Source organism: Primulina tabacum, chromosome 10 (genome assembly GCF_025594145.1).
Source record: "Primulina tabacum isolate GXHZ01 chromosome 10, ASM2559414v2, whole genome shotgun sequence".
Lineage (NCBI taxonomy): Eukaryota > Viridiplantae > Streptophyta > Magnoliopsida > Lamiales > Gesneriaceae > Primulina > Primulina tabacum.
This window is the reverse complement of record NC_134559.1, coordinates 5357237-5485983: the sequence shown is the minus strand read 5'-3', so window position 1 is coordinate 5485983 and position 128747 is coordinate 5357237. Positions and strand designations below refer to the sequence as shown.

Here is a 128747-nt window from a genome sequence, read left to right as displayed (position 1 = left end):
TGATTGCTTTGGTGGAATATTGAAATTGAGGATATTTCGGTGAGAAGTACTAAATTTGATTAATGGAGAATGATTACCGTATTTAAATTTGTAATTATGATCTAATAATAGCACACGTTCATAAAGTACAGAATTAAAAAAATTGTCTTTAAAGATGTCCAAATTTGTATTCTTGGATGTATTATGCAATCATCCACAAAGAAACTGTAATATTTTGACTGAGTAATTAGTCCAAGGTGAAAACTTAATGTGTTTGGTTAAAGAAACTTGCATAGTTATGCTTGCATGAAAATTTTATAATTTCTATTTGGGGTGCAGGGGCATTGACCATCTGGATCTGGTTCACCTTTCATTTGAACATACTGTTGGATTAAAGGTGTGCTTTTAAGCTTATGGGCTTTCCATGCGAGTGAATGGAAATTTGGAAAGGTGGGTTTGTCCCACATTGGAAAAATGAAGTGGTATAGATAAGTTATGTTGTGTTGCACTTTATGGAGGTGTAACTATGATTGGTCAAGAGGCTCTCTCTCGCGCACACAGGCGCAGGGGGGGTGCAAATCATTGGCTCGATTTGCAGTGGAAAAAAGGCTTGACTTGTGTGCAAGCGTACGAGCGCGACCTGGGCGCGTCGAATGTCGGACCGATCAAGGCAAAAATCGCCTAGCAGTCTATGCCATCTTTTGTTATTTTTTTTGGTTGAGACCTTTCACATGCCCTTGAGACCTTTCACATGGCTTGGCTTTTGATGCTTCATCTCACCAACTCTTGGTGTTTCATCTACCATCTTTAAGGCAACCTTTGGCCTTTCATATGGATGGTATTGACATGTATAAATAGGAGATGTGCTTAGCCAAGAAAGAAGAGAGAAAAAAAAACACCTGCAAATTCACTTTCCCCTGCATTCTGTTTTCCATCTTGCTGCCGTTCTGCTGAATTTCTGGTTCTGCTGAAATTCTGCTACAGTACTGAATCTGCTACAGTACTTCTGCAACAGTACTTCTGCATTGTTCTGCTACAGTACTTTTTCTGCTTGTTCTGCTTCTGCTCCGTCTACTGATAAAGTTCAGGTACTGATTTTGTTCGCTAGCATAGTGCTTTGTGCTGCAACTCTGCTGGTTTGCCCGTTGTATCCTGGGAAACAGACGTCCGCTGAATCCTCGGAGCACATACTGGAGGGGGCGAATCTGTTTTAAGGAAACTGTACAAGCTACAGGCCTCGGTTTGATTTAATTAAGCATTACTCTATTGTTTTCCTCAAGATACTGATTTGCTGGTTTTATACATTAGTCATACTCTACTGTGAACAGCACGCTTGTTTGGTTTACTGCATATCTGTCCTGTTTTTCCATATAATTTTTTTATCAACAAACTTAAAACAGATTTTACTCATTACGTGGTTTAAAGTTCAGATATGGCTACTGAATCCAGCGTGCAAAGGGAAACTAGTCATGTTGTCCCTACTGTGCCTACTCAAGTTGTCCCACGTGCTGCTGCGGTTACTGTCCCAGCCAGCCACGGTGAAAAGCCTGAGAAGTTCACTGGTGTGGATTTCAAGAGGTGGCAGCAGAAAATGTTGTTTTACTTGACAACACTGAACATGGCTAGATTCTTGTTCGAGGATGCTCCTAACCTGAAAGAGGGTGAGGGAGATGTTGAATCCGTCAGTGCACTGGAGGCTTGGAATCATTCTGATTTCCTATGCCGAAATTATGTGCTGAATGGATTGGCAGACTCGCTGTACAATGTGTACTGCGAAAAGAAGACAGCCAAAGAGCTATGGGAATCCCTTGACAGAAAGTACAAAACCGAGGATGCCGGGGACAAGGAAGTTTCTTGTAGGCCGCTTTCTGGATTTTAAAATGGTGGATTCTAAGCCGGTTATCAGTCAAGTTCAAGAAATCCAATTGATTCTTCACGAGATTCACGCCGAGGGGATGACGTTGAGCGAATCTTTCCAAGTGGCTGCTATAGTTGAGAAACTACCACCAGCTTGGAAGGATTTCAAAAACTACTTGAAACACAAGCGAAAGGAGATGAACGTTGAAGAGCTCATTGTTAGACTTCGCATCGAGGAAGACAACAAGAGTTCGGAAAGACGATTGTTTTCTTCTGTTGCCGCTAAGGTAAATGTTGTCGAGCATGGCCAAAGCTCGAAAAAGAGAAACTTCTCTCCCTCCAACAAGAAGTTGAACCTCAGACCCAAATGAGGTGTTTCAAAGAAGTTCTCTGGAAAATGCTATAACTGTGATAGCATGGGTCACAAGGCATCTGAATGTAAGAAGCCAAAGAGAAACCGAGAGGTGAATATGGTGGAGAACATATCTCAAGAGGTTTCGAACATGAATCTCTGTGCTGTAATATCAGAAGTTAATCTGGTGGGTTCCCCAAGGGAGTGGTGGATCGACACTGGTACCACTCGCCATGTTTGCTCCGACAAGGAGATGTTTGCTACTCTTGAGGAATCTATGAATGGTGAAAAACTATTCATGGGAAATTCCGCCACTTCCGAGATCAAGGGACAAGGGAAAGTTGTCCTAAAGATGACATCTGGAAAAAAACTGACTTTGAACAATGTGCTGTATGTGCCTGACATCCGCAAGAACTTGGTGTCAGGGTCGCTTCTGAACAAGCATGGTTTCCGCATTGTATTCGAGTCAGATAAGGTGGTTTTGTCGAAAAGTGGAATGTTTGTTGGCAAAGGTTATGTTTGTAATGGGTTATACAAACTCAATGTTAAGGCTGTTAAGCCTGTGATGAATAAAGTTAATACTTTTGCTTACTTGCTTGAGTCTTCTTGTTTATGGCATGGTAGACTTGGACACGTTAATTACGATGCAATTCGTAGACTAATTAACATGAAAAGCATTCTTGCATTCCAAATTGATAAACAACACAAATGTGAAACTTGTGTTGAGGCAAAACTAACAAGATCATCTTTTCGAACTATTGAAAGAAATAGTGAACCACTTGATCTAATTCACAGTGATATATGTGATCTAAAAGGTGTACAAACTCGTGGTGGAAATAAATACTTCATCACTTTTGTTGACGATAGCACAAAATTTTGTTATGTGTATCTCCTCAAAAGTAAGGATGAAGCTATTGACAAATTTGTCAAATATAAGAGTGAAGTTGAAAACCAACTTAGCAAGAAAATTAAGGTGCTAAGAAGTGATCGTGGAGGTGAATATGAATCACCATTTGCTGAGTTTTGTGCTCAACACGGTATCAAACACGAAAGAACTGCACCTTATTCTCCTCAGCAAAATGGCATTGCAGAGAGAAAGAATCGCACATTGAAAGAAATGATGAATGCGTTGTTATTAAGTTCTGGTTTACCACAGAACATGTGGGGGGAAGCTGTTCTAACAGCAAATTACCTTTTAAATAAGGTGCCCCAAAAGAAGTAAGATAAAAGTCCATATGAGTTATGGAAAGGTAGAAGTCCTTCTTACCAATACTTGCGAGTGTGGGGGGGTGTCTTGCCAAGGTAGCAGTACCCACTGCAAAGAAAGTAAAGATAGGACCAAAAACTGTGGATTGCATTTTCATTGGATATGCTCAAAACAATAGTGCATATCGTTTTCTTGTACATGAATCTCAAATACCTGATATTCACAATAATACAATAATGGAATCAAGAAATGCTTCGTTCTTTGAACACATATTTTCATGCAAATTTAAGGAAAAACCAAGTTCATCCAAAAGATTATATGAAACAAATGATGAAGAACAAGAGCTTGATCAAGACACAGAACCTAGACGTAGCAAGAGAGCTAGGACTGAGAAATCCTTTGGTCCGGATTTCATCACTTTCATGATGGAAAGTGAACCTCAAAGCTTCAAGGAAGCAATGAGTTCATCTGAGGGACCTCTATGGAAAGAGGCTATCAATTACGAAATGGAATCCATTTTACAAAACCATACGTGGGAATTAGTAAATCTTTCTCCGGGAAGCAAACCACTAGGCTGTAAATGGGCTTTCAAAAGGAAAATGAAATCAGATGGAACAATAGATAAGTATAAAGCCAGATTGGTAATTAAAGGTTACCATCAACGTGAAGGACTTGATTACTTTGACACATATTCTCCTGTATCGAGAATAACCTCTATTCGTGTGATACTTGCGATTGCCGCCTTGCGGAATCTTGAAGTACACCAAATGGACGTAAAGACAGCTTTTCTAAATGGAGATTTAGAAGAGGAAATTTACATGGAACAACCTGAGGGATTTTCTGCGACTGAGCAAGAAAATAAGGTTTGTAAACTGGTTAAGTCTCTATATGGCTTAAAACAAGCACCAAAGCAATGACACGAAAAATTTGATAAAGCCATGATGGAAAGTGGATTTAAATTCAGTGAATGTGACAAATGTGTATACATAAAAAACACTGAAAATGGATATGTCATTTTATGTCTTTACGTAGATGACATACTTATCATTGGTAGTAATGATAAGATGATTAAATCCACAAAGAAATTATTGAACTCAAGATTTGGGCTTAGCCGATGTAATCCTTGGAATTAAAATCCATAGAACATCAGAAGGGCTAGTCCTAAGTCAGTCACATTATGTTGAAAAAATACTTGAGAAATTCAATAACGATGACTCTGCATTGGCTAGAACCCCGATTGACACCAGTCAGCATCTATCAAAGAATCAAGGTGAGAGTATGTCTCAATTAGAATACTCTCGAGTCATTGGAAGTCTGATGTACTTAATGAGTTGTACAAGACCAGACATAGCCTATGCAGTAAGCAAATTGAGTAGATTCACGAGTAATCCAGGAGTTGAACATTGGAAAGCAATTATCAGATTGCTAAGATACTTAAGGTACACTCGTGATCATGGGCTGCACTATACCAGATATCCTGCTGTTATCGAAGGATACAGTGATGCAAATTGGATATCTAATATGAAAGACTCAAAATCTACAAGTGGATTTGTATTCACTTTAGGAGGTGCAGCAATTGCGTGGAAATCTTCCAAACAAACTGTAATAGCCAGATCCACGATGGAATCTGAGTTTATAGCTCTTGACAAGTGTGGTGAAGAAGCTGAATGGCTGCGTCATTTTTAGAAGATGTTCCAGGATGGGAAAAACCTGTGCCAGCTATATGCATACATTGTGATAGCCAATCTGCGATTGGAAGGGCACAAAATAAAATGTATAATGGTAAGCCTAGACATATACGTCGTAGACATAAAACCATTAGACAACTACTCTCAACTGGAGTTATCTCTGTTGACTATGTAAAGTCAAAGGATAATCTAGCGGATCCGCTAACCAAAGGGTTAAACAGAGAGTTAGTTGCGAAAATGTCAAGGGGAATGGGGCTCAAGCCTATAGAATAAATTGGTGCGAAGGAAAACCCAACCTACGCTGACTGGAGATCCCAAGAACTAGGTTCAATGGGACAACCTAATCGCACTAATTTGGAGAATCACTGTGGGGGTTATCCCTAATCCAGTCCTATTATGAAACAGTGAATGTTGAGGATAAGCTTACGGCTTTTAATGATTCTGATAAGAAGCAATATAGAATCACCTATGTGAGAGAGAAGTGGGGCCGTTTCGAAGGAATTGCAGGGCTCAATTCTAGACCCTCTTGCAGACCAGGCGTGTGTTCATAGCCAAAAAGAACACAATCATGAGAACTTAATAGTATCAGGGAGAGTCTTGTGTGAAGTATATCACCATTCACACAAACGAATGTACAGTTCAAAGACATCACGTCTACTGCCAACCAGTGAATTAATATGCTTTCACAAAGGAAGGTTCAAAGGGTAATACCTACCTATCCTATGCAAGACTCAACTGTTGAACTTTATCAGTGGAATCCTTTCGTATAACTTTAAATTCCCATTCATGTGGGGGATTGTTGGATTAAAGGTGTGCTTTTAAGCTTATGGGCTTTCCATGTGAGTGAATGGAAATTTGGAAAGGCGAGTTTGTCTCACATTGGAAAAATGAAGTGGTATAGATAAGTTATATTGTGTTGCACTTTATGGAGGTGTAACTATGATTGGTCAAGAGGCTCTCTCTCGCGCACACAGGCGCAGGGGGGGTGCAAATCATGGGCCCGATTTGCAGTGGAAAAAAGGCTTGACTTGTGTGCAAGCGTACGAGCGCGACCTGGGCGCGTCGAATGTCGGACCGATCAAGGCAAAAATCGCCTAGCAGTCTATGCCATCTTTTGTTATTTTTTTTGGTTGAGACCTTTCACATGCCCTTGAGACCTTTCACATGGCTTGGCTTTTGATGCTTCATCTCACCAACTCTTGGTGTTTCATCTACCATCTTTAAGGCAACCTTTGGCCTTTCATATGGATGGTATTGACATGTATAAATAGGAGATGTGCTTAGCCAAGAAAGAAGAGAGAAAAAAAAACACCTGCAAATCACTTTCCCCTGCATTCTGTTTTCCATCTTGTTGCCGTTCTGCTGAATTTCTGGTTCTAGCTGAAATTCTGCTACAGTACTGAATCTGCTAGAGTACTTCTGCTAGAGTACTTTTGCTACAGTACTTCTGCTTGTTCTGCTGCAGTACTTCTGCTACAGTACTGTTTCTGCTTGTTCTGCTTCTGCTCCGTCTACTGATAAAGTTCAGGTACTGATTTTGTTCGCTAGCATAGTGCTTTGTGCTGCAACACTGCTGGTTTGCCCGTTGTATCCTGGGAAACAGACGTCCGCTGAATCCTCGGAGCACATACTGGAGGGGGCGAATCTGTTTTAAGGAAACTACAAGCTACAGGCCTCGGTTTGATTTAATTAAGCATTACTCTATTGTTTTCCTCAAGATACTGATTTGCTGGTTTTATACATTAGTCATACTCTACTGTGAACAGCACGCTTGTTTGGTTTACTGCATATCTGTCCTGTTTTTCCATATAATTTTATCAACACATACAAATCGTATATAGCTGACCTTAAGTTGAAGCATGATTAGTGATTACCATTTCTCTAGGTTCAAAAGCTGAAAGCTATTATTATTATGAACTACGGTGTCAATGAGCATGTGTGATTATAACCAATTATGTCAATAGGGATTCATAAATTTTTTCAAATGTTGAAGTGGAAACCGTCCAGGAGATGATAATTATCTGGGAGTTCATTATTGTTCACCACCATAAAAATTTAATACCTCTCTTTTCTTTTCTTTTTTCTTTTTTTGGTAATTAAGGAACGGTTGGCGAGACTAGAAGCTGCTCTTGCTGGAAATAAAGGTCTATTTCAAAATGTATGTTATTTTTTCCCATTATTCTCGGATACAAGGTTTCTAATTCTTCCTCACCTTTCAAACATGGTGCTCTTTAGACTCTGGAGACAAGGAACTGCTTAAGTCAGTGGATGAACTTCAGTCAAAGCCAGAAGATTCAAAACCTGAGCATGTTGTGGAGAAACAAGAGGTATGTTTCTTCATGTATTATTTTTTCTTTAATTTTAGAATCTTGGAAATCAATATCTGAGGTTGAATTTTTCTGTATCAGACTATGCAAATGGTGATGCAGCTAAGGGCAGAAAATGAAAAGTTGCGATATCGAATCATCCATCTTGTTCGAGCATTGAAAGATGCTGATAGCAAATTGGCTTTAAAGTGAGCATGGTAAATGTCTATGACAATATTGTTTTGATAGTGTTTGTTCAACTATTTTGAAGCACAACATTTGAACTACCGTATGGTATTAAACATTTTACTCAAATGTTACCATGAGCCATTAACTTTTTGTATAAAATGAGGTGCTTGGTCCTATAATCTTTATTCTATTCAACCTGTTCCCCGGGTAAAAATAGGATGAAAATTTATAGAACGAAACCCACCCCTCTCCAAAAATTAACAAGTCCGTAAAATAAACCCCTAGAGTACCTCCTAATACGTTGATTTTGAGAGCTTTTTTTCTTTTGAGGCCATCAACCTAGCATACTATCTCATCCCTATAACTCAACTTTCCATATTTTCTGCCAAAAATGCATACTAGTTTTTTTTTTATATTTGATTCCATGTATCAAGCGTCTTTACGTGATATTCTATATCGGAGACTTTTACTTATATTCAAGAAAATGACACATGATAAATGCTCTTTATCAATCTCGCTTTCTTACGATTGATGAGTAGTAGTACCCCAACTATACAAATTGGTTTTGGCTGTATAAGTAGCAGGAATCTTGATAATGATGATCTTGTTGTCTGAATCAGTGAATGCTAACTGATGATGAAATCCCTTGTCCGTGCTACTTATATTCAATTGTTAACTTTGTTTTTGAAATATTTTGCACTAAAAAGGTATATTTAGTGACCAGTAATGGATGTATGCCATAGTCTCGTTTTTTGTGATTGGTGACATAGTCTCGTTTTTGTGATTGGTGACACTGATCTCATTTTACATATAGAGTCAGTTCACAACTCTTGAGTCCGGATCACACTCAGGGATTCGACCTAGGACGACCCTTGGTTTTGTAGCCTGTCATGACCTTTGGCCGTATTAAGTTTGTTCGGAGATCAATTGCATCATACAGTTTTAACTCCCTTGCATTTTTTATTACAACGTTTCTCAAGTGTTAAGAGACATCCTTCATCTGTATCCAATATAACGAACCCGACGCATCATATAATTTCCACTCCCTTGCATTTTTTTACCAGTTGCAGCGCAAGATATCGACCTGTTTTGGATCTGAACTCGACTGTGAGCCTCTAATTGTGAACATTTTTCTCTTTCGGTGATTTACTGCCAAAGCAATCGACACACTCACGCGATAAATTCCTGGAAAATTGGTGTTACTCCAAGATCTTAAACGTTTTTGAGGTTGTAAAGATTTCTTAGTGGGAAACTTTTTGGATTCATTTTTCATGTGATATCTTGTCCCATTTTATTCAATGCACCATAAATATGGAACAGGTAAAATGAACGTGCTTGGGAGCATCAGTGCCCACACAACTAATGAATATGATAAATTGTCCCTTGATTGAAACTTCTCCTGCTTCCCATATTCATTTTTATTCTTTTTGTATTATTAATTTTACTATTAAAAATTAAATTTGTATATTATTTACTAAAAATTATGTGATGATTTAATGTTATACATGTAAATTTAATCATTTTATTTTTTTCTCTCAAAAAGAAAAACAAGAACAAAAAAAGCAAATACATCATCAGTACGGATAAACTCACGTTCGATATAGCACGTGATTGATTTATGAATATTAAATTCTAAAATATATCTATTTTTTAAAGCGGAATAAATATGTAATCTTGAAATTTGTTTAAATACTTTTTTTCAATATAATGGAAAATTGATATAAAAGCTAAACATCGATGGATTAATGAATTAGGCCAGAAATAAATTAAACAATCTAAAAATGGGCTTTTGAAATAATTAAACTTTACACAGATAGAATTTCGATGGTGAAAATTGATTGTACCCATGCATGGAAAGGACATTGCTATATTTAGGAATGTGGGATTTTCGGGCATAATTAAGAATGTTATTTTTTTATTCATTTTAAATAAATAGTTTAGTGTTTATATGTGTTTATTATTATTTTTCTATTCGTGTTCAATATATCATATTCGTTAAATAAATGACCTGTTCCAACGATTTTTATTTAATACTTATTAAATGAGGATGTTATTTTTTTCGGGCATAATTATAAATGTTATTCTTTTTATTCATTTTAAATAAAATGTCATTTTAAATTCATTTTACTTTGGATTTATAATGTGTAAATAAGTCAGATATGTATATAAGATTTAATTTTTTTGTTTAATTATAAATTATAATCAAAATTCATAAATTTGAAATTTATATGAACTAAAAAATATTTAATTTCTTTACTAATCAAGTCACACATGATGTAAACATATATATCATTCTATTATATATCATAAAAGAGTAGGTTTCTTGTGAGACAATCTCACGAATCTATATATGTGAAACAGGTCAACACTGCCGATATTCACAATAAACAATAATACTCTTAGCATAAAAAGTAATATTTTTCATTGATGATCTAAATAAAAGATATGTATCACAAAATACGACTTGTATTAGCGTCTCAGACAAATTTTTACCATCATGCAACAAAATTGCATTGCAATAAATAAACCGGCATGTCCCAGACTCCCAGATAGAGTACGCGTCATTTGTCGGTGTAGTGATTTGCCTTATGAAAGTACGATGAAACTGTAAATTGAAATGTTATTTTTGTCTGATAAATCAAATTTACATATATTACCTTTGAAAATTTAATTAATCAAGTTCATTTGAGAATATGAGAAATTTTAGTATGAAATAAATCGAAATAAATGTTATTTGAAAATTAAATAAATAAAAAATTAGAAGGAGTATTTTGGAAAAATAAAATATTCCACTAAGAAGTTGATGATTTCTATTGTTCTTCACTTGAAATAAGTATAATATTTAACCATATATATATACACACACACACACACACTCTTATAAGGATAACGATAATTCACTTGTATATATGTATTTTTCAAAAATTCCCCACAGTTTTCAGTATCTTGAAATTCTCTCTAATTGTAAAATTTGAGTTTTTAATTAGACTATAAAATTTAAATAAACTCAAATTTAAATGTAAAAATAGATTGGATAAATACTAAATTAATACATGTAAATATGTAATCAATATCTGTTAATATGAGAAATGAATGACTCAAACTCCAACTGGGCCGCGCCGCCTTCTGCGATGGAACTCCTGACGGCGCCACCAAACTCCGCCGCTCTCTTCCTCACCTCTTCTCCTTCTTCAGAAACCATGAGTTTCCTTAAAGCTCTCTCCACTTCACAAGATCTGACCGACTCATTTCCAGGCCCCCACTCCTTCACAGTTACGCCAATTTTAAGGATTTTGGTGATTAAAACCGCATTTCTGGGTTGATCCGAGTGCACGGGCCATGCGGCGACAGGAACCCCCATTGAGATGCTCTCCATGCAAGAATTCCAGCCACAGTGACTCAAAAATCCACCAGTCGCGAAGTGTCCCAAGATCTCCAGTTGCGGGGCCCAATCTCTCACAATGATTCCATTTTCTTGATTTCTCTCTTCAAACCCTTTTGGCAACTGCTCAGTTGGTCTTTTGTCCTCTTCTCCAGTACCTGTAAAAACATCACCTCGATCTGCATCTCTCAGAACCCACAAGAATTTCACCTCGCTTTTCTCTAATCCTATAGCGAGTTCTCTGATCTCTTCATTTGACAATGAAATGGTCGTCCCGAAAGAAACAAAGATAGCTGATCTTGGGGCCTGCATGTCGAGCCATTTTAAGCATTTGTGGCGAGAATTTGATTCTGCTGCATTGATTAATACTGGATTAAATGGCCCTAGAGCCCATTGTCTCTTTTTACTGATTTCAGGTTTATTTAATAATTCAGAAAAGTGATTTTCAATAACCCTGGAAGTGTTGTAAATCTCGCCTGAATTAAATTTCTTGTATTCGTGTTGTTTCCCCATGAATCTTAGGAATTCAGTAGTGAAACACCCTTCCAGAGATGGTAAAATCTCCAGGATTTCTGAATCTATCGAAAAGGGTCTTCCCTTTTTCTCCCACAAGAAGAAAAAGATAGAAAAAGCTGAAACGCTGTGAAAGGTGTAGGACTCAGCATTCGGAAGGTTGACAAAATCTTGAATCACGGATCCCATCATGGAGTCATGAATAATCACAACCCGTCGACTTGTTGCTGAAAGTTTGCGTAAAAGCTCGCCGACAGGTTTCCGAAGAAGCAACGAAGCCTCGAACAGTGGCTGGAGGTGTGAGGGAAATTTGATTGACGCGTGGGGATCAGGTAGCGGGGATTGGAAAGAAAGTGATGTGTATTCATGGAAGACTATGTTTGAAATGGTCACATGGTCCCATCCCTGCAAGCGTCGCCGTGCCTGGCGGCTGTGTGTAGCCGTGCTGACGTAGTGCACCGCCACGCCCTGGGCTGAGATGAGGCAGGAGAGGTGGAGGAGCTGGTTGAGATGGCCTTGGGAGGGGAAGGGAACCATGAGAACCACCACTTCTGCTTCGCTCGAGCCGCCCTTCGAATCCATGAGAGGTGATGCAATGAGTAGTGCTATCTGTTATTTTTATTTATTTTTGGATACTAATTGAGTTTTAATTTACTTTTTTTAAAAACAAATATATGATGTTTTCTCTGTGTGAAGTCTCGATTATTTATATATACATAGGCGACAAGTACATATTCTTCCATCAATATTATTTTATTACCAACAATTAGATTTTTTTAGAGAAAATTGCTTTTCAGTCTTTTATATTTCACTATTTATAATTTTAGTATTTTATTTTATCAAATTTCGATTTTAGCGTAGTTATCTTTGCATTTTTTACATTCTTTGTTCTTTTTTCGACACATGTTGATGTGACCGCTCAATTGTATAGTATAATATCAGTAATCTCGACTGAAAAAATCACTACATTTTCAAAAATCAAAAGATACCATACTAATACTTAATTTTTATGACATATATTAACAAAATTGAAAAAAAAACAACTATACAAGAAGAAAATTATAAAATAAGTTTTACCACAACTAAATGATTTGATTTCTTAGTTAATTTTTCCTAGTTTTGTATATAAGTATTTTCATATAGCAAAAGTTCTTTTTTTTTTAATCAATGAGTTGTTTTTTCATCATGAGATCTATGCCGGTTGTCGAAATCAAACTAATGTCGAATTAAGGGTTTGAATTCAATTCCTTCTTCTTTCTCCAGTAAAGGTTTCAACAGTCTGTAATTAGTTTTAATTAGATGACGATGATGATGTGAATTTACAAAGTATTGATATAATATGTAAATGTCACGTAATCACCATTTGTAAAGATGAACCAGAAAATGGTAAAGATAATGTTCGAGTTTAAGGCGTTTATGGGTGACTTTTATGAATTTACGTTTCAATGGGATTATATTCATTATTATTCTGGAATTTAAATGTCTCCTTTTCTTAGCTCAGTTTGAGTTGAAAATGGTATATATAGGCTTGGAAACCAATAACATCCATGTGTGCGAAAGCCACTAAGAAAAAATTTGATAAAACAAAGTCACGTATCATATTATAATGACTAAAATCAAAAAAAAATTCATGTATAATTCACTTGTACATGTGGTGCTACCAATGTTCAATTGTGAACTAAAATAAAATAAATTGTTTCAAATTTTAATTTGCGTATAATTTATAGAAGGTTTATCTAGTTTTCAACTAGGCTTCTTTATTCTTGATAGTTTTACATGATTCCTCGTTGGCCAAATTTGTGAATACGTATAAAGAAGCAAAATCGAACAAGATAAGCTTAGTGTATTGTGAAATCAATATTATGTAATAATGAAATGCTTAGAAATTTATTCTTAAAAATAAAAAACTTAGGGACGAAACTGACGTAGAAAATAACCAATGCTTTATAATAGATAGGAATCTTGTCTGTATTGCATTGTACAATATTGGCATGCGAATGTAATGTCCTCATATGTTAATTCGATAAATGAATTTTAAATGACATTTATATTGAATGTATTTGAAATCCACCATAATTATTATAAAGTTACATTTGGATTTATGGATTTCAAATATATTTTTGTTCAAACATCACACTCATGTTTATATAGTACTTCATGTTAATTATGATGAATTTCAAGTTCACATAATAATGATGTCATTTGAAACTCATTCGACTTTCTATTACTAATGTGTATATAATTAATATGTGAATTTAATATTTGATCTATTATTTCATGATAAATAATAAAAAAAATAATCGAAATAATTGAATTTCAAATTCATCTCCCTAAGTGCACACACCTAATCGTTTGATCTAATATAGAGTGGATACGAGTTTCACTTGTATTGCGCTCAGATCGATGAGTTTCAAATATATTGATTTCAAATTCATTGACTTGTACTTGAATGCACAAAATTGATGCATAAAGAGAGATTTAATTTGAGGAAAGACTTGAGAGACGGAGTTTTGAATCTAGTGACTAATTTCATGAGGCGTAATTTTCTCGCAATATATAAAGAGTGAGACATAAATAATACATGACTTTTTATACTTCCTAGTATGTTGGTTTGGCTAACGTTATGTTTTTTTTTTTAATTTTCTGATATAACTATTAGTCTAATAATGACTTTTTATACTTCCTAGTATGTTGGTTTGGGTTAAAATATTACTTTTTAAACTTTTAAATTCTATATTTTGGAATTGAATTTTTTTAAAGGTTATTTTGAATTGATTTAATCGCACGTAATGTATAAAATAGTACAATTAGTTAATATCGGCAGCTAGTTATCAAGTGTGAAACTTTTAAATTAATCGACAACTAGAATAAATGTTTTCCCCACATAAGATACTATAATTGTGACATAACATTTGACTAATGTATTCCTTTAATTCCAGATTGGCCCTAACCTAGCTAAAAAAAATGAGAACCAAGCTATGTGAACATATGCTTTGTACCAAATTTTTTTTGAAACATGTGTTGTTATTATCAGAATCAGTACTTCTTCTGGTATATTATATTTTCATCATCGTTATCGGATATCATTCTCTGTCGGCGAAGACGGCGAATGGCATCGCCGTCTAACCTTGATTCCACCGGTTGGCTTGGTTTTTCCGGCAGCTTTTGTGACGAGAGAGCTTTGTTTCGAACATTAATTCCGGTGCCCTTTACAACAAAATATTTTTATCTACGTAAGTAAAAAATTGTGTGAGACGGTTTTACGGATCGTATTTTGTGAGACGGATCTCTTATTTGGGTCATCAATGAAAAATTATTACTTTTTATGCTAATAATATTACTTTTTAGTTTTTATTGTGAATATCGATAGGGTTGACTCGTCTACCAGATAAAGATTTGTGAGACCGTCCCACAAGAGACCTACTCAATTCTATATTCAACTATCTAATTCATTGAGCTAAAATTGTAGGTATAAGTTGTGAATCATTTTATATCCAAATTCTACGGGGCATAGTCAATAGTGTTTCGACAATGAGGTGTCATGTGTGAAGCTATCAAACGGATCAGCTCTCCCGCCGTCAAACAAGGCGGGTTGGGAAAACCACAACCCAGATAACCACGTTTTACAAGCACGCCAAAAATTTAAAAATTTGGCAATAATTTTTTTTCAAAAAAAATCATATAATATAAATATTTCAAAATTAATCGATCGTCAACCATTCATAAGTTATTATAAATAATATAAAAAATCAAAAATATATAAATAATTTTAAATTATAGTAACTCAGTAGTTTTTTTATTTTTTGTGAGACGGATCAAACCCAAATTCACCGATCGAGACATGTGACATATAACATGCAATTTTTCTGAAATAGAGACCTAAAGCTTTTTCACTATTAATTGTGCGTAACCCAAACATAGAAAGATGGCGGAGATAATGCTGTTTATAGGAACGTGGGCTAGTATCAGCCACGTTCATGTCTTTTTGAGGTAATATATTTTCTTCAATAGCCACATTTAAGACCCATTTTTCCATTAAATATAAAATAGAGAGAAATATAGAAAAGAAGATGAAGATATGTATGTAAGATTGAATAAAATAGTTATATTCCAATATTATATAATAGTAAATATATTATTTAATTCTTCAAATTAAAATTATTTAATTTTAAATTCTTTTATATGCTTTCCACGTATGCATGTATATTATGTCACTGCTGAAGTCATAGTAACAATTGTGCCGGAGGCACCAAGTCATGATAAAGCACTGCTCACTTCCAAAAAAAAAAAACAAAACACACCGTCTAAAGATTTAAAGTAAATATTAAATTTTATAAACTGACACGAACAACCGTTCATTTTTATAACTCAATCTCAAAAATTAGTTCGAAGACGAAAGATTGTCGAATTTTATACATTACCCAAGATTTTTTTTTTTGGATGGCAAATTTTGAATCCTGCCTATATCTCAACTCGTTAACTTTCAACTGAGCTCATGAAGCCATCCATATTGCAGCTAGTTTAAACTCAAATACAGTACAAGAAAATAATAAATCATTTTTTTAACTACTAAAGTCAAATTCTCATCGAGATACTTATTCGACCTGATATTAATTACAAGTGTTTATTTAAATGTTTTCCAGATTCCAAATACAATTTACAAACATTTCATTTGCTAGAAGCTTGTAAGCACTTAAAATAAACTCTTACAAACACTACATGATTATAAAGATCGACTGTATGTCTAGCTTCTCATTTTACTATGAGAGTGCCATCTTCGGGGTATATCTAATCGAAACCATCGTGCCATTTTATTTCATGTGGATCCGAGTATAGACTATATATACATATTTGAGAGTCGCGTCGGTAATTAGATCTACTGTTTAGATAATACCTCCCCACAACATGTCATGACGGCCAGTTCAGTTCCTCTAGCAGATTCTTCTTGCCCATGCGTTGATGTACGTGAATGTGACGATCAAAACTCCGTTACATTTATTCAATTTATAGATATCCTAACAAGACAAGATGTCGCTTCTGCTTTATGGGTTTGTTTTTATTATTATCATACTGAAAAATTCGTGATAATAAAAATATTTATTTAGAGGCTCCGATATACATCTTCCAGCCTTGAGCTTATCCTTGGTCGTGTGGAAATTAGTAAACTGGACAAGCTAGCTAGCTTGAGCATTCATGCATTAAAATGTGCTGTAGATCATATCGATATATTTAAACACAAGAATACAAAATTGCTGAAAATATCTATATTCTACATGGAGAGTTCAGCTTCATCACGCAATCATTCATACATACATATATATATATATATGTGTGTGTGTGTGTGTGTGTGTGTGGGGGGGGGGGGGGGGGGGGGGGCGCGTCTGGCAAGTACACTTCCACACAAATTGAGCACGTTTTCTTAAACCTTTTGTTCTTTTCTTTCCTTGGGAGAGAGAAGCCTTTTGAGTAGTGGGATAAGACAAAACGAATGGAAAACTTTAGGTAGCTAGCAGTTTCCTTTGTAATTTTTTGCATGCTTTAGCTTCTAATATTGAAATTTATAAAGTGCAAAACAATTCGATCCGAGCCCACATGTACTCTTTGTTGTTTGTAATAATTACATTTAAGTTGAAAGTTTATAATCATAAATCCACGCCTTGATTTTCTGGGATCCATTGTTATCATATACGTAAGTATCTGTATGATGACATCTACTTATTGAATGTGATCGAATTATACATGAGTAGATCTATTGTGAGACGGTCTCACGAATATTTATATGTGAAACGGGTCAATTCTAACGATATTCACAAATAAAAAATAAGATTCTTAGCATAAAAAGTAATGATTTTTCATGGGTAACCCAAATAAGAGATTCGTCTCACAAAATACGACCCGTGAAACCGTCTCACACAAGTTTTTGCCATTATACATTTAATAGGTAGATGACATCAACGACGCCCGCAAAATCTAACATGTGTGTGCAGTCTAGATATTATAGACATCAGTTTTTAATAAATAAATCCACGAACTTGATTTTAAATCGATGTGAGTTTTATTTTTCCCTTGGACAAATCGAATTTGGATTCTTAGATTTGGTATCAAACTATTATCATATGCTAACAATAACTCAATTGTATGTATACATATATAAACAATAGTACATATCACATTTATCTATACGCAAAAACATGTTAAAAACAATGGATTCATGTATACATACATACATATCTAAGAAAGACATGCTCTGTGTATAAAAGACATGCTCTGTATATAAATCTGTGAGACAGTCTCACAAAAGACATAAATCTGTATATATATAAACTTTTTTATAAACTCGTATATATAAATCTGTGAAACAGTCTCACAAAAGACATGCTCATACTTTTTGAATGATATGTCTAAGAATTTTTAGTTTTTAAAATCATAAACAGTATTTTTATTTACCTGATTTATCCTTATTTTATTATCTTTGATATTGAAGAAAATATATATTCACAAAAATTATCAGTGTACGAATATATTTGGATATTATTTAAATTATATATACTTTCAAATGATAATGTTAAATCTCATTTTAAAATTGTTAAAAAAACCAAAATGTTATAAAAAAATAATCTACATAATTTTTTATTTAATTAAATTTAAAATTTTGTATATAAGAAAATTTTTTGTGGGTGCACGTGCTAATGAGTACTAGTAATAATAAAGTATTTTAGGGAAAATTACAAAATTAAGTAATGATTTTTTTAAAAAAGAATGTATTTTAGGAGGAGAAAAAGAGTCTCTTGCCTGATTCAATGCAATGCTCAATTTCTATTATACTCTTTAGTCAACTCAGCTTTTGGGCTGGTTGGTCCAATTGTTAAATCTTTTGTAATTGTTATTTTAAATTAAAACTGTATGATAGAAAAAAGAGATTATTAATTAGAGTTAAAAAGCAGTTATATACTTATATATATATATATATCTTATATGGCAAAAACTTACGTGAGACGATCTCACGGATCGTATTTTGTGAAACGGATCTCTTATTTGAGTGATCAATGAAAAAATATTAAATTTTATGCTAGGAGTATTACTTTTTATTGTGAATATCGGTAGGGTTAACCCGTCTCACAGATAAAGATTCGTGAGACCGTCTCACAAGAGGTCTACTCATCTTTTATATATATATATATATATAAACAAATCATTGCCATTATATCGACATAATTTCCTATTTAAAAACATAAAATTTTAACTACTATATCCTCCTCATTCAGCCTCTGCTCCTGGTACTTAAAGTTCTGTAAGTACAGACTTTGGTTTATAATATAAATGTAAAGATTTGAAGTAGTTTTACTCATTCTAAAATGAGGGTATTTTCGAAAATCCGATCTATTTTTTTTTTTTTTGAATAAAAAACCAACACCAATTTTATATTATATTTAATTGTGGGTCAATATTTTTTTTTGTTGTGATTACATCTTGTTTGGTTATTATTTATGACTCGTTTCGTAAGTACTTATCTTAGCAATCGACAATTCAATCTTTAAATTAAACCATGAACGATACAAGATCTTGGATGTACCGTAGGTTGGAAAATTGATTCGTAACTAATGACTTCTTTAACGGTGTTGAAGAATTCGTGAATTTTGCTAAGATGGTAGAAACATAGCTTACCCATGGTTGAACAACACATTTCTGAAAGATGTTACAATGATCTGTGTCGACTTGTTTCTGAATTGCTACCCATGGAAAATTGTATGGCAGATAGTTTTTATGACACACAAAAATTAATAAAAGGTTTAAGTTTTGCCTGTTGAAAAAATTGAATGTTGTAGCAACAATTGTATGATTTATTGGGGAGATGACTTTGATTTACAAGAATGTTGGTTTTACGGGCATCCACGTTACAAACTTAGTTTATGCCGAGCGGTTAAGAAAAAAATGTTCCATGGACGAGAATGTATCATTTTCCTCTAACCCCATGTTTGTGAAGGTTGTATGCATAAGTAGAAACAGCAAACCTCATGCGTTGGCGTAGTGACCATGTACAGGATGGAGACACGATGTGTCACCCCTCGATCTGATTCACCTTCGTTGAAGCATTTTGATGACAACTCATATAGATTTTGCATCTGAGGTTCGAAATGTAAAACTAGGACTTTCAGCTGATGGGTTTCAACCATTCGGTCAATCAGGACAACAATATTCATCATGGCCAATTATACTAACACCTTATAATTTCCTCCATGCTTGTGCATACGGTCACACGCACACGTACTAACTCATCTGTGGATGTGGTTGCCGCTAAAGCTGAAGCAGCCGCTGCAACTTCTAGTGTTATGGAACTTAAAAGGGATCAGAGCTAGCTAGTTTGCAGCAGCATGTTCGTTACTTGATGGAGCACGCACTTATTGACCCTCAATCCATCTTTTCTTCGAGTGCTCGCGATTATGATGATGATAATATGCAACCATAATCTCCTTAGATATGTCATGGTTACTAGACTTTTTTGTAAGTTTTTAAGTTACTTTATGCGTCACAATATTGTTTCCATATTTTGGTAATTGAAATTAAGATATATTTTGAAATGTGGCCACTATGCTTGTAAGTAAGAATGATATGTTGATATTTTTGGATATTGATGGATTAATATATTTTGAATTTTAATAGGTGATCTGATGATGTTTATTTTAATTTGATGTGATTTTATCATGTATATTGTCAGTCGAAAATTAACAAATAGACGAAGTCCAAACAAACCATAATTAAAAAAACATTTCAAAATCCATTTGCTTTGTTGGCAGACATGGAAAAGGAGGATTCAATATCACAAGGAAGTACGAAGGAGAAATCTCCCTCTATCCGTATTTCGAAGCGTAATAAAATAAATTATAAATTGATAGAATTTTTCACATATAAAATCTTTAATTTGTTTTTCTCAATCCTATGCTCGGTTGTACAAAGATATTTTTTTAAAAAAAAAATTGAAATAATAATTATTATTTTCAATAAGTACAGTTTAGTAAATTAAATCAATAAGTAAAAAATATTTATATTGATAGATAAAAAATATTTTAAATAAATAAAAGTTATTCGTATTAAAAAAATTGATAAAAAAAGATAATCACAAATTTCAAAATTTATAGGATTCTAGGAAAAAGTTAACAAATATCAATTAAAATCCTACAAAAAAAAAATCTACAAGATTTTATGAAATCTCATTTTCAATATTTTATATCATAAAATTTTAAAACGGGATTGATATTTGTTGAGATTTGGTGAGATTTGATATAAACTAAATCAAATCTTAACAAAAATGAAAAGATTTCATCGGATTTTATGAACAAAATAATTTTTTTTTCTTTTCAAAACTAAATATATATTCTTTATATTTAAATCATTTTTCTTGTATATCATGTATAAAAAATATGTGAATATTAATAATTATTAATAAGTAAGAGATTTAAAAAATAATAAGTAAAACAAATTAAATTAATTTTAACTATCAAAATCTAATTCTTAAATAACATTAGCCAAACACTACAACATAATTATAAATCTATATATTTCAAATTCAAATCCAATTTTAAATATAATTTTTAATTTTTCAAACATATTGTTAGAAATATGTGAGATTTTACAAAATTTGGTATAAATCTATCAATTACACAAAAATTTGTTATTTAAAAAGTAAGTAAATATCTGCAATAAATACAACCCCTTAATTTTGCAAACCCAAAAATTTTACCCCTCTGTTGATTTGTTTCCTATATATGTCCATCGTAATTTGATTTAGATTCCAATTAAATATGTTGATTCAATGAAATCTAAATCAAGCTAATGTGGTATTTGGATCCATGAAATTATATGATTTGTTAATAATTTCAAATAATATTATCTCGTTTCAAATATAATATTGACATGACCATAATTTTATATATGAGTTTTTCCAAATATTAATATCTCGTTAATTTATCAAAATTATTAATTTAACACATTGATCTAAGTCGTGACCGAGAAAAATATATTATTTTGGATAAAATATAATTTATCTGATATTAATTTACAACTTTTTTATAATTCCAAAAATACATTTACTCAATTTCATGTTCAATGGTTATCTTTTCATCATATCTTATCTCCGAGAATTTAAAAAATTAATAACCTTCTTATTTAATATTTTGATTAGCATAATTACAGAGTAATTGTAACCCTAGTACACTGAAAACGGTTCATAGTATAATTGAACAGAACCAAACTCCGCCATATTCTCTGTATAAACTGGAGAGTATTTAGCTTGAAAACAATGGCGTTGAAGTTGAGAAAATCTTCTGCCGAATTGGCCGATGGGATGCAAAATGAGATTATTCGCGCTGAAGAACAAAAAAAAGAACCCTTTTCTGTGTGCGTGGGAGTGAAGGATGAGCCGTCCCCTCTGCCTCCACTGGTGATGGAGGAGGAAGAGAGCAGAGTCAAGAAGATGTCGCTGTCGCCTCTTACTCTTTTTCCACTTTCTAAAACTAACAATGGAGAAGTAATACTGGGGGATGAGTGGCCCTCTTTGCCGCCACGAAGCAGCATGCAGGGGATGTCACCGCTGCCGTCTCTTCCCCCATCTGGAGCGAAAAGCGGTGGAGGATGGATGAAACTTTTTCTGACCAACAATGATAATTCAGCTGATTCGTCGTCTGTTCTCTTGGCACTCTCTTCTCAGCAACGGATTGATATCAAGAGGACGCAACCATCGCCACCTCTTGCTCGTAATCCTTTCCATTCTACCATCAAACAGCAGAATCGAATCCCGCCACAATTGCTTGCCAAGATGGAGCATGACAGCATCGAGAAGATACCTTCAGCACCTCCCGTTCAAATCGAAAAATTAGAGGAAAATCTCTCTCAGCCGCTGTACTCCGCCAAGGAGCCGAACATCAATCAGAAGAAGTCGAAACAATCCATCCAAGAAACGCTTAAAAATCCATTTTCCTTGTTAGCCGACATGGAAAAGGAGGATCCAACCCCACAAGAGATGGTGAAGAAATCGTCATCCGTTCAAATTTCGAAACGTCGAAAGAGACTAAGGTTTAAAAGTTTAAACAAGGTTGATGATCAAAGACAGACCTCCAGTTTTTTCATTACTACTTTATTATTATTCATTGTTCCATTTTTGTTAGCTCTTCTGACAAATTCGAAAATCAGTATTTACTTTTAATAATTTGATCGTTTACATTTGCACATAATATCCGTTCTTGTTAGTTCTTCTAACAAGTTAGAAAATTAGTATTTATTTTTAATAATTTGATCGCTTTTTTTTTACTAGGTTGTTTATTCACGAACGGATATTATGTGTAAATGTTTTTTTTTTGTCAAACTTTGGTAGTTTGGAATGGGTTTTAGGTAATTTGTATTTTTTAATTTTCTTAGAATCTATGACTATCAAACTGTTGTCATTTATTCAGCTCGGTTTAATATAAATCAAGATATGATTATGCTTATATATAGTTTGATTTGAATGGAGAAATTTGATTTAGAGGAAGATTTGAGGATCTGAAACAATTTGGATAAAATATTTTATTCGGAGAAAGATTTTTATGAATAGATTTCAAATGATGTTATAAACGTATTTGAAATCTATTAAAATTATTATTGAAGTAGATTTAAAATTCATCTAAATAACTCTAGAAATTTTTAAATCACGGATTTCAAATCATTGTTTAAAATGCATCCATTCAAGAACAACAAAAGACTTTCAACAAGCTTGGGATTTTTAGAGAAAAAGAAAAAAAAAAGTTTGGGATTTTTAGCAATTTTAAATTTAAATAAAAAATTACAGCTTATTTTTAATCATATACTTGGAGAACAGGCCGAACGTTTCGAAATCTTTTAATTAAAACCTTTGAGAAAAGTCAAATTTCGTTTATCATTAAGATATGATGATGTAATGTTGTGTCCTTCATCGATATGATGTGATGTTGAGAAATGTCAAATTTCGTTTATATTATTGATTGATCAAGTCTTTTGTGACACGGTCTCACGAATTTTTATTTGCGAGACGAATCAATCCTACCGATATTCACAATAAAAAGTAATACTCTTAGCATAAAAAATAATATTTTTTGATTATTTGACCCAAATAAAATATTTGTCTCATAAAATATGAATCGTGAGACTGTCTCACACAAATTTTTGCTTATAATATTTGACCAAAAAGGATTTGATTTGGTTATAATAAGCTCAAGCTAGATAGATTTCGAATTCCACTTTAGTTGTATAAAAATTTCATGAACCTGGTTGTTTCATTTATAGAAATATCGTTTAGTGACATGTAACAAAAAAATTTAATGTTTTATATAAACAAAGCTTATTAAATAATTGGCTTATCAATTATCATAGACGACTTGTAGTGTTGGAAATTAATTAAAATTAAATTATGTCACATTGGACTAAATAAATAAACTGGACATTAGAAGTTCAGACCACCTATGAATCTCTAACATGAAAATAAAATAATCCGCAGTTCCTTTCATGATCGTATGTACAAACAATCTGTACTCCAAGCACAATTAGTTTCTTTTTGGTTTTTTTGTTATTTGATTTGATATACAAAAGAAGATTTCTACGCTTTACATACATGACAACCATTTTTTTTAACTAATTTAGGACTACTGCATAGCATGTGTTAGGACGAGGCATAAAAGGGATCGATACTTCACTGGGATCCGGACCGCAACCGGCCATTCTTTTTCGCGATGATATAGTAATAGGCACGAAGCAAGCGTTTTCGGAACCTTCTTAGATCCAACCTTACATTTTGACTGTCGAGGTAGATTTTTTTGGTAAATTCCCATCCCTTGTGGTTCACGCTGCTTGGATCGGTTAAAACGGGGTCGTTTTTCGGGTAATGGTGATACAAGGAGCTCTCTCTTGGAAAGATCTTGTAGCCAATGTAGCACAAGTCGAATTTTACAGCTGGCTGCCCGTAGTAGGTATCGGCTGCCCAATCCGTTCCAAGGGGTATGACTTGGATGAAAACCGAGCCGGGCTTCATGAATAGAAAGTGAGTCATGGCTGCACCATGAACCCCAATCATGACATCACTTGAGTTGAGGACTCGGTAGATTTTCGCAAGTTCCGTGCTCCTTTGTGGTCTCAAAACTTCAACCACAAAACCCATTTGTTCCGCCATTTTCACCAATGAGTCTTCATTTGTTATAGCCCTTGAACCATTTCTTGACACTATGACCAGTTTTGGTTTATCTGAAATTTGTTTCTCTTCTAGCACAAACTGTATTGGATTGTTGGATGAACTTTTGGCATCCCGTTCTTCGTCTAGCATGAGATCTCTAACACGAGGCCAATAAGCCCGGTCAAGAAGTTCATGAAAATCTCCAATCGACTTATTACCTTCCATCAATGAAGCATCAATCGAGAGCTCATCATGGATTCTTAAGCCAACAATAGCTTCAGGAAAGCAATGCACTCGTTCATCACCACTAAAGTCTATAGCCGGAAAATCGGAGAGTTGAGACAATATGTCTCCATACTTTGTGATCCACCAGTTGTGATACTCAAGAATGACGAACACAACCTTCTTATTAAAATGCTGAGAAGTGATGTAAAGAGGCAGAATCCCATCATTAAATTCATGGTAAAGATTACCTGTGTAGCCCCCGGTGGAGAGAAACACGGCAGGAATATCGTACTCAATTTCACACTGGTGATGGAGAATACCCGAATCCCATTTCACAATGAGGTTTAATTCATCAACCGTGTTCATCAAACTAGTTTCCCATTTTCGAGTATATGGCCTAATCTTTTGATGTTCAATCACCTTTCCCTCCTCATGGTAACCATTAGAAAATGCCGACAAGTAACCCCTAACGTCGTTTTCACGATACAAAACAATTGAGGAGGAGCTAGAGTCGGTTCTTACATCCCCTCTCATCACACATACATCCGTCCGAATGCTAGTTCTGTCACAGCAAATTGTACCTGCATTTAGATACTCACACATGAGAAACTCCGGAAATTTTACAGGTAAGATCAACAAGAATCCGACAATCCCTTTGCTGCAAGCCCGTGTTGTCGCAACAGGATGTGAGAAATAATCTGAAAAGTCATGGATTGAGGTATAAATTGGATAAACACACTGCCAAATACATGTTGTGAGCGCGAATAAACATATTCACCAATAGGGTAAACATATTCATTCCTACTCCACAGCAGTTACCGCGCCTCCCCCTTCCAAATCCACAAGCAACACAAGGCCAAAATAACGGGCTTTTTTACAAAACAGAGAAAGATTACCTCAAACACAAAACATACAAATAATCTCTTCTCAGGAAAGGAAAAAAGGAAAAAAAAGAAGAAGAAAAAGAACACATATAAATGAATAAAATAAGGTGGAGAAAAACTTTGAAAACAGGGGACCCCAAATTCGGGTGCATAGCCAAAACTTAAATTTATTATTACTTATAATATTTGAATCTTCTTCCTACAAAAGCTATTCTCCTAACCACCTGCTTCCTAGCAAATTGTAAATCTCGATGTGCTTACTAAATATAATTATACGATTACTTAAAAAAAAAAATTAAATATCAAAACAGGAATTTCTTTCATCAATTTTAGTGAAGAGCAGCAGAAACTTTTAATCTGTGTAAAAATCAATTCTTTCTTTCTTTCTCACCAACCATATCATGAACATGAACCCAAACCAACTTTCCCTCCAACACAGGCACAAGAAAACATCCTAAACAGGGTGTATAGTTTGCTCACCATTAGGAACAGAGGAACAGAGGGAACCTTTAACATCAGTTTCGTACGGGTCTGCAGAAAACCAAAGCCGCAGAAAATCAACAAATATACCACAAATATATATACACGCATATATGTAAAGCTAGCCTTAAAAACAAAGAAAGCCAAAAAAAAAACATTTGAAAAGCCTTACAGAAGAAGGAGAAGCTGGAGCCGGATGACAAGAACTGGGGTGCCAAAATCAAGCCGCCATAAATAAGAGAAAGCAAAATGAAAAACAACAGCTTAAGTTTGGCTCTTCTGTTGCTACAGCTGGAGTTTCCACATATTAAACCAGAAGGGTGGAGGCAAGATTCATCTTCTTCACCAGCTACGTTTTCTCTGCTTCTTTTCCACTGATTAAACTGGTTGTTTCTTGGGTATTTCACCATCTCTTCTTCTCACGTCTCTCTCTACTATATTTTTCTCTATCTTTTTTTTTGGGGGGGGGGAAATTTTGCTTGGTGCAGGAAACTTTACAACAATAAAGAAGAAAAGAACAGACACAAAGAAAGAGAGAATAATGAAAAGTTTGCAGTGCAAGAAGAGGGAGCTAAACATGATGGGTTGGTCTGGTTTGTGCTTACGCGTAGGTGTGAAATTGCGAATACAGAAAAAGAAAGCAATTTCAAATTAATGAGTTGAAATGATAAATAATTTTTTAAAAAATATAAACAATAATTAATAAAATAAATTTTTATCCAAGTTTTCAATTTATATCAAAATATAATTTACAATCTACAATTTCGTGCTGAGAATAAATTATATTTTTAATCATTAAATGTTCATTTTAAAATTTTATATATATTGGAAAATAATATTTAAAATGTGTGTATTGAATATTTGAATGTTGAAAATAAGAGTTGTAAATATTGAAAATTAGTGTGTGATGATGTAGGTAATGATGTATTTTATTTTTGGATTATTTGTAAAGATTTCCTATAAATAGATCTCTCATTTGTAAAGAAAATCACAATTGAGTAGAGAGAAAAATATTATAAAGTGTGTAGTTTAGTAAATTTTGAGAGTTTGAGATTTTTACTTTTTACCATAAATTTTTATTTTTTCACAACACGTTATCAACACGAAGCTCTAAAAGTTTTCCATATTTTTCCAAGCTCCAAACAGAAGAAAAAGGTAACAAAAGTAATAATATTTATTTTACTGTTATTTATTTATTGTGTATATATTTAATATATAATATAATATTATTATTAGAAATAATAAAAATAAATTTTTCAAAAACTTGTTATAAATCCTGGGAGGATGTTAAGACGACATCCCACACTCCCGGTAAGGGATACGACAAGTATAAAAGCCTATAAGGTTTTTAAACAAAATAACTTACGACACCTCATTATAATAATGTGATATGATATACATAATTATTTAAACATGATTAATATTATATTCACTATATTATTACCATAAAATTATACAAATACATACATTTATTTTTTGTACACCAACGGTCATAAACGGTAACAAAACGGCTAGTTTTTACCCTATAAATATCATCTCACAAATACATTCAATCACTCCAACATTCTCTTCTTCTCTAAAAATTATTCTTCATCAAATTTTTCGAAGAAAAAAGAAGATGACTTTCTCAAAGTTATTTTTAATTATTTTGGTTATCATACTCACGAGTCTTTTATTTATCGGAGAATATCCTCCTCGTGTGTTTTCTTTATTTTTACAAATACTTGTACTTGTTGTTTATCCATTACTTTGTATTGCAATATTCATTAACTAATAAAATGCATCGTAATTTTTTTTAGTACCACCATGTCAAACTTGGCAAAACTCGAATTCATTGCTCTTGATATCACGGAAAAAAATTATATGCCATGGACTCTCGATGTATAAATGCATCTTGAGTCATTGGGTCTAAATGAGACCATAAAAGAAAATGGCATATCGACATCCCAAGAAAAGACAAAAGCCATGATATTTTTGCGTTGGCATCCCATGGCTTTGTGGAAGGGATTAAAAGAAAGATTCGAACAAATGAATTTAGTGAGAAATCGAGGTCGTGATCGAGGACGAAATCGAGGTCGTGGTCGTGGATGTGGACGTGGAAGTGGTCGTGGTCGTGGTCGTGGTCGCGGCCGTGGTTTTGAAAATAATCGAGATAGTTACTTTTATAACTCATCTCAAAAGAACGTCCCAAAAAATCCACAGAAAAGACATCATGAAAATATGAGTGTTAATGATAATCACTCAAAAAGATATGAAAGTTCTTGTTTCAGATGTGGTACTCCTGGACATTGGTCCCGTATTTGTCGAGCCCCTGAGCATCTTTGTAAACTTTATAAAGAATCATTAAAGGGGAAAGAAAATGAGACCAACTTCACTGAACAAAGTGAACCTTTGAGTGATTTAACTCATTTTGATACTGGAGATTTTCTGATTGATTTCTCAGACAATGATCAATTTGCTGGTGGAATAAATATGTAAAATATTTTATGTACCCATATGATAATGTTTTATTGTGTGCTATATTTTTGCATTTTATTGTCAGTAATTTTATTTCATTGCATATATTTTTTGAAGTTGAAATATGGAAAATACTATGAGCAAAGCTGAAGTTTGCATACCCGATAGTGGTACAACGCACACTATCCTCCGAGATAAAAGATATTTCTTGGAACTAAAACCAACAAAAAGAAGGGTGAATACAATATCAGGTCCTGTAGACTTGATTAAAGGATGTGGTAAAGCACAATTTTTGTTACCTAATGGTACAAAATTTTTGATCAATGATGCTTTGTATTCACCACAATCGAAAAGAAATTTGTTGAGTTTTAATGATATATATTCCCATGGGTATGATACTCAAACAATGAATGAAGGGAATGAGAAATATATGTGTCTTATCACATATAAATCAGGAAAGAAATATGTGATTGAAAAACTACCAATGCTCCCTACTGGATTGCATTATACACATATAAGTCTCATTGATTCAAACATGGTAGTTGATAATTCTTTGATATTAACCAATTGGCATGATCGATTGGGCATCCTGGTTCAACAATGATGCGAAGAATTATAGAAAATACACATGGTCATCCACTGAAAGACCAGAAGATCTTTCAGAATAATAAGTTTCAATGTAAAGCATGTTCTCTTGGAAAACTTATTATAAGACCATCACCAGTCAAAATCCAAACTGAATCACCAATGTTTCTTGAACGTATTCAGGGTGATATTTGTGGACCAATCCATCCACCATGTGGACCATTCAGATACTTTATGGTATTGATTGATGCCTCCAGCAGATGGTCACATGTATGTTTATTATCAACTCGAAATGTTGCATTTGCAAGATTACTTGCTCAAATAATAAAATTGAGGAATCAATTTCCCGATTATACAATCAAGAAAATTAGACTTGATAATGCTGGTGAATTTACTTTCCAAACTTTCAATGATTATTGTATGTCTATGGGAATCATTGTTGAGCATCCTGTTGCTCATGTACATACACAGAATGGATTGGCTGAATCATTGATTAAACGTCTGCAAATGATTGCTAGACCAATGATTATGAAAACAAAGCTCCCTATTTCTATATGGGGACATGCAATTTTACACGCTGCTTCATTAATTCGCATCAGACCAAGTGCATATCATAAATACTCCCCATTGCAGCTTGCATTTGGTAAAGAACCAGACATTTCTCATCTGAGAATTTTTGGATGTATGGTGTATGTGCCTATTGCACCACCGCAACGAAAGAAAATGGGACCTCAAAGAAAGGTTGGAATTTATATCGGTTATGATAATCCATCAATCATTCGATATCTTGAACCTCAGACAGGCGACGTGTTCACAGCACGTTTTGCTGATTGTCATTTTAATGAGGAAATCTTCCCAATGTTAGGGGGAGAACAGAAACATACCGAAAAGGAAATTACATGGTATGTATCATCATTGTTACATCTGGATCCAAGAACAAAACAATGTGAAAAAGATGTACAACAAATTGTACACTTGCAAAGAATAGCAAATCAAATACCAGATGCATTTGCAGACACAAAAGGGGTAACTAAATTATATATACATGCTGCAAATGCCCCTGCTCGAATTGAAATTCCAAAGAAACAAATGGAAGATACTCATGATGTCATTAAACGCCTGAAGCGTGGAAGATCAGTCGGTTCCAAGGATAAAAATCCTCGAAAAAGAAAATTCATAGAGAAACACGATGATCACAAAATAAAGAATGACGTTTCTGAAGAAGCACATGATGATCACAAAATAGAGAATGGTGTTCCTGAAGAAACACATGATGATGAAAATGTTCTGTCAGAACCACAAACTGACGAGAATCCTGAAATCTCTATCAATTATATTAATACTGGAAAAATATGGAACCGAAAAGATATAGATGAAATTGATGATATATTTTCTTATAATGTGGCAATCGACATCATAAATGATAACGAAGATCATGAACCAAAATCTTTTGGTGAATATAAAAATCGGCAGGATTGGATAAAATGGAAAGATGTCATCCAGGTTGAATTAAATTCGCTAAATAAACGTAATATTTTTGGACCTATAGTCCTTACACCTGAAGGTGTAAAACATGTTGGATACAAATGGGTTTTTATTCGAAAGCGAAATGAGAAAAATGAAATAGTAAGATATAAAGCTCGACTTGTTGCACAAGGTTTTTCTCAAAGGTCTGGAATTGATTATGAAGAAACGTATTCTCCTGTGATGGATGCAATTACGTTTCGGTATTTGATTAGCTTGGCGGTATCTGAAAATTTAGAAATGCGTCTTATGGATGTTGTTACAGCTTACTTATATGGATCACTTGATAGTAATATATATATGAAAATCCCTGAAGGATTTAAGATGCCTGAAGCACAAAGTTCAAAACCCAGGGAATGTTATTCTGTGAAATTACAAAGATCATTATATGGGTTAAAGCAATCAGGTCGAATGTGGTATAATCGACTAAGTGATCACTTGATGAAAAAGGGATATGTAAATAATTCAATATGCCCTTGTGTTTTCATTAAGAAAACAACATCCGGATGCGTAATTATTGCTGTATATGTTGATGATTTAAACATCATTGGAACGAATAAAGAAATTCAAGAAGTTGTGTCATACTTGAAGGAAGAATTTGAAATGAAGGATCTTGGAAAAACCAAGTATTGTCTGGGTTTACAAATTGAACAAAAAGAATGTGGAATGTTTGTTCACCAGACAAATTATACAGAAAAGATCCTTAAACGTTTTAATATGGATAAAGCAAATCCTTTAAGTACTCCAATGGTTGTTAGATCATTAAACATAGAAAAGGATCCATTCCGTCCATGTGAAGATGATGAAGATATTCTTGGTCCAGAAGTACCATATCTAAGTGCCATCGGTGCCCTTATGTACCTTACAAATTGTACAAGGCCTGATATATCTTTTGCCGTGAATCTGTTGGCAAGATTTAGCACATATCCAACAAAGAGACACTGGAACGGAATTAAACATATATTCCGTTATCTACGAGGAACGACAGACTTGGGACTTTTGTATTCAAAAGATGCTAATCCAAGTATAATTGGTTATGCTGATGCTGGATACTTATCTGATCCACACAAGGCACGTTCCCAAACTGGATATGTATTTACTCGTGGAGGCACTGCAATATCTTGGCGTTCTCAGAAACAAACGCTCGTAACAACTTCATCAAATCATGCCGAGATTATTGCACTACATGAAGCAAGTCGTGAATGTGTGTGGTTAAAATCAATGACCCAACATATCCAAATTTCATGCGGATTATCATCTGATGAGAAGCCTGTGATACTATATGAAGATAATGCTGCATGTGTTGCTCAAATGAAAGAAGGATACATAAAAAGCGACAGAACTAAACATATTCCTCCTAAGTTCTTCGCATTCACCAAGGAGCTTGAGAAGAATAGATGTATTGATGTTCGTCACATTCAATCAAGTAAAAACTCATCAGATCTCTTCACAAAGGCACTTCCTACGTCAATATTCAGAAAGCACATATATAATATTGGGATGCGCAATCTACGAAATTTGTGAAGAATTGTTCATGTCAACATCAGGGAGAGTTTACGTGACTGCACTCTTTTTCCCTTACTATGGTTTTTATCCCAATGGGTTTTTCCAAGTAAGGTTTTTAACGAGGCAGTACAAAAAAACGTAATGAAGACATCATCGTATCATGATCATCATCACAAGGGGGAGTATTGGAAAATAATATTTAAAATATGTGTATTGAATATTTGAATGTTGAATATTTGAATGTTGAAAATAAGAGTTGTAAATATTGAAAATTAGTGTGTGATGATGTAGGTAATGATGTATTTTATTTTTGGATTATTTGTAAAGATTTCCTATAAATAGATCTCTCATTTGTGAAGAAAATCACAATTGAGTAGAGAGAAAAATATTATAAAGTGTGTAGTTTAGTAAATTTTGAGAGTTTGAGATTTTTACTTTTTACCATAAATTTTTATTTTTTCACAACAATATACATTTAAATTCAATTTTATATATACATTTTAGAAACCACATACGAGATAAAACCGTGTCTAGACCCCTGTCAATTGGCAAGTGTGCATGAGTACTCGTGCACGTAACTGTTAATATAACAAAATTATTAATTATGTTTGAATTGTGATATAATTGACGATTTTATAAATTAATAAATATTTCTATGTTTCTTATGTGCGTTCTTGATTAATTATTTTATCAAACTGTAACATTCAAATGTCATTAGACAATATATATTTCTTAATAAATTAATTTGAAATAAGAACACTTCCCAAACATAAATAATACGATTATCCAAATAGAAGATATGTCTTATAAAATCGACTCATGAGATTGTCTCACAATAACTTGTGTGATACTTATATATTATATAAATATAATCAGGAATAAGTTATAGAGTATGTCTCTTGTGAGACGGTCTCACGAATCTTTATCTGTGAGACGGGTCGATCCTAATGATATTCACAATAAAAAGTAATACTCTCAGCATGAAAAAGTAATATTTTTCATGGATGACCCAAATAAGATATTCATCTCACAAAATATGTCCCGTAAGACCGTCTCACACAAGTTTTTGCCTAAGTTTATATCATAAAAGTGATGATTTTGTTAATTTGGGAAGTTCTTATCTCACAGTTAATGAAATTGACTAAGGAGAGTTTGTAATTAATTATGCGTTAAGTAGATTACGACACGTCATGAATTTGAGATTAAAGGAAATAATCTTTCTAATAGGCTTTGTCTTACATTTCTGCATCCTTCTAGAATTTTAAAATAGAAAGACCATATTCAATAACGATAATGTTTTGGGAACTATTGAATATTTCATCTATAATAATAAATGAGTTGATATACTGTGATACGGTGATCGACCTGATCTATATTTATAATAAAAAATAATAATTTTTTAATATTAAAATAATATTTATTATGAGTTAAGTCAAGTCAGAAATTAATATCACAAAATTAACATGTTAAACATTATAATAAGATTTTTTGCGATAAATAAATTAAAAGCATATTTATTTTAAAAAATACAAATTGTCATTTTAATTTCTTTTTTTAAAATGATAAAGCTAAAGAACTGGGGCTTGCTGTAAAAGGTTGATTTAGCAGTCCAATGAACCACAGAATGTATAAAGACTGTTTTTATTATGTCTTATTTAACTTTTTGCAATTATTATAAAAATTAACGAGAAGAAAAATATAATAATAATAATAATAATAATAATAATAATAATAATAATAATAATAATAATAATAATAATAAAAATAAAATTTAGCACATTCAAAATAATTGAAACTCCCTAGTCTATATTAGTGAATTTACACCGTGTAATTGAGTAAAAACAGTAAAATAACCATAATTAGATACAAGATAAATTTTCTACGTTATTCTATTATCGAATTATTGACGAAATATTAAATCTTATTTTATATTTAATATATAAGTATCATGTAATTTGTACTTTATTGATTTTGATCATGTTAATAATAAAATTAATTTTTAATCATGTAACTTATATTTTTTCATTTTATTTATATTACAAATTAAATTTTTTTTTTGTCATGCAAGTATGTTTCTTTTTCATTTTTTGTCGGAGTAAATGATATATTTCGGTAAAAAAAAGAAAAAATATTAAAAATATAGAACTAAAAATATGACAAATTCATTGTTAATAAAACTATATAATTACACAAAAACTTGTGTGAGACGGTCTCACGCATCGTATTTTGTGAGACGAGTCTCTTATTTGGGTCATCCATGATAAATTATTATTTTTTAATATAAGAATATTACTTTTTATTGTGAATATCGGTATGGTTGACCCGTATCACAAATAAAGATTCGTGAGATCGTCTCACAAGCGATCTATTCAAATGCAAAAAATGTAATTTCTTTCAAAATAATAGAAGTAAAAAATAAATAAATTAATTTGAAAGACGTGGCAACTTTAATTAAGTGAAAGAAACCCAATAAAGTAAAGAATAACCGAGACCACAAAGCCAACTTTGGCGGCGGCGTCGACTCGTCGTCATTACAGTCTAAATTTTTTAATTAAAAGTAATTAAACAAACACTAAAAAGGCTCAACTTTCACAAATTTCAATAAATATGCCTGACGATAAAAACACCAATTATCATAAAAACACATTAATTACAATTATCTTAAGCATTGTCTCACCGATTAACTAAAATTCAGTTCCCAAGGGCACAATGTCAGGTGAACGAGGCTCAATGTAATTTCCAATATATCTTTTGACATATTTATTGTATTTTATTTAATAATTAATTAATATTTATCTTAAAATACCATATTATATGATCAATGTATTTTATACACTCATCAATTTTATTTCTTTACTATTTGAATATGTTAATTATTTAAATATATATTGTCGTCATTGTCGAATTGAACTTGAAAGAGTTGATATTGGTCAGATTCCATTTATGGGAACGAGTTCATAGTCACAAGTTAATACAACTTGATGGTTACTATTTCCAAAGTGAGATTAGATTTCCAACTCTGTAATTCGGAACATTTTCTTATGGTTCATATGAAGTTTCCACGTTCATATCAGCGTATTTAATGAATTTGATATTTATTTTATTTATTAAATATAAAACTTACCGGTAGTACTCCAATAAGAGTCTGGATCATGAATGACCGATGAATTAAATGGATAGTCCAAATCAGGGTCAATATACAGAGTGTTTTTTTCAGTAGCTGGCCCCCGGGCAATCAGGAGTCTGGGCTTTCGTACAAGCTCCCGGGAACTTTTACACGGGCTACCTCGAGAAGCGCACCACACTCGAAATTATCAGTACGAGCTATCTTATGCTTGGCAATCATTTATGTCAGAACGACATGAGTTTGGCGTGTCAGATAAGTCATCAGAAGTAGGGTATGGACAGCCGCATTACCATACTTAGCAGGTGGACACTGAAAACTAGGTAATCATGTGATTTTCTCCTATAAATAGCAGGTATACTCACTCCTCCGATGCCCATTCACGAGTTCATCTCCTTGTCTGCATGTCACAGTGGAAGCCATATCTCACAAATACATACCTTGCTCATTTCCTTCAACAAAACACAAATCATCATCCGGTGAATTGTTCTGACTCAGCTCCCCCGATTCATCCGGATATCATCACTTACAAACTGTAAGAAAATTAAGTGATAAATTTAAAAAAAAAAGAAAATAAAAAAAAGACCGTGTTCCGAAAAGTAGATGATAAGCACATATAAACAATATGAAGGGGGTTGGCACATGTGCCAGCACAAGATTCCGGGTTCCAATCATCTTCACCAAATGGACCTTTACTAGGCAAATCAAGAACAGCCCTTTGGCCGTATCTCACAAAATACATTATCCTCAAAGTATTCTGACAATCCCTGAACTCGTTTTTCTTTACAAACTGTACCACTGGGTGACAGGCAATCACATGAATTTTGGCACACCAATCTTTTAGGCTTAAACAATGAATAATATGTGGTCTAAGACATTACTTCGAGGCAGTACTGGACAAAACTTAGCCTGAAAAAAGAAAGCAAAGTCTCTCAACTTGACTATATAACGGTAACACACCACCACCACCACGAGCTACAGAGCGATTTGGGCTATTTCGTATTATTTTTTGACAGACGTATTTGATCTTCGAGTTTCCAAAAATATAGGGGGACCTCAAAACCAAGAAACATACGATCTTTGTTCTCAAAAGACAAGATTTCTAACGTGTATATTGATTGGTCCATGCCCTTTTGTCTCGATACTTTTGAGCCATTTTTGCTTTCATAATTGGACGATAATCGATTACTTTTTTCTGGAAAAAAAACAAAAAATCGAGTTTAAAATCCTAAACGTAGAAAATTTGTCAACTTGAAGGTGAAATCCAGAGGGACGAAACGTCATGGGGTAGCCCTTCCCATAAGGCGGCCCGTAACATCCTATTGAAATCTTTGTAAAAAAAGTTTCTACATTTATAAAAAAAAAATTTATTTTATAAACTTCCCATTTAAAAAAAAAAGAATCTTTGAAAATTAAAAGTACATTGACTTCCTTGCACGATCCTTCGCGTAGCTCGAGTTCATCGGCAAGCTGGTAGCTTATCTTTGTGGGTTGAAGTTTTTCCACCGATCTTCTTAACGGAACTGAAACATCACTTTGGTAAACTCTATATTTATCCATCGTCTTCTTTGTTTTTGAATTTTGGGGAAGAGTAGCTTTCCCAGAAGACCATGGAGTCTTCGGCTTAATTCTCTGTATAACTCAAGTGCATGTATCATATATTTTGGATTAGTTATGGCAATTGATCTGCTTATTCATTAATTTATATTAATTTTTATGCACTCCTAATGATGTTGCGAAGCAACGTTTGAAATATAAGAGCAGGGTTTTTAGTTCAGAACGGATCTATTTTCGATATGATCCTGTCAAGCCGAGTTCAAAGACTCGTTTAGTCGAGCTTGAGCTCAAACCAAGATGAGCTCGAACATGGTCGAATCGATTTGGGCAACTATTGTTTGAAGCTTTTTTACTGGTATTTGATTCAATCGATTGGTTTGTGTCCGTCCCTCACTTTTTAAAGGCAAAGAATGCCGTATGTTTATAAGAAATACCCCTTTCAATTGTAGAGTTACCATTTTAATCCTGTCAATAATCGAACTCGTATTTCATGATTGCACTTTGAGCAGGGGAGTGATCACCATCGACTCAAAGGAGACCGCGATTTCAATCAAGTGACAAAAAGATGCAATCTTCAATAAGCAGCACCAAAGATCATCAAGAAAATGATTGCAGTACCACCATGGCATCAACTCATTTTGCTGTAATGATGGTGCCATTTCCTGGCCATGGACACCTCAACGTGTTCCTTCAACTCTCCTGTATTATATCCCGGTACCAGATACCAGTTTACTACCTCAGTTCGGCGATCCACATCCGTCAAGCCAAAGCTCGTATTAATGGCTTAGACCCATCAGATGTGGCCAATATCCACTTTCACGACATCCCAACACCGCCATTTGTCTCTCCTCCACCGAATCCCAACTCTTCAAACAAATTCCCTTCACAGCTCCAACCAGCATTCGATGCCACGCTGAAACAAAGAGAACCGGTTGGTGACTACATGAAAGAGCTGTCATCAAAATATAAGAGAGTTATCGTTATTCATGATGTCGTCATGGCTTATGTGGTTCAGGATGTTGCTTTGATCTCTAATGCAGAATCCTATGCATTGCACTGTATCTCGGCTTTTTCTCGGGCCACTCTTGTCTGGGAACAAATGGGCGTGCCATTCCCGATAAAATTCCCGAAAGATTTGCCGTCTTTCAAAGACAGGACAACAGAGGAGATAATGTATTTTATGTCTTTCCAGACTGAGCCAATTAAGTTTAGATCCGGAGATATCTACAACACCTGCAGAGTGATGGAAGCCCCTTTTTTGGATCTATTAGCGAAGGAGGAGTTAGTTGGGGATAGAAAAAGTTGGGTAGTGGGACCTATACTTCCTCAGAAAACACCCTCCTCGGCACTCAAGTCAGATACCCAACACAAGTGTTTAAAATGGCTTGATAAGCAGGAGCGAAGTTCCGTTATCTACGTAGCTTTTGGCTCGACAACTACGCTATCGGATGAAGAGATAAAAGAGCTAGCATTGGGATTAGAACAAAGCAAACAAAAGTTCATTTGGGTACTGAGGGATGGCGACAAAGGAAATATCTTTGATGGAGGAGACATTAGACAAGCAGGGCTACCTAAAGGGTTCGAAGAACGGGTGGAAGGGAGGGGAATAGTCTTGAGAGATTGGGCTCCACAACCACAAATCTTGGCCCACTCATCGACTGGTGGGTACTTGAGTCATTGTGGGTGGAATTCGTGTATAGAAAGTATAGCAATGGGGGTGCCTATGGCAGCCTGGCCTATGCATTCAGAACAACCAAGAAACGCTTTGTTGATAACTGAAATATTGAAGATAGGGATTGTTGTGTGGGAGTGGGGTGGTAGGGAGCAGTCTGTGAAAGCAACGACTATTGGGAATGTGATTCAAAGACTAATGTCGTCGGAAGAAGGGGATGAGATGAGACGAAGGGTGCAAGAGTTGGCTGCTGCTGTTGAACAAGCAACCGCGGAAGGCGGTGTTTCTCGACTCGAGTTGGACTCCTTTATTGCTCATATCACCAGACAAGGTGATGTGATGCCATCATAAGGTGTAATTGGCACTAAACAAGGAAACTTTTGGTGACTTTCTTCTTCTCGAAACTAGGAGTATGAAGCTCCATCATGTTCTTGTAATATAAGCATGTCATGCATGTAACTTCTCGTGTGCTTCGCGAAAAATAACTTATATTCAAATAATTATTCATCAGTAAATCTCTGTCTGAAAAATTAATGGATTTCACACACTAAAGAATAATTATATTTTATATTATTAACATGATTTTAAAAATATTAACTAACTTAGCAAGAAAATTTTATTTTGTTTTCTTAAGAATTTATAAAATGTTGATCGTTTATCTTTTTCTACTTATGCAAATTAGGATTACTATTTTTGTAAACAACGTTAAATCTTAATAAATGTTTTTGTTTGAAAATGATTTTATGCTTAATTAACTATAATATAAGTTCACTAGAATATTATAAAATTTTAGTCTTTAGTTTCATGAGTATGTCAACCTTTTATCAGCTCATGCTAATAGAAAATGAAAAACAAAAACATAGTGTAATTTAAAAGTTAATCGAAATATTGAATTTATCATGCTTTTTAATGCAACTAGTAGAATTTGATCATAAAATCATATATAGTTTTTGGGTTTAAGGCATGATCTCGTTTCGAAGACAAATTAAAATGTGAAATTGCGAATTTGATTATCGTTAATTTGATTATTTTCTTAAAAAAATAACTTTGATGCTATTTTGATCATGTCATACATCTAATTTATTTGTTTAATTGAAATTATTTTTTTTATGACGATGAAATCTATTCCGTTATTTTTTATGAATTAACACAATAGCTTGCTAATCATATTCAAAAAAAAAAAAAAATTATCTTTGGAGCTCATGGACTCAAAAAGAGATTATAGGGAACATGACCTGTCCATAATAATGTTTATGCTATATTTAAATATTTTTTTAATATAATTTTTAATTGTATATTTTAATTTCCATGATATTTATACGTGGCTATGAAAAGTCATTTAAATTATAAAATATATTAATTATGCGGACATATTAACATAAAAATACATTTTTTCCAACTCTTGGAGGAGTGAGAAGGCAGACGAATTCTTATTACATTCGAGAGAGATTTCACCAAAACTGACTAATTTTTTTTTTAAGAAAAAATTATGTAATAATTGCGGTCCTCCATCAATAATATTCATTTGTGAAATATACGGAGTAATATTTTATATGAGTATTTAATTGAATATTTGGTATTTATATATATGCGATAAAAATCAAAATCTCATTATTTTCTGTACATTCTCAAGTATAATTTTACGATCCAATGATTATTAACTCTCTTTGTATGTCTATAATACACTTGACAGAGTCAGAAATATAGCTCTATTCGAACTAGAATTTTAAATTTTAGAATATTTTAATATTTTTAAATTGATCTACCTGGACTAATATCATATTAATCCAAAATTATACAAAATTTACATATAATTTTTTTAAAAAAATTTGATGAAGCCCTGATGTCTTACCATGTGACTCCGCCATTGCCACTGCATAATACCTAATACAAAAATATATGCATCATCATCATCAAATATTATATATGTTTCCATAATACTTTATCATAAGAACTAATTAAAGGAGCGTCTATATAATCTTAAATTTCACCTTTGATACCCCCAACATATGAGATCGGCGTTGGCCCCGTGAAAATACAGAAAACTTATGTAATCGTGTAGTTTCTTTTTTTTTTTGTTTGCGATCTAAAATTCTTGATCGGTGAAACTATTTTCAGATGTTATGATCCATAACTGAGTTTGATCGAACCATAACGAAAAACTCATCACATCAATTATCTGCTATACTCACTTATTTCATAAAACTCAAATCAATAGTTCAAAATTTATCAGATATCAATATATCAAATTTGAGACGAAATCACTTGTAATTGCAACGTGTTCTAGGCAGAGAAAGAGTCCACGTGCAAGAAATTTTCGATGGATCCTCGCCGTCAAAATTTGGTAGACCACCTCCTCAAATATATATTTTTATTTTAAAAAATAATAATTGTTACGTAACCCATAGGCTAGCCGACAAATTTGGAACCGGCTCAAATTAACCAAAAAATTAATATATTTAATTTAAGAAACCTAATTTTAATTGAGTAAGTCTCTGATGAAATGGTCTCACGAATCTTTATGTGTGAGATGGATCAATCTTACCGATATTAACAATAAAAAGTTATACTCTTAGCATAAAAAATAATATTTTTTCATGGATGACTCAAATAAGAGATCCGTTTCACAAGATACGACATGTAAAATCGTCTCACACAAATTGTGTCATTTTTATTTTTTGTCCTCTAATAAGAACCCTAGTAAGTGGAATATATAAAATCTTGAAGCATCTTCGGATCTGCCATTTCCAAATGGCTGGGGGACAAAATGACCTCTCAATACACTAACATTATTTTTCATTGACCTTCGTGATCAACAACGTCATTTTAACGTCACTTTCATATTGAATTATTTTATTGTTTAAGTGACAATGAAAGATAATTTATCATATTATATTTTCAATCACTGCTTGAGGTGATTATTTCTATTTGTAAGGTCAACTTTTCTCCATTTAACATAAATTTAGATTGCAAACTTGATGATTAGAATATGTAATTTGTGAAACGATCTTACGAATTTTTATCTGTGAGACGGATCAACTTTACCGATATTCAAAATAAAAAATAATACTCATAGCATAAAAAGTAATATTTATTCATGAATGACCCAAAAAAATATATGTCTCACAAAATACGACACGTGAGACTGTCTCACACAAATTTTTGTCTAATGTGATTATATATACTCGATTCATTCGGTTAACATGTTTCAATTTTTGTGTAGAAAGGATTGTACGATGATTTTTTTTTTTACTAATAATTTGAAATTAATTATAATATTGATTGTGTTGCAATTACTATAAATTTAATTTAAATACTTTTTTCATTTAATAAAAGTTGAATAATAAAAATGATAAAAGGGGGTGATACTAATTTCAAGGGGCCCTCCCATGGAGAAGATCATTATCGAGGAAGCTATGCACGTGTATCATTGATAGAGGCTTGCGGGGGCCTTCATCAATAATTATATTAAAAGAAAAAAAGAAAATTAGCATATTAAATATATGATAAATGTAATTTTATTATTGTATATTATAATATATAATATTGCATCTTTGCCTTTGACTTAGGGTGAACCCTATGAAGTTTAAACCTTGGAATCAAAATAATGAATTATATTATTAACAAAAACTTGTGTGAGACAGTCTCACGGGTCGTATTTTGTAAAACATATATCTTATTTGAGTCATCCATGAAAAATATTATTTTTTATGCTAAGAGTATTACTTTTTATTGTGATTATCGGTAGAGTTGACCCGTGAAACCGTCTCACAAAAGACATACTCAATATTATTATAGTTAGTAAGAGATTTAGTTAATACAATGAACATAAATTAAAATTCGAATATATTAACAAATATTTAATTTAAAATTGATAAATTTATAGGCAATGTAATGAGTGTAATTGAAATGATGATAATGACGAGCACAAACCTCCATAGTTAACCTTTATATATGTATATATAATACTATCAATGTCCTCCAAACACCATTATCACTACTCGATCTGCCACCATTTTTCTTTACATTTTACCCAAAGAAGTGAAATTGAGATCAAATATATTTCCCCATCACCGAAAATCTTGATTCAATTGATCATGCATCTTGGATAATTAATTCCACTACTTCTGCTTATAATTTCTGCATCAATTCCCTGAATTATATTTGTATATTGTGTAGATTCGAAAAATGAGACATGAACGAGTTGTTCCGAGAAACAGAAGCTGCACAAGCACCAGCAAGATTATCCCTGCAATTAGCTACGTAAGATCGACGACGTTCTCCCTCAGCCCTGAAATCTCCGACGAGTTACACCAGCGCCGCCCTCTGGTCACCTCAGATTCCAGAGTCTTCCACAGTTTCAACAGAACTCGCAGTGGTGTCTCCACCTTCCTACGTTCTCTCCTCTCTTTTATCTCATTTCCCTCCATGATGCTTCCCTCATGCAAATGGCTGACGATACCAAGAACCCATCTCTCCACCACCCCGTCTCTGGGGAGGAAAGTCACAGGAACACTATTCGGACATCGCCGAGGACATGTCAGCTTCTCCGTACAGGACGATCCTCGGTCGGAGCCGGTTCTGTTGATCGAATTCGGGGTTTCGACTTCGGCGCTCGTGAAAGAGATGTCCTCCGGGCTGGTGAGGATTGCCTTGGAGTGCGAGAAGGGCTCGCCGCCCTCGCGTGGCGGAAGGAGATCCTCGGTGAGCCTATTTGGCGAGCCCCTGTGGACTATGTACTGCAACGGGAGGAAGTGCGGCCATGCGGTGTCGAGAATGTGCACAGAATCGGACTGGCACGTGCTGAGCACGGTGCAGAGCGTCTCCGTCGGGGCAGGAGTGATCCCGGTGGTTGATGACGGCCGCAAAGGCGGCGCGTGGGAAGGTGAGTTGCTTTACATGAGGGCACGTTTCGAGCGAGTTGTGGGGAGTCGTGACTCGGAAGCTTTTTACATGTTGAATCCCGACGGTAATGGCGGGCCAGAACTCAGTATTTTTTTGCTTAGAATCTGAAAATAAATAAATATATAGTTTTGTTTTGATATTTGTAATATTTTATATGGTGGTTTGTATGATAATTAAAAATATCATTAATTAATTAAGATATTTGAATTATTGAATGAGTTTAGGGACAATGCATGTACTTTGAATTTTATACTTTAATATACGCTTGCATGCTTAGTTATCATGTCACTTTTATTGAATCATTAACAATTAGGTAAAAAGTTGTGTGAGACGATCTCACATGTCGTATTTTGTGAGACGAATATCTTATTTTAGTCATCTATGAAAAAATATTATTTTTTACGTTAAAAGTATTACTTTTTATTGTGAATATCGGTAGGGTTGATACGTCTCACATGTAAAGATTTGTGAGACCGTCTCACAATAGACATACTCTAACAATTATTGAAGAGTTCTACACTCGATAATTTTTGTGAGGCCCATTTATTCTACTGCTTGATAATTAATTGTCATTAGAGTAAACCAGTCTCACAATTTTAATCCATTCTTTAATTTCTCTGACCACATTTTGTAATATTTTTACACACATCTATATCGAAATATATATTCTAGCTTTTTACATATGAAACGAAAACGACAATATCAAAATTTTAAGTCAAATTTTGAATTCTTCGTGCCTAATATTCATAGTCTAGTTAAATAGCAACTAATAAAAAAAATTCAATTTGTTGTAGGGATGTGTCACGAGGTTTCTGTAGCATGAACTTTGAATTTGAAAAAATTGACAAAAAGACAAAGTGAAGAGATAAGAATGACCATAATTAAAATGTTAATATTTGGAAGGAACTGTCCCATGAACAGCTGCGACGACTTAAAATGTCATTATGTCATCGACAAAATACTAAAATTAAAACTTACTTTTTAAATATTTTGAGTAGATATTTTGTGAGACTGTCTCACGAATCTTTATCTGTGAGACGAGTCAATATTATCAATATTCACAATAAAAAGTAATACTCTTAGCATAAAAAGTAATATTTTTTCATGAATGACCCAAATAAGAGATCCGTCTCACAAAATACGACCCGTGAGACCGTCTCACACAAGTTTTTACCTCATATATATATATATATGGGAAAGTTGGTGAAAAATCCCCAATCAAAATATTTTTTTGGGTTCACTCCCTACTCACAAAATTGTGGTACTATGTCATACAAAATGTGGTATACTTCATGTGGAAATGTGGTACACTTCATGTGAAAATATGGTACTAAAAAAGTACCCAGGGATTGAACACAAAAAAAACGACGACTGGGGAATGAAGGCCAATTTCCCGTATATATATACACACACATGTGTATATATATTAAATGTAACTTGATGACATATTTAATTTCGACTTATTAGGTATAGATTCATCGCTTAGTTTTAACATGGGATTAGGTTTACATCTATCGTCACGCATGGTCACTAGCATGCGTTGAGTGGGAATATATATATATATATATATATATATATATATATATATATATTTCCCAAAATATTAAACTATAAGGAAACTTATCATTGGAGAGATCGAACTAAGAAAGCTTGCTTTTACGTTGTTACCTAACATATGACTTATTATAATTCCGTGTCAATTTTAAAACGAGGTCTTGATTTGATAATCAAACCATTTTCGTCTAACAAAAAAAATCTGATTACCGAGATTGCAATAAGAATGTATTTGCTAGTGTTTATAATATTACAAAAAATAGTTATAAAATTTATTAAATCTTAAACTTTCAAATATATATAGCACTTCTAATTTTTTCTTTTTCTCTCTAAAAAAAAAATAATTTGGCGTCTTTAATTCATAACTCTTATCACATGAATAGACATACATAGTAAATAATTATACTTGATTTTTTCATGTCATTTCAATATCCACTATATACGAAAATAATGGACTTGGATATTCAATATAATTTTTTATTTATAGAGAGAAATTTTTTTTAATTTTTTTCCCATAAAATTACTTATGTAATTGAAAAAAAGCCATCCAAGCATGATAAAAAAAATTCCTTTTTTTGATTGGGCTATATTATTTTTGTGGGTAGAACTTTAAATATTGGAGTATACTATCACAAATATATTCAACAAGGCTATCGAGTGTAGCCAATACTTGAAAAAGGAGCCTTGGTAGTTGCTATATAGTTGGAATGGAGAAGAGGATACCTATTCTAGCCAATTCGAAATTAGTTTATGGAATCTACTAAATCAAACACTTCTATTATTATTATTATTATTTAAACAAAAACTTATGTGAGACGATCTCATGGGTCGTATTTTGTGAGACATATCTTTTATTTGAATCATCAATGAAAAAATATTACTTTTTATGCTACGAGTATTACTTTTCATTGTGAATATCATCAGTAGGATTGATCCGTCTCACAGATAAAAATTCGTGAGACCGTCTCACAAGAGACTTACTCTATTTTTTAAGTCTGTATAACTATTTTATTTCTAACTTAAACTGTACAGGCATAGATATCATTTGTGTCATTGATTTACTACACAGATGAAGTATAAGATATATTTTTCTTCGTCAATCATCGTTACATGTGAAGTAACATGTAACCATTCGCGTTAATTTACGAAATCGATGAAGTAAAATATGTTTATTTACTTCGGAATCGGTCCAATTTTGAATCGTTTTGCCTGCTTGGACCGGTTAAAGTCTTTGCTTATTTATGAGCTACTACTTCATTTTAAGACGAAGTTAAAAAATATCATTTTATTTCACATATTCTACTTTAATATTTATCTGTTTATTTGTTCGTTTAATATCTGAAGTATATATGTGAATTTCTACTGGTGACCAATTAAAATAGAAATGGATTTTTTTTAGATAATAATAAAAATAAAATAATAGTGAGCCAAATTAAAATTTCTATGATCTATATATATGGTATGGGAGTAGTAGTGGGTGACAGGTCATGAGTCATTACGTTTTTTGGACACACTATGTTAGCACATAGATAAACCTAACAATTTTGAAATCATATCTTCGAGTAAATTAAGAAACACAACGATCTTGGATCCATACATGCTATCAAACTTTGAAAAAAAATCTCATATTTTCTATTTATCACGTTAATTTAAAGAAGTAAAAGACGTCACGTTAATTTTGGTCATTTGCCGATCGATTGATGATTTTCATTCACTAATTTGTACTTATTTTTTAATTTTAGTCATTTTTTATGGAGTGTCGACGTGATATCTGACATATAAGCAATGTATAATGTTACGCCAACAATTTTATAATGCGACATCCTTAATTTCAGTGTCATGTCATCATTTTTCGACATTATTTTAATATTATATTGAGAATCGATTAGAACTAAAAACAAAATACATATTAATATATTAAATATGTGATTTGTCACAAAATAATAATAAAATCTTGCAAAAGAAAATATTATTTTCACTAATTTTTTAAAATTGTGTGTGTATGTGTACTTTGACTAGGTATGCATGGTGTGAGATTTAATATAACATAAATTCCAGTACTACACAGAGCATGCAGTAACATAATCATTATATTATATGGTTAGACGTGCTTGATTCTTAAAATTTAATGTGGACAAATAAATATTTGGCTGATAATAAATCACGTCAGGCATGACGTATCCCAACATGCTAGTATCCATTGGTATGCTTTACATCTATATATAATATAATTTTTTGTATAGTATTTTTATCTAAAAATTTTAGAGCTTATATTAAAATTTAAAACTATATAAATTGTTTTCTATTAGATGTTTTATAAAAATTTAGAGCTTTAATTAAAATTTAAAACTATATAATGTTATATATAGTTGAAATTTGGATATGATGATGATAATAGAAATTTTCTTCAATTACCGTTATGTTTGATTTTCTTCAATCACAAAATATTTTTCCGCGTGATATAATTTATGTAGAAAATTTATAATTTATTTATAAATTTACAAATTAAATTTCTAATTTTTTCAACAAGTGTTCTTATGTATAAAAAATTGACTATATATAAGTTGCGTGCGGAAGGATATATATATATATATATATATATATAGTAATAGTTTTTAAAGACCCGAACTTTTAATTAATAGAAATTAATTGATACATAAACTTTTATCAAGGGATAAATGGGTACATCCATGTCTAGGGATAGAAAAAAATACTGAATTTTCTGTATATCGAGATTACCATATCGAAAAAATGCCGAATTTACTGAATGTTCGATATACCGAAGATTTCGGTATGGTACGGTAATAATACCGAATTTTTCGGTACGGTAACAAGTATTTTTGGTGGCATTTTCATTTTAAGTGTAGAATGATGTAATGTCGTCATCCTTTTATTTAGATTGTGGAAATATATAAATAATATTTGATGTTTGAGATTTCGAAACATTTCACAATTTTAACTTCGATGAATATCATATTAAGTCTTGCATTTCAATTTCTTTACAAATTTTAAAAATTAATTCTGATTATCATATCCAAATTCAAAAAATTGTTTCAATTTTTTTGTCTAAACAAATCAATTTATAAAGCCCAATTAGACGTGTCATATTAGTTAGATTCAATAATCACGCCTAATACCTCCCTAATGACAAATATGTTATAAGAAAAGGTCAAATTGAAATATCCAATTGCGTTGACTAGTTGTCATTCTAGTACACTAATAATATCAAACAAAATATCGTTCCCTGTCGGGTCTTTCTAACTCTTCGACGTTACTTTTCTAAGCAGGGGCGGCTTTTCTATGCAGGGGCGGCATGAGAATAATGATACGTGATGATGTCCGGCTAAATTGAGTGTGAGGTTGAAAGGTTTTCCGACTTAATTATTCTGACGTTCAACTCAGTCGGGTATCAACACAAATGAAAGTGTTATATATAGAACATATAGTAGGTGCTTGTGAAAATGTTTTATGTATATCCTAAATAATCGAGCAAACATGAGTATTTGTAGGAGAAAAATAATGATGAATTTGTCTTCAGTGTCTCGCTACTCTTCATGATCAAACCGCTGCTCATGCCCTGCCCACCTGACACTGACACTACTGACAACTCATACTGTCTCCGATCTTATTATATCGTCTCTACGTGCTCTGATTGACATAATAATTATTTCGAAGCATGGTGATCCATACCTATGGACCCAGAATCGATGTTTATCTCGAGATACTTGGACAATGGTCATGATGTGAGGACATAGACAGAGTCCTTAATCCATTATCCTATTCTTTTTATACCGTGAAGGCTAAGATGAGAGCCTTGTATTTTTAAGTACTTGCTGGTCTAATCAGTTTCTCTAGTTATTGCATATCCAAGAATGATTTATATAATAATACGTTCTTCGATCGGGCTTATTCTTTCCCTGGCCTCCCTAGGCTTCCCGATTTTTCCTATTCTGCCCGAATCCAAAAGTGACCTCTTTCCGGAGTATCACCAATATGCTTTCAATTATTTGATTTGAAAGTGAAAGGATTTGGACACTCTCTGGAAGGGCTTACTCGAGTCCCACTTTGGATATCAGGATATGGACTTGAATAGTGAGAAAAGGATTGGACATAGGGCTCACAATGGATACAGGTACAACAGGTTGCTCAGCCAGATCTCGACCAGTTTGGGTGAGGTTTGAAGAATATCAAACGTGTATTCAATTTCTATAACCGGACTAATATGAGTCAGGTTACCAGTTTGATAATAGACGACTCGGACCTATTTAGATTTTTATACATTTATATTATTTATTTGATCAATTTCCTCTCTTTCTTCAATCCAACCAATATGTCGTGGGATTTATACAGAGACAAAAACTTGTGTGAGAAGGTCTCACTGATCGTATTTTGTGAGACGAATCTCTTATTTGAGTCATTCTTGAAAGAGTATTACTTTTTATGCTAAGAGCATTACTTTTTATTATGAATATCGGTAGGGTTGACCCGTCTCGCAGATAAAGATTCGTGAGACCGTCTCACAAAAGACATACTCCTATACAAATTATTGCTTTCATAGAATTATCACTTTTGATATTTGGTTGAAAATGTGTAATACTTTATTTGTATATTTTTTATTTTTAATTTTTGTTATAATTATACAAGTTAAAATAAAAAAAATATCATGAACATAATTTTCTCACGTTTCTAATATATTTTACAGGTAAACCAGTTAAGCTTAAGTATGGATCAATGCGGGTATAGATTTTTAGGTCCTTCAAAATTATAATAGGCCAGGTCTCGAGTCTTGACGGACAACGAAAACCCGATTTATTGACATCCTTAATCGAACATAGTCAAGAAAGTAACTGATCATCTAAAAGAATCATATAATTTTCATAAAGTAGGAAATTTAGCCATAAAATAAATTAAATCCCCTTCTCTCTATTCATCTCCTAAATTTTATAGATCCGCCCGAATACATACGGACCATAGTCTGCGTGATGCATCATTTGGATATATACAAGTAGAATCCTATAAAACCAATACGATTGGCAATTCATGTTTGTTTGCTGCTGATCAATGCATGAGTGGGAAGAGGAAGATCAAAACGTTTTTTCTCCAAGGTCGAATAACCTGATTTTCCCTTCAAGGATTCTGTCACAGAAAAGAAAACCAAATGAGTTCGGAAAAATCAGATGTGCGACGAAGAGTACGGAACACTTGAGGAATTCTTGAATCAGACAGAGAGTCTTCAGTTCTAGTATCCAACAATCAATACATTTATAGAAGAAAAATCATAATTTCGTACTCGTGCACACCTATTCGTTCTCTTATGACTGCAGCATTTTTTATTCCAGCGTTCCTTTGTGCAAAATATAGTATGTTGTCGTATATTTGAGCTGAAGGCTGAACTCCAGCATCCTCCATCCATTGCATTACCTTGTATCGCAACATAGTTCAAAACGTGACGAACATTGAGCTTAGAGTTAGTGAATTTCGGTCAATCTCACAAAATGCCAATCATAATATCATGTAATAAATAGAAGGGCATATTTGTTTCATGCGTTTTAAGATATCTATAACAAAACACTAGAGCAGTCAGTTCAAATTCATCTTCTGAAGGAAATGCCGAGAAATTTCACCTCAATATATTTCCTCCAGTTCCCAGCAGCTAGAAGATTCTGCAACAAAACTTCGTAGGTAGTTGCTTCAACTTCTGCCCCAGATGCCACAATCTTCAGAAATATCTTCATAAACGATTACAAGGGAGATATAAGTTACACGTACCTTGAATCTAACCAGAAACCTTAAAGGACCAATAAGATTATTCAGATAAGTGGCTGAGGAACTATTGAAAAGCATCCAGTTCATGCCTTTCCATAAATAATAACAATGTAAAAGAGCAGGAAGAGCTTCATTTAAATTAACCTTAATCATCGTATCAATATTTCCAACTTTTCCTAGAGAATGAAGAAGCCGGTTCAAAGTCCCAACTGAGATAAGAGGAAGTGTAGTCTCCATCATTCCGATGACATCAGTTAATCTCTTCCAATCTCGCAAGCTTCAATCAATATATAACTGTAAGTTTCTTAACTGAATGAACATCAAAATATGACCATAACCAAGACAAAAAAGATATTCTATTTAGGTGCATGAAAATAGGCAGTAAGAAGAAGAAACAAAATATTTGCGAAAATCCTGCAAAGATGGGGAGATGGAAATTGCAATATGTTTGGTAGGATTCACTTTACAGCAAAAAAAAAAATTTAATGAAATTGGAGGCGAGAGTGGGGGAGGGAGCTATGTGTGGTGATTCCATGGATTGCAAGTGGGGGACAAATCTTGGATTTTTTTGACAAAAAGATACACAATTTTTTAAAATTGTTTTGGGGTAATACACTGGATTTGTACCTACTTTTAACATTTAAACAAGCAAGACATACATGCTACATGATGAAACCATTTCAAAGAAAACAGCATCAGTAAATGGAATCTTCTGGTCTCTCATAAATTCAGCTACAAGCAGGACTTTTCCTGGTTGAGATCCTTTATTGAAACTTCTCATGAGAGCAGCACAAGCCACTGAATCTGGCTGAACATCATTCAATTCCATTTCTTGAAATATTGCCAACGCTTTCTCCCAGCATTCTGCACAATATACGGGAAAATTCAGTTTGCTCTCTGGAAGCAAATTCTCACAACTGATGCACAAAAACATAACTCACCCCCAACACTATAAGCATGTAACATTGTTGTATAAGTAATGACGTCGGGTTGGAATCCAGCCCCTTTCATCATGTTGAATATTGATTCTGCCTCAGCGAGTTGACCCTGGGAGACAGATACAAACACAAAGTATACAGAAAGGAGACTACCGCAAATACCAGTGGTAGAATGAGTTCAGGAGATGCGTCGAAATACTTGCCTGTTTGCTATATGCACAAATTGCAGAAGAATATAATTCCTTTGACCAAGGAATATTCAGTTCTCTCAATTGAGAAATCATTTCAAGTGCCTCATTGAACTTAGACATCTCGCATGAGCAACTTATTAAAATATTATAAGTAACAGAATCAGGTCTTATTTTGTTTTCCCTCATGCACCTATATATACATAAAGCTTCATCATATTCACCAACATTCATATAACTTCCAATAGCGGCGTTGTATGCTATTGTGTTCAGTACTATGCCTCGCATCTTTGCAGCTTTAAGTATAGAATCAATTTTTGACTTTTGACAGCAGCGACCACATGCCGCCAACAAGGTACTGATTGAAACAACATTTGGCTGCAGACCACTTTGCTCCATTTCACGTAGCAGTTCCACAGCTTCCGCTAGAAATCCATTTGATCCATAGGCATCAATTAGAGCATTGTAAGTCACCAGATTTGGTGAGACATTGTCTCTTCTCATTTTGTAAAATATTTTCCAGGCCTTCTTGGGTTGTCGTGATCTTCCATAGGCATTGATTAAAGAAGTATAAGATACAACATCAGGACGGATACCATTCCTTTTCATTTCGTCAAAAAGTGATGAGACAGGCTCGCTCAGCCCAAGTGAGGCATACGCACCAAGCAATGCATTGTATGAAATAACATTAGGCTTCATACCTTCTGCAACTAATGCGTCAAAAACTGCACGACAATTGTCAATTTGTCCACAGACAGAATACATATGCATGATGCTAGTATAGGTCACAATATCAGGGTGACATTCTGCTCTTTTTTCTCTCATTGAATTGAAAATTTCGATAGCTTCCTTGTATTTTCCAAGCTTAACCAAGCAATATATCACAATATTGAGGGTTGTAGTGTCTGACCGAACATTTGTACTCTTCATAAGCTCAAAATATGATAGGGCTTTTGAATACTGCGTTCCAGTTTTGTATGCAGATAAAATGATATTGTGAGTCACCAGATCAGGACCAACTCCATTGTCCGTCATTTTTTTGCTAATTTTCAAAGCTTCTCTCCAATTACCACTTGATCCACAAGCATTAATCAAGTTGTTATATGTTGATCTACTTGGTGGAATCTGCAAATTAAAGTCCACGTCAAAAGAGCTTCCGTTAGGAAATACAATCTACACAAGAACGGTGGAAGCACACAGGAACATGTGTTCAAAATATATGCAGCCAAATATATTATAGTTACAAAATGCATCTTTTCTTCACATACATACTGCCATTTATTTCAGTTTCCATTTTATGAGCTCATAAATGCTTGAGGTATGGCCGAACTAAATGCCATTAGAAATAGTTATTCCTATTGCTCATACAACTTGGCCACACACCAACAGAGAGGACAAGGGTGGAGAAGTAAGGGTTGATGAGAAAAGGAAAAGGAAAAGGAGAAAACAAAGAGATATAGATAAAGTAGACTAGGTCATACCAAATACGAAAGTGGATTTGGTAAACATCTTTAAAAACAAAGTATCTGATTATTTTTATGATACCCTAGGTGGGAGTTGCTGAGTACTGAACCCAATGGCTCTCCATCCAGGTACCAAAAGTGTCGGAAACGCAATGAGATAGAAAGCTGACATGGCATAAAATAACATCAGGCATCCTCATATACAATGATAGGAGGAATGCTAAAAGATCTACATAACTCTGCAAGGTTAACAAAAAGAAGAAAGCTCACATCAGACCCATAAATACCGACTAGGAAGGAAAATATATGTACACACAGATGCACGAAGCATGTCTTCCATTATGTTTACTCCCCAGCGCCATTGACCTGCTCTCCCATGCGCATTGATCAAAGCATTGTAGGTTTCGACATCAGGATGGCACCTAGCAGAATAGGAAACAAAGAGAGTGACCAAGAGTAAAGAAAGAGAGGAGCTGGACTGACTATTGGCAAATGGGAGAAGGAATCTCCGGGAGAAAACCTAATCCATTTTGGTGCTTTATTTCGGTTATATGAGCTGTATATGGAGCTTTTTCCCTTCAATGGAACCATGAAAATCATAAGGGAAAAATTCCTTATGTAAAATCATAAGAACCCCCATATCAAATAATTCGATTTTTGAAAATAAGATTTACAAGCAACCTGAAGTACTGGATTGAAGCTTGAAACCAAATGGATGTAGCAAATAGACCTCATGTTTAATTGCCAGGAAACAAAAGTATTTATTAATTTAATCAGCTCAGTTGGTCGTTTACTATTTAAAAGCACGAGCAAAAAAAAATTAGATCAGTTAATAACATCTTTGAACTTTGCTCGTTTAGTTATCAGAAAGAAGGGAAAGAATAGGGGAAAGAAGGCAATCAATCACCACGCAATAACAATGTAATTGTGGCAGATGACAACCGTACCTCCACTTTTGCATCTCAAAAAATAAGCCACGTGCCTGGTCAATGCGATTATGTCTGGCGTGCAACCTGATCAACATATTGTAGATATCATTTCGGGCACAATAGTTTTTCTGATTCTTCATCCAATTGAAAACCTGAATAGCATGTTCGATCGAACCCGTTTGTATTATTTCCTGCACAGCAGTACAGAAATTTGTTTAAAGTTCTGTTCACAAAAATAAAAGAATAATGAAATAATTTCATGGTATATAAACAAAATTTTTTGCTGATGTCAACAGTACATCTGTTTAAAATAAAAGTTGGCAAACAAAATTTCCATTTCAACCAGATTGTAACAACACTTAACACAAATATTGAGCACTTTTAAGAACCTACCAAACCATGTCAAGCTAAAAATTCTACTCTAGAAATGGCTGGCGCATAAGACATACTAACAAAAGTTACAAGGCATGCAGCGTGGATAGTATGAATTCTCACCGCTAACATCAGCATCTTACAACCCACAACCCAGGCTCCCCTTAATTACAATACACATCCAAAATTTAAAGGACATTCTGTCAGAAAATCAGCTGTTTAACCATTTCATTAAGGGAAATCAAATTCGTGGCAAAAAAGGAACAAATATCTCTTCTTCCTCCTCTCAGAGTACAATGGTGTGATTTGCATTAAAACATCTACCCAAAACTTCCCATCGACACATTCCTCAGTACTTTCCTCCCATCAACATATCAAAATTTCCACATAATACACATATTAAATCTGTAATACAGACAATAAGTCAAGACTAAGCGGTCTCTAGTAAAAATTGTACTATTTGCTACTATATGATTCAACAACAAAAGGGTCATCAAATTTTGGATAACTTTTTTTCAAAATGGAATGCCCGGCACATAAAAATATTCCCTTCCATGGAAAAAGAGAAACCACCCTCATAAGAACCGGGAAATTCTTTCGCGCGAACCGCCCAGCCCACTGGTTCAGCACTCCCTCGACGTCCTCCCAGTGTTTGAGCTTAGTTATCCTCTCCACAACTTCAGATAAGGTCCAGTCTTTCTGAAACCGGTCACCGTCGACCCGTAAACGCTGTCTTTTGGGCAAGTCCAATTTCCGGAGCCCCGGAATCCGAGTGTAAATTTTGTGGGTCCCGGCGTCATAGTCCACCTGGGCATGCTTCTTCTCCTTAAACGGGTCGGGTTTGGAGCAGTGAATGGACTTGTTGAGGTTGCCATTAGCGGGTAAGAAGAGCGTGTTGTTTAGGGTGGCCATGGGGTTCTTCTGCAGTGGAGTAAAGCCAGCAAGGGGATGACGATATAACCTTAAAACACCAGTAATTGACGTTTTGGCTACGCAGTTGAATCTGAATAGTGAATTTGTGGTCTGGTGTGATCGTGACATGTATCACGAATAAAAAAATTCGTAATTTTATTAAATATGTCTTCTTTTGTAAACATCAAAATCATAAATACATAGAACGTGAAATTTACAAATAATAATCAAATTATCTGAAAGTTTTGTAATCTGATTCATTTTTCCAAAATCAGATCTTGAGTTCACCAAATCATCGTAACTTCATTTTTCTATTCAATATAATAATCAAATTATTAATATTTAAAAAAACAAAAAAAAAAAAACAAAAAAACTCCAATAGTCTAATAATAATTACACTCAATTAGGCAACTGCCACATACGATTATATTAATGAGTATGTCTCTTATGAGATGGTTTCACGAATCTTTATCTGTGAGACAGGTCAACCCTATCAATATTCACAATAAAAAGTAATATTATTAATATAAAAATAATACTTTTTAATGGATAACTCAAATAAGATATCCGTCTAACAAAATACAATCCGTGAGACCGTCTCACATAAATTTTTGCATATATTAATACGATTCAGGAAGAGAACGCGCGTTACAATTACCGAAATCTTTCTTATTGCTATACAATCCTTTCCTTTTTAACAAAAAACCAAAAGATGAAAAGACTACAAAATTCTTGATGTAGAAACCGAAGACTGAACAACAATTTTGAAAAGTTGTATTTTGTAAATAAATAATCATCAAAAAACAATAGATGTACAACAATTTTACAAACGCGATATTTTAATGAATAAATAGACATCAAATGACAAAAAAATGAGAGGTTGGTCGTACCAACTTATCAAATCCTCTGTAACTTAATATAGTACTAGTAACCGAGAAACACATTTATTAAAATTACAATAAATATGGAAATTTAGTGATTTATATTGTGACAAAAATAATTTAGTTGCAATAAGTAGATATATTTTCAAATATTTATTAATAGAAATAATTGGTTTTATGTAGAAAAATAAAAAAAAAAGTATGTTTCTCATATATATATATATTAAGTATCTTGTGAGACTTTCTTACAAATATTTATCTATGAGACGAAACCCTACCAATATTCACAATAAAAAATAATACTATTAGCATAAAAAGTAATACTTTTTCATGGATGACTCAAATAAGAAGTCTTTCTCATAAAATACGACCCGTGAGACGGTCTCATAAAAGTTTTTGCCCCACACACATATATATATATATAATGTTTTTAGAATTGAATAAAAAGTAAAAAATATATTTCACAATAAGAATCATTAATAAATCTCAACCATTCTATAAATTATTAATTAACATTTGTAGTTATTTAAAATTTATTATTAAATAATTTAAACATACTTCTAGAAATTATTAAAATGTGCCATGGTGCAAGAATGCATCTGATGCAAACGGATTAAATCTCGGGCAAACGTCTCTATCGAGTAATTTTATGTTAATGACCAGATTCATTGACTAATTCTCAAATATCTCCAAATAAAAATCAAATTAAAACATTTAGCCAAACAATATATACACACTCTTTTGTTTATATTCTTTGAGGTACCAAAATTGGAGATACCATCAGCAGATACGTTAGCACGCCAATGACAAATATACCCGAGTGAAAATAGTGAAAATTGGATTACTCACTGTCTATAAAAGCGCAGATTACCCAATTATCTTGCAATCTGGTGGAAGTTTGCTAGCACGTTTTAGTATTTGAACTGATTATCCCAGTGGAATTCTCAGGTTGACTGAATTTCTGTTTTCTTACCAACTTTTTTGTGCTTTGAAAATTTGGAGACAACGGCCGGTCTACGGATATTCTCTTGGTGTTTCTTCTGCATTATTTTCTTCTCATTGAGATTTTTAACGCCAGAATAATTCCTCTTACCGTGTCCTTGCCGTCTATTTGGTAAGTTACCATGATCAGAATGTCCAGCTTTTCTGGAGGACTTTCCGAAGGGGGGTTGTTTTCTATCATCTCTTCTTTTCCAAGGTCTCCCAGGGCCTTCTTCATTCTTTGTCAACTCCTCTCGTTTCCTCTTGTGCTGCCTGAAAAAAAGGCAACTGAATAAATACCGGACCATGTAGCCGAGTAGAGTTACTGGCGGATACAAGAGTTGCACTCGTTTATCAAAGAAATTTACCCCCTAGGAAATGAATCAGGATGATCAGATTTACTCTGACTGCTCTCCATTTCCTTGGAACTTGTCTTGCCACGACGATTCTGTGGCATTAAATTACATGTTAGAGCGAAGAGTGTAAATTTGAAAGCTTACAGCAAATTCATTAGATATATGGATACCAATAACGGCCCAATAGTTATCACAGATTTATGATCATAACTCGATACAGACAACAGCTTTCAGAAGCTAACAGCGAATCCACAATTTATGAAGCATCACTGGATGAGTCCGTAACTTGCAGCAAAAACAAGAGAGCATAGCGAAAAAGAAGAGTACCATGACAACCCCCTGGACATAATCCTTGTACTTCTCAGGTGTAAGAGCCTTTACTGAAGGAACACCGCACTTCCTCATCATGATTTCTAAGATAACTGTGACCTGTAGATAAAAGAAGCATCTACATAACGATTCTTGAGAAATCAAAATTGAAGTATAATACATGCAGCAAGTTTTTATCAATGTAGTAGCAATAGTTAATTATCCGAAAGTCAATTAACCATAATTTTCAAAAAGTTACTCTTTTCTCAATCCCATCTTTGAAACACTTTTGTTAGTTCAACTCCTTCATATGCAAGATTCTTAAAATACTCTCTAGGAAGTTAATGATAAGTAGCACATACAAAAGTTATATTTATCAAAAAATAGAAACATTCACAAAATAATTTATAATACAAATCTAAACATATGATGGAACAATTTAAACAATACAAATTGATATTCTGTGCATTTCACTGCTAAAACATATAAAGTAAAGATAAAGGGAATACAACATGCAAACTGAAAACAAATCTTCTTATTTCTCGACATGTAAATATGCCTTCTTTTATGCATTACTCTTGAAGATGGATAAAAAGTAAGCACTTTTCTTCAACTTAATGATCTGGTGTATAAATACTTAAGACTTGCATTATTTCTCAGATAGACCAGGACGAAAATTCACACCTTTGTTTTGAAATGATGGCGTGAAACAGATGACCAGCGAAGAATTCCATCGGCAATGTCCGGAAGAAAATTTTGTAAATCGTTTGTTTTCAGGCAAGAAACAAATACTTTCACAAAGCCCAAAACAGCCTGTTCAATTTAGAGCAAGTAACACATAAAAATACCAAACAAATGAAATCACCCTTCAATCATAGGTCAGGAAACTAACTTTTATAATCTCAATTGCTTTGCTGTGCAGCAACTCCATTACAGAAGGGAAAATGTCAGGTACTGTGAGGCAGATATCAGGATCACTGTAAACTAATACCGAGAGTGCAGACACCACCCCACTTTTTATGTGAGGAGAGGAGCCAGAAAGATATCCGATAATCTGAAGATAAAAACATAATTATTTTCTCCATGATAAACATCAAACATGATTGTTTGCTACACTTAGTGGGTATAATGTAAGTCAATACAAAAGTTAGTGCATCAAATTTCAACCAACGAATAACCAGTTATATCACAAGACAAGCTTACGAGCCACACACTATTTCAAAGATAACCATAGAAGGCAGCATGATTTAGCAGACATGAAATAGATCTGAAGTAAATGATAAAATGTTTTGTGGTAATTACATTTGAACATCTTTCTTTGACTTCGTACTAGTTTCTATTGCTAGAAATTACACTGATAAAGAGACAGCAGGTCTTCATAATATGACATGTTTTTCCTTCTAATCATAATCACAACTTGTCAGGGCACGGCGATAAACTTAGAAATCAAATGTCATGATCGTTGCATGTACTCTCAAGACAATATTAGTGCAACAATACATGATTGCACTCACCATAGTAAGAAATTTCTGATATGGGGCACCACAAGTAGCATCTGATGACTTTCTCAACTTACAACTTATCGCATTTATAGCATCATAAGCCACTTTCCTGCCATCTTCATTAGACTGAACATAAAATAACATTTACATATTAACACAATTAAGTGTCAAACAGCCAATGCCAATCGCTTGAAAGTAACTGTCATTCTCGAGCAATTTCTGTGAAATAAAACACGCCGTATAATAAAAAAGTGGGGGAAGGATACAACGTTCCTAACAGGAACACTGACATATACTATAACTGAATCTGTTAGATCCATATCAAACAATGCCAATACCGAAGCAGAATCAAATAATGTATTTGTATGAGAAATTCATTACTTTTATTGTAGGCAATAAAAGTATTCCCAGGACGAATATAAGCAGATTGTATTACCCATTTTGCCACATAAGGCAGGTATCACATGCTTAGGAAGCAAAGGTTTGTGATCCCCAAACCCACTTCTCATCTCTAATTTTTCCTTTAATTGTGACATGAGCATACAAAAAGACGGGCTACTGTAACATAATTTCAGTAACCTTCAGATCCCTTATAATTGAACATTAATGCAGGGCATGCAGGGCACTCGCAATGTCCAGGAAAGGCGCTTGCATCTTAGTATTAGCTTTCACTACTGAAACAAGTCTATCACCTTTCTCCAAATCATAGGATAAATATTAATCTACAACACACGAGAGAACATACACATGCACCTGCGCCAATCCCAAAAGAATTGGACATAAAAACAAATGCAAAGTCTCGGAGATTAGTTCATACATCTTTTAAAGTGAGAATAATCTCATTCAGGACAAGGAAAGCCTTTGAATTATCGTCATCCAAGTTTCTCTGCAAAGAAGTAGAGAGTATTTATTTAATTCAAATAAAACACGAAATAGTAAGAAAATTAAAGTTCTAGAAGCTGACAATCACTCTTAACAAAAACACGTTCATCTTCTAATCAACCCATTAGCATATAACAAAAACAAAATCAGATCAACAAACATATATCTTCAAAAATTGTGTTTTCTGTGTACAGAATGCTGGCCTACCGTTATCGCCTGAATCAATAAGGTCTGAAAACAGGCAAAACGACTTTTAAGAAATTCAATGTTTGCTGAAGACTTCACCCCAGACAAGAGATCCATCACCACTGCAAACTGTGAAGAGCAGAACCAATAATGTTTCTGCAGAGAGAATAACGTAAGCACAAATCATGTTTTCTACTTCCAGGTAAGAAATAATAAGAGTATAAAGGAAGAAACCTCCAGAATTCTGCACAGAGTTTGACATGCTTCAATCTGGCCAAACTCATCCGTAGCCTAATACCCAAAATATGCAGTGTCATAACCAGATCATCAATTAAAAACTTGCAAATTAAAAAAATAAAGGGAAATAACTAACCTCCTGCAAAGCACATTTAATTACGCAAAAGAGTAATTTGACCAGATCCTCATCAGATGCGTCAACAAAGCAAGATGCAAGATCCAATATTAGATGCCTGCATACAGACAAATTTGTGAGTTTAACATCTATGATGTTTATAGTCCATTATCACATTCACAAATCTTCCCTCGGCAGAGTTAGAAGACGCTGAAGAAATACTATCTCATGGCAACTACAAGGACAAATAGTTGAAATTTGAATTATGTCATTATTTCACTAAAAGGAAATTCACTATTACCTCTCTGCGTCTGTTCCAACTGAAAATTCACCACCCTGTTCTTTGTCACCAGAGCTATTAGTCTCATGCTCCACTTTTTCATGATCAACCATATCACCAAGAAGCTGAAACTTCTTAAGAGAATCCATAAAGATCTGTTTTGTTTCTGAAGAATCACAGATAGATATCAAGCATCCTATTGCACCCTAAAAGTCAGGACAATAAAAATTCAAATCACTATTTTATGTTAACTTCAGAAAACAAAGTAAATAAAAGACAAAGTTAAATAATACAGGCCTGCCCCCGTTGAACTAGTTTGCAAATGATTACATGCATCAGACCAAGGAAACATATATTAGACATTTACACACTGACTGTGGTAAGAAATCAATCAGCAAAGAGTACAAGGATAAAACCAGTCTTTAATCTCATAATATGGATCAGCTCATGCTCATCTATCATTTCATCAAATGCATTAACATTACGCAATGAGAACTAAAAAGTTAAAACAAAAACAATTCCCGAATATGTCAACTCATGCTGGAGAGGTCATAAAAGAGGTTAAAATATGTATAGAAACACATATATTAAACATGGATTAGGCAAGGATCCACCAATGCTAAGAAATAAGAAGAAAAGCTCCCATTTAACTATGTCATGTGTGAAATATAATCTGCAACTATCAACTCCATGGCTCTGAATATGGGTATAAGCTACTTTAGATGACAAGGAAGTAACTTCAGAAAAGGAGAGACGAGCTTTTAAACTTGAAAGAAACAATAATCAGCGAAAACCTTTAGATGCTTGCGTGTCTCTGGAGGGCTCTCAAACAAGAAATTGACTAGAGCCTGAAGCAACTCCTTGGAACATGAAGCCAACACCTTCAAATTTTTTTTTGCGATCTTTCTCGTATAAAAATTTCTCGTTTTAAGATCCGTGCTTTGAACTTCTGTCAACTCCTCAGACCTCTGATCAGATGCGAGCACCTTTTTATTTTGACTTACAAGTTCCTATCTCCAAAATACAAACAATCCAGTAAGACAAGCAGGATACTAACATCATTTGAGAAGAAAGTAGAGCAAACTGACAATTAAAATAGAGCTCAACAAAGGATTTTGAATCATACCTGCAGACTAATGGCAATATTCTCAAGCATAAAAGAGTCTTTTTTCAGAAAAATAATTAAGAGGTTGGCAAGGGTACCAAAACTCCGATAAGTATCGCTTGGTTGACGACAAAAGGCAGGCAACAATCCCCAACAACCAAGGGAGTAAGCCTGCAGATCTCGGCGTATTACTGACTTTTTAACTGGAAAGGAGCAAAAATTTAAAATCCAGATATTCGTAAAAATCTCAATGCCACAAGGCTTAAGCTTATTTATAATTCAGCAAATTAAACAAAAAAAGCTAAAATTTGCAGGTATACAGAGGAATAACAATAGATATGTGCAGTCTCATCAATTGGCCGCCTAAAGTTCTAATCCACAATTATGAACTGAGAAGTATTTGAGATTGACACGAAAAAGAGTTCAACAATACATCCACCAACAGACTTGTAATTGCAACACTCGAGCTTTATAACAGATGGATGGAATAATTCAACACCAAATTTTTTAGGGAAAATTACATTTTTTGTAAAGTAATTTGAACTATTTCTATTTTTAGTCTTGTCAACAGTTTTTTTCATTGTTCACATGACCAAAAGTGAAAAATAACGCAAATTACAAGAATTTGAGAGATCGAGAACAAGGAAAATCAATATCGAGAATTTACCATGTTACAGTAGCAATAAAAGATTAAATTCAGGAAATTGCAAAGCTTTCCGACATTGTCAATTGTTGTCTTGATAACTTATGTCTGGAAATCATTCATGTATTTGTTCTGATTTAGACGTGATCATATTATTATTAAATGGTTCACATTGATTCATTCAAATGCTTCAATAATTAATGAAATTAATCACATGGTGAATTGAGGGAAGGCAAACTTTCCACAGATTCTCGTGAATACCTTTAACCGATGCCCGCTCAAAGGATTCAGCAAGAGGGATAATATGCTCCATAAAAAACTGCAGCGAGGATCCAACTATATTTTTCTTTAAAATAGGTATTAACCAACTATTTGAACAGGAAAAATCATTCACCCCGAGGGAAATGGGGATCAATGCAAGTATTTTTTCTGGTCCCATGGCAACAACAGCAGATCCAATGCAATCTTGAAGCTGCAACAATGAAGTAAATAAAGAGTATGAAACACACAGGTTGAGCTTCACTGACAAGCTATAAACATGATCAAAATATGGCAAAAGATTGTAATAAAAATATTATAAATGAATATAATGAGAAAGCTTGCCTATATTAAAATATGGCTGAAAATATGAGATAAATCACCAAGAAAATCGGTACCACTCAACCACACCGACGTACAAAACCCAATACTGCTAAACAATTTAATTATATGTAATATGAATGAAAACTCAGAAGTCAGAAAGTACATGAATGTGAATAGCAACCACAGTTCAAGAGGCACAGTTGACACGTAATCAATTGACATAAGCCAGGTGAAGATAAAAAAACAAGCGAGTTCTCATTTTATACTAAATTTATCAGCAAGTGGAGAGATAGCAACATATATCTAACTTGTGGTTGTTCGTTTGAAATTTGAGTTCCCATTTCAGTGCTTGAGAGCAAATAAGAGATGGACGGGGAGAAAAAGAAGGGGGAGAGGGAGCGACCACGGGAAGAGAGAGACTTCCACGAATACTCACATGTATAATTTCAGAAGCACCTGAAGAACAAGCATTCATCAAGTCAGCTAGTTTAAGAATTATACCCTCCATAAGCATGTATGATGTCTCCTCTACAAAAAAAGGTGGAACATATTACCACAAAATACTGAAAAAAAGAAGGTTTCAAATGACAGAGTATCAATTGAAGACTCCTAGAAAGTTTACAAACGTATTTCAGAAGCAAAAAATTTACAATTGTTCTGAGCATACTCCAAGAGCTCATTATAGGTCACATCAACAAATTCAATCGACGGAGTAACGGACACTTCAAAAACATGACCAGTACCAATTCTATTGAAGAGAAAAAACTTAGGGAAAGGAAAAAGGAAGCAAAGAGTTTTAATACTTTTCCACTGCAAGTGCACCACAAAAAAAATTATTAAGGCTCACTAACCAAGTTTGAGGAACAAATGAGCTAAAACTGACAAGAAATGCTGGTTTGGAATTTCACACCCAGTTCTCAGAACATAGTAGAACGCAGTGCATATACTTTTGGCTGCTATAAACTTCTCATTGTGAACTGACTTGTCTTCCATTTCCTGGGTTTTGATGGTCAATAAGCTTTCTCCATCGATTAGATGATTTATCAGCTCCCTGAATATGTTGGCAGCCTGCAAAGAAATGTTGGCTTCAGCTGATAGGAGACCTAATAGAACACGTCCATAGTTAGTAACGGGAAAATTTCAGCTAAACTACATAGAGAAAATAAAGAAAAGAATCACGATTATGACATATCGGTGAAGTTTTCCTGCAATATCAAAAATATGTACCAATTCGACTATACTGTGAACATATTTTAACATTAAGATGACATTAAAAAGGGAAAAATATAAACTAAAAAAATTATAACTTGCCCACTTTGCCTAAATAAGAAGAATTCTAAAGAACTAACTCATCCCTCCCAGATGACGGAAAGAAAAATTAGACGGTTACTTGTTAACATTCCGGAATTGAATTCATAAATTCACCTTTCTTTCCAGTCCTGACAGTTTATTATTCGATGGACCATAAAAATATTTTCTGTGATTCAGTTGGTGACTTTCACCATATTCATGATTAATAGAATTCCTAAAACTGAGGCACACCGCACGTGCAAACCAGGCACTGCAAATAGGGGAGCAGTTGTTCGCAATAGAAGCATATGTATTTGCTGTAAGGTTCAAAAGAGGAAAAAGGCCTGCCACTGGAGACAAGGAAAGTCTAACAAAGAAGAGAAAAGGGAAACAAATAAAATAAATTGAATCGAAAGTATTACCTATCAAGGATTCAGTTACTAGAGGGAAATAGGAGATTGATTTATGTAAGTTGCCATCACGAAGTTTGCATAAAGCAGTTTTGGCTAAAGTTGCAGCAAAAACTGCAGTTTCAACTGGATTCTTTTCTCCCGAATATATGTATGGCACTAGTGATTCGACAATATCTTCGGCAATGGGAACTATGACTTCAGGCCCTGAATTTTCAAATATGGCCAAAACCACTTCGAATACTGGCCTAGTCAGTGCCGAGCATGGGGATTTCAAAATCTTCAATAATTGCGACAGGGTTCTAGTGCGAATTTTGACGTAGAGATATGGAACAGCGAGCTTCATCACATTTAGCAAATGAAGAGTTTCTTGATGATCAAGATTCACAATAGCATCGTTCCTGGACCCATTAATAATTTCTGTGGTCGTAATTTCTGCTGCCAATGGCATGTGCTCTTTCGCCAATAAATAAATTAATTTACTTGCTTTCTTGCTGACAGCTGAAGATCCAAGTGACTTGAAAACAGCGAGAATACAATCCTGAGCACATTTCCTCACCTGAAACATTAAAAAATGAAAGCAGTCGTTAGAAGTCAAGGAGTCTGGTCTTATTTGATAGGAAAAAAAATTATTATTAAATCATGGTTTTATAAAAGGATAACTCATCCTTACTATCCATCCTTCATAACTATAGATTCACAACCCAATTAATCCAAGAAGCTAGATTTTAAGTAATCTTATTCATGAATCCCACGTAAATATAATACAGCTGACAGCTGCCAGAAAAACGTCACAGAATAATCAGTGAACCCACCAATAAGTGTTAATCTCATTTCATGCAACTGCCAAGGTCAATAATACATAGTAGCTCTAGCGGATCAATTCCAACTATAACAATTCAAATAAAAACCAACCACACTACTGCAGCAACAAATTTTCGGCAGCAATACATTGACGCAAATAACAGATTACAAGTTTCAGCACCCTGATCCAATAATTTAGAGTCACTTGATACGACGTTCCGCAAGTAACCAATAAACTAATAGCATTATAACAGACTAATCTGTCATGAACTCGGACAAACCTTAGGCCGCTTATCGATACAGTATTTCAGAAGCCATTCAAATCCCAGCTCAACAGATTTCCAATCATTCAAATTACAAAAGTCCGTGACCAAAATACCCAAAGACTTCACCACTGCCCTCACACTCGAGGTTCCCAAATTACTCCCCCTATCCTCCACCACGCCAACCAAAACCCTGACCGCATCCTCCGCCTTTTCCTGTCTAATTTCGCATCTACTTATCAAAGGAATAATTATAGAAAGAAAAGAGGTTAACGCTGCGAGAGCAGTGGAGTCGAGTGACTTCAAACTGGAAAGTGAAGTAATGGTGGCGGCGAAATATGAGATAGGAGTGAGGGGGAGAGTCGAGGATTGGATAATAGAGCGGGAGGCGGCAGCGGTGGCGCAGAGGTGGCGGTGCTGCGCGGCGGATGAGTGGGAGTAGCGGGTTAGAAGCTGCTGGCATATGTCGGAGTTGGCATGGAAGATTTGGGACGTTTCAGCCATTTCATCGTCCATTGCTGCGGCGTCGGACACTGAGTTTTAGGGGTTAATGTAGTGGGTTTTGTCAATCACAAGACAAAGCGCATTAGTAAAACGCACTTTGATGAATTGACATAATCAAAGTAATGGGTCCTTTAATGGGCTTGGATACTTCCGTCGAAGCCCGTCCAAAACAGGACGCAATCATCTACTAAAATTTGTTCAAATAAGTGTCGTTAACACGAATTATATAAAATTAAACACATCAAATATTATATTATATATATAAAAAATACATAGATAAAATATTCTATTAATTTATTTTTCAAATATATATATAGATAAACTTTAAAACAATTTATTTTTTTAAAAAAATGAACAAAATATTTTTTCTACTATTTACTATATATGTTGTTTTGTGCGTTTATTTTTTATAATTCATGTAAAAGAGGTTTATTTAAATAAATTATAGCACGTTTTGAATGACTAAACATAGATTTCGCCCACTTCCAAAAGACCCATATTCCGGTTTTTTTTTTTAAAAAAAAATTTAATTAACAAAAATTATACAATAAACACGGTTTTGTATTTGTGAAACTTTTCATTAGTTTATATTTAATATTTATCAGTTTTATGTGACCTATATTATAAAATCGTTTTAGTTGTTGGATATACATTTTGCTATTTTATTTTTTAAAATAAAAAATGAACAATAAATAAATTTAAAACGACGACGATGATGATAATAATGATAATAATTATAACAACAACAACAATAATAATTAACACGTGTATATACCAAATTTTATATGACAAAAATCATATCAATCCGACCGATTTAAAATCGATTATTACAAAATAAATTCAAACTGAATCTTCTAATGAAATATATAATTGATTTTTTCTTTCAAGTGCATTAAATAATAACACAAAAACTTTTGTAAGACGTCATAAGAGTCAATTTTGTTAGACATATTTTTTATTTGAGTTAATCGTAAAAAAATATTACTTTTATTTCAAAAAAATTATTTTTTATTATAAATATAAACAAAATTGATATGCATGAATAAAAATAGAAGATAGATATTCGAATAATAATAATAATTTTAAGAAATAAAGTTTTGAAGAAGCTGGAGGAGATCTTATCAACCCCTGGCTTATTACGTTTTTATATTTTTTTAATATATATATATATATATATTTTTAATTAAAAAAAAACCCACATAATTCTCTCTGGAAAATCCAAGGTCAGTGTTGCCGAAGAAACAAAATGGCGACTTCGAATTTGGATTCATCTCCGCCTGTATCACAGGCGATTACTCCTCCGGGAGTAGTTTCAGGCTTCCAGCACACTCCATGTTATTGGTACCTTCCTGTCTTCAACTGTTTGTTTATGACTGAGTTGAGGGGAATTTGGCACAGCTTATGGAGGATTAAGTATATTACATTAATTTATTTTGATTGATTAATTATTTCATTTCCTGAAGGCTGCTGCAATGCTGTTGCTTGTGTGATTCTGCTTTTTGGCGTTTTGGTGTATGTAAAAAAATTGACCCTGAACGATGTCCTATGATTTGTTTTTCATTTGTGGCTATTTTTTCAACCTGTGATTTAACAGTTCATTGATTTGTTTTTGAGATATTAGGAATTGGAGTTTATTTGTTGTTTTTTTCGTAGCAGGGATTCAGGGAACTGGGTTAGAATTACCCTAGAGCTTAACTGTTAAATTTGAGAACATATTTTCAATTTTGCAGCGAGGAGAACGTGTATCTGCTGAGCAAGAAGCTATGCGAAGATGGAATATCGACATCAGATTGTTCTGATCTATTCGTCATTTTCATTTCCAATGAACAAAAACAGGCATGTAATTTGTGGTAATTCTTATATTCATCTTAGACGTTCTTGTGATGTTAGGCATACGGATCAAGAAATAAATTTGTTTTAATTTCGACGATTGTATCATCTCAGATTCCATTGTGGCATCAGAAGGCCAGCCATAGAGCCGATGGGGTAATTCTTTGGGATTACCATGTCATCTGTTTACAAGTAAGAATCAAATAACCGACAAATTCTTGTTTTTGGGAAAGTAATTTACATTGTTTTGATCGTTATGATTTACTATGAGCACTGCAGAAAAGAAAAGAAAGAAACTTGCCTCATTTAGTCTGGGATTTAGATTCAACTCTTCCCTTCCCATCTCCCCTTGTCAAATATGTAGCTGAAACCTTCCGACCTTCATTTCAGCTTTTTTCTCAGTTTCACAGGTACATTCAAATGCATGCTTTCTTGATTTTCTGTCTAGGAAATTCTTGTTTTTGAGGTGAATGTCAATGCTGCATCTTCAGTAGAATATTTGCTGACATAACAACTTAATTTCTACATATGGATATGTGAATCGCCGGATCCATTACCGTCCCTTGTGTCGTTTTCTGTTGTTTCTAACAGTACTCTTTCCAATTTGCATTCTTTTATTATTTGCATCAGAAATTTCCACTCTTTTTGTATGTGGAGAAAGATGATTTATTTTTGTTCTGTTTCTGCAAGTCTTCTGGTAATTAGACTAATTTCTATAGAATAGAGAACCTTTGAAAGGTTCCAGAACTAAATGGAAGATCCAAAGATGGGATATGTAGAATCCTACCCTTAATCATGCTGTGTCTAAAGTAAATCACCCTCTCTATTGGTATAGCTTGGGATCGTTTGATGCTTTAGTAGAACCATTGATAGACTCAATTTCTGTCCTTTTCTCCATAATAAGAATTTTTTTGGTTAATTTCAGGATTTTTAGAATTGTGCATGCCCCGCTGTTCCTCCGCTGTTTTGCATCTGATAGAAGACACATGAAAGATTCAGCAGGCAATTGGGTTTTTCCTCCACCTTCATATGAAGCCATTGCCGCTGAAGGTAATTGCTATATTAAACAGTATGAATTGTTGCAAAGGAATGCACGTGTTTATATGCAACTTTTTTGTAGGAATTCAAGCAAAATATATATGCTAGTTGTTTTATCATGTTCTTGTTTCCATGTGCTTAATTTGCTGATATTGGTTAAAAAGTAATTTCCAATGCATCTATTTCATTTTGTCAATACCCTAACTATGTTTTTTCGTTTCTACAGATGGGACGTTGCATAACTTGAATGAATACATGGAAATGTCCGCTGTCGATGTCGTAAAAACCGTAGGACCTGATACTCTAGATGATGTCTTATCTAAAAAATTTGGTGTCTTGATTAGTGAAAGCCAATTGGAGGAGTTCTTTTCTATAATTTCCTGAGCATCAGTGACAACCATGTTGCACGTATCGAGTTACATGGCGAGGCAAGCATCCTGCCACAGCCTGTGTGTACACTGTAAGCCATGGGATCCTATCACTCAATGTAATTTGATCACATAATCTTTAAGCAAACTAAAAGTTGAGACTAGGTTATAAAACACACCAAAATATGTTTCTCAATTTTTCCCTAAAACCATCTATTATGTAAAATTCAGTTTATGGGTTTAATAGTAATATTAATACTGTTTGCAACCTCTCCCACGCACCATTACCGTTAATTCGAGTTAATTTGCAATTTAAAATTATTTTCCTTCATTCAACTTCAAGTTTAGCACTTCTATCCATTTCACGTTCTTTTATATTCGACATTTCCCTAACAAGCAACGCTAACAGCAATTAGTGGTTTATAGGTTTTTTGAAAGCTTCTCCAATTCCACAAACTAATTGTATTGAATATTGATGAGCAAAGTTAAGGAGCTGAGCTAATTTTTTTTTTTACTGAATTCGCGTTGCGCTTCATGTTTTCTATATCTAATGCTTTCAGCCATTTCCACAATAAGGATCCATGAAAAATCCAACTACGATGGGTAAAATACAGTTTGTTAATTTTGATCATATTTGGTTATGATTTATCTCCAATTGAATCGGACTGTATTTGAATTAAATTACTTTTCCAATGATAACTCCTTTAATCCAATTAAAATCCAAAGGGCTCAAGTCGCTTTATATATATATATATATATATAAAGACAAAAGACTTCTTTTGTCTTTATATTAGATTTTATAATGTCACTTGTTGTGTGCACATAAAATGTTTGGTTCCTTTCTGTCAAACAGATTCAGACGATAAACTTTAAAGATAATTTTACAATTTCTTGATCGTAGTTTCAAAAATTCATTTCGTATAGTATTGTAAAATATGATGAAAACATAAATTGCTAACAATCTATTTATTATTATTATTATTATTATTATTATTATTATTATTATATATTTGTTTCAAATCCATCTTTGGATGTGCAACATTGTTCAAGACTAATGCTTTTTTTTTTTGTAGGAATTTGCCCAATTTGATAAAAACACTGCCTTATCTACTGGACAGAAGCAAACATAAAGAAGAAATTGGAATTAAATGTAATTCTTCCGACTACCTCATTTTTGTTGAACTAGAAGAGTATATTTATACAACAATGAGAGAAATATAAACTAACCTGTGCAGCCTGGACTAAGATACGGATTGCCTTCATATCCGGCTGCGCAATTACATCGGTATCCGCCAAGACCCGTGCTTGAATCAACGCAAACACTATTTTCTCTACAAGCAAAATCAGCAGATCTCTCAGTTTCCTGACAATTCCCACTCCCAAATGCCCAATCAAGTACAATATGGACTTCTTGGATTGTCCTGTTCTTAAAATTCTCATCCGAGAAATCCGAAACCCGAAACTTAAACACATCATGATCCCTGAGAAAAGCATACCCACAAGCATCAAAACTCCAAACTTTTGTATGAAATTTCATATTCGTGAGTTCCAAGGAAATATTCTTTAAACCTTTTAGAATCAGAGTTTGACAGCAGCCAATTCCAGTACAATATCCGTCAAATAAATTATCATGTGAACAAACTGAATAACATTGGCTTGTTAAGTTCATGCTGTTGGTGCCAAGAATCATAGCAACATCGTCGCAACCCACTGCTGTAAATCTATTGTACTCAGAAAAGCTGTAGGGAGACCCTGTCAGGTCGAAGTTTGTCGTGTTCTGCCTAGTGATATTGCCTGATTTTGAGTAGCATCCTTCAGAGACTGAGTTTTTTATCTGTATTTCGTTATCAGATATGTTAACAACTTCAAGATTAGAGGATGTAATTATGAGTTTAGGCGGGGTGATAGAATTATCACAATTCATGTCAAACCAGAGGCCTATGGAGCAGCCTGAGTTGTTGCCAATGTCGAAAGGGAACGGAACACTTATATCTCCGCACTTGGCTTCGCAGCCAGGTTTTGCTACATTGGAAAGGGGATGACCAGCAAGTGACAGTGAAAGGGACAAGAAAATAAAGATTATAGATTCAGGGAGCATGCTTTTGATCTTCATGACTTTGTTCAGGAGTTGTATAACTTAAATCTCTCTTGACTCTGGTGTTGTATGGGTTGACTTTGGAAGTTTATTTGTTGTCTTCTCTTGCATTGGAAAACTTGAAGTGTGACTGTATTGTCGTCACTGTAGCTGATCAGTTTTGTATAATTATGTTTGATTCATAGGATTGATCTCGTAATTAAGGGAAGAAGATGAGAATTTCTTCTAATGTATACGCATATGTTTGAAGTTTTTCTTCACTTCTATGTATCTTTTGTTGAATTAACTGCAAAACACTGCATAAAAAAAATTTATCATTCTTTCGAAATGCTTATTAGGTTATTACTAATAAAAAATTGATATACTTCACATTTTTGATACCTGAAGTATGCAGAAGATAGTTCCTACAATCAGACTTCACCCAAGCTTCTGTTTGCCCTCTGCATCATTTTTTTTAGATTTTTATGGATTCAAAGATATGGTTTTGGCTGTTTGAGAGCTTTAAATATTTATCCTCATTTGATTTCTCGACTATCTTAATTGTCAACAGAGTTCACTGACTTGACTTGGGAGGAGTTCCCAAAAACTGCTCCGCTAACACAAGGGGCAATCACAAACTCACAAATGGCATCCTTCCAGAATCGGTAATTACAATTGTTTCTTTCTCACCAAAGATTTTGGTGTTTCGTATAGTATGCATCTCTTCTGATAAATTTGTTCGTGCTAGAGACGGTCTATGCGGTTGTGTAATTTCCTCATTTGTTAATTTGAAAGAGCACTCGCAGTCCCAGGTTGCCTTGATATAGAAAAAATCGTGCCAGAGATGGTCTATGCGGTTGTGTAATTTCCTCATTTGTTCACTTGAAAGAGCACTCAGAGATGGTCTATGTGGTTGTCTAATTTCCTCATTTGTTATTTTAAAAGAGCACTCCGCAGTCCCAGGTTGCCTTGATATAAAAAAAAAAACACACAACCATGTAATTCAGTTTCTGGACTGGAATACCTTTAAATGGCAACAAGAGAGAGCTGTGTTTGGCCTGCTACACTCCCAAAAGGAAAAGAAATTTCTGGTGGGCATACTTTATACGCTGATATGATGTGAAAGGAACGTTGTTGAACATGAAGTAAATTATTATATGTGTATCAATAGTTAGTGTTGTGTTCGGATATTGGCATCACCAGCACACAACATACAACGGAAATTGATTATTTAACACACACGTAGACTTTAATAAACTAAGAATGATCGCGTGCAATGCACGTAGGTGACTAATAATGAAAAATAAATATTTAGATAATTTTTAAAATCGTTTGAATAAAATCGTATTTATTAATCTAAATATACCAAAATACAATAAATAAAAATACATGATGACGATAAATCAAATATATTCATTTATTTATATAACAATTTTCAGTTCGTGTGATTATAACATAATGATAGCTCTATCAAATTAACAAAGATATTTTTCATTCAAATATTATTCAAAATGGAAAACAATAAAAATAAAATTAATAGAATAATGAATAGTACTAAAACCAAAATCACAATATTTTTAAATGAAGTGCATATAGCGATTGTCAAATAAAATTCTCTTAATTAACTAAATTATTATAATGATGTTAAAATAAAACCCATAAACTTGTTATTAAGTTAAATATCAATTTTGTTTTTGCTAACTTTTAACTCCTTGTGAATTTGGTTTAACTTTCTCCTTTTTTAAAATATATATTATAGATAGTTAATTTATATCATAATAGATCATTTGAAAATTAATATTGATGATTAATATTTCATGTTAAATAAAATTTTAAAATAATATCAATCAAATAAATATGTGTAGTAAAACACATATACGTAACATTCAATTTAAAAATATCATATATAAAAAATTTAATTTCTAAAAAATATAATAAATTAGCATTATAATCCATATTTATTATAAGGATTATTTTAATTAGAAAATTATAAGGATTATCTCATAAATTTAATACAAAAATATAAAATAATTTTCATTCTTTTTAATTTCTCATTAATTTCTTTTTTATGAATAAAGTTGAAATAACTCAAAATAATCAAATTATATTGCAAATAAGAAAAATTTGCAAAAGAGCATATAGAATTTGCATGCTCTCAGTATCAATTTTAATTGAGAAAAAACCATAAGAAAATTGACATTTTCTCGCATTGTTTATATAACACTTGAAGAAAAGTGTAAGCTTAATATATATATTGAGACATTAATTAATATCATAATTTATTAAATTAAAATTATAAAAAAGTATCGTACTAATGTATTTGTAATATTTTTAGTCAATTCAACTAAAATAATGAAATAAAGTTATTCTCATTTTCCATCTCAACTCTTAAATCAGAAAATTAAAAATTCACCAAAATAAATAAATGAAACGTTAATTAAGTAATGGTGTGTAAAAGTGTAACTAAGAAAATTCACAAATCAAACTCATATATTTATAGTATATAGATCTGCTACCTTTTAACTTCTTGCGGATTTTGTTTAACATTCTCTGTTTTTTTAGAATAGATAGTTTATTTTATATCAGAATAGATCATTTGTAAAACATTAATGAAGTAATAGAAGTATAGATTTACTCTCGAGGTTCTCCAATGACTTCTTTCTTTAATATACTAGATTTATATATTTTACTCGATCGTATCGTACGGTATTCGCTTTTGTTTTGGTGTACCCGAAGATTTTTCATTGCCCAAGCCTTATGTTGTACTAAAAAGCCTACGAATTTGTTACCCCAAAAAATCGTATGTCACTGATTATGAGAAGACTATGGTCTTCATATGTGTGTGTGTGTGTTTTTTTTTATGGGTGGATTCCTAACAGCGCCAATTTTCTATCAGTAATCAACTATCAACTTATGTATAATATATTTATTTGTTTCATAATCGTAGAAAGAATTTAACTATGTCTCATTGATTTAAAATATATAATACCAAAATCAAGGACTTCACAAATACAAATATATTATATATGTGTAACACATAATATATTTATTTTTATTGAATCATATACATATAACGCATGTGCTCCACTGCTGGTATTTTATAACAATCCAGACTACACGAATTAATGGGTTCATCCGAAGTGTGAGATTTTATACACCCATGCCTTTAAATGAATTTCTGCAATGCTAATTGATTAACCACTAGACTTACCCCCCCCCCCCCCCCCCCCCCCCCCCCTCCTATAGTTTTAAGATTCGTTTGTCGAAAAATCTAGGGAGTTCTTGATGAAAAAGTATCAGTACTCATTCTGTCTTTTTGCATGGAAGACAAGTTCAATTTATAGCAGCACTTTGACAGTACAGAAATTTCCCTTGGTATGAAACCAGGCACGGAAGTTATTTGTACACACACATACACATACACATACACAAGGGCAAAAAATAACAAAATATGGACCCTTTTTCCACTGGAGTCACAAATTCGTAAACAAGAAGCAAAAAGGTCTCACAAGTCACCTCTCTCTTCATCCCATCCAGTAGCCAACCCATCGATTTTCCTTGAAATCCAAACAAACCAATCACAGGCCAGGAAACTTCATCACATGTAACCCCAATAGATAAACGAAGTACAAGTGGGCAACCTCAATTTTCCCTCTCTAAATCATACGAAGAAAAGAACTCAAGCCACAATATTGATGTCTACCCTTGTCGCCACGTGTCACTCTCTCTCGCCATAAACTAAATTAACCAAAGATTTGTTGTATTGTACGCCCCCTCTCAACTCTAAAAGCACAAGCACTCTGCTGAAACAGGAGAGTGAAGAACTTTGCAGAAAATCTTGAAACTGCACAGAGAGTCTAAAGGTTCACACACACCATTTTTCATAATTCTGCTCTTTTTTTTTTGTCCAACTCTCCGTGCACAAAGTTTCTTTGTCTATCCTCAAAATTTTATTCTTTATCTTGTAACCAAGAAACAAGTGTGTGTTTCTTGAAATTACAGACATTGAGCAATGGCCTCCTTGGTTTCTTCTTCATTCACGATACCCAACTCTAAGGTTGAACTCCTTTCATCAATTTCACAAAAGAACTACTTTTTGCGCTCATTTCTTCCCAAGAAACCCAACCAACGCAATAAACAGGCATCCCAAAAATTTAAATGTGATGCAATTGGCAATGGTTTGTTCACTCAAACCACACCTGAGGTACGCCGAATTGTGCCCGAAAACTCAAGAGGGCTTCCCACAGTAAAAGTCGTGTACGTCGTGTTGGAAGCTCAATACCAATCATCCCTTACAGCTGCAGTCCAGAGCCTTAACCAGAATGAAGAGTATGCTTCATTTGAAGTTGTGGGTTATTTGGTGGAGGAGCTTAGAGATGAGAATACATACAAAACTTTCTGCAAAGACCTTGAGGATGCGAATGTTTTTATAGGGTCCTTGATTTTTGTTGAGGAATTGGCCTTGAAGGTGAAGGCTGCAGTGGAGAAAGAAAGGGAAAGGCTTGATGCTGTTCTGGTTTTCCCTTCAATGCCTGAGGTAATGAGACTCAATAAGTTGGGTTCATTCAGTATGTCGCAGCTCGGGCAGTCGAAAAGTCCTTTTTTTCAGCTTTTCAAGAAGAAGAACAAGTCATCTGCCGGATTTGCTGACAGTATGCTGAAGCTTGTGAGGACTTTGCCTAAGGTTTTGAAGTACTTGCCAAGTGATAAAGCCCAAGATGCAAGGTTGTATATACTTAGCTTGCAATTTTGGCTCGGGGGTTCGCAGGATAATCTTGTGAATTTCTTGAAGATGATCTCTGGTTCTTATGTACCAGCTCTGAAAGGGATGAAAATCCCGTATTCAGATCCGGTTTTGTACCTGGATAATGGAATTTGGCACCCTTTGGCTCCGTGTATGTATGATGATGTGAAGGAGTACTTGAATTGGTATGGTACGAGGAGGGATGCAAATGAGAAACTAAAGAGCTCGAATGCACCAGTGGTCGGTTTGGTTCTGCAGAGGAGCCATATAGTTACTGGAGATGAAAGTCACTATGTTGCTGTGATCATGGAGCTTGAAGCGAGAGGGGCTAAAGTGATACCCATTTTTGCTGGAGGGCTAGACTTTTCAGGGCCGGTCGAGCGGTACTTCATTGATCCAATCACGAAGAAACCAATGGTGAATGCCGTAGTATCACTTACTGGTTTTGCTCTTGTTGGAGGGCCGGCGAGGCAGGATCATCCAAAGGCCGTTGAGTCCTTGATGAAGCTTGATGTCCCCTACATTGTAGCGTTGCCGTTAGTCTTTCAGACTACAGAGGAGTGGCTGAATAGCACTTTGGGACTCCATCCTATTCAGGTGGCTTTACAAGTTGCTCTCCCGGAGCTTGATGGAGGCATGGAACCGATCGTTTTTTCTGGCCGAGACCCTAGAACAGGCAAGTGACTTTCTCACCTAAAATAGTTTGGTCAATTTCTTTCTGAAGTATTAGTGATTTTGGTTGTTTAATTTGTTTGGACTGGTTTTATGTAACTATCACAGGGAAATCACATGCTCTTCACAAAAGAGTGGAGCAGCTCTGCACCAGAGCAATCAAATGGGCTGAGCTGAAGAGGAAATCTAAGGTATATAATCTACTGATATAATTGATTTATAGCATTTTAATACAAAAGACTGACTGGAAACCCGCTGGGTTTAATAAACTTTGAAGATGAACAAAACCATTATCTAGAAGAAATTGAAGTGAATTATCAAGGCATAAATACTTGTAGGAATTCAAGAATTATTTTTGGAATTCATGAGGTAAATATCATATTATAAGAAAGGTAACATCAGGGTTGATAAATTACTTCCAAGAAAATTGTGATTGATGATAACCGTGATGTGGTCTAAGTTTCAAATTTGATTGCTACTTACCTGGAATCATAATCATTTTGTTCTATCTGCTTTACTCATGAACCATTCAAGTTCTGCTGATTCTACAACATAGCATTCAGATGACATTTAACAGTATCTTTCATTTACAGCAAAACTTACCTGCCTAATTTATCATATGCAGACAGATAAGAGGCTAGCGATTACCGTATTCAGTTTCCCCCCAGACAAAGGCAATGTTGGAAGTGCTGCTTACCTGAATGTTTTTTCTTCTATCCACTCTGTCCTCAAAGAGCTAAAAAACGATGGCTATAATGTCAAGAATCTTCCTGAAAATGCTGAAGCCTTAATGGAAGACGTAATTCACGACAAAGAAGCTCGGTTCAACAGCCCGAATCTTAACATAGTGTACAAAATGGGCGTGAGGGAGTACCAAAGGCTGACTCCATATGCCTCTACTTTGGAAGAAAACTGGGGGAAACCTCCGGGAAATCTGAATTCTGATGGAGAACACCTTCTTGTATATGGCAAACAGTACGGAAATGTGTTTATTGGCGTACAACCCACATTTGGTTATGAAGGTGATCCGATGCGACTTCTTTTCTCAAAATCGGCGAGCCCACATCATGGTTTTGCTGCTTACTATTCGTTTGTTGAGAAAATATTTAAAGCTGATGTTGTTCTTCACTTTGGGACTCATGGTTCTCTTGAATTCATGCCTGGGAAACAAGTCGGAATGAGTGATGTTTGCTACCCTGATAGTCTTATTGGGAACATCCCAAACGTGTATTACTATGCTGCCAATAATCCGTCGGAGGCCACCGTTGCTAAGCGTAGGAGTTATGCAAATACAATAAGTTATTTGACTCCTCCAGCAGAAAATGCTGGGCTTTACAAGGGATTGAAGCAGCTAAGTGAGCTTATTTCTTCCTATCAATCTCTTAAAGACACGGGACGTGGGTCTCAGATCGTGAGCTCTATCATAAGCACGGCTAGGCAGTGCAATCTTGACAAGGATGTGGAACTTCCCGAAGAAGGGGTTGAGATTTCAGCCAAGGAACGAGACCTCGTGGTGGGTAAAGTATATTCCAAGATTATGGAGATTGAATCACGGTTGCTTCCATGTGGTCTTCATGTCATTGGTGAGCCTCCATCGGCTATGGAGGCGGTAGCTACTCTGGTCAATATCGCTGCATTAGATCGTCCTGAAGATGGGATTTCTTCTCTGCCGACAATATTGGCTGAGACCAAGGGCCGAGCAATCGAGGATGTCTATAGAGGAAGTGACAAGGGCATTTTAGATGATGTGGAACTACTTCGACAGATAACCGAGGCATCCCGTGGCGCAGTTACCGCATTTGTTGAGCGAACTACTAACAAGAAAGGGCAGGTTGTTGATGTTGCTGATAAACTTACGTCAATTCTTGGTTTTGGAATAAATGAGCCATGGATTCAGTACCTGTCGAACACAAAATTTCACCGTGCCGATAGAGAAAAACTTAGAGTCTCGTTTCAATTCTTAGGGGAATGCTTGAAGCTTATTGTGGCGGACAATGAGTTGGGAAGTTTGAAACAAGCGTTGGAAGGAAAATATGTTGAGCCAGGTCCAGGAGGAGATCCAATTAGAAATCCGAAGGTTTTACCCACCGGAAAGAATATCCACGCGTTGGACCCACAATCTATTCCCACAGCTGCAGCTATGCAGAGTGCAATGGTGGTTGTCGACAGGTTGCTCGAGAGGCAAAAGGCTGAAAACGAAGGGAAATATCCCGAGACTATTGCACTTGTCCTGTGGGGAACAGATAACATCAAGACATACGGGGAGTCACTGGCTCAGGTAATGTGGATGATTGGAGTTAAGCCAGTTGCAGATACTTTTGGGAGAGTGAACCGGGTAGAAATTGTGAGTCTCGAAGAGCTTGGAAGACCAAGGATCGATGTGGTCGTCAACTGTTCGGGTGTGTTCCGGGACCTTTTCATTAATCAGGTCTTCACACTTTCTTGGCTTACTTCATAGTTATTATAAGTTTATCCATTTATCATTTTCATGTGTAAGTTCTATTATATTTGTACATAGATGAATCTCCTTGATCGAGCAGTGAAGATGGTCGCTGAGCTAGACGAGCCTGAAGACCAAAATTACGTCAGAAAACATGCACTGGAACAAGCTAAAAATCTAGGAGTTAATGTACGTGAAGCTGCATCCCGTATATTTTCAAATGCCTCGGGCTCGTACTCCTCAAATGTAAACCTTGCCGTTGAGAATTCGTCCTGGAACGACGAGAAGCAACTCCAGGACATGTACTTGAGTCGAAAGTCCTTCGCATTCGACAGCGATGCTCCCGGTGTAGGCATGACTGAGAAGAGGAATATTTTTGAGATGGCTCTCAGCACGGCTGATGCTACATTCCAAAATCTTGACTCATCAGAGATTTCTCTCACTGATGTCAGTCATTACTTTGATTCGGACCCAACAAATCTGGTGCAGAACCTCAGGAAAGATGGAAAGAAGCCTAATGCATACATTGCTGATACAACTACAGCTAATGCACAGGTAAATTCCACGACTTGCCATCAAGAAATAAGTTATTCATGGTTTTGCGTACTATCTGTCTGCTACGTGTAAATGGCAATCGTGTTGGTTAGAAATCAAAGAATTTATTTTGAAACAATAAAACTAAATGCACCCCATGGATTTTTTTTCTTTTAATCATGTGGACGCTGTCTCACATAATTTCTCTTATCATATTTAGTTGTGTCGCACATAAATTATCTACTATATTTAGTTTCTAGAATATATTTCTACCAATTTTTTACTCAGCATTCTTTTAACGACGATTTCTTCTTGATTTAGGTGCGTTCGCTATCTGAGACCGTTCGGCTTGATGCAAGGACTAAGTTATTGAATCCAAAATGGTATGAAGGCATGATGTCGAGCGGGTACGAGGGGGTTCGTGAGATTGAAAAACGCCTGACTAACACCGTTGGATGGAGTGCAACTTCTGGACAAGTCGACAATTGGGTGTACGAAGAGGCAAACACCACGTTTATTCAGGACGAGCAAATGTTAAACAGACTCATGAGCACGAACCCAAATTCTTTTAGGAAGTTGGTTCAAACGTTTTTGGAGGCTAATGGGCGTGGCTACTGGGAAACTTCTGAAGAGAACATTGAGAAATTGAAGCAGTTGTACTCAGAAGTCGAAGACAAGATCGAAGGGATCGATCGTTAAAATCTTGATTCAAAACTTGGATCCTGAATTTTTTACCCCAAGAAATTGCTCATTATGTTCATTTTTCCAGGGTGGTTTGCCTTCATTGTATTTGGTAACCTGTAAGACACTGATTTCTATTGAAAGCTTTACTCACCATCATCTGTTCCTAACACTACAAGACTACAACTATACCCCCTGGATTAATATTGCATTTTTGCAAGAACCATGGTACTTCTCGGGTAGGTGAATTCAAGTCAAACTCGAGTTCAACTTGAAAGAAAAAGAAGTCTTTGAGTTCGGTTCAAAAAAAAATTTGAGCTCGAATTTTAGTATAGCATATTTTGATTATTTCTAGTTGAGCTAAAATATTTTGATTTTTCTTAGCATCATTGCGTCAACATACTCGAGCTTGAGATTTGGTATTTTACAGTGTATTGATACAAATATCCATTCATTTTTACTAAAAATAGTAGTTAAACAACATGATTTACAAAATAAACCTAAGAGGACACAAAAATGTAAATAATATTGAAAATGATAAAAAAAATATCTCGACACTAGTAATTTAGTTCATCCGATCTATCTATTGCCTCAAGTATAAAGATATCCCAACAGTGATGATGAACTCAAGTTAATGATTTCTGGGAACAAAATGCTCATCTGTTGCTGGTATAAACACATGATGAATGTAAATTACTCATCTTACAAGTAACAAAGATGAAAACATAAAAAAAAAACGTGATTCTCCAAATTCTGTTTAAGTGAAAATAGATTTACATTCAGTAAAAATTTAAACAAAAACAAATCTACAAGAAATGCCCCCTATTGAAAGAATAGTACAACAGACGACTCAGTATACATACCTCGACGAAAGGGTATACATTTTCAGATCTCGCCTCCTCAAGAGCTTCAAATTTTCCCAGTACTCGAATCGGACATCAAAATAATTCCATCAACAAGGGATCACCAGCTGCCATGAGCCTGATCAGCTTAATAAAGTCTTGCTCACTCGACACATTCCAGGGGTGAACCGCAGGTGCTTCGGGAGAATAGAATGTAGAGTTACTCTGTGGCTTTTGCTTATATCTCATAGAATCGAACACTGAGTCGTAATTCTGGGGAGAGTCCATTGCTAGAAAGAACATTGGTACAGCAACTTTGTGGTGGATATCTAGATCGCCCACTAGACTGACAAGATCGATAAAGTCTGATACAAAACGTCGGGGGAGATAGAATACCTCGGAATTGCAGATTACAAGGCTCTGGTGATCTTTTACCGTTTCTTTGTGACTCACTTGTAAATGGGCTGGCATCGTGGCAACCACTTTCCTCACCAGACCGCCTTGCTTTGCAAACCAATCTGAGTTGCCAGCAATTGGGACACTAGTCCAAGACTTGGACACCTAGAGGAAGTAGTTTTTAGAAATTTGAAAAACAAAAATCAACATTATTCTGTTTAAACGAATCGAGGTGTCCCTAATGTTATTTGGTTATCATTCGAAAACATCTAACTCAAATCAAATTCGTCAAATTCAAGTCTACATACTTTGGGAGCTTTTATATATTCAGTATTTAATACACTATAATCATATGATTAAAAGGAGCTCATAATTTCACCATAGTTCAAGTCTTTGCTTGATAAAATTCGATAATTTAGTTCAAACCAAATGAATCAATCCTGAATCCAACCATTAACCTGCGCTGAACTTAAACTCAAAGTTCATTTTCGTGCTTCAAATTAGCTAAAATAATCGAGCCTGAACTGAGCTCGAATACGAAAATTTGAGTAATTTTCGTCTCCATTGGTAATTTTGCACCTCTACCATTGAGAGATAAATTTATTTACCTTGTTTGTGATCCAGAGCTTAGTCTTGTCGGCTTGCAGCAAGTTCCAGTAATTAAGAATAGTATTGTCTTGCAAAAATAAAAAGCCATCCGCACTGGTGTATCTATCAAATAATTTTGGCAGATTCCTGAAGGAAAAAAAAGAGAGGCAAATATCACATTAGTATGCATCTCAAAATTTTGTCAAATAATAATAATAATGCTTTCAAAATAATTAAAAGAAACAAAAAAGAGTAAAAAGTATCAGGACGAAGTTGAGTTTCAATTTCAACTATCAGTATAGCATTAACTGCAGTAAAGAAAAACGAATAAGTAACAGGAAAAGGAGGATGATTTATAGATTTGAAACTAAGAAAAAAAGTTGAAACTAGAAATGAGGAGGAGAATTTACTTGTAAACATGGTCGGCATCCCCTTGTTCCACAGCAAGATCCACATTTTTCTCCACTGATAAAATTATAACCGTCTTAAATATCCTTCCATATAGCAATCTCCACTCTAACGCTGTGCGTTCCACAGGTCCATAGCAAAAGATAATGAGCACAACATTCCCAAAATTCTTCCTCCATGTTATCAAGTTCCCAATTTCATAGTTCACCACTCCCGTTTCTTCAACCCCAAGATGCACAGATGGTAAATTCTGTGGTACAAATTCCTTTCGATCACCGTCACCGATGTTTGCTCGAGGCCTGTCGAGTTCAAGGGACATCAAACGAGGCTGCTGGTAACCAACAGACAGTAAGTCTTGAAGCCATGCGGCCGTGAATTTTAAGTCCTTTTCTGTCCAAAATCCTTCCTCAGCCATAACGTAACTCAGCTCTAAAATTTTCTCGAACAATCTATGATTACTAGATCTCCATGCCACCAAGAACTTAATCAACCGACCAACATTAACGTGGAGATCTTTCTCTTCAGAAAAAGGGTATGCTTCAATTTTATCATACCGATGAACGGTGGGAGGATACACCACGACATACCCACCAACTTCCCATAAAAGCCTTTGGGCCCAATAACCTCTCAGTACGTCCGAAGCCATTGAACTCACCGAGACAGGAAGCATCAACCCCCAAAATGCAGAAGAATGAAAGATAGTGTTGAAAGAATTTACAGGAACCATGGTACCTTGAGGTAAAGCCACTTTAGAGGCATGCTCATCGAATCTAATGTCAAATCCTTCCAACGTCGATTTCCTAGTAAAGTAAAAAACCGAGTCCACATCAGGTAACCCATTCGAAATTCCCTGTTGAATAAACTGTTTCCCACCAAAAACCTCTGTATAAAATGGTTCATGCTCAATATCACCTACGTTTTCTAAGGGCAACCCCCTTGGCCAAACGGACCGCTGCCCAAAATGTATATAAGGGTTCACAACAGTTCTATTAGGATTATCGTGACTATATTGCAAAATAACCTCCTGTCTCGAACCCTCGCCGACCAACTCAACGTCAAAATGTTTCCCTATATCGTTATCAATCACATCACCTCGATCATCAATGTCATAAATCTTTTGTGCACCATGCTGTATGGCAAACAAATACCCAACAGTTTTTCGGACATAAGAATCAAAGGGCAAGTAATCGACCACTCTAAACCCCAATTGAGCTTGCATGTCCAATGACAAATATATAACACCTGTCAAAATAACATTTATACAAAATGATTCTCCATTTTTGTATCGAAAGAATCACATAAACTAATACACTTAATTTATTCACATTAGCTGAATTTATAATAAATTAGCAACACCCTGGTGTGCTTGTCGATAATTAAAGCAATTACTGCAATAAATCATCAACTTTCAGATAGCAACTGAAGATGAGCTTCAGCACAAATAGTACCTTTCAATTTCCAATCTTCTGGAGTCCTGGAATTGCCGATCGCAAGAACCTGCCACCCTTTAATCTTAGCCATTTTCTTCAATGACTCCGAGGGATACTCAGACACCGAAACAACGATCCATTTCTCAGATCGAAAGCTTGAGAACGGGGTGACTTTATCGACAACGCGGGGGATAGAATTCCAATTGATTTGAGGAAACTTGGGGTGAATTGAATGAGACTGAGTTGACTGAAGGCACATCAGCGCCGCCGCGTCTCCCCCGGCAGTATAATAGTTTCGGAGGCAGAACACAGCGGCAACGGTGGTGATGACAAGGATAATCATGCCGATTCTGAAGATGTTCTCCGAAAGCCATGTGGAGAAATCAAGTTTCTTGGGAGGGAATAAGCGGAATTTGTTCCTCGATTGGTGATTGAGGGATTTTGGGCCATCGGAAGAAGAGAAAACGCGATCTTGGACCAACATTTGACCTCAGTTTCGGAACCAAACTGATCCTCGGAGTGACACAAACCCACTGCCAATAACAGAACAATGGTAGCTAATTTTTGTACTTTTTTGACACAGTTGATGAATTCAGTACATCACTGACAACAGTCTGGCTTTCTAGTTGGTCCAACACAGAGCCCCTGCGTTTTCGAGGTGGGGAGAAGAGGAATCTGGGATCTAAAACACTCGATGTGTGTGAGAGAGAAGTTGGATTGGGGTGCTGCCGACAGTAAATGGGGTGGGGAAGGGGACGATGTTTCTTAAGGTTGAATCCAACTACTCCTGTTGTCTAGTTTGGTGAGAAGTGTAAAAAAAGACAGACTGGGAGTGGAGGGTGTCTTTCTCTACACTTAAGCCTTGGTCGTTGGATTTATTTATTTTTTCGTGCACTTATTTTTATTTTCATTAATAATTATGGGAAAAAACTTATCTGAGACAGTCTCACGGATCGTATTTTGTAAGACGGGTCTCTTATTTGGGTCCTCCATGAAAACGTATTACTTTTTATGTTAAGATTATTACTTTTTATTGTGAATATCGTTAGGTTTGACCCGTCTCACATATAAAGATTCGTGAGACCGTCTCACAAGAGACATACTCATAATTATAATCAAATTCTTCGAATATTTTTATATATTTATATCTTAGCCTGTATTTTATGGATTTGGATCTCTACTTTTAGAATGAACACATGTATTGCTCTACATTTTTTTATAGAAGATTATTTTTTCAAATTCCTCTCGTAATATGAGATATGACGATCTTATATTAAAAATTACACGAGATTATCACGTGCTGTAGAGCAATCGAAATCCGAGCAAACTATCAAATACTGGCTTGCCGTGGAGACGAGAAGTGGACATGTCCAACTTACATATTTTTAATTATTTGAAGTAATGGGGGGGTTGAGATGTTGCATTTCATGGTTTTATTTTTCATAATTATGAGAGAATGTGTATTAGTGATTAATGTGATTACGATTCAGTGTTATCCAAAAAAAAATTAAAATTATTAAGATTATTGTGAAGCCGAACAAATGTGAAAAATTCATGGAGTAGGAGTGAGTATTCGGTCAAAATCGAATGATCCAAACTTACCAAATTATTCATACAGAAACAAAGAAATATAATTTAATTAAAATCGATTATTTTGTTAGATTACGTCAAACTGGGCCGGGTTAGCCTATGACTAACATGTCTTGGGCTTACGTAACAAAGGCCCATATATAGTTTTTGCTTTGAAACAGTTTTTCTATATACGTATTTATATTTATACAATTTTGACATGTGAACGATCACCAATGATTTTTCACTTATTTTGTATATCTAATAAATAAATGGTACTTGTTGTGAAAAAGTAAAAATTTATGGTAAAAAGTAAAAATCTCAAACTCTCAAAATTTACCAAACTACACACTTTATAATATTTTTCTCTCTACTCAATTGTGATTTTCTTCACAAATGAGAGATCTATTTATAGGAAATCTTTACAAATAATCCAAAAATAAAATACATCATTACCTACATCATCACACACTAATTTTCAATATTTACAACTCTTATTTTCAACATTCAAATATTCAACATTCAAATATTCAATACACACATTTTAAATATTATTTTCCAATACTCCCCCTTGTGATGATGATCATGATACGATGATGTCTTCATTACGTGTTTTTGTACTGCCTCGTTAAAAACCTTACTTGGAAAAACCCATTGGGATAAAAACCATAGTAAGGGAAAAAGAGTGCAATCACGTAAACTCTCCCTGATGTTGACATGAACAATTCTTCACAAATTTCGTAGATTGCGCATCCCAATATTATATATGTGCTTTCTGAATATTGACGTAGGAAGTGCCTTTGTGAAGAGATCTGATGAGTTTTCACTTGATTGAATGTGACGAACATCAATATATTTATTCTTCTCTAGCTCCTTAGTGAATGCGAAGAACTTAGGAGGAATATGTTTAGTTCTGTCGTTTTTTATGTATCCTTCTTTCATTTGAGCAACACATGCAGCATTATCTTCATATAGTATCACAGGCTTCTCATCAGATGATAATCCGCATGAAATTTGGATATGTTGGGTCATTGATTTTAACCACACACATTCACGACTTGCTTCATGTAGTGCAATAATCTCGGCATGATTTGATGAAGTTGTTACGAGCGTTTGTTTCTGAGAACGCCAAGATATTGCAGTGCCTCCACGAGTAAATACATATCCAGTTTGGGAACGTGCCTTGTGTGGATCAGATAAGTATCCAGCATCAGCATAACCAATTATACTTGGATTAGCATCTTTTGAATACAAAAGTCTCAAGTCTGTCGTTCATCGTAGATAACGGAATATATGTTTAATTCCGTTCCAGTGTCTCTTTGTTGGATATGTGCTAAATCTTGCCAACAGATTCACGGCAAAAGATATATCAGGCCTTGTACAATTTGTAAGGTACATAAGGGCACCGATGGCACTTAGATATGGTACTTCTGGACCAAGAATATCTTCATCATCTTCACATGGACGGAATGGATCCTTTTCTATGTTTAATGATCTAACAACCATTGGAGTACTTAAAGGATTTGCTTTATCCATATTAAAACGTTTAAGGATCTTTTCTGTATAATTTGTCTGGTGAACAAACATTCCACATTCTTTTTGTTTAATTTGTAAACCCAGACAATACTTGGTTTTTCCAAGATCCTTCATTTCAAATTCTTCCTTCAAGTATGACACAACTTCTTGAATTTCTTTATTCGTTCCAATGATGTTTAAATCATCAACATATACAGCAATAATTACGCATCTGGATGTTGTTTTCTTAATGAAAACACAAGGGCATATTGAATTATTTACATATCCCTTTTTCATCAAGTGATCACTTAGTCGATTATACCACATTCGACCTGATTGCTTTAACCCATATAATGATCTTTGTAATTTCACAGAATAACGTTCCCTGGGTTTTGAACTTTGTGCTTCAGGCATCTTAAATCCTTCAGGGATTTTCATATATATATTACTATCAAGTGATCCATATAAGTAAGCTGTAACAACATCCATAAGACGCATTTCTAAATTTTCAGATACCGCCAAGCTAATCAAATACCGAAACGTAATTGCATCCATCACAGGAGAATACGTTTCTTCATAATCAATTCCAGGCCTTTGAGAAAAACCTTGTGCAACAAGTCGAGCTTTATATCTTACTATTTCATTTTTCTCATTTCGCTTTCGAATAAAAACTCATTTGTATCCAACAGGTTTTACACCTTCAGGTGTAAGGACTATAGGTCCAAAAACATTACGTTTATTTAGCGAATTTAATTCAACCTGGATGGCATCTTTCCATTTTATCCAATCCTGCCGATTTTTACATTCACCAAAAGATTTTGGTTCATGATCTTCGTTATCATTTATGATGTCGATTGCCACATTATAAGAAAATATATCATCAATTTCATCTATATCTTTTCGGTTCCATATTTTTCCAGTATTAATATAATTGATAGAGATTTCATGATTCTCGTCAATTTGTGGTTCTGACAGAACATTTTCATCATCATGTGTTTCTTCAGGAACATCATTCTCTATTTTGTGATCATCATGTGTTTCTTCAGAAATGTCATTCTTTATTTTGTGATCATCGTGTTTCTCTATGAATTTTCTTTTTCGAGGATTTTTATCTTTGGAACCGACTGGCCTTCCACGCTTCAGGCGTTTAATGACATCATGAGTATCTTCCATTTGTTTCTTTGGAATTTCAATTCGAGCAGGGGCATTTGCAGCATGTATATATGATTTAGTTACCCCTTTTGTATCAGCAAATGCATCTGGTATTTGATTTGTTATTCTTTGCAAATGTACAATTTGTTGTACATCTTTTTCACATTGTTTTGTTCTTGGATCCAGATGTAACAATGATGATACATACCATGTAATTTCCTTTTCGGTATGTTTCTGTTCTCCCCCTAACATTGGGAAGATTTCCTCATTAAAATGACAATCAGCAAAACGTGCTGTGAACACGTCGCCTGTCTGAGTTTCAAGATATCGAATGATTGATGGACTATCATAACCGATATAAATTCCAACCTTTCTTTGAGGTCCCATTTTCTTTCGTTGCGGTGGTGCAATAGGCACATACACCATACATCCAAAAATTCTCAGATGAGAAATGTCTGGTTCTTTACCAAATGCAAGCTGCAATGGGGAGTATTTATGATATGCACTTGGTCTGATGCGAATTAATGAAGCAGCGTGTAAAATTGCATGTCCCCATATAGAAATAGGGAGCTTTGTTTTCATAATCATTGGTCTAGCAATCATTTGCAGACGTTTAATCAATGATTCAGCAAATCCATTCTGTGTATGTACATGAGCAACAGGATGCTCAACAATGATTCCCATAGACATACAATAATCATTGAAAGTTTGGGAAGTAAATTCACCAGCATTATCAAGTCTAATTTTCTTGATTGTATAATCGGGAAATTGATTCCTCAATTTTATTATTTGAGCAAGTAATCTTGCAAATGCAACATTTCGAGTTGATAATAAACATACATGTGACCATCTGCTGGAGGCATCAATCAATACCATAAAGTATCTGAATGGTCCACATGGTGGATGGATTGGTCCACAAATATCACCCTGAATACGTTCAAGAAACATTGGTGATTCAGTTTGGATTTTGACTGGTATGGTCTTATAATAAGTTTTCCAAGAGAACATGCTTTACATTGAAACTTATTATTCTGAAAGATCTTCTGGTCTTTCAGTGGATGACCATGTGTATTTTCTATAATTCTTCGCATCATTGTTGAACCAGGATGTCCCAATCGATCATGCCAATTGGTTAATATCGAAGAATTATCAACTACCATGTTTGATTCAATGAGACTTATGTGTGTATAATGCAATCCAGTAGGGAGCATTGGTAGTTTTTCAATCACATATTTCTTTCCTGATTTATATGTGATAAGACACATATATTTCTCATTCCCTTCATTCATTGTTTGAGTATCATACCCATGGGAATATATATCATTAAAACTCAACAAATTTCTTTTCGATTGTGGTGAATACAAAGCATCATTGATCAAAAATTTTGTACCATTAGGTAACAAAAATTGTGCTTTACCACATCCTTTAATCAAGTCTACCGGACCTGATATTGTATTCACCTTTGTTTTTGTTGGTTTTAGTTCCAAGAAATATCTTTTATCTCGGAGGATAGTGTGCGTTGTACCACTATCGGGTATGCAAACTTCAGCTTTGCTCATAGCATTTTCCATATTTGAACTTCAAAAAAATATGCAATGAAATAAATTACTTGCAATATATATTTAAATATAACACAAATCATAATTATACAATAAAACATTATTCTATGAATACATGAAAAATAGATTATTGTACATTTATATTCTACCATTATATTGTTCATTTTCAGAGAAATCATTGAGAAAATCTGCAGCATCAATATTGTTCATTTCTATCCCACCAACATATTGATCATTTCCAGAGAAATCATTCATAAAATCACCAGCATCAAAATGAGTTGAATCACTCAAACGGTCACTGCATGTGAAGTTGGTCTCCTTTTCTTTCCCCTTTAATGATTCTTTATAAAGTTTACAAAGGTGCTCAGGGGCTCGACAAACTTTGGACCAATGTCCTGGAGTACCACATCTGTAACAAGAACTTTCATATCTTTTTGAGTGCTTCTCATTAACACTTGTATTCTCATGATGCCTTTTCTGTGGATGTTTTGTGACGTTCTTTTGAGATGAGTTATAAAAATAACTATCTCGATTATTTTCAAAACCACGGCCTTGACCACGACCACGGCCAATTCCACGTCCACGTCCACGACCTCGACCTCGACCTCGACCAAAACCTTGTTTTTGAATTTGATTTTGATTTCCAGGTTTAAATTCATTTTTACTTACAGCATTTACTTCTGGAAATGCTGTTGATCCAGTGGGTCGGGACTGATGATTTCTCATTAATAGCTCGTTGTTTTTTTCCGCCACAAGAAGACAGGCGATGAGTTCAGAATATCTCGCGAATCCACGTACTCTATATTGTTGCTGTAGAGTAATATTTGATGCATGAAACGTGGAAAATGTTTTTTTCAAGCATCTCAGATTCTGTGACCTCATGTCCACAAAATTTTAATTGCGAGATTATTCTATACATCGCCGAATTGTAATCACTGACTTTTTTAAAGTCTTGGAATCTCAATGTATTCCATTCATCCCGGGCGGTCGGAAGTATAACTTCTCTTATATGTTCGAATCTTTCTTTTAATCCCTTCCACAAAGCCATGGGATTTTTTTCAGTCAGATATTCACATTTCAATCCATCGTCGAGATGTCGACGCAAAAATATCATGGCTCTTGCCTTTTCTTGTGACGTGCATATGCCATTTTCTTTAATGGTCTCGCTTAGACCCAATGACTCAAGATGCATTTCTACATCTAGGGTCCATGGCATATAATTCTTTCCCGTGATGTCGAGCGCAACAAATTCGAGCTTTGTTAAATTTGACGTGGTGGTACTAAAAAAAATTACGATGCATTTTATTAGTTAATAATTATTGCAATACAAAGTAACGGATAAACAACAAGTACAAGTATTTGTAAAAATAAAGAAAACGCACGAGGAGGATATTCTCCGATAAATACAAGACTCGTGAGTATGACAACCAAAATAATTAAAAATATCCTTGAGAAAGCCATCTTCTTTTTTCTTCGAAAAATTTGATGATGAATAATTTTTAGAGAAGAAGAGAAAGTTGGAGTGATGGAATGTGTTTGTGAGATCATATTTATAGGGCAAAAACTAGCCGTTTTTTACCATTTATGACCGTTGGGGTACAAAAAAAATAAAGGTATGTATTTGTATAATTTTATGGTAATAATATGATATATATAATATTAGACATGTTTAAATAATTATGTATATCATATCATAATATTATAATGAGTGTCATAATTTATTTTGTTTAAAAACCTTATAGGCTTTTATACTTGTCGTATCCCTTACCGGGAGTGTGGGATGTCGTCTTAACATCCTCCCAGGATTTATAACAAGTTTATGAAAAATTTATTTTTATTATTTCTAATAATAACATTATATTGTATATTAAATAAATACACAATAAATAAATAACAGTAAAATAAATATAATTATTTTTGTTACCTTTTTCTTCTGTTTGGAGCTTGGAAAAGTATGTAGGACTTTTAGAGCTTCGTGCTGATAACGTGTTGTGAAAAAGTAAAAATTTATGGTAAAAAGTAAAAATCTCAAACTCTCAAAATTTACCAAACTACACACTTTATAATATTTTTCTCTCTACTCAATTGTGATTTTCTTTACAAATGAGAGATCTATTTATAGGAAATCTTTACAAATAATCCAAAAATAAAATACATCATTACCTACATCATCACACACTAATTTTCAATATTTACAACTCTTATTTTCAACATTCAAATATTCAACATTCAAATATTCAATACACACATTTTAAATATTATTTTCCAATAGTACTTTATTTATTAACACAGAAGTAGACATTGTTGATAAACGATATAAAAACTATACATATATTTATTATTTTATATAAACCGACTTTTTCAATTAAAATTTTTCTCATATAGAAATTTTCTTATAAAATTCCAAGATGCATAAGTATTTCACACCCTGTATATTATTTACTATATGAGTTTCACATAAAATATTAATTACATGGCTTATGTTTAAATACATAAGTTGTAGCTTAAAACATATTTAAAAAAATTCAATTTTTTTAAGTGCTTGTATTATTTAAAAATATATATATGCGCTTTCGACGTTTGGATAAATATTAAAAATATTTTTGTTTTGATTTTTAAAAATAACTAAAATTAAAAGTCAAAAAATCATAATTTTAAGCTTCTAAAATATACTTTAGTAAAAAAAATTTAAAAAAAACTACATTTTTTAAGAAAATACTTAAAAAAAAAATTTAATTCACGAGCTTGTTTAATCAAACCGACTATAAATAGTAAGCAATCAACTTTTAAAAAGTCCCATTCCCATATTTGCCCACAAAAAAAAAAAAAAAACAATTCCAAATTCTCCCGCCATTTTAAGGGAACAAAAGCATGGTCTCGAAGACAAAACAAGCTTCATTTCCTTCAAATCTCGAACGAACGGTCGCCTCCGTCCTTCTCCTCCTCTCCTCCCTCCCCCCGAAGTAAGATTCCATTCCCGCTACCATTTATACTTCCGCCATTTTGATTAAGTTCCCTACATCAATAATTATTGTTTTTTTTATAATTTCAGGGATATGATTAACGACTTCAGCAGTCCAGAAAGCTTAGAGAATTCGAGATTTTCCGTCTCGAAATCAAGCAACGGATCGTGGAGTTCAGAGACGAGTGTAGATGAAAAAACGTCTGTGGTCATATCTGTGCCTCGGTTTCGTCATGAGCTTAAGCTAAAGGTAATCGACTGATCGGTCTGTTGATTTAGTTATGAATACATGTAAATCTTACTGTGAGCTACAAATAACTGGTTTGAGTATGTTTGAATACTATGTAACGACCGAAAATCTGCTGTGAATTTTGACTAAGCTACTAATTGTTTTAGTAGTTGATTCAGATTTAAGAAACACCCTGTTTTTATGTAAAAAGCTGAAACTCGCGGTTATTGGTCAATAAATTGTTCCCCTGATATTTTTTTCCTTGAGAAAATATCTCAGCCGTTGTTCATTCTCTTACTCTAAATATCGCCCCTCTTTGAGTTAATTTATGCCGTTATTGACATAGTGATCAGTTGTTTAGCCATTTTTTTAATAACTGGATGTTACAGAGTGTTTCTGTATCCATATTTTTGTGTCTGGAATTGGGAATTTCATACTTCTTCATTTTTGTTTAAAACGGATCTGTAGATCTGTGATCAAATTTCATTTGCAGCTGAGATATGGGGGTAAAACAGGACGCTGCTTACTGCTATTTGTTGAATAAAGTTGAGTAACATAAAATAATGACAGAAACATATTGTTTATTTGGATTTTGACATCTCTGTATCTAGCTCCACAGATAATGAGAAACATTCACCGAATTTGAAGATTATTCTTCCAACTAAGTAACCCAGTAGGACCCACCATATTTCACATTTGCGCGTGTAGTTATTTATCCTAATTTTAACAGTGTTTCAAATGTTTTTCCCTTGATGATTCCACAAATGCTCAGGTAGCTCGAAAGAAACGCTCAAAGAGCATCTGGGTATCTGATGACCTAAAACTGACTTCCATCAAGCCAGCAACATCATCCGACTGTGCTTCGGGCATAACATCAGCCGATGCTTCATCGTGCTTGTCAAGTAACCCAAGCATTCAAAGTCACAGTACCGAAAGTAAAGCCATCAAGAAGGTGAGGAAGCCAGTTGTTTCTACTCATATGGAACACCAAGCTGAGGCCATACTGAGAATCTTGTCTAAAGGGAACGCTTCTGAAGTGAAAATTCGCCAGTTGCTCGGTGATAGCCCCTCCACCAGCAAAGCCTTGAGAACGTAATTATCATACCTCACTGCCTTATTTGTCACTTTTTATGCGAGAGTTGGGATGAAACGTTTTTATTCTACACAAGAATTTCTCACTTATATGGGTGAATTTTATTTCTATTTTTATTTTTAAAAATGGCTTTTTCGATATAAATCTGCTCTCATTATTTGATTGAGTTAGTCTTGGTAGGCTAGTGTCTGATTCATACGTCTTGGATAAAAATTCTGGGTCAAGGCATAATAAACTATAAAATTATCATTGAACAATGTCTTATAATTTCGAGTTTCTGGGATAAAGTGTTTCAACAATGACCACATGCCCTTTTTGTTCGCAGGAGAAAATTAATATGTTTTCTTAAGATATCTAATCCCCAAGGCCCAAATTCCGGAATATCAAGTCCTTCGGCTTAAATGAATACTATATTCCAAAACTAACAAAACCTGTTCTTGATCTAGGTTGCTGAAACAAGAGGAAGTAAAGAGATATGGAGCTGGAGGTCGCAGAGATCCTTATATTTACAAGGTAATAATGCAGAATCAAAACTTTATGATCATTTGATGTCAATAAAATTATAAAATTAAATTTAATCTAACTAATTGGTTTCAAGAAACTACTCGAGCCAGCAATAGTTTATCCAGCATGTAGCTGTAAATAGGTGGATATTCATTTTTAAGTAAAAAAATCTAACTTTAATTTCAAAATATAATAAAATGTGTAATCTGAAATTTGGATCCCTCGCTAATTAACAGGTTACTTGTCTATTTGCTCTTGTCTTATGCATATTCAGTTATTGATCTTTTGCATCATTCCTCAGATAGCATGATAGCTTACACGGTTCTACAAGTTATAACCCACCAATTTATCACAAAATGGTACGTACCAATTCTGTCTATATATAGGAATAATTCTGCACATTTTTACTTGGAAAAAAAATATGATGTAGAAGAGTATATAATAATATCAGCCATGTATATATACTCTATTCATTTATAATTGTTGTTCTAAAAGAATTATCATATGATACAGAATCATAAAATTCACACGTTATGTTCTATACCATATTTCAAATAATATGATATAGGTTGTGTTTTGATTGATGGATTTCAAATTCATTGATTTCAAATATATTTTTATAGTTTTAGAGTAGAAAGATCATAAACTTCGAATCCAACTCTTACATGTTTTATATTATTCATGTTAAGTACAGATTTAATATTTCATCATTTTTTTATTGTTTATAATAAAAATATAATCAAAATTATGGATTTCATATTCATCCATCTAAATGTATTATCTTATGTAGTCCAGGATGAATTAATTTATACATAATCTAATGTGAGAAGCTCTATTTATCTATTTTTTAAAGTTCAAGTATAATATTATTTCAGACTATAAAAATATAATATAGTTGTTCACACTATCGACGAGACTTGAGCGTGGTCTCGAGATTTGTTTATTTTGGGCAAAGAAATAAATAAATCTACCTGAATAAATTCAAAAACTATATGCAATCAGCGAGACTCGAGCTTGAATCGAACTGTATATTTAGTCAATTTTAACTAATCGAGTTGTATATTTATATTACTTAAATTATATTTGTTTACAGCATTTTAGATTATGTTTAATTTATATAGGAGGAAAATATTTTAATTGGATTTGGAGAGATGGAACCCTTCAAATTTCACGTGGCTCCACGACTTTGTAAGTACGAAATAATTTTGTGGGCAAAAAATTATGAACTGTTTTCTTAAAAATAATTTGAGGGTGATTATTTATTCCAGGTGTATTATTAGGGAAAAAAATGCTAAGCTTGTTTTTAAACATGTTTTCGTTTCTTTTTCTTTTTTACATTTTTAATTGAATCCATAAAATTTATGTTTTTTTAAAAAAAATATGTTATTAATTCTACAAATTTTTATTTATCTTTTAGTTTTTAATTTAATTTAAGAATTATATATCTAATATGACCTTTTTTAAAAAATAAAATAATGCGATATAAATAGTATTTCCCTATCGTTTTTCTAAGCAAGCATATTTATTTATTAGGAAATAATATTTGACTTTTATTAATTAGCTTGTAAGTCCGTTTTCAGATGCACAAAAAGCCCTTTCATCTGACTATGCCCAAAGTCCCTTGAACTAGTAAATAGTAATTAATTTACCTGGCTTTTGCTGTTAAGAATGGACAACCCCAAAACCAAGTGCTTCAAAAATTATTTAAATAATAGCAAATTAAACGTCCTAAGCCAACTATTAGTGGTACATTTTTCTGGACAACTCAACATTCTTTATTACGTTATTTATTGCCTTTCCATATTTTATCGGCTAGGAGTTCATAACTTGTCGACCCCCTAAAATAACTAAAATTTATTCCTACCCTTCAACTTTTGGTAAGGATAGCAACCATGAGATGTTACTCACCTATTAGATGTGATGAAATAAAGAAAAATTATACATCTAATAGGTAAGTGTCATCTCACGGTTCTCGCATAAATGTACACGGTGAGTGTACAACATATCGAAATTGTCATAAAATATATCGAATATAAGACATCATAAAATTGATAAATTAATATATGAATTAGAGTATCTAACACCAGGTATCATATGAATTTTAGGAATAATGCATATCTTATGTATGTTCAATCATATCATGGACTGGTTCCACATTATGCATAAAGGACCAAGAACCTGGGGCTAGACATTTCCAATATATATTGTTGACCAGTCTATTCCCACTGTTGCCACCTAGCTACACGCCTACACCTAACGAAAAAAGGCCATATTTGACAGAGTCGCTCACAAGTCAATCCGTAATTAATTAGTCAAAAAAACTGAAGTTCAACACCGAATTAAGAGTCCATATAAATGCTTGCTAGAACTGCAACTTACAAAGACACAAGTCTCCCCATCTCCACCAAACAGGAAACTCTCACATAGTTTAGTGTTCTTCGATGGGAAAATACGTGGAGATTCTAGATGCAGGGGTTAGAATAGCGGCCAGGTTTCATTCTCACTGCCCTCAAACTGCTCGCATGTACTACCACCCTCCATCCGCCGTTGATGACCATCACCACGCGTTGCTCCGCCAGCCTGACCACCGTGAGTCCTCATGTTTCCATGGCGGCATAACACATGATCAGCTTACACATGTGGCGAGGTCCAACTCCACCGCCAACTCTAGTTCATCGTTCAGTTCTGATTGTAATAAATTTGTTGTTTATTCTTTGCTATGAGAATTCGAAATGAGAACAGAAGTTGGATTAATCACGAGGCCAGGTGGACAAGAAGTTTTCGTTTATATTAAAGATATATATTATTCTTAATATATCACAGATTTCATAACACTGCAGGGAGGTTTTGTTGTCCATAAGTTTTGGGGATTGATGAAAAAACATGTTTATTCATTTAAGGATTACATTACTATTTTATTTAATTTTGTAGTATCGTGATGAAATTAATTGAATTTTTATATATAGTTTTTGTACTTCGGATCTTGGATAGAATGTTTTTCATATTTACCCATGCACAAAATTAGAAAAATCTTCTTCAGAAATCACGATCTTTACATTTTTGGTCATATTATCTCAATAAGAATTTGGTATTCTATTTTAAATTTCAAACTTAATCTGTTATATTTTTTTGACAATTTCAGTCATTTCTCGATGTTACGTTGATACGACACTGATGTGATACTGACATGTCTAGTACTATATCAATATTTTTGATAAAAAATGATTAACATTGTAAAAGAAATAGGGCTAAAATGAAATTTTGATAACATAATATATTTTACTGAAAAAAAACAAAATATTCACAATATGACTTTTGACTCAGACAGCCTTATTTATGAAGTCAATAAATTAATGCTCGCACTTGATGTGAGAAAATCATCGATAGTTGATTCGAATTCAATTAAATACTTCATTTTGTTTTTTGTTTGTCTTTAAAAAAAAAAACAAATGAAAGAAAGAAAGGCCTATCCTCCCCGACGATTATATCCCAATAATATTAATTCTCCCCGAAATTAGCATGCATGATTATTAGAGTTAGTTAGAAAAATATTATTAACTGAATTAAAATAAGTTCTGTTTTCTAAATTAAACTCATAAAAATTAATGATTTCTATACATGAATAACCAACAGCCTGGGTGAAAAGTAATATGGCTCCGCCCTTGTTCATGAGCCAAGCTGGCTCATAATATCAAAATTACTTTTTAGATGTTTTTTAGGGAAAATAGTCAATTTAGTCTTGGCATAAACTTGTGTGAGACGGTCTTATGGGTCGTATTTTGTGAGACGGATATTTTATCTGGGTCATTCATGAAAAAATATTACTTTTTATGCTAAGAATATTATTTTTTATTATATTTTGTTTTATTTTTTTGCCTTCCAATCGGTTAAAATTAGATCTTAGTCGTTTGACTTTACTTTTTGTTAGGTTTTAGTGTTATTTCTCTGGAGTACTTACATCATGATGAGACACATCAAATTTTTTTATGTCATGACAACATTTTCGAACGCACAATATCTAAATTTTCACGGACATTTCAAATTTCACATGGAAACAAATGTAATTACTTTTATTTTTAACTTACAAACAAATAGAATAAAACATCAAAAACTCTACAACAAACCCACACATTCATAAAATCAACCGACACGAGTCTCTCACCATTTTTATGAGAATTTGAAGGTTAAATTTTGACCTTATCATGCATGTGAAAAGAAATACTCTTGTATAACATATACGAAATCGTGGCATGGTTATGTGCGTGGAGAAAATTAAAAATAATTCTTGAATCCATACGTTACGAATACGGATGTATAATTTCCCCAAAAATTTTTTTTTTACATATTATAGTGAACTTCTAATTCTAAACTAGTGAAGGGCAGAACATGTGTGATCAAGTAAAACAAAGCAACGAGTCAGCTGGACAACAAAAAATGGGTCATAACGTGAATATTAAAAGGATAAAAATGATATTAACATTCCACAATTACTCTCAATTTTCATAAATAGTTTTGGATGTAAAATTTTATTCAGTTTCAAGAGTTTCGAATGAAATCCATAAAATTCAAATCATAAACAAACAATTTTTTAATAAAATATTTTGTATTTTATGTCATTTTCACTTCCATTATTTTATTTTTGTCAAAAAATTGTGCGAGACGATCTCATGGGTCGTATTTTGTGAGACGGATATCTTATTTGGGTCATCCATGAAAAAATATTAATTTTTATGCTAAGAGTATTATTTTTTATTCTGAATATCAGTAGGGTTGATCCATCAAACAGATAAAGATTCGTGAAATCGTCTCACAAGAGACATACTGTTGGAAACTAAATTCCGGCGTTTGACAAAATATGAATCAACTGAAAATACGAACCAACTGATCGAGTAAACTGAACTCAGCAACTGGACTTAATAACTGAAATCAACTGACTGATCAGTTGATATATTCAGCCGTATGCTAAGCACTCATCAACTGAACATATCTCGGGAAAGAACAATCAACCGTCAAGAGACATAGAAGATTGCAACGCCGCACTTCAATCAATACAGCTTAGAAAAACGCATTTTGGCGAAAGCAATTAAGACGCCGCATCACAATAAATGAAGCAAACAATGTCCAAGGAATAATCAAGTAGAAATCAACGGATACAAATATTCAAATTCATCTCAAGTTACCGTTGGAGAAAAGAAGCTTATAAATATGACAGAAGAACAGCTGAAGAAATAAAAGAGTCAACACTATTCAAAAAGCTTGCTGTCATTCTGTCAAAATCTTAGCTCAATCTTACTTGATATATTCGTAGCAGTTAAGGCTACAATTTGAGCTCATTAGCAAGTTGTAATAATCGTTGAAATTCGATAGTGCTAAGATCAGATACGCACTGAGAACATTCTGTAATACTAAGAGTTTCAGTTTTTGGCAGTGTTAAGTCCAAACTGAAGTGGGTCAGTACAATTCTTGTATTTGATCAAAATCTTTTAGTGGATATCCTATCCTTGAGATAGAAGGGGTGACGTAGGAGTAATTAAATTCTCCGAACATCCAGAAACAACCCTTGCCTACTTTATTTCAGTTTCGTATTATATCTTTCAGTCAGTTATTTTCCGCAACTACTTTAGTTTAACTGATTGTCATTGACCAACAAGATTCCGAGAATCAGTTTGTCACCAAACTAAACTCAAAATTCGAAAAGATCAGTTTTAATTGTGAGTGTTTATTCAATCCCCCCTTCTAAACACTCTTGATACGTTAATCGATCCTATCACATACTTTTTTTTTTTTTACATATTTTGTGCATAATTTTTCCATTTGTTTTTTAATCTTATATAAAATTTATAGCATTCATATTATAACAGAAAACAAAACGTACCGAAAATTCAGTAACATTATGATCAAATTTATTGTATGTATACCTTAACTATAGGGAGACTCTCCTTTATATATATATATATATATATATATATATATAGAAAAACCACTCCTTTTAAAAATATATATATATATATATACTGAGTATATTTTTTTAAATTATACCAGGTATTGGTGGCTGATACAAACAGACAATATAATCAGTATAACTCCCTATACCACAGGTACCGCCCCATCCCCCACGGTCCGAGCAACCGAAGTATGTGGTACGAGGCCAAAAAAGCTGGTGGCGTTCGCCCTGTGCATGACGGAAACTATCGACGGCGGCTTCTATGACTTTAATCGTATTCCTCTCGTCGCATTGGTAGTATCGACTCAACCAAAACTTCCCTTCAATGTTTCCTTCTTGGGCCTTGTCCTTACTATAGGTCCCTTCGGCTTGTTCTATGGCGATATTGAACGATGCATTACCCAGCTCAGAGCTCCATTTGAGAAGGGGAAGGTTGGCTGCAGTTCGTATTCTTCTATGGATTCGAGCAAACATTCGTTTATCGAAGTCAATTATGTTCTCACTCAACAAGGTAAGGCATGAGAGGAACAAAATTAGGGTTACTAATAATATTCTTGTCATCTTTTTTTTTTCTTTTTCTTTTTTACTTTCTTTCTTGTGTTTGGGTTCGATTTGTATACCTTTTAAGATCAGATGTCCTAAAGTAATTGAGGGATATGTAATAAATTTATTTTAAGTTTCGTTGGCATTGATAACTTGTTAATATTATGTATATAAAGAATGCGAGTTAATATTGCTTTAATTAATGAGAGAAGAATAATAAATTATGAATTATTTTTTTTATTACAATGACTGATATTAATTTTACCATATCAAATGGGTTCATATCATCGTCTTATCGAGCGAGTCTGTCACACAAGATTTGTTCAATTTAATTTATCTGACCAGCGTGATTTATATATTACTGTGTTAGATTAATGGTTTACTCAGTGTGTAACTAATTATAGTGAATGCGGGCTTATACGTCATAATAATAATAATAGTTAAAGAGGGTTCCTAATTTATTTTTCCACGATTACGTTATCAGTTGTGTTGATTCACATTAAATATTTATTATTCGAGTGGAATTTTTTAAAATTAATTATTGGATTGGTTTTCACGTGATTAATCTAATTCACAAGTCTTTTGTGAAACGGTCCTTACGAATCTTTATCTGTGAGACGAGTCAACCATATCGATATTCACAATAAAAAGTAATACTCTTAGCATAAAAAGTAATATTTTTTTATGAATGACCCAAGTAAGAGATTCGTCTAATAAATACGACTCATGAGATCGTCTCACATAAATTTTTGTCATCTTTACGTTGGGGTGAAAATAATTAATTTTTTTAGTGACAAATTTTAGTTCAATCGTTAAGATGACTACTTTTTTCTGTAGATTGGGTGAAAATATTTAATTTTATTGTTAAAATAAAAACTTAATATAATACACGCGACTGATTTTATACTCCGATCGTTAATATTTAATTTATGATATTATAATTAAGTTTTGGAAGAAAATGATTGGCGAAAAACAGCGATGCAATTTGTCATTTATTACAATTGTACGTGGAACACTTGATGAAAAATCAATGACTTTGGGTGCATTTGGATTGGGTTTCGAATCCATTATTTCAAATTGATAATCACGAAAAATTTAGGGTCCGATTCAGCAAGTGTCATTAGTCCAGACGCAGGTTTTGAAATTACCCTGAGCCTGAAATCACAAATAAGATCGTTAGAAGGGTGTCCTGGCATAGCCCCTCCGACGCTCAAGTCAGAGACTGGGGATATATGAGGGGAGCAGCTAAGGGTGCTGCTGAAAAACAATATATTGAATCTACAATCATACGCTCAAACCTGGTATTTATAGGAGAATACCTGAGCTTGTTATGAGCCATTCACCTGCGGGCCTTAGATATGGGCCGGGAGTTTGGGCCGGATCTTGATGGGTTCATCCCTGGGGTATCAACAGTCTCCCTCTCCCGAGTCGAACTGAATCGTAGGTTCAAAGTTCGATTAGTTGTGTTGTCCTTGGTTTATCGACGATGAGGATGTACCGTACTAGAAAAATCTACTTCGTTTGCCATTAATGAACGATGTTCACCGCTGCGAAAATTACGAAGATCGACCTGTCCGGTTAGGTCGTGGGGGTGTGGGGGCAACGCCCCCATAAAAATTTTCTCCTTCATTCTCATTTCTCCAACAAAAAATACCAGCTCTTCCCTGCCACGCTTCACCTACGAGCTAACCCTAGCGCCGCCTCACCACCACTCCATCGTCACCTTAGCCCGCCGCCGCGCGCCGCCCCACCTTGGTCGGAGCCAGCGCGCCCTCTCCGAGCCACCGCCGCGCGCCGCTCCACCCTCGCCCGAGCCAGTGCGCGCCCTCGCGGAGTTTGGGCCGGATCTTGATGGGTTCATCCCTGGGGTATCACAAATCGACTTAGTTATTTAATTCAATTTTTATATTGGATAATTTCAAATCGACTTAGTTTTTTATTTATCTATGGTGTTTTATATGATAAAAACTTATGTGAGACAGTCTCACATGTCGTATTTTGTGAGACGAATATCTTATTTGGATCATTTATGAAAACGTATTAGTTTTTATGCTAAGACTATTTCTTTTTATTGTGACTATCGATTGGTTGACCCGTCTCACAGATAAATATTCGTGAGACCATCTCACAAGAGACATACTCTTTTATTATTAATTTAAAAATAACGTCCTTATTCATGGCATTTTATTTTATTTTTTGCAATTTCATTTTTTTTTCCTTTTAGGAGTTGAGGGTCATCCCTTATTTAATATAATGGGACTTTTAGGAGTTTATTACTAATTTGAAATATAAATAAATGTGAAACGGTCAACTATTTTTCAAAACCAAATCTTTGTTTTTAAAATATTAGGTAATTTATCTTTCAGACAAAATTTTATTCTAATTATTTTTCTAAAAAAATATTCCTTAATTTATTTAGATATATGTTTGTCTAGTTTTCGAAAAAATAAAGAAAGATGTGTGTGTCCGTTTATTTTTTCTTTTATTTTTACTAGTAACTTGATTATTAAAAATAATAATGAAATTTGGAATAATAATATTATTACTAGTAAAAAAATATTTCAAGTTTTTTAAAATTAAATATTAAACGGATTGATTATTATTATTATTCCAAATATTATTATTATTTTTTATTAACTCTATCGCTAATAAAAAAAGTCAATAGACACAAATACACACCTTTTTTTATTTTTTTTCTTAAAAAACTAAACCAATACATATTTAAATAAATAAAGAAGTTTTTAAAAAATAAAATAAAAAGAGTATACATCTTATTAATTATATTATGGTAAAAATAAAAAATAAGTAGAACGACATATATACTTTATTTTTTCCTTGAAAACTAAACAAACCCATTTGAAAAAATAAAGGAATTTTAAAAAATAAAAGAGTACAAATATTTTGAAAGATAAATTATCTAATTTTTTTTAAAATATAATGGACCAATTTACAGTTTTAAAGTTATTTATGTTTCAAATTAGTTAACTTGTGCTCCAACTCAATTTTTTGATAAGCGAGTTCAAGTCTCATGTCTCATGTTAGAGTAGATCTCTTGTGAGACGATCTCATGAATTTTTATCTGTGAGACGGTCAACCCTATCGATATTTATAATAAAAAGTAATACTTTTAACATAAAAAATAATACTTTTTTAATGATGACATAAATAAGAGACTTCGCTATATTAAATGGTTTCGAGTTTTTTAAAAAATGAAATTGCAAAAAATAAAAATAAAAAAGCTGCCAACATCCGCGCTTACCCGCCGCCACTCACAGACTTTGCAGCGTGCTCCATTTTTTTGGAGGACACTGCGAAATTGGTGTTGGATTTTGCATTAATTTTGAAATTTATTATTATTTTTAAATTTAAAAAAAAACCATTTATGTAAATAAATGCCATAGTCATCAAGACGAATTTCTCAACAATTTATTTATGCAAATGTAAAAAATGAAATCTGATAGTCACCGAAGCAGTTCAAGCGAATGAAATTTAAACTTTATTGTCAAATCAGGTTTAAACTTTATTGTCAAATGAAATCTGACAATGAATCCCTCAAATCAAATGAAATTTATCTTTCCAAATACAACTTTATATCAAATCTGATAGCATACTGCAAAAACAATGGCCACCACAATGCAGCGGATGGGAGTGTTTAGGGCCATCCTCCCTTAAACAAGATATCAGCTGTTTCTTATTGGATTCTTGATTTCACCAATTAGAACTACCTTCCGAGTCATGCGACTGGTAGAAATCATTTGACCTCGCGATATTTACTTCCTCGAACTCATTATCATCTGGAAAGCTCAAGTAAAAAAGTAGAGTGATGCCAGAGTTGAACAATACATGCATAAGAATACACAGTAGATACTAGACGGGTCTTATGTTGTATATGAAAATATATCTGAAGCCTAAAGTTAATAAAGAGGAGATAGGGTTGTCACTTTCTTGGCTTCTAGACTTGAAGTAATTTATGGGAATCTTCCTATCACAATTTTAACATGTACATGTAGAATGTACTCTCACGGGGATTACTCCTACAATGGCAATACACGATTTTGATCAGTTAGATGCATCATCTATCATCATTCCTAGCCACGATACAAGAGATCCCTTGTCACGATTATATGCATTTTTATTTTCATAGTTTATACCATCGTCACAGAAGAAATATAAAGCTGACTATAAATGGAACTGCTATATATATATATGCAAATGAACAAAACAGTATGCCAAGTTCTATGTCATTCCCTAGAGACATAGACATGAAAATAAAAATTAAATCGTCTATGATTTACTCACTAACTAACAATGTAATAAGTTATATTTTGATATTCCAAAAGAAAACAAATCTATGAAAATTAGAGAACCTTTTCTCAGGGTCAGGCCGACGACAGCATCATTTTCAACCTGGAAGACACAAGAAATAACAATCGATTTAGGTTCCAGACCAAAGTAGTAAAATAAGTTTCAAAAAATTTGAAATCAATTATTGCATAAAAAATTAAGGTAGAACCTTTTGATCTGCCAAGGATTTAGAATCGTCCAACACTTCCCGATTTGACATTAGTATCAGTTTTTGATTTTTAGCTGGCTGATCAATGAGTTCTTGCAACTTCTCCTTGATTTGTAGAATAGTCTCACTTGGAACGCATTGCAGAAAGTAAGTTGTCTTCTCACGTTTAACACGGATATACATCGCCTTGTGATCAAGTAATCAAAATTTCAGTGTTAGCTTAGATCAACAGCTGCTGGAAACTAATCTAACAAATGAAATCCGTGAAGTAACAAGAATTTCTTCCCAAAGTAGAATGATTTAGATATTCACTTTACTGTAATCAAATGACAGTATATCAATCAGAGTTACTTGACAAGCTATATAACAAAGTGAGAGATATCACCAAAACCAACGAACCACTTTAAAGTATATGAGCACTGAGAAAACTTCAATCGCTTATATCCATAACATGAAATTTCTGTATCATTTCGTCCTCTTTCTCAGTAACTAAAGAAATCACACCTGCCCTTTACACTCTTTATCTTCTAAGTCTTGACATTCAAAATACGCCAAAATTGCAATGTAGGACCCTTGGTCCTCACATTAATAACATGCAAGCAGAAGCTGTTGTTTATTTTAGTTGAAAATAAAATCAATATATCTCTATTAATGAACCTATCCTGGTGATAAATATTTTCTAAAATCTCATACAATAAATTTATAAGAAAATAAAGCTTAAATTCCCAATATGCAAATAAAGCATAAATCATGAAACAAAATTATTGTAAAAGAGACATGTCCTCTGTCACATCACCTACCATCTTGGTGACCTTCTATTGCTTCGACCCTTGTTCTTCACCTAAAAATATATCGACAAGGGGTAAGCCTAGGGAGAGTTAAACATGCCATAAAGTCAAATACATAAACATATGCTAGATATGACATAGCATAGCATGCAAACTAAACATGAAGCTCGTAAATTGCACAGACATTCGATGCATGTCGGGCTTGAATTCATACAAAACCTCATACTTAAGATTTGGAATACAGTCCATACAGGTAAACACGTGGATGAAATGCTTAATCATCAGTCCCCAATCGGACACAAATAATAAGCCCTGGATGCCGTAACTCTGGACAAGCCATGAAATGCAAAGAATGCCAAAGGTGCAGCCTGTGCACCGTAAAGCATGTCATAGGCCCAACCCACGCACCGTAAAAGTACATCACATCTCAAAGGCCATGCACCATAAACTTAAAATACACATCATGCAATGACCTACTCTTATTACTGCAAAAAAATCAATTTTGATCACACAATACAAACAAATAAACAATAAAGCTCAAGATACAAATACATGAATGCTGAAATATAATGCATGGATAAAAAATAACGTAGAAGCACATAGAATCACAAGACCACATAACTTCCATGCAGATAGAAAAATATCGCATTGATCATACAAACGCAGGCTAACATACTGAATACATGAAGCTCCCAGGTTCTAAAATATTCTCATAAATTGAGTTTTTTCCTAAAAATTGAATCGGAATTTATGAATTCTTTGGTTATGTTTCATAATAATTCATAAAATCGTGATACAATAACTTAGAACTTATCCCACATTTCCTTTCACTTTATTTCTGGACTTATCAGTTAGAGAATTTCTTTACCGATCTTCTAAGTACATGACCCTGCTTCTAATTAATTGATACTTGAAAGTTCCCCAACACTTGACCTATCCAGAATCACCTAAAAGGTCTATGATCAACGATTTGATAATTAAAAAAAAAAAACTTTATTCCACACAAAAATAACCTAAAGTTGACTCTAAATTTCTTAACTAAAAATGTAATGCCACCTGACAAAACTTAATCCAAAATTATTAAATATTTTTAAAGGCTGAAAATTTTAAGGAAAATCATTTTTGGGTAGAGTTAATTCGGGGTGGTTTATTGAATTATTGTCCTTCTTGAATTTAAAAAGCCAATGAATTTTCGCTCGATTCTTGTCTAGGACTTTGGGGCTTTCATACAACACTCGACAACATAATTTTATCATGTTTCAGGACCGCTTCTGGATTGCACAACAGGGCTTCCCGCTACAGCAGTAGCGTTTCAACCGGACTCCAGAAACCCAGCCATTTCCCAACTCATATCCGTACTCTACTACTATCCTAAAAATTCCTCTCATGAATTCGTACGCTAAAGAATAGGTTTGAAAGGCTGAAACAATAAAAGTTTGAAAAACATAAGGAAAAAAAAGACTTTAGAAATGACGGAAAATAATCCAAGACTGAGACTTACACCGTTTTGAGGCTAAAGAAATCATCAACCAATTGATTCCAATTAACTGATTCGGCGTTGGATCGAAGAAAAATCGAAGTCAAAATAAAAAGCTAAAATCTCCGCTGTGCAGGTTTCTTTCCGTTCTTCTACTCCTGATTTATGGGGAGGAGTACGGTGGTCGTCTGTCTCAGAGAAGGGTAAACGTGGTGCAGCAGCTGTGGCTCGCAGGTGGAACGGAAAATGGGAATTCCTGGTTAGGTTTCTTCGCCGGAGCTGCTGCTGCCAGCTGCACTTCGCTTCTAGCTGTTAAAAGCTCCAACAGATATTTAATCATTTTTTTATTAAATTTTAAAAGTTTTAGAACTAATTTTAGAATTTCAATTTTCTATAACAAGCGTATGAATTAAATTGTTAAATAAAAAAAATACACTTAACAGCTTTAAATTTCAAATATTAGTATATTACCCAATTTATTTCAAACATAACATGATATTTTTGTCTTTTTTTTATTATTACATCTCTTGTGATACGATTTCATGAATTTTTTAAGTTTTTACCTTAAAAAATCATATAAAATATCCTATTCATCAGTACTCCTGTCCAAATCATTGATTGAATGGCTTAAAAAAAATTCCCAATTTTGAGTATATATTCATCTTCACAAGTTCACACAATCCTTCATGTATTACAAAATTAACTTAATAATTTTAAAGCAAGAGTAGATATGTGATTCTAACACAAGCTCAAATAGAGGTTTGATTATTCACTGCAAATTACAAAGTATAAAAAACACAGACACTTGGGCACATCTTTGAACTTCTCAAAGGTACAAAACTGACATCTCAAATATGTAAGAGTTCAACTTGTACACTGATATTCCACAGTACTTGAACTACTTGTATATCCTTTGAGTTGAAAAAGTGCAAGGAATCCCATTTAGCTTAAGGTGCTGGATTACAATCCTTATGATCAAAACTCAATCAATATGCATTTCAATATTTTATATACACATTGTTTAGAGATATGGATACCAATAGATCTATATTATATATTAAAAACAAGATCGCTTGGCTGGGAGTCGTCCGACGGCTTTCATGAGATTGGCAATTTCAAGAATCCTGGCCACTTTGGTTCCTCTCTTGGCCTCAGCTGAAGCTCTCCTCTCCTCTGCTTTTCTGTGGGCTTCTGCTATGTCATTCTGCATCTTTTCCAGGGCCTTTGCCCTTTTCTCCTCTAGTTTCCTCTGAGAATTAGAAGATTTTCGAGTTCATCAGATTATATATTTCAAAAACAGGGAAAACAAGATAGAATCTGAGTGAAAAGAATTGGATTCTTCCTTGTCGATTTCTACATGTGCCAGCCATTTCTTTAAAGCTTGACAAAGCAGAACACTTGAGGCCCGATCTATAGCAGAACTTACTTTTTTTTCCAAAAAAAAAAATGGCATGAAATTTGAAATTATTTCTAGAACAGATAAATCGTTGCATGATCTTCAACTTTTCAAGAAACCCGCAAAATTAAAGACCATAGCAATAAACTAGCAACCCCTGCATGCGTTAATCTGATTTTTTACACGCAAAATTTAGAAGTACCTCTTCTTTCTTCATCCAAGAAGTAGCTTTCTGCACTTGCTCCCCCTCCCAACCTTTAATCACAACATCCTCCCGCTTAAACCGATTATTAATCTTGGCTATCTTCGCATTTTGCCACGCACTAATCTTCGACAAAACCTCCTCTTTCTTCACATTTTGCACCGACACTTCACCTCCATTGATACGGTAATCACCATCACCCGCAGCTGCAGAAACTGCCAACGCTCTATCCCCATCACCTCCGGGAGACTGCAGGGGATTAGTATCCGGCACAATCGCCAAAGGGTTGGTTTCCTCTAGCAAATTCTCCTCCTCTCCTATCCTCCCCAAGTTCCCCGTCTCATTCTCCGAAGCGATATTGGAACCAGCCAAGACTAAAGCATTGAACTCTCTACTGATGGAGGTGAAATTAATCTCCGATGAAGCCATAGAACCAGGAGATGATCTATGGCTGCCGGTTTCCCAAGTCTCCCGACGTCGGGCCCCCGAGGATGGAGGCGTGGTCAAGGCATGGATTTCTCTGATCGCAGGCGACGACCCATCACCATCACCATCATCATCATCGTCATCTTCATGAGCATGAAGTGTATCACCATCTCGAGTTCTTGATAAGACTAAGGCTCGTTGATTGCTCGACATATATCCGGGATTATCAGCTAGTTACGTTTCTGAGTGAGTTTGTGGGAGAATATAGAAGTAAGGAGATGAAAGGAAAGTGGTGAGGAAGGAAGCGGTAAAGTTGTTAATCATTAATTAATGTCTTAATCGCATGTTATTGATCAATTAATTGAGTTTAAAGTAGGCCATGATCCCAGAGCTTCATGCAGTGAATGGCAGTTGGAGAAGACGTTTCCCCGTAATCGATTGCTTAACAATAAATGATATAATATTCGGTGAGTGTCGGCTCGGAGATTTTTGTCGACGAATGAAACTTTGCACTGAGGCATGAAAACAAAATGCGGCATCCCTTTCACTGAAGAAACGTGTCCCGAGATCAATGGCCTGAACGATCGATGGAGGACACTTGGGGTTTGCTTAATCCACACGTCTTTCTTACACGATAATTAGTTTAAAATAATGAAGCTAACGCGACGAATATTCAAAAACTATTAATCGATGTTTTGATTCTTGGTTTGTCTTCTTATCTCTTAGGTTGATGTAATGGGAGTGTGAAGCAGCTACGTCGAAGGTGCTTCGGCTATTCATCTGATTGGATGGCATTTATGTGACGGATCACCGTATCAGTTCTTCATTTTCTTGGAGTTTGATTGACATCGGACTCTCTCTAATCAAGAATAATAATCTACAATCAAATATACGAACTACAGCAAACTTTAATAATTATTTGAGTAAGTCTCTTGTGACACAATATCACGAATCTTTATCTTTATATGTGAGACGGGTGAACCGTGCCGATATTCACAATAAAAAGTAATACTTTTAGCATAAAAAATATTACTTTTTCATGGATGACCAAAATAGAAATCCGTCTCACAAAATACGACTCGTGAGATCGTCTCATACAAGTTTTTGTCTAATTAATTTAGGCAAGATGAAATCGAGAAAATCTCATTTTGGTACGAAAAAGCAATGAAAATATAATAATCACAAGTGAAAAGAGGCCTTAATTGGGCTCGTCGTTTTGAGGTTCAAATTTCGATGACAGACTTGGGGAGCAAAAATTTGGACCAGGATATGGGCTCGTAAGCATGGGTAGCACTTAGCAGGTCATTGCGACGTACACACGCATAAAATGGTCGTTTTGTTGGTTTTATTGTTTTAAAAAAAGTAGAGTATGATATAAATATTTTGGTTTGGGTGACTAAGAGAGTAACATTTTTTTATTTTTATTAGAACAACATTTTTTTATAAATTTCTAACATTTTGATTGTTTTCCTTCTGAGTTCGCCTTTATAAGAAATATTTCAAAACAGATACATCATATAAAAAAATCTCAAAGTTGCGTTCTTAATTGAAACCGAACTTATATATGTATAAAGTTTTATTATGTTGATAAATCATATGAGCATCAGCTGATGTGACGTTCATCTATTGAATACACATAAAATTACCTTAGATGATGGCTACATAAGTGCTCTCAACGAGTGTTCGCCATATCGTAACATTTAGATTAGATATATACTATATAGTTAATATAATCTTTAAAACAACATAATTAACATGATTTTTTTTTTATATCTCATATTTGTTTCCACTTGACCCCTTAACGTCCAAAAGTCAAACGTTTTAATTTATGAAACTATATAAAATGATTTATTATTATTATTATTATATATTATTATTAAAAAGAAAAGGAGAGGGTATTTTGAGTTGGATATGGTCATATGAAAACTTCTCCATGGACAATGAGAGCGCCGAATTTGACCCGTCGGCTTTAGAATATTCCATCCAAATTAGACTTCTCATAAAGAAGCCAACTTTTTGGTCACACACGGAATTCAACTTTGTCACATGTCAAAAAATAGAAAATGAAAATAAAAATAAATAATATCACTAAAAGTATTATTATTAATCATTTATTTTTTAAAAAATAAGACTAATTTGAAAAGTTCCCGTGCGAAGGGAACACGGGACGTGACTTTCCATTCATTATCTTTTTAAGAAAAAATGTAATTCAAAGTTTTAATCACTCCCAAAAAATATTTCGTTGTACGCTATATTTTTTAAATTAATCACACCATATATTAAAATATAACTCTTTTAATACCATGTTTAATTACACGTGTTGATTCAAAAATATATTTAAAAATAAATATAACATCGAACATGTATTTTAATCTCCCAAAACAAAACTTTATATTTATATATATATTTAATATAATAAATATTTCGTCTATTTATATTTCAATGTCTCATAGTAAACATAGGTGCTTAAAAATTGTAGGAAAGACTTAGAAGCTAATCTTGTTTGTTTTGATACTCATTGCTAATAATATTGTCCATTATTGTTTTTGTCTATTTTCTCAAAGTAATTATTGGACAAAGTTCATCATTATCAATTAGGGAACTTTAAACATGGCGTTATCCAATTATTATTGTGTTTTTTTTCTTCGAGTAATTATCTTGTGAAACGGTCTCACAAATCTTTATATGTGAGACGGGTCAACCCTACCGATATTCACAATAAAAAGTAATACTCTTATTATTTTTTCATGGATGACCAAAATAAGAGATATGTCTCACAAAATACGACCCGTTAGACCGTCTAACACAAGTTTTTGTCTTTTTCTTCAGTTACCTCAAATCTTGAGAAGAACAATTCTTTGAGTACTACGGTTTTTTTGAACTTAGAAATTAATATTGTAATACGAATCTTCTATTTTAAGTCACTCATAAAAAAATATTACTTATTATTGTAAATATGACAAGGATTAACCGTCCCATAGACAAAGATCAATGAGATCGTATAATATTTTTTGAATCGGAAATGGTTTTGGACCACTTCTAAACCAAACAAAATGTTTGAAAATAGTATGATTCTTTGGGAGAGAATGAAAATAAATGTGTTCGCACATTAGTCAAATAGAATTAGTTGCGAGGAGAAAAATGTGTGAAAAGATATTTATTATTTTGAAAGATACAATAGGAGGGAAGTCACCAAGAAATGACGGTAACTCTCCCTCCATGATGTGAAATATTCCAATTCTCGACAGTTCTCTAGGCATTCACAAAGGCCTTTCCCATCCTCCCTTAAATCCCCTTCGCCTTCTTCACATTGTTTAGCCAATACCAAACCTTTTCCTTTAACTCACTGCATATTTCTTGAAAAATCTTCAATCAGGCTGTTTGAAACAGGGTATATTTTCTTGGTTTTGACACCCCTTTTATCTGGAACATCGAATCTTGAAATATCTGAAACTTGTTAGGCGGGTTTTGAAGCTGGTTGAATTTAGAGAAAGCCCGATTCTTTGTGTTATTTATATATTGTGTTTTGATCTTAAAGTTTGGATTTTCATCTTTAGTTGAGTGGTAACTTTTTGATGCAAGTTATAAGCTTAGTCGGCATAGAAATCGTGGGAATTCTTCAGGTGGGAGAGTCTGGAGCTTATGCTGATAAAAGTTAAATCTTTATTCTTTCGATCAGAGGAAGTTCGGAATTTGACTGATTGATACCTGGGTTTTGATTGAATTCTGACTATACTTGTCTCAAATATTAAAAAATTTGTTTGATTTTTCTTGCTTTCATTAAGATGGGAAATTGTTGTGCTGTCCCGAAAACTTCCGATGAGGAGATTGTGGGAAAGCGTGCGCCAAATCATTTCGCTAATCGTGATGGTAAACATGTGCCCTATGGTGGATACAAATCCTATGTATTAACCAATCCAACAGGGCATAACATTGAGAACTTTTACGAGCTGGGGCGTGAACTCGGTAGAGGTGAATTCGGGGTTACCTATTTATGCACTGAAAAATCTACCGGGGAAGTCTTTGCTTGTAAGTCGATATCGAAGAAGAAGCTGAGGACTAGAGTAGATATTGAGGATGTGAAGAGGGAGGTTCAGATCATGAAGCATTTGCCTAAGCTTCCAAATGTTGTGAGTTTGAAGGATACATATGAAGATGATAGTGCAGTGAACTTAGTTATGGAGTTGTGTGAGGGTGGTGAACTGTTTGACAGAATTGTTTCTAGAGGACATTATACTGAGAGAGCGGCTGCCGCGGTGACTCGAACTATTGTTGAAGTTATTCAGGTGAAGATTCGATTTCTTGGTGTTTTGTTGCTTTATTACTCTGGTATGAGTTCTAATCTACATTTGCTAAGTAGAGATTTTTAATTTTGATTTATCATTTGTTTCTGTCAGTATACATACATGCATTGGCATAGCCAGGAATGAGGTGTTTGTTGAATTTTGAGACATTGGAGTGGTGATATCTCGAGTGATAACTGATACCAATTCCGTTAGAATGTTTCGCATCTGTTGTACACTGACGCAAAAATGTATTATTTCGTGTACTTTGACTGAATTTTTCACGATCGTATCTGTTTATGTTTTCAAAGTTATATACTCACGTATTTTTTCCTTAATAGGAGAATTATAGAAGTTAAAATTGTTTCTCTGCATCCTTTATTTTCTTTCTTCCAACTTTTGTTCTGTCTATTGTTGTGGTTACTTGCAAAGAAACTGCATTTTGTTTACTCGTGAGTGTTATCTGATTAAGTGGTTCTTCCTGCAGAATTGCCATAAGCACGGGGTCATGCATCGTGATCTTAAACCTGAAAACTTCTTGTTTGCAAATATGAAGGAAACAGCACCTTTAAAGGTCATTGATTTTGGGCTATCAGTTATCTTCAAGCCTGGTATTTTCCTTTCACACTTTATAGTTTTTTTGGGTTGCATTAAAAAATGTGTTAGATTGCACGAGCTAAAGTTTTGGTGATTCTACAGGCGAGAGATTTGATGAAATTGTGGGAAGTCCGTTTTATATGGCTCCAGAGGTGCTGAAGAAAGACTATGGTCCGGAAATAGACATTTGGAGTGCTGGCGTAATTCTCTATATCTTACTCTGTGGATTTCCACCGTTTTGGGCTGGTTAGTTTCCATCTGCGTCCATATTTCGAATTTATGCAACTAGACTTAATGTCAACTTTATAGTAGGAGGATGATCCAAGTAATAAAAAATGGTCGTTTCAATTATATTTTGTGTATCGTATAGTACCTAGGGATGCAAAGTTCGGTTAACTAGCGTCTGCAGACATAGGGAGTCTCTCTTATTTGCTTGAAAGTAATGAAATTTCCCATCGGTTTTGACAATCCCTCTGGCACAAAATGTTGTTAATCTGCAGAAACTGAACAAGGCATTGCCCAAGCAATTGTCCGTTCTGTTGTGAGCTTCAAAAGAGACCCCTGGCCTAAGGTTTCTGATAAAGCCAAAGACCTGGTAAAGAAAATGCTCAACCCTGACCCCAGGAAACGTCTTACACCCGAGGAAGTTCTAGGTAATATTTAGCCCATTAAATTTCACAAGATTTCGATCAGTACCATGCTTGATTGCTTGTTTCAAATTGTTGATAATTCTAGCTGCTTCACTTGCAGATCATCCTTGGTTGCAGAATGCAAAGAGTGCTCCAAATGTTTCTTTGGGTGAAACTGTTAGAGCTAGGCTGAAGCAGTTTTCAATGATGAATAAGCTCAAGAAAAGAGCTCTACGGGTAACAGCTCTTGCTACTTGTAGCAAATAGACGATAAATAATGGTGTCGTTAGCCTGTTGAGGTTTTTGCTAAATCGATTTCTCGAATGTTAGGTGATTGCCGAGCATTTATCTGTGGAGGAAGTGGCAGGCATAGTCGAAGGATTCCAATTGATGGATACAGACAACAAAGGGAAGATTGGCATTGACGAGTTAAGAGTGGGGATACACAAGCTCGGTCATCACATCCCGGATAGCGATCTTCAAATTCTAATGGAAGCTGTAAGTGTCACATTTTATTACAAGACTTCATTTCTAGGCTTAAATCTTTTGAAGAGCTCGAAAGGGCTATTCATCTATGAATCGTTCATCAGTAAATGATTCAATAATCTGCGAGAAGCATGGGGAAAAGTAGGGCAGTGACCCTCCCTATAAAAATATTGTCAGCATACCTCCCATGAGCTCGCATTGTTTAAAATTATTACCGAAACAAATAATGTCATTTTAGAGATCACTTCATTTGCAAAGTACAAGATTTTTGAATGCTACACGCCTCGCCACGTGTAAATTCAGCTTTGTATCAACCAGTAGAGTAATTTTAGTTTTTTTTTATAAAAAAAATCCCGTTGTAACAGGGTGATGTGGATAAAGATGGATATCTCAACTGTGGAGAGTTTGTTGCAATCTCTGTTCACTTAAGAAAGATGGGAAACGACGAACACATACACAAGGCTTTCGAGTTCTTTGATACTGACAAAAGTGGATATATAGAGATGGAAGAGCTAAGAGATGCCTTCGCCGAAGAGGCAGAGACAGAGGCGACCAGCGAAGAGGTCATTATTGCCATAATGCAAGACGTAGACACGGACAAGGTCAGTCACCTTCTATGTCAAGTTTCTGACCATCTCAAACACATTATTTCCTACATTGCTTGAATTTGTTTCTGGGTATTATTGTTCGCAGGATGGGCGTATAAGTTATGAGGAGTTTGCTGCGATGATGAAGGCAGGAACAGACTGGAGAAAGGCGTCGAGACAGTATTCAAGAGAGCGCTACAATAGTCTGAACTTGAACTTGATCAAGAGCGGATCAATACGAATGTGATGGCTTACTTTGAGTGGAAACAATCTTTTTTCTTTTTTTCTTTTCCATTTCGCCCTTCTTTTTGTTAATTATGGTTGTAAATATACAGCCACTACCAAATTTGGTTATTATTTCGTATGAAGATTGCTGTAAACAACATAAGTAAAAGAAATTGGTTTAATGTATTCAATAGATATTCAATGTATAGATTATTACACAATTTAATCGATACTGTTACTGATTTTGTTTGAAGCTTTTATTACCTGTCGTGTGTAAACTAAGGAGGGTGTATTCATTGCATAGATTTACTGATTTTTTTTAAATAACCGACTTTTGTGTAGTTATAAATTTCTACTTATTTTTGTAAAATCTCACAGTTTTTAAAGATTTTCACGTAATCTTGTAGATCTATTTTGTAAGATTTTTGTTGACGATTTGAAACTTTCTCAAAGAATTTTATAGATTTTGTAATTTATTATTGTGTGTTTTTTTTATTTCTTTGAACTAACATATGAACATACATAACTTTTATTTATTTAAAATATTTTTATCTATCTTTTACTTTTTGATTTAATTTATAAAAGACGATAATTAAGTGAGTACTAAATTTATTATAATTAAACTTCAATTATTCAAGTTAATTCAACATAATTAATTAAATAATCTTTTAAAAAACATAATATTAACGAATATTAAAAATTAAAATAATTTCATTAATTTTAAGTTAATTTTTATAAAAAAAATATCAAATTTGTTTTTGACATTATGTATTATAATAATTTTACTATCCTAAATTTTGATGATTGACAAATAATAATATTAAGTCGTTTCAGGACCCGGCCGCTGCTTTTTTGTAATTCAGGATTTCTGACGGTTGAATCAGGACAAGCCGTTCAGATAGTATATAAAGAAGTAAAGTCGACTAAGAGAGCTCAAGCAGTAAATCATTTGTTTTCTGACTGTGCACAAGTTTAACAGTTTTGATTCAACTGCACCGGTCAAAAATGAGCATATCAAAATGGATATTGCATCTCAAGCAATTCAAACGACTACCAGTTCAGGTATGATTACACGGTATCCTATCAATTCTTGAATGACAAAAAGCTTCATAATTCATCTATGATATTTCAGCTTTTTTCAGAAGCTATAAGCTAAAAGTCGCAAAATCACAAAAACATTAAATGATAATTTAATAATATGTACGACAACTGAAAGAAACATATCGCTTTTGTCATAAAAATATAGATGATCGTTAAAAAGCAAATATGACCTTTGGAGTTTTTCAACTATGAATACGTAGAATCTAAATTGAAAATTAAGTTTCTTTAGTTGAATCACATATCAAGTATGCATTATTTACAAGAGTTTAGAGCACGCTTAAGTTATGACATTTCAAACAACTCAACTTTAGCACAAGTCTATCAGCTTATATCATATCTCCAATAATTTCATTGTGTTACCCTACCAACTTGCATCGTTTAAGGTGACCGTTGCTTTAAATTGTGTTTTCTGATGAACCAATGATTCTTAAACATTCAGAACCTGTTGAAGCATATACCAAGAGTTTCAACATAGACAATCATAAGTCTTAGATGAAATGAGTCGTTACAAAGAGTTATATAAATCAATTTTTTTAGTGAATTCCTTCTTAAGTGGAAGAAATAATGACGTATGAGTATTTATTTTTTTACATCCATAAATACTTGTCTTCTTTACATTACGCGTTTTTATTTAACAACTCATATCTAGTCGTTTCTTGTTAACTACTAATTCCATAATATATACTTTATAATTAGTCAAATCGGACCCTTTTCGTACTCATTTTTTTTAAGTGGTTTAGTGAAGCTAGCCATACAAAAAAACTTCTTTTAACAACCTAAAAATTGTCAAAAACAGCTAAAGTTTGAAAAAAATTTTGAAAGAGTTTATTCACCATCTTTTAAACTCTAATATGTTCTCAACGGTAAGTATGTTAATTGTAAGTATATACACAAAAGTTTGAAAGAAATTTTGAAAGAGTTTATTGACCTTCTTTTAAACTCTAATATGTTCTCAACGGCTAAGTACGTTAATTGTAAGTACGTACACAAAACAGAAATTACTCACGACAGGTTAGCAAAGCATTGTTGTTACTTATTTAGAGTGATGTGTTTAAACACCAACAGAAAAGGAAAATGTTTAACCCCATTAAAGAAACTGAAGAACTCTAACTAATACTCACCACCAACCAAATTCGCGGGTCGGTTGTTGTTACTTCATATTTTTGGCAAGTAATGTTCTGATCTCTGTATTGTGAAAGAGAAAAATTCGTCTCAGATCCATCATTTATTCTGTTTTATGTAGTTTGTGTGAAGTAGGTGGGGGGTGGTATTGTGTACGGGAAGTGTGTGAGATAATTGACGATGTTGGATAAATTTCTTTAACTCCATAAAGTTAAGACCCAAATTCATCACGTCCATGACTCGATTAAAGAGGCAACAATGGACAAAATATACACATGACAAATATATACAATATAATACAAGCTGTAATTTTCCCATCCATTCCCGAATCAGGATTCAACCTGTGTATGTATACGCCAATATATATGATTTCTGACGATCAAGCAGTCGGGTATGAGGAATCCATGGCAATCCCACAAAGCCCTTCTTTAGCACTGATATCCTTCTCCATCATAATATACCCCTCCATACCCCAACTAGTACCCCAAGAATTCTTGACCAACCAATACTTAGTACCGTCCTCGGCCTTTCCATATCCAACCGCGGTCACGCCGTGATCGAGATTGGTCCCACAGTCCCCTGTAAACACCCCGCTTGAATAAAACTGGAACGACATTCCGCTGGCATCGATGGACACAGACACGGGCTGATGTGCCACGGCCTTAACAAGAGCAGCCTCGCTGTTTGTGGGCACCTTTTCGAACCCCGAAATCTTGGCTGCGTGGGATGCTTCTTTGTTCCTGTTGCAGGTTCCATCTGCGGCTGAGTAAGGGTACGTGGATTCGGAGGCGACCCCTTTGTTCTTGGTGATGAACTCGAAGGCGTCTTCCATGTATCCGCCCTCACAGCCTTGGTCATTGGTTGTTCTGTCGCAGTCTACTATTTCTTGCTCGGACAGTGAGATCAGTTTGCTTGTTGAGAGCTTGTTGATCCCTTCTGTTGCTGCTATTGCTGAAAATGCCCAGCAACTTCCTGTAGTTTTAGGACAGGAAGATAGAGAAGAAAAAGATTGTAAGTAACTCGAATATGTACCTTCAAGAAACGTTATACACTTGATCAACCAAACATGGCTGGTCGGAACACTAGTCTCCCTTTATTTTTAACATTTCTACGGATTTATATCTTGAAGAAAAATTGAAGCGGAATCTCAGAACATAATACTTTTTTGCCCTATTCAATTTCATTATGTAAGTGCTTTTAAAATTTTTAAAGCCAAACCTGACATAAACCTTGATATTTCTCAAGGAAAAACGTTTTTGTTAAGAAAGCTTGTCTATCCAAATGGCCAATAACTAGAATGTCTTACCGCATTGGCCTTGATCCTTGACTGGTGTAACTGCTCCTTTCTTTCTCCAGTCTATGCTAGGTGGGACAACACTCACATTTTCATACTTAAATGAAGTAGTTTGAGTTGATTTCTTCTTCGAAGAAATGGTCTTAAGTCCATTCCTAGCAGTCCTAAACTCCTCATTCGTTTGATCTGCAAATGCGTTGATGCCAAGCTTGTAAGGCCTATCTCCGCCTTCATTGAACCTTTCGATGAACTCGACATTATCCTTGAATATCTTGAAGCGAATCGCCCTTTCTTCGACATTTTCATAAACCCTGCCGTATTCTAGCATCCATTGCTCGTGTCTCTCTAACATGGACAAAGTTGGTACTCGACGCGAGGTGGTTTGAGAGATGAAAATTCCCAAGATTGCCAACATAAGAACAATGACACTAGATTTGATGTTTAGTGCTGATGAGATAGCCATTTCTAGGTTCAAAATATCAAAGAACACAATGTGTTTGTTGCATTTTTAGCCTCGATGAAGTAATGTATTTATAGGAGAGAATTGGCACAAATATCGTGAAAACGAAACATTCAATTAAAGTTATTTCCAGTTTGCCGGGGAGATTAAGGTGACATTTAACTATTAACGTAGGCATTCGTTTAAACATACTACAAATTGACATATAATTTGTTCTATAAAAGATTGCCCTACCCTTGTTTTTTCTCCACTAATATCTTGGCATAGTTTGACTGGTGATTAAAAAGTTTGCATAGAGTATTTCAAATAAAATTTATTTTACAGATAACTCCAAAAAGTTTTATAACTATAACAATTATTTTATTTTTTAAAAAAAAATCCTTTAATAATTTCGAGCTTGAACTTGAATATAAAATTTAATATAAAATATAAATTCAATTCAATGATTGACAGATATATCATACATATGGTACTTATCTCACAAATTTGACCAACTATTGATATTCTTCACTTGTATATCTTTTTTCACGTGGATTCGAAGGAGAATGACAAGCCTTACAAATCCGAGCCGACGAATGCCTCAAAGTATTCTTCCTTTGAGGTGGAAAGAGTATGCCAAAGGACTAGTTTAACAGTCCAAACGACACAGAAAAGTGGAATTGGATCATATTTGTCAGGCTTGTGATTCTCCCTTGGTGGCGTGAGATCGTACCGGTATGAGAACTGGACCACCGGTCGGTAGGTGTCTCTCCGTAGACTCACTGACGGCTGGCTGATCGGAAATACGGATCCCTGATTATTTCAGCCGGTTTTCGAATTTAGGGTTTCCGATTGATTGTATCCCTCATCCCCAAAATCCGTTGAATTTTCAAATATTGACGATTTCGATACTCTACCTGAACTTCTGTGGCTCCCCTATGGCTACCTCATGGCTCACAGTAGTAATATTATATTTGTGTTTTCACTTCTCTTGAATGAATATTTTATTCGTGTTGTAAAATGCTACAATGATTTGAAGGATCAGGTACCTTCAAAAATTTCAATTCTTTTGGCACGAATCTGTGTTTCGACAAGTTTCTTCAAATAGTTTGATTATTTTATCCTCTTGTTGAAGATATGAAAGAGTGCAGGTGTTTCGGAATGCTGATTTTGCCCAATAAAAGCTACACACTTCTCCCTCCCTCCATCGAAGGCTTACTTGTTTTCGAAGGAAATCGACAGGTAAAGTAATCGAAAAATGATGATTTAAATTACTTTGTGATTCAAAATATTTAATTATAATTTTTGATCTTTCGATTGTATATATATTTGATTTGAGACTCTTGGCCCTAAGCAACATCAATTATGCTTTCATCCAAATTTTCTTCACTCGGACGTGTGAAACAAATACAACTTGCGGTCTTCTAGCACAGTGTGATATCTTGGATCAAAATCTATGAGACGATCTCACGAATCTTTATCTGTGAGACGGGTCAACTTCTACCGATATTTACAAAAAAAGTAATATTTTTTTCATGGATGATCCAAATAAGATATCTGTCTCACAAAATCCGACATGTGAGATTGTCTCGTTCAATTTTTTGTCTTTTTAGAGATTAATTTTCTTATCATTTTTCATTTACAAATATAACAATTATTGGCTTAACTTTGGAAAAAGTAGAACGACTAAAAAGGAATACTAATAACGGTGAAAGTGAATCCAGTTACCGGTTGTAGCTTGAGGAGAACCTTGGACACTACCCCTAGAGCCGAGTTCGAGCTTTGTTCATGATGATGAAGTTCTTGAGTTTCAGTTATTCCAAAATTATACGAAATCGAGCTTGAGTATTAAATTTGTTGACTTGGTTGGCTAGAGTAGGATGCGTCAGAGACAATCTTTACTCGCCTTGAGTGCATCTCTTGGTGACTTGGTGCTAGGGGTGAGCAAGATTTCGGTTAAATCGAATTAACCGATCGAACCAAGCCAATTCAGAAATCCGGTTTGGTTATTTCAGAAATTCGGTTTTCAAATTAAAAAAAATCAGTTATATCGGTTAATTTCGGTTCGGTTACGGTATTCAAAATTTTGAAATCGGTTAACCGAATTGACCGATATAATAAATATTGTTATTTAATAAATTTTTATTATTTATCAATTTTTATATATATTTTAATTTTAAATTTTAAAATTTGATTTGTTATTCTCCTTTGACCTTTCACGATATTATTCTTAATCTGATTGAAGAATATCAGATTCCCCTAATTCAAAATCAAATTCTAAGCGCCGCTTTCTCGTTCTCAAATCCCACTTCTATATTCTCCACTAGTAAGTTCTCTATTCTTCACTGGTAAGTTTTGAATACTGGAAAGCGTTACACTCTTGATGGAATGTGTGAATAAGATTGATGCACTCTGTTCTGGTTTTCATGTGTCATTCATGAACAATATACGCAACGAAGATGTCCCTTTCTGTGAGAATTAGGCATGTTGGCCAAATAAATCACTATCGAAGTATGGGTGATTGAGGGGGCCAAAACATGTTTTTCATTGGGTGATTGAGGAGGCAAAATCATGTTTATGTAATCATAATGAAATTTATGTGTAATTTCTTTATCGGCCCTAACTGCAGGAAGTATGGGTGATTGTGGGGGCAAAATCATGTTTATGTAATCATAATGAAATTTATTCTCACTGTCGTACATTTTCTCCAAAGGAATTTAAGTGTAATATATTCTATTGGCCCCAACTGCAGGAAAATTGTTTTATGATTTAATATTGATGAAAATTATATTTTCTTACTTGTAGATGTCGCAAGAAAATATATCAAATATAGATGTTGATGGTAGTTGTTCCATTCCAATGCTACCACCTTCAACGGGGATGGAAACATGTGCAGATTCTAAATCAAAAATGACGAAGCGGAAGCCGATGAAATCAAAAAGTGAGGTATGGGATCATTTCAAAAAATTTGAAAATGACAAGAAATAAAAAAAGCCAAATGCAATTACTGTGATAAGGAAATATTTTGTGATCCATATAAGAATGGAACTGCGAGTTTGAGGGCTCATATGAACTCATGTAAAAATCACCCTCATGCGGTTGAAACAACTCAAATACAATTAAGTTTAAAGTCGGGTGAAAAAAAAGTGAGGTGTCTTTAACATCTTGGAAATTTGATCAAGAAGCTTATAGAAAAGCTTTAGCTAGAATGGTTGTTGTTGTTGAGCTCCCTTTCAAATTTGTACAAGGAGGAAGGGTATAAAGTTTTTATGGCAATGGTATGTCGAAGGTTTATAATTCCTTCAAGATGGACGGTTGCACGTGATTCTGTTGGTTTATATACAGTTGAAAAAGAAAGTTTGAACATTTTGTTGAATGAAGCATCACAAAGAGCTTGTTTGACAACGAACACATGGACATCGATTCAAAAAATCAACTACATGTGTCTATAGCCCACTTTATTGATAACAATTGGCAATTACACAAAAGAATTATCAATTTTTGTCCAATTACAAGTCATAAAGGTGACGCAATTAGCTTAGCAATTGAAAATTGCTTTAAGGGATTGGGGAATTGATCGAGTTTTCATTATTACAGTTGACAATGCAAGTTCAAATGATGTTGTTGTCAATAATTTTAGAAGAAAGATGGCTAATTGGGATTCTACTATTTTGAAGGGAGCTCATATTCACAAGAAATGTGTAGCTCATATAATTAATTTAATTGTTGTTGATGATTTAAAAGATATAAATGAATCTGTGACAAGGGTTAGAGATGCGGTGAATATGTTAAGCAATCTTCTGCTAGATTAAGCAAGTTCAAGAAATGTGCAAAGCTTGAAAAAATTGAAAGCAAGAGTTCTTTATGTTTAGATGTATCAACAAGATGGAACTCGACTTTCTTGATGTTGAATGTAGCTCAAAAATTTGAGAGAGCTTTTGAAAGATTTGATGAACAAGATCCATTTTTACATTAGATCTTCAATTCAGAAAATGGGAAATTGTTTTGAATGATGGAAGGGTGATATTTGGAGCAGATGGTAAACCACAAAAAGAAATGAAGACTAATGATGGGAGACCAACATGTACTGATTGGAGTAATGTTAGACTTTTTGTTTCTTTATTGCAAGTTTTTTATGAAATAACATTGAAGGTTTCGGGTTCATTGTATGTCACTTCCAATACTTTTGCTCATGAGATTAGTTCTATTCATACTATATTGAATGAGTGGCAAGAGAGTGATGATACTGATGTGCATTCCATGGGGTTAAGAATGAAAAATTTTTTTGACAAATATCGGGGAGATTCTGATAAGACGAATAAGTTGTATTATATTGCTGTGGTGCTTGATCCAAGTCATAAGTTGGATTTTGTAGAATTTGTGTTGGTAGAGTTGCACAGAGCTGAAAATGGGGCAATAGTAGGAAAGATAGTCGAGGAGACTTTGTTTGCTTTGTACAAGAATTACAAGGATAAGATGGATCCTAACACCTCAAAAATGTTGTCTGTTCAAGAATCAAGTGATATTGAGTCCAGAAGTTTGACCCAAACAGATTTGAAAAGACAATCAATCCTTGCAAAATACAAGAGAAAATGCACAAATTTTTTGCTGATGGAAGTATATCAGAGCTCGACAAGTATCTCATTGAAATGGTTGAGGAGTATTATGATTCTTTTGACATTTTGTGATGGTGGAAGCAAAATTGTCATAGATTTCCCATACTAGCTCAAATTGCTCGAGATTTTTTGGCCATTCCTATTTCAACAGTCGCTTCTGAATCTGCTTTTAGTACAGGTGGTCGAGTACTTGATTGCTTTAGGAGTTCATTACTCCTATGGTTGTTGAAAGCCTTACTTGTACGCAAGATTGGCTTCGTTCATGCCCAATACCAATCAATATTGAAGAAACTTTAGAAGATGTTGAAAAACTTGAACAATGTAACTTTTTTCGGGAAAAAACAGCTTTGTTAGATTTTTATTTACCATTAAAAAAACTAGTTTATATTTCTTATTTGTCACCATTTATTTTTCAGATTTTTCTAAAATTGTGTTGGACTCTTCTTCAACAACACAAGAGGATTAGTGAAGTATGAATGACTCTTACCATTAAAAAATACATGTATCGTTTTCTAAGTCAGTTGACTAATCAAATGTTTGTTTAATTTCAGATGTTCAAGATCTGTGCAAGGCGAAAGAAACTTGACATTTTGATGCATTCAGTGCACTGTTTACTGGCCAATTTTGTGCTTAATCTCCTTCATGGAACTATATTTATATGTATCTTTTTTGTGGCCATGTTATGTTATTTTATAAAAAAACATGTATTAATTGTGTTCAAACAAAACTTATACATTTGTGATGTGTATGATTTTATGTTTTTATGCGTTTGTGTAGATTGTAGTGTTCAAGAAAAATTACATATATGATTAAAGTTAAATCACAATTTTTTTAAAAACTAATCGGTTAATTCGGTCACCAATCGAATTAACCGATTTTAATTCGGTTCGGTTTTCATCGGCTATGAAAATTTATTCGATCGGTTCGGTTATGGCTAAATATTTCGGTTCGATTCGGTTATGGCTAATTCGGTTCGGTCGGTAACCGAACCGACAATGCTCACCTCTACTTGGTGCCGTGTCGGTTTTGCATAAAAAAATTCCATTGATTGTTATGTAGCATTCTCTCTGTTTTTAGTTGTGTTTACAAATGTTTCAAAAAATGATTAAGGCGAATTTGTAGAAGAAAAGTTCATAATCATTTTTTTAACATTTAAAAAATAGTAAGATAATTCTTCAAAAAATAAAATAAAAATTAATAAGATAAATATTTCTTCTACAAATCTTTTGTCTTGTAAGTGAACGATCTCACGGGTCGTATTTTGTTAGACATATATCTTATTTGGATCTTTCATGAAAAAATATTACTTTTTATACTAAGAGTATTATTTTTTATTCTGAATATCGGTAGAATTGACCTATCTCACAGATAAAAATTCGTGAGATCGTTTCACAAGATATCCAATCCAATCCAAATCCAAATCCTTCCGTCCCTCCAAAAAATCGATTTTATTCATTTTTAAAAAAATCGAATTTATTTATCAAATTTGATTTCAAGCGGACCAATAAAATGACCCACCATAACCAGATCCAATAGTGTTCCCATCCTTGGGTAAGTTTGATTTGAATGGAATTTACTCTTCAATTATTTTTTGGCAGCCGAAAGGCAAAACTTTAATCAGAAGCAACGGTTGGATTCAAAACCTTTTGTTTGTATATATATGAATTCGTTCATTGGGATGTACAGAGAGAAATTAAATAAACAAAATCACTAAACGCTTTTCACAATTGAATTTATATTTTTATAAATTACTAATTTAATTTTATATATTTCACAATAGAGAAACTTACAATTTTATTGATGTAAATCAGTCTATTTGGAGTTCTAATCCTCCAACTTGTCAATAATTAGGTTCATCCCGTAATTTAGGTTTTTTTTTTTTGTCATTTTTCACCGAAGCAACGAAACCAAGCAAATATTATTTATTTGACACTGATGTTATATTATGTGCTCATCTTGCCGTGATAATAACTTATATTACACATATTAAAATCTATTTTGACAAAAATAAAATAAATCGACAGATTTTTCTCTTCCATTTTGAAAAAGGATTGACGTTTCTCTTTATTCTTGCTTAAATGAATTTTAATGTGTATAATATAAATTTTATTCTTGTCACATGATATATATATTGAAAAACATTTGTCATAAATAAACAATATCCGATGATCAAATAAAAAAAATAAAAAAAACTTGTGCTGCTTCAAGATTCTCAATTGGCCCAACTCTCAGACATAAATTTACAGACCTGTATAATATATAGTCTAGTATTAATGTTCTTCACTTCTTTGCTTCTTCAGCTGCCGCTGGCTTTGGTTGTTCCTCCTTGGGCGGTGGCGGTGGCGGTGGCGGAGCGGAGGTTGTTACACCGCCGTCGATGCAGCTGCGGCACTTCCTCTCCACACATCCTTCTACGTCATGTTCCCCTGATCC

The 128747-nt window shown here is 34.0% G+C and overlaps 15 protein-coding genes and 1 long non-coding RNA gene across 30 annotated transcripts in view; 8 read left to right on the top strand and 8 right to left on the bottom strand.

Annotated features, from left to right (window-relative positions):
• Window positions 1–8965, top strand: part of LOC142505848 (retrovirus-related Pol polyprotein from transposon TNT 1-94) — a 9483-nt gene extending 518 nt beyond the window's left edge. The window contains exons 2-5 of one of the 3 annotated variants that reach the window (XM_075618971.1): window positions 7185–7227; window positions 7319–7410; window positions 7492–7607; window positions 8643–8965. In XM_075618971.1, the coding sequence (XP_075475086.1) occupies window positions 7185–7227; window positions 7319–7410; window positions 7492–7602 (246 nt within the window). In that variant the 3' untranslated portion in view covers window positions 7603–7607; window positions 8643–8965. Of the gene's footprint in view, window positions 1–318; window positions 6914–7184; window positions 7228–7318; window positions 7411–7491; window positions 7758–8642 lie in introns of those variants that run through there. The other 2 variants (XM_075618970.1, XM_075618969.1) reach the window with 2 other exon arrangements.
• Window positions 8966–10516: 1551 nt separating this feature from the next.
• LOC142505444 (zeatin O-glucosyltransferase-like) lies at window positions 10517–12134 on the bottom strand. Its single transcript, XM_075618427.1, has one exon. It carries the CDS (start codon window positions 12053–12055, stop codon window positions 10646–10648), a length of 1410 nt encoding a protein of 469 aa, XP_075474542.1. The 5' UTR covers window positions 12056–12134; the 3' UTR covers window positions 10517–10645.
• An 11834-nt stretch (window positions 12135–23968) lies between these two features.
• On the bottom strand, window positions 23969–26851 carry LOC142505569 (xylan glycosyltransferase MUCI21-like). Its single transcript, XM_075618606.1, has 3 exons — window positions 26409–26851; window positions 26237–26287; window positions 23969–25453 (listed from the first exon to the last, which is right to left on the bottom strand). Exons 1-3 carry the CDS (start codon window positions 26644–26646, stop codon window positions 24171–24173), a joined length of 1572 nt encoding a protein of 523 aa, XP_075474721.1. The 5' UTR covers window positions 26647–26851; the 3' UTR covers window positions 23969–24170.
• Window positions 26852–36812: 9961 nt separating this feature from the next.
• LOC142505574 (zeatin O-xylosyltransferase-like) lies at window positions 36813–39176 on the top strand. The gene is made up of 2 exons (XM_075618612.1): window positions 36813–36971; window positions 37499–39176. The coding sequence occupies exon 2, from the start codon at window positions 37555–37557 to the stop codon at window positions 39010–39012; it is 1458 nt and encodes a 485-aa protein (XP_075474727.1). The 5' UTR covers window positions 36813–36971; window positions 37499–37554; the 3' UTR covers window positions 39013–39176.
• A 3464-nt stretch (window positions 39177–42640) lies between these two features.
• Window positions 42641–43824, top strand: LOC142505335 (protein MIZU-KUSSEI 1). Its single transcript, XM_075618276.1, has one exon. It carries the CDS (start codon window positions 42850–42852, stop codon window positions 43672–43674), a length of 825 nt encoding a protein of 274 aa, XP_075474391.1. The 5' UTR covers window positions 42641–42849; the 3' UTR covers window positions 43675–43824.
• A 6136-nt stretch (window positions 43825–49960) lies between these two features.
• Window positions 49961–55798, bottom strand: LOC142505099 (pentatricopeptide repeat-containing protein At2g41720). Its single transcript, XM_075617928.1, has 10 exons — window positions 55350–55798; window positions 54423–54595; window positions 53792–53897; window positions 52028–53137; window positions 51828–51933; window positions 51546–51750; window positions 51031–51163; window positions 50745–50849; window positions 50421–50541; window positions 49961–50256 (listed from the first exon to the last, which is right to left on the bottom strand). The coding sequence occupies exons 1-10, from the start codon at window positions 55686–55688 to the stop codon at window positions 50159–50161; spliced, it is 2496 nt and encodes an 831-aa protein (XP_075474043.1). The 5' UTR covers window positions 55689–55798; the 3' UTR covers window positions 49961–50158.
• A 1476-nt stretch (window positions 55799–57274) lies between these two features.
• On the bottom strand, window positions 57275–67097 carry LOC142504857 (uncharacterized). 2 transcript variants are annotated; one of them, XM_075617704.1, is made up of 18 exons: window positions 66533–67097; window positions 65460–66006; window positions 64599–64850; window positions 64184–64275; window positions 63427–63637; window positions 62544–62725; window positions 62212–62427; window positions 61439–61623; window positions 61159–61255; window positions 61020–61076; window positions 60807–60941; window positions 60535–60603; window positions 59730–59843; window positions 59108–59269; window positions 58900–59028; window positions 58234–58335; window positions 57919–57998; window positions 57275–57823 (listed from the first exon to the last, which is right to left on the bottom strand). In XM_075617704.1, exons 1-18 carry the CDS (start codon window positions 67028–67030, stop codon window positions 57514–57516), a joined length of 3438 nt encoding a protein of 1145 aa, XP_075473819.1. In that variant the 5' UTR covers window positions 67031–67097; the 3' UTR covers window positions 57275–57513. The 2 variants fall into 2 exon arrangements, with proteins under 2 accessions (XP_075473819.1, XP_075473820.1); XM_075617705.1 differs by having other exon boundaries at window positions 61020–61078; window positions 61164–61255.
• Window positions 67098–68209: 1112 nt separating this feature from the next.
• On the top strand, window positions 68210–70524 carry LOC142506155 (protein N-terminal glutamine amidohydrolase). The gene is made up of 6 exons (XM_075619314.1): window positions 68210–68359; window positions 68749–68854; window positions 68963–69040; window positions 69128–69258; window positions 69774–69898; window positions 70113–70524. The coding sequence occupies exons 1-6, from the start codon at window positions 68265–68267 to the stop codon at window positions 70268–70270; spliced, it is 693 nt and encodes a 230-aa protein (XP_075475429.1). The 5' UTR covers window positions 68210–68264; the 3' UTR covers window positions 70271–70524.
• Window positions 70525–76047: 5523 nt separating this feature from the next.
• On the top strand, window positions 76048–81558 carry LOC142505329 (magnesium-chelatase subunit ChlH, chloroplastic). Of its 2 annotated transcripts, none has more exons than XM_075618271.1 (5): window positions 76048–77748; window positions 77853–77935; window positions 78370–80172; window positions 80263–80807; window positions 80979–81153. In XM_075618271.1, exons 1-5 carry the CDS (start codon window positions 76341–76343, stop codon window positions 81037–81039), a joined length of 3900 nt encoding a protein of 1299 aa, XP_075474386.1. In that variant the 5' UTR covers window positions 76048–76340; the 3' UTR covers window positions 81040–81153. The 2 variants fall into 2 exon arrangements, with proteins under 2 accessions (XP_075474386.1, XP_075474385.1); XM_075618270.1 differs by having other exon boundaries at window positions 76069–77748; window positions 80263–80739; window positions 81040–81558.
• Window positions 81559–81883: 325 nt separating this feature from the next.
• LOC142505331 (putative glycosyltransferase STELLO2) lies at window positions 81884–85899 on the bottom strand. Of its 3 annotated transcripts, none has more exons than XR_012804407.1 (5): window positions 85082–85899; window positions 83636–84875; window positions 83246–83372; window positions 82263–82802; window positions 81884–82065 (listed from the first exon to the last, which is right to left on the bottom strand). XR_012804407.1 is itself a non-coding variant. In XM_075618273.1 (5 exons), the coding sequence occupies exons 1-4, from the start codon at window positions 85545–85547 to the stop codon at window positions 82338–82340; spliced, it is 2298 nt and encodes a 765-aa protein (XP_075474388.1). In that variant the 5' UTR covers window positions 85548–85899; the 3' UTR covers window positions 82093–82298; window position 82337. The 3 variants fall into 3 exon arrangements, 2 of the variants coding, with proteins under 2 accessions (XP_075474388.1, XP_075474387.1); XM_075618273.1 differs by lacking the exon at window positions 81884–82065 and having other exon boundaries at window positions 82093–82298; window positions 82337–82802; XM_075618272.1 differs by lacking the exon at window positions 81884–82065 and having other exon boundaries at window positions 82093–82802.
• Window positions 85900–93728: 7829 nt separating this feature from the next.
• On the top strand, window positions 93729–96085 carry LOC142505889 (uncharacterized). Its single transcript, XM_075619030.1, has 5 exons — window positions 93729–93821; window positions 93911–94070; window positions 94822–95141; window positions 95589–95655; window positions 95948–96085. The coding sequence occupies exons 1-5, from the start codon at window positions 93730–93732 to the stop codon at window positions 95954–95956; spliced, it is 648 nt and encodes a 215-aa protein (XP_075475145.1). The 5' UTR covers window position 93729; the 3' UTR covers window positions 95957–96085.
• A 9506-nt stretch (window positions 96086–105591) lies between these two features.
• On the bottom strand, window positions 105592–109250 carry LOC142505419 (uncharacterized). Of its 2 annotated transcripts, XM_075618396.1 has the most exons (5): window positions 108938–109249; window positions 107447–107487; window positions 106647–106832; window positions 106501–106540; window positions 105592–105927 (listed from the first exon to the last, which is right to left on the bottom strand). In XM_075618396.1, the coding sequence occupies exons 2-5, from the start codon at window positions 107447–107449 to the stop codon at window positions 105842–105844; spliced, it is 315 nt and encodes a 104-aa protein (XP_075474511.1). In that variant the 5' UTR covers window positions 107450–107487; window positions 108938–109249; the 3' UTR covers window positions 105592–105841. The 2 variants fall into 2 exon arrangements, with proteins under 2 accessions (XP_075474511.1, XP_075474512.1); XM_075618397.1 differs by lacking the exon at window positions 107447–107487 and having other exon boundaries at window positions 108936–109250.
• A 392-nt stretch (window positions 109251–109642) lies between these two features.
• On the bottom strand, window positions 109643–111381 carry LOC142505589 (remorin 4.1-like). Its single transcript, XM_075618631.1, has 2 exons — window positions 110510–111381; window positions 109643–110160 (listed from the first exon to the last, which is right to left on the bottom strand). The coding sequence occupies exons 1-2, from the start codon at window positions 111146–111148 to the stop codon at window positions 109969–109971; spliced, it is 831 nt and encodes a 276-aa protein (XP_075474746.1). The 5' UTR covers window positions 111149–111381; the 3' UTR covers window positions 109643–109968.
• A 2759-nt stretch (window positions 111382–114140) lies between these two features.
• LOC142505246 (calcium-dependent protein kinase 32-like) lies at window positions 114141–118001 on the top strand. Its single transcript, XM_075618140.1, has 8 exons — window positions 114141–115221; window positions 115706–115829; window positions 115918–116061; window positions 116316–116468; window positions 116566–116681; window positions 116775–116942; window positions 117296–117532; window positions 117624–118001. Exons 1-8 carry the CDS (start codon window positions 114721–114723, stop codon window positions 117762–117764), a joined length of 1584 nt encoding a protein of 527 aa, XP_075474255.1. The 5' UTR covers window positions 114141–114720; the 3' UTR covers window positions 117765–118001.
• Window positions 118002–120299: 2298 nt separating this feature from the next.
• Window positions 120300–122120, bottom strand: LOC142505729 (senescence-specific cysteine protease SAG39-like). Its single transcript, XM_075618833.1, has 2 exons — window positions 121272–122120; window positions 120300–120937 (listed from the first exon to the last, which is right to left on the bottom strand). The coding sequence occupies exons 1-2, from the start codon at window positions 121720–121722 to the stop codon at window positions 120345–120347; spliced, it is 1044 nt and encodes a 347-aa protein (XP_075474948.1). The 5' UTR covers window positions 121723–122120; the 3' UTR covers window positions 120300–120344.
• A 10-nt stretch (window positions 122121–122130) lies between these two features.
• On the top strand, window positions 122131–127165 carry LOC142505730 (uncharacterized). 8 transcript variants are annotated; one of them, XR_012804484.1, is made up of 5 exons: window positions 122134–122940; window positions 123952–124024; window positions 124504–126635; window positions 126731–126784; window positions 126866–127165. It is a non-coding gene; the product is annotated as an uncharacterized LOC142505730 (long non-coding RNA). The 8 variants fall into 8 exon arrangements; XR_012804483.1 differs by having other exon boundaries at window positions 123944–124024; XR_012804485.1 differs by lacking the exon at window positions 123952–124024 and having other exon boundaries at window positions 122140–122940; window positions 124504–124644; window positions 125296–126635.
• Window positions 127166–128747: the final 1582 nt, after the last annotated feature.

Excerpts from the sequence above, each read along its gene's own strand:
- LOC142505444 (XM_075618427.1), bottom strand. The coding sequence starts at position 12,055 with ATGGATTCGAAGGGCGGCTCGAGCGAAGCAGAAGTGGTGGTTCTCATG.
- LOC142505569 (XM_075618606.1), bottom strand. The coding sequence starts at position 26,646 with ATGGTGAAATACCCAAGAAACAACCAGTTTAATCAGTGGAAAAGAAGC. Across the intron at positions 26,288-26,408 it reads CTCCAGCTTCTCCTTCTTCT|ACCCGTACGAAACTGATGTT; the intron begins GTAAGGCTTTTC and ends GGTTTTCTGCAG. Across the intron at positions 25,454-26,236 it reads CTGTTCCTCTGTTCCTAATG|GTACAATTTGCTGTGACAGA; the intron begins GTGAGCAAACTA and ends ATCTAAATGCAG.
- LOC142505574 (XM_075618612.1), top strand. The coding sequence starts at position 37,555 with ATGCAATCTTCAATAAGCAGCACCAAAGATCATCAAGAAAATGATTGC.
- LOC142505335 (XM_075618276.1), top strand. The coding sequence starts at position 42,850 with ATGAGACATGAACGAGTTGTTCCGAGAAACAGAAGCTGCACAAGCACC.
- LOC142505099 (XM_075617928.1), bottom strand. The coding sequence starts at position 55,688 with ATGGCCACCCTAAACAACACGCTCTTCTTACCCGCTAATGGCAACCTC. Across the intron at positions 54,596-55,349 it reads ATTTCCCGGTTCTTATGAGG|GAAATAATACAAACGGGTTC; the intron begins GTGGTTTCTCTT and ends ACTGCTGTGCAG. Across the intron at positions 53,138-53,791 it reads AAGACATGCTTCGTGCATCT|ATTCCACCAAGTAGATCAAC; the intron begins GTGTGTACATAT and ends TTTAATTTGCAG.
- LOC142504857 (XM_075617704.1), bottom strand. The coding sequence starts at position 67,030 with ATGGACGATGAAATGGCTGAAACGTCCCAAATCTTCCATGCCAACTCC. Across the intron at positions 61,256-61,438 it reads GTTGGAACAGACGCAGAGAG|GCATCTAATATTGGATCTTG; the intron begins GTAATAGTGAAT and ends GTCTGTATGCAG. Across the intron at positions 59,270-59,729 it reads ATCAGAAATTTCTTACTATG|ATTATCGGATATCTTTCTGG; the intron begins GTGAGTGCAATC and ends TTTTATCTTCAG.
- LOC142506155 (XM_075619314.1), top strand. The coding sequence starts at position 68,265 with ATGGCGACTTCGAATTTGGATTCATCTCCGCCTGTATCACAGGCGATT. Across the intron at positions 69,041-69,127 it reads ACCATGTCATCTGTTTACAA|AAAAGAAAAGAAAGAAACTT; the intron begins GTAAGAATCAAA and ends TGAGCACTGCAG. Across the intron at positions 69,899-70,112 it reads TGAAGCCATTGCCGCTGAAG|ATGGGACGTTGCATAACTTG; the intron begins GTAATTGCTATA and ends TCGTTTCTACAG.
- LOC142505329 (XM_075618270.1), top strand. The coding sequence starts at position 76,341 with ATGGCCTCCTTGGTTTCTTCTTCATTCACGATACCCAACTCTAAGGTT. Across the intron at positions 77,749-77,852 it reads TGGCCGAGACCCTAGAACAG|GGAAATCACATGCTCTTCAC; the intron begins GCAAGTGACTTT and ends TAACTATCACAG. Across the intron at positions 80,173-80,262 it reads GGGACCTTTTCATTAATCAG|ATGAATCTCCTTGATCGAGC; the intron begins GTCTTCACACTT and ends ATTTGTACATAG.
- LOC142505331 (XM_075618272.1), bottom strand. The coding sequence starts at position 85,547 with ATGTTGGTCCAAGATCGCGTTTTCTCTTCTTCCGATGGCCCAAAATCC. Across the intron at positions 83,373-83,635 it reads GATGCCGACCATGTTTACAA|GAATCTGCCAAAATTATTTG; the intron begins GTAAATTCTCCT and ends TTTTTCCTTCAG. Across the intron at positions 82,803-83,245 it reads AGCTCTGGATCACAAACAAG|GTGTCCAAGTCTTGGACTAG; the intron begins GTAAATAAATTT and ends TACTTCCTCTAG.
- LOC142505889 (XM_075619030.1), top strand. The coding sequence starts at position 93,730 with ATGGTCTCGAAGACAAAACAAGCTTCATTTCCTTCAAATCTCGAACGA. Across the intron at positions 93,822-93,910 it reads CTCTCCTCCCTCCCCCCGAA|GGATATGATTAACGACTTCA; the intron begins GTAAGATTCCAT and ends TTATAATTTCAG. Across the intron at positions 94,071-94,821 it reads GTCATGAGCTTAAGCTAAAG|GTAGCTCGAAAGAAACGCTC; the intron begins GTAATCGACTGA and ends ACAAATGCTCAG.
- LOC142505419 (XM_075618396.1), bottom strand. Across the intron at positions 106,541-106,646 it reads AATCCTTGGCAGATCAAAAG|GTTGAAAATGATGCTGTCGT; the intron begins GTTCTACCTTAA and ends TGTGTCTTCCAG. Across the intron at positions 105,928-106,500 it reads CGGCCTGACCCTGAGAAAAG|ATGATAATGAGTTCGAGGAA; the intron begins GTTCTCTAATTT and ends TGAGCTTTCCAG.
- LOC142505589 (XM_075618631.1), bottom strand. The coding sequence starts at position 111,148 with ATGTCGAGCAATCAACGAGCCTTAGTCTTATCAAGAACTCGAGATGGT. Across the intron at positions 110,161-110,509 it reads CTTGGATGAAGAAAGAAGAG|AGGAAACTAGAGGAGAAAAG; the intron begins GTACTTCTAAAT and ends TCTAATTCTCAG.
- LOC142505246 (XM_075618140.1), top strand. The coding sequence starts at position 114,721 with ATGGGAAATTGTTGTGCTGTCCCGAAAACTTCCGATGAGGAGATTGTG. Across the intron at positions 116,682-116,774 it reads TCAAGAAAAGAGCTCTACGG|GTGATTGCCGAGCATTTATC; the intron begins GTAACAGCTCTT and ends CTCGAATGTTAG. Across the intron at positions 117,533-117,623 it reads AAGACGTAGACACGGACAAG|GATGGGCGTATAAGTTATGA; the intron begins GTCAGTCACCTT and ends TATTGTTCGCAG.
- LOC142505729 (XM_075618833.1), bottom strand. The coding sequence starts at position 121,722 with ATGGCTATCTCATCAGCACTAAACATCAAATCTAGTGTCATTGTTCTT. Across the intron at positions 120,938-121,271 it reads CAAGGATCAAGGCCAATGCG|GAAGTTGCTGGGCATTTTCA; the intron begins GTAAGACATTCT and ends CTAAAACTACAG.